General features: G+C 37.9%; 8 protein-coding genes across 9 annotated transcripts in view; 5 read left to right on the plus strand and 3 right to left on the minus strand.

Moving 5' to 3' along the window:
- Positions 1-3,216: 3,216 nt before the first annotated feature.
- Positions 3,217-9,489, minus strand: wnt10b (wingless-type MMTV integration site family, member 10b). The gene is made up of 4 exons (XM_073822635.1): positions 9,319-9,489; positions 7,986-8,248; positions 7,241-7,692; positions 3,217-5,564 (listed from the first exon to the last, which is right to left on the minus strand). The coding sequence occupies exons 1-4, from the start codon at positions 9,390-9,392 to the stop codon at positions 5,073-5,075; spliced, it is 1,281 nt and encodes a 426-aa protein (XP_073678736.1). The 5' UTR covers positions 9,393-9,489; the 3' UTR covers positions 3,217-5,072.
- A 3,781-nt stretch (positions 9,490-13,270) lies between these two features.
- Positions 13,271-21,757, plus strand: wnt1 (wingless-type MMTV integration site family, member 1). Its single transcript, XM_073822636.1, has 5 exons — positions 13,271-13,765; positions 14,265-14,370; positions 17,209-17,462; positions 17,597-17,862; positions 19,138-21,757. Exons 1-5 carry the CDS (start codon positions 13,756-13,758, stop codon positions 19,627-19,629), a joined length of 1,128 nt encoding a protein of 375 aa, XP_073678737.1. The 5' UTR covers positions 13,271-13,755; the 3' UTR covers positions 19,630-21,757.
- A 14,441-nt stretch (positions 21,758-36,198) lies between these two features.
- On the plus strand, positions 36,199-37,455 carry rps26 (ribosomal protein S26). The gene is made up of 4 exons (XM_073823518.1): positions 36,199-36,249; positions 36,782-36,959; positions 37,068-37,198; positions 37,363-37,455. The coding sequence occupies exons 1-4, from the start codon at positions 36,247-36,249 to the stop codon at positions 37,396-37,398; spliced, it is 348 nt and encodes a 115-aa protein (XP_073679619.1). The 5' UTR covers positions 36,199-36,246; the 3' UTR covers positions 37,399-37,455.
- A 933-nt stretch (positions 37,456-38,388) lies between these two features.
- On the minus strand, positions 38,389-49,564 carry ikzf4 (IKAROS family zinc finger 4). 2 transcript variants are annotated; one of them, XM_073823291.1, is made up of 8 exons: positions 49,463-49,564; positions 46,814-46,868; positions 46,475-46,579; positions 46,089-46,394; positions 45,798-45,965; positions 44,439-44,591; positions 43,207-43,338; positions 38,389-42,095 (listed from the first exon to the last, which is right to left on the minus strand). In XM_073823291.1, exons 2-8 carry the CDS (start codon positions 46,854-46,856, stop codon positions 41,299-41,301), a joined length of 1,704 nt encoding a protein of 567 aa, XP_073679392.1. In that variant the 5' UTR covers positions 46,857-46,868; positions 49,463-49,564; the 3' UTR covers positions 38,389-41,298. The 2 variants fall into 2 exon arrangements, with proteins under 2 accessions (XP_073679392.1, XP_073679391.1); XM_073823290.1 differs by having other exon boundaries at positions 45,798-45,980.
- Positions 49,565-56,937: 7,373 nt separating this feature from the next.
- Positions 56,938-63,848, minus strand: dnajc22 (DnaJ (Hsp40) homolog, subfamily C, member 22). Its single transcript, XM_073823470.1, has 4 exons — positions 63,669-63,848; positions 62,697-63,250; positions 57,333-57,625; positions 56,938-57,235 (listed from the first exon to the last, which is right to left on the minus strand). Exons 2-4 carry the CDS (start codon positions 63,235-63,237, stop codon positions 57,053-57,055), a joined length of 1,017 nt encoding a protein of 338 aa, XP_073679571.1. The 5' UTR covers positions 63,238-63,250; positions 63,669-63,848; the 3' UTR covers positions 56,938-57,052.
- A 1,734-nt stretch (positions 63,849-65,582) lies between these two features.
- Positions 65,583-89,971, plus strand: lmbr1l (limb development membrane protein 1-like). The gene is made up of 16 exons (XM_073823317.1): positions 65,583-65,916; positions 73,711-73,795; positions 75,419-75,452; positions 78,935-79,074; positions 80,595-80,698; positions 80,798-80,921; positions 81,091-81,159; positions 81,833-81,897; positions 83,126-83,198; positions 83,370-83,453; positions 83,535-83,611; positions 83,703-83,780; positions 83,941-84,105; positions 84,211-84,277; positions 84,643-84,804; positions 86,440-89,971. Exons 1-16 carry the CDS (start codon positions 65,854-65,856, stop codon positions 86,523-86,525), a joined length of 1,476 nt encoding a protein of 491 aa, XP_073679418.1. The 5' UTR covers positions 65,583-65,853; the 3' UTR covers positions 86,526-89,971.
- Positions 89,972-97,977: 8,006 nt separating this feature from the next.
- Positions 97,978-105,670, plus strand: dhh (desert hedgehog signaling molecule). The gene is made up of 3 exons (XM_073823233.1): positions 97,978-98,852; positions 101,780-102,041; positions 103,848-105,670. Exons 1-3 carry the CDS (start codon positions 98,541-98,543, stop codon positions 104,639-104,641), a joined length of 1,368 nt encoding a protein of 455 aa, XP_073679334.1. The 5' UTR covers positions 97,978-98,540; the 3' UTR covers positions 104,642-105,670.
- A 6,424-nt stretch (positions 105,671-112,094) lies between these two features.
- Positions 112,095-143,521, plus strand: part of kmt2d (lysine (K)-specific methyltransferase 2D) — a 33,684-nt gene continuing 2,257 nt past the window's right edge. Inside the window, exons 1-54 of the mRNA XM_073822923.1 lie at positions 112,095-112,143; positions 112,499-112,610; positions 112,889-113,091; positions 115,142-115,251; positions 115,360-115,522; positions 115,604-115,775; positions 116,418-116,532; positions 116,931-117,112; positions 117,331-117,488; positions 118,432-118,581; positions 118,720-119,540; positions 119,666-119,735; positions 119,781-119,833; positions 121,027-121,140; positions 121,242-121,346; positions 121,429-121,610; positions 121,697-121,861; positions 122,743-122,852; positions 122,948-122,989; positions 123,079-123,249; positions 123,428-123,616; positions 123,719-123,835; positions 124,287-124,550; positions 124,629-124,712; positions 124,793-124,879; positions 124,965-125,126; positions 125,217-125,301; positions 125,398-125,636; positions 125,760-125,833; positions 125,935-125,985; positions 127,173-128,771; positions 128,870-129,037; positions 129,656-129,783; positions 129,878-131,682; positions 131,789-131,912; positions 132,930-133,017; positions 133,096-133,156; positions 133,514-133,746; positions 133,842-136,757; positions 136,838-136,981; positions 137,096-137,260; positions 137,502-137,649; positions 137,742-137,823; positions 137,914-138,089; positions 138,170-138,294; positions 138,387-138,522; positions 138,625-138,740; positions 138,816-140,133; positions 140,225-140,361; positions 141,322-141,452; positions 141,532-141,817; positions 141,893-141,966; positions 142,740-142,848; positions 142,940-143,521. The exon at positions 142,940-143,521 is cut by the window's right edge and continues 2,257 nt beyond it. Of these exons, the coding sequence (XP_073679024.1) occupies positions 112,095-112,143; positions 112,499-112,610; positions 112,889-113,091; positions 115,142-115,251; positions 115,360-115,522; positions 115,604-115,775; positions 116,418-116,532; positions 116,931-117,112; positions 117,331-117,488; positions 118,432-118,581; positions 118,720-119,540; positions 119,666-119,735; positions 119,781-119,833; positions 121,027-121,140; positions 121,242-121,346; positions 121,429-121,610; positions 121,697-121,861; positions 122,743-122,852; positions 122,948-122,989; positions 123,079-123,249; positions 123,428-123,616; positions 123,719-123,835; positions 124,287-124,550; positions 124,629-124,712; positions 124,793-124,879; positions 124,965-125,126; positions 125,217-125,301; positions 125,398-125,636; positions 125,760-125,833; positions 125,935-125,985; positions 127,173-128,771; positions 128,870-129,037; positions 129,656-129,783; positions 129,878-131,682; positions 131,789-131,912; positions 132,930-133,017; positions 133,096-133,156; positions 133,514-133,746; positions 133,842-136,757; positions 136,838-136,981; positions 137,096-137,260; positions 137,502-137,649; positions 137,742-137,823; positions 137,914-138,089; positions 138,170-138,294; positions 138,387-138,522; positions 138,625-138,740; positions 138,816-140,133; positions 140,225-140,361; positions 141,322-141,452; positions 141,532-141,817; positions 141,893-141,966; positions 142,740-142,848; positions 142,940-143,032 (14,961 nt within the window). The 3' untranslated portion in view covers positions 143,033-143,521. The remainder of the gene's footprint in view (positions 112,144-112,498; positions 112,611-112,888; positions 113,092-115,141; positions 115,252-115,359; positions 115,523-115,603; positions 115,776-116,417; positions 116,533-116,930; positions 117,113-117,330; positions 117,489-118,431; positions 118,582-118,719; positions 119,541-119,665; positions 119,736-119,780; positions 119,834-121,026; positions 121,141-121,241; positions 121,347-121,428; positions 121,611-121,696; positions 121,862-122,742; positions 122,853-122,947; positions 122,990-123,078; positions 123,250-123,427; positions 123,617-123,718; positions 123,836-124,286; positions 124,551-124,628; positions 124,713-124,792; positions 124,880-124,964; positions 125,127-125,216; positions 125,302-125,397; positions 125,637-125,759; positions 125,834-125,934; positions 125,986-127,172; positions 128,772-128,869; positions 129,038-129,655; positions 129,784-129,877; positions 131,683-131,788; positions 131,913-132,929; positions 133,018-133,095; positions 133,157-133,513; positions 133,747-133,841; positions 136,758-136,837; positions 136,982-137,095; positions 137,261-137,501; positions 137,650-137,741; positions 137,824-137,913; positions 138,090-138,169; positions 138,295-138,386; positions 138,523-138,624; positions 138,741-138,815; positions 140,134-140,224; positions 140,362-141,321; positions 141,453-141,531; positions 141,818-141,892; positions 141,967-142,739; positions 142,849-142,939) is intronic.

Below are 143,521 nucleotides of genomic sequence, written 5' to 3' on the forward strand. Positions count from 1 at the left end.
GCAAGCGGTGGGCTGCATGAACGAGGATGTAAGATCTCTAGAAAAGAATAGAAGAAGATTATTAAGTATTTATCTACAAGCACTGCTTCTTTCAATTATCTAAAAATCTATATTTGTTGATAATGATAGACACAGAAAATATAAACAAGGACACAGCTATGAGGGAAAAGTGGTAAAAAATGGAAAAAGTGGTAACGTTTTTGTGATATATACATATTTATATTAAGTTTAATATATATTTTAATCTCAAGCTTTGAGTTCTGAGTACAGGGGATTTAAGTGGTAGCATATTAATAGATAATGAAAATGTTTGATCAAAATTCTTACAAATCTCTAAATCATGTGACCATGGACCACAAAACCAGTCATAAGGGTCCGTTTTTAAATTAAGATTTATTAATAAATAAGTTTTCCATTGATGTATGGTTTGTTTGTTATGATAGATCAATATTAGGCCGAGATACACTTATCTGAAAATCTGGAATCTAGGGATTAAAAAAAAAATCAAAATACTGAGAAAATCGCCTCTAAAGTCTTAGCAATGCATATTAATAATCAAAAATAAAGCTTTGACATATTTACGGTAGGACATTTTACAAAATATCTTCATGGAACATGATCTTACTTAATATCCTAATGATTTTTGGTATAAAAGAAAAATTGATCATTTCGACCCATACATCATTTTTGGCTATTGCTACAAATATACCCGTGCTTAACTGAAGACTGGAAATGTTACTCTGGTAAAGTTAGCAGACAAAATTGTGGTACATGTTTAGTCTCATGTCTCAATAATCAGTCAACATTTTGAAGACGTTTCCTCCAGAAATGTGAATTATGTGATAATTTACGACTGAAGGATTGCTGCAAGTGTTTGGAAGCACATTTCCATACTGTGATTAATTATTCAGCTATGACTGAACCTAATGAATAAGTAACCTACTAGATGCTGCCAAATTACAGAACTTGGCAGCAACTAGCTGATTTCCTCAGGCTGCCAAATTACTCGGTAGTTGCATGCCAGATTATCAGCAGTGAAGCAAAAGATCACTCTGTATAGAGTCAAAATCGAATTGGGGTTACTCATAACATGATGCTTATTCTCATGCATCATATTAATTAAAAATGCCTTTTCATATTGTATAAACCCCACAGTGCCAGGCCAGACCTAGTCCAGATGAACAGGAAAGTCTGTCCCCGTGTCGCTTCACACGGTCCACCGTGTGTCAGTGGCTTTATGATCGATGTGTTTATCAATTCAGTGGTTAGGAAAAGAGAGAGGGAGTGGAGCAGATGCTTGCAGCTGCAGACCAGATTATAGGGTGGAGTGCTGTATGGGGGGGGAGTGCTGTGTTTGTGTGCACTGGGAGTTTTGGGGGTTATGGGGTGGGCAGAAGAGGCTACAGTGGGTAGGGGTTGGAGCAGAGAGCTGGGGGGGGGGGGGGGAGTTATAATTTAAAGGAGCCTCTCCTCTGAAGTGTTTGCCAAAGTGCACCCCAGCAAACACAATCATAAGTCGGGTTGGTTAGGCTTGCAGAACTAATGAGGGCTTGCACATTTAGGCAATGGCTTTGATGTTCTGGGTAGCTGGCTCCTTGTTTTTTCTTTCCCTTTCTCTTTTTCGCTCTATCCCACATCAAAAATGGAAGGGGAAGCTGGACAAGGAGCCCAGAAGCAGATGTTTCCAGCTGTTTTTCTTCCCCTTTTCCTTCTCTTTTGATGTACCCAAGCATGTGCACTACATTTTCACAGATTTCCATATCCGCTAACATAAGTATCTCATGTTGTATATTAATTACACTTATCTGTCTGTCTGTAATATATATCTACAGTATCTACCCATCTATCTAAACACCCACCCATACATTTATATATCTTTCTATTCATCCATACATCTGTCTCTATCCATCTACCTGTGTCCATCTGTCCGTCCTTCCAATAGATAAATTATATTTATATATAAGATATAAATATATGTATAAATAAGAGATATATCCATCCATCTATCCGTCTCTATCTATCTATTCAGCTATATATCTACCCACCTGTGTCCGTCTGTCCGTCCTTCCAATATATATATTACATTCGTCTGTCTATACATCCATAAATCCACCAATCCACCCCATCTGTCTGTCTGTCTGTCTGTCTGTCTGTCTGTCTGTCTATCCATCCATCCATCCATCCAACTATCTATCTATCCATCTATCTATCTATCTATCTATCTATCTATCTATCTATCTATCTATCTATCTATCTATCTATCTATCTTCCATGCGTCTATCCATTCATCTATTTGCCCATCTATCTATCCAGCTATCTATCCATCCATCCATCTATCCGTACATTTGTCTGTCTGTCTGTCTATCTATCTATACATTTATGTCTATCTATCTATCTATTCATCCATCCAGTTGTCTGTCTATCTATGTATCTATCTATCTATCTGTGTCCATAGATTCCATCCGTCTATCTGTCTACCTATTTATCTTCCATGCATACATTCATCTATTCATCCTCCAACTATCTATCTAGCATCCATCTATACATTCATCTATTCGCCCATCCATCCATTCATCCTCCATCCATCTATACATTAATCTATCTATCCTCCATGCATCTATCTATCTATCTATCTATACATTCATCTGTTCGCCCATCCATCCATTCATCCTCCATCCATCTATACATTAATCTATCTATCCTCCATGCATCTATCTATCTATCTATCTATCTATCTATCTATCTATCTATCTATCTGTCTGTCTGTCTGTCCGTCCGTCCGTCCGTCCGTCCATCCATTCATATATTTGTCTGTCCATGAGTAGTTCTGTGCCTGGTGTCTGGTTGTCATTATTCTTGATGCTGTCAGTATGTTGCTTTGTATGTGTGATTGGCTGCACTGCATTTTGTTGGGGGAGGTGGGTCTATGGCCGTCCAATTTCTCTGTCTCACACATGGGAGAAACAGCGACAGGAAATTCCCTCTTGCAGCAGCTCCAGGGTGAAATGATAAAGGAATAAAGAAATGCAAACCAGATATCCAGCGCTTTATCATTCCACACCACTCTTTCTCTAGTTCTCTTTTGCTCCCATCTTTATTGCCAGAGGAAATACCACGAGAAGCGCGTTCGATAAAGCCAGCAGACCGTGGGTGGTCACTTCACTCAATCCACAGCCGCCACAGCGCATCCTCATTACAGAGTCTTGTGAGGAATCATACAGAAAAACTCATTTATTCCTAAGATGTTTGTGATTGTTGTGCACTCAGAGAACTCAGACACAGCGTAGACATCAGAAGTGTGCCTGGGTTGAGTTAAGAAATCACACAGTGGTCCAGTCTCTGACAGTTGCAGATGCAGATTCACAGACAAGGACAAACAGTACTCAGCAGCACATGGCGCAACCTTGGACAGCTGATCCATATAAGACTGGTTCATGCCTCAATCTGCCTATAAAACTCTATGAAAGCCTATCCCTGGTGCCCATTATTAGAGGTCGGATTCAGTAAAAAAATCTTCAGAAGAAAAGAATTATATAATACTCCAATCTATGACCCCTCCTCTGTTCCAGAGGGTCTTTCCTGGTTCTAAAACCTATACACATTTGATAAACCAAGAAAGGATTCTTTCAAGAAATAGTTCACCCAAAAATGAAAATTCTGTCATTAATTACTCACCCTCATGTCATTCCAAACCTGTAAGACCTTCGTTCATCTTCGTTACTCTCTTGAATGTGCAGTAAACACTGACACGGAAGAGAAGAAATGGTTGAACAAAGTGTTTTGGGTTTTTTTGCACACAAAAAGTATTCTTGTAGCTCGTAGGCCTTGAATGTGGTAGTTGCACTGGTGTCTATGGAGAATCAGAAAGCTCTCGGATATTATCAAAAATACCTTAATTTGTGTTCTTACAGGTTTGAAGAGATTACATGAGATTGTACAGTTTTGAGTGAATTATCCCTTTAACAAAAAATTGAGGCATTCTTAAACATTGTATAACATATTACAACAATAAATTCTCTACAGTCTCCTTAAGAATGCAAAAGGCGTCAATATGAAAGTTAATTTATCAATATAATTACTTTGATTCCCTAAGCACTGATTGCTCAAAATAAAAGTTTAAAAATGGTATACATCAAATTCATTGTAACATGATTGTAATGGCAACTGTTTAAATACAGTTTAACTCAGAGGATGAATGTCTTCCATCTTGCATCAAAGGCATCTGGCATTCAATATTGTTCAGCAGTATGAGATGAGATGTGACTGTTTTTAATCAGCTGCAAAAAATCCACAGGAGGCACAAGTGTTCTCCAGTCGTTCCTTCACTCTATCCATCTCCGTTCTCTGATTGGTCTGTCTCTATGAAGGTCAGGATGGGGTTACACAGCATATCAACTTCACAATTGTCCTGGTTTTCATAAAACCCAACGAAACTCAGATCCCTACGCAAGGCACTTTCTCAGTCGATGGCCAAGACTCGCTCCAGAACATCTTATGAAACCTCATAAAAGGCACTGAGATGTTGCCTTCAATTATCACAGCCATTGATTCTTCGTGATCAATGTGGGCAAAGATCAGAATACTGCAAGATACAGTGTTTCAGAAACCTCAACCCTACTAGGATGGTATTTCAGCATCAAGAATGATTACAACATAAACTTCTCAAACATTTCGCCAAAGTAAGGAATATACATTAAGTGCACTTTTTAAGTGAAAAAAAAAGGTAGACCGTTAGCAGTGCCGATATTTCGCAGGAATAATTTGTTCCTGCTGTTGTGCCTTGTTATTTGGAGGAGTGCAGATGGCGTTCGGGCCATTTGCTTGGTTCTGGAGGCTGAAGATTCCAAGCAAGGAAAAAAGTCAAATGACATGAGTCACCTCCTCCTCAATCTCTGACTTGGCATTTTGAGAATAACAACAGCAACACAACGCAAATTGATCCCAGATGATGAAGGTTAAAAGAAGGAGAGAAATGAATAAACAGACACACTGTAGGAGAGCAAAACACACAGGCAGTCACAGGTTGTTGTCTCTCGGTCCAAAAAGGAAATGGGGATTTGGATCAAGGTGGATTACTTGCACACATTAACCCACTCTGTAACCCTGCACTCCTCACAGAGCACGTAGCAGCACCAGTGGAAGCGGCAGTGGCACCGTTCGCTGCGGGCCTGTTTGAGGATGTTGTGTCCACGGCCGCAGCACAGTGACCCGCAACCGTCCATGCTGGGGCTGCTCTTGTTGCAGATGCGTCCTTGTGTGCCCAGCGAATCCACTGCAGGCTCACGGTCGCAGAAGTCAGGCGATTTTTCGAAGTACACTAACTCGCGGGAAATGTTCCGCCGCCGGCCTCTGAGCTGATCTGAGCCGGTGCTCTCACCAGTTCGGGAGTTGAATGCTCCGCTGTTCTTGTTTTGAGAGTTTATGAAGATAGCAGTCAGAAATTTCTCCCGTAGCAGTGAGCCCACGAGCCGGAATTCAGGAGAAACATACCAGCAGGTCTTGAACTGGCAGCTGCCTGATGTGCCGTGACACTTGCACTTTCTTCTCATGTTGTCAGTAACTACCTGTTAAGGTCGAAGACATAATGAAAACAATGTGGTATATGTGGTATATTTTTAAGTTAATTAAAAGCTTTAAATCTATCTATCCATTTATCCATCAACCATATATCTATGTATCTATGTATCTATCTATCTATCCTCCATTTGTATATTCGTCCTTCATATATCTATCCATACATCAATCTATCTATCCTTCATCCATTTCTCTATTCCTCCTTCATCTATCTATCTATCTATCTATCTGAAATCATACCCATCTGTCTATCATAATTCATATCCATCTACCCTAATCTATCATCTATCCATTTGTCTATCCGTTCTTCATCTATCTCTATCTATTCATCTATCCATACATCAATCTATCTATCCCCCATCCATTTGTCTATTCATCCTTCATTTATCTATCCATATCTATCTATCTATGAGGTAGCTATCTGAAAAATGGGTCAAAAACTCCATGTTAAAAGAATTTTTTTTTTTACTAATCTAGTTTAAAACACATGCTCCATATTCTTGTACCCATGTTGTTTCATATTGTTTTGAAAATTTTTTTAATCATTTTCAGGAGGTTTCAATTTAATGACTCTAAATATAATTTTTTTTTTTTTTACATCTTGAATACATGAGAGTGTGCAGCTTAAAGGAGCTATATGTAACTTTCTGAAATTTAAACTCGCGACTGACACCTGTGGCCAAAAAACGGAACTGCTCTTCCTTTCTGCTCGCTCTCGCAGCGCGTGCTCGTACGTACACACTTCACAAGTCATCCGCTGCAAAGAAGTCAACATTATGTTTACAGAGGTAAGAACATTCAAATACATATATTGTTTGAGAAACTAAGTTTGTTTGCAATATATATAACTAGCGGTGGTGGCAAAGTGATCTGAAGCGTTTAACATGAACGCGCTTGACGTCACATCCGCAGACAGCGCGCGAAAAATCCGACCCGACAGAAAATAGGAAAAATAGGATACAGGCTTATAGGTGCACCCACTGTGAGCTGACAAGGTGTCAGTATGCTCATCAGGAGATGTTTGAGTCATAAATGGTCAAATAAAAAGGCTATTGTTACGTTTATTTTGGGGGAAAAGTTACATAAAGCCCCTTTAATCATGTAATTATGAATAATTATGAATTAATAATTCATAAATATAATTACATTTGGGGAGTCGCACCCCATGTAACATGAGTAGCATCACCGTAACATTTTTGACTTTCTGTCCCTCTAAAAAAATAAAAATAAATAAACAACAAATAAATAAATAAATAAAAATGCAAATAACATGAATTTAATTCAGAAATTAAAATAATTAAAAAAAATGCATATACAAAGTGTGTTTAATTTACTTAGTGTATAAAATGCACTTGCACATGTTTTTATGACGTATAATAAATTATTAGATAAATACGAGCGTTATGTCATTGATCCACACTCACACCTAATCAGAAGATATTTTATCTTTAACAAACAGTGACACTATGTGGAGGGGAATTATGGACCAATGAGATTGCTCTGTGGGCGGGGCTAAGATGTGCATGTCTGCATAAATGGAAAACACACAGGTGATTAGCACCTCCAATGCACAGGGCAAAATAGTGTTTTATCAGGTCACACCTGTTGTCAGGTTGTCAGGCAAGACATGATTGTCATTTTTGAAAGACCAACACAATTGCAATACCTGTCTGCCCACTCTATTATTATGAATCCGCATGCGGGCATGTATATCACGAGGAGATCCTCTGGAATCCAACCAATCCCTAGAGAACCGTACGCCGAGACGGACATCGTGACTGCAGCCTCCCCACTCCCAGGTGTCCTGCAGCGTCGTGACCTCATCCGGCAAGGGTTTGAGGAGACTGATGGGATGGGACGAGCGCAGATTGGCCGGCAGGCTGCTGTGGAGCGAACCAAACTCAGGCGTGTTCTCTCCTGCACCAGCTATAGACACCCCACTCCTCTGAAAAGTCTGAAGCTGGAGCTGGGTCAATTTAAGCCGGATTTTGTCATCATCCAGGTGACGTTTAGCCTCGCAGCCACACCCGCGCAACTTACCGAGGCTGCAGGCCGAAGCCACCGAGTGCACGACACCTGCAGCCAGCAGCGACAGCGAGAAGGCACTCTCTCGGAAACCTGGGATGAAAGAAAGCACTTTTACATCGCAACTCAAGCTGCCAGCAGAGTAAACAGAGCCTTCAGAAAGCGAAGTGCGCACGAGCCAGCTGGTGAGATAATTATCTATAATGATCTTTATCTAAAATCTCATAAAAGATGTTTTCCATGGCGCAAATGCGTTAAACAATGACTCAACACTGATATTTTCCCTCTTTGGGCTGTGTAGCATTTCAATGCCCGGATTATGACTGTATTGGCTCTCTGCGACTTCAACTTCAGCACTTCCCATGCCCCTTTTGCCATCAACTCACCCCTGTTGAGAATGGCACTCTGATGGGGCAACTTGCCATGGTTCTCCAGGGAGGAGCAGTTCCAGCGCTGGTCTCTGAGCTGGTGCTGGCATTCGTGAATAGCAACCTGAATGCCCTGCAGAGCAGAGGCTGTGACATCAGGGCTGCGCACACACAAACGCATCTGTTTTTTGCTCAGGCCCGCCAGTCGTAAACACACCGCGTTGGGGGTAAGCACTGGCTCTCCTGCCACCTTCAGGCTGAGGATGTCATTGCCCAGTACCCTGAGAAAGGAGAAAATTAATTTTATAGCAGTGATATCATTATGAAGTAACACCGCACGCAGTAAATATCGCAGAAGGCTGGTGTTACTTAGCATCACATGTGGTCTTTTTTAAATGACTCACATATGTGAAGAAATTATGACAATGAGTTCAGTCATTAACGAGAAGCAGGAAAATATTGTATCAGGAATAGATGCTTTCACCGTGCCATATTCCTTTCAAATAATGTGATCAATACATGTTTACTGGAACAGCTAAGAAAAAAAGTGACAAATTCTATTGCTTTTTATATCGGCGGTCGTGCGATCAAGCGCCTTGACACTCAAACAAGGCTTTGACCTTGCAAGAGGCATACATAAAACATCCATGAATATTCAAATGCCCTGGTTTCTATCAGTGTCTTGGCGTGCCTGGGGATAATCTGATGAGAAAATGACTATATGGAAAAGATTTGTGGGCAATATTATATCCAAATCATAACACGCTGATGTTAATAAATACATTATGCCCATCAACAGTTTTGAGACGTGAGAGAACATCCATAACCACACACTTACAGTGCTTCTGGTAACAATTACCAGAATAGACACTAGTATCTATTCAATTAGTACTAGAGGTAGGCTAATTGTTTACTAATAACTGTTTAACTAGTGAAACCAGCACCAGCAACAGTTGGAATACATGCTAGTCAGTATCTAAACAACAGATTCCCATATATTCAATGCCAAACATGTGCAGCTTGTTACCAATAACAATGAAGGAGTCACTTGTCTAGTAGCAAAGGAATGAGCACTAGTATGTGATGAATAAATAGAGTTCTATTGACTGGAGAAATAGTAACTAGCTTGCTAGTTTCAGATACTAGCAACCGTGGCGCGAACCTCGAGATCTTTTTAAAATGTAAAGTTAGTCTATAATTAAATAATAAAAATAATAAATTAATCACGCAAATGACAATTTTAGACCACTACACATAAACGTACATTTGAATCACTACTTTTCCGAAACAAACAAACAAAGTTGATTTACTCAGGCAGATCTCATGAACCCGCTTCTACCTTTCTACTTACGTGAACGCAGGTGACAGAAGCGCTGCAGTCACAATCAGGACTCGTCCCAAATACTGTCTGTGGGGTAACTCCATTGCGCCGAAAGCTTTTCTCGACGGGACATTAAAACACCTGTGGGATCGCTTTAGAGAGCAACTGGAAATGACTTCAATTGTTTGTGTGAGGAGCGGGGAGTTGAGCAAGCAGCATTTGATGAAGCTAGGGACGGGAGCGTGTATGTCACTGAGGAGAAGAAGGAGGAGGAGGAGGGGGCGCCGTCAGGGTGGGCAAACATCGCCTGAGGCGCTTGTTTTTAAACACGATGAAAAAGTAGCAAGGCCTGTCAAACTTTCGATATTCCTAAAAAAAACTACATGGGATAATCGTGACTGTTACGCTGAATGGGCAAAAATCTGACTGAATAAATCAGTTTCACCAGTAGCCTAAAGCCATACCGTCTCAACTAAAGGACGCAATATTGACAACAAGGGCATGGACTATATTTAGATCTTTTTCATATCAAGTGCACTGAGCAACACGTGACTAACATTATTACACACCTGTTTTCAATGTAACTAGCTATTTTTATTATCCACACACATTATATACATTATTTTTGCACACTTTATGACACAAAAACAAAACATTACAAAACATTATTTTATTACTAGGTAGTATTTGCGGCGTAATATTGATGCTAATTGTTTATTGCTAATATTTATACTAAACTGAGAGATATATAACGATCTAAATAGCTTATTTATTTTCATCTTTGTTTTGGGATATACGTTTTTTTTTCTTTTGAGGTGTTAAAACCGATAACTGATAAGTATAAATAATGATAGATAGATAGATAGATAGATAGATAGATAGATAGATAGATAGATAGATAGATAGATAGAGTTTCAGTTAATTCAACTAACAGAAATTAACTTATTTTTTTAAGTGGTGCCAAAGTGACAGTCTGCCATGATTAACTACTTTAAATGTAATTAAAAAAATTATGATTTATTAATTCATTAATAATTATGAAACTCATAAAACGAAGTAAAAATGTTATAAATTGATGGATGAAAAGCTTCTGCAAGTCATTTTCACTACCCAATATCCTACATATTATGTTATTTTATATCCTAGAACCTGTGACTTCTTAAGTGTTACTTATCATTTGCAGCGTGTGCAGGCTTTGCGTTTATTTAGACTATTGATCTGTTTTTCTTGCTGCTTCTGTTTATATAGTAGGCCTATTATATGACCTGTCTGCGCTGCAGAGCTCGTGACAAGACATTTGCTCCCCGTAAACGTGTATGTGAACTATAAGTTAAACTAAAGCAAAAGTCATTCATATAGGCTACAATAAGCAGGGCAGCAGCAGGCAGGCGTGCGGTTCTTCTTGAACAATGCGAGGTGCGTGTGCGCGTTCATGTGCTCGCCCATCCTCCCACTCCGAATCAGTTCAACAGTTCACCGTGCAGCCCTATAGTGACGTTTCACTTTAATTAAGCCCACATTCATCATTTTCCCCGACACTCTTAATGAGAAGGCTTTGCTGACTGTTGCTGCGGATAGCCTAGAGCACTACTGGAAAATAGACTTATTTCGTTTGTTTGTCTATACACGTCTGAGTTTGTGCGTATAATTAGTCGCATAACTGACCATGATGGAGAGGTTGTTGTCAGGGCTCATTGAAAGTGATATGCAATTACATAGTGGGCCAACAAATTATGCATAATGCACATAATAAGTTTGTTCAATAGACAAGCTGTCAGTGTTTTTTCTGTTTCTTCTTTTTCATCTAGCTGGGACGTATGACATGATATAAGAAGACTTGAACATAGTCCTGATGAATAAACGAGAATATCTGAGGCATTAGCAGTTTACAAGATTAAGGGATTATCGTGCTGGTGGTCAGCTATGCACTATGCACAGCAGGTGAAAAAACTCTTTAAGTGTGAGCCTAGAACCATTTGCTTCTTATCTTTATTAATATTACTATTAACAGTAGTAGAACTAGGATTAATGTCATGAAATTGAGTTAAATCCACCCTTAACCGGTCCTAACACCGAATCCTGACAACACTTCTTGGTTTTTGAGCTAATCACCTCCTATTCTCGAAGATCAATTCTTGTATCGGAGCTAATCACCTCTATTCCTCTTCTTAAGCTCTGGCAACGAAAAGTGCATTAGCATTTTGCCATGGCGTGTATATCTAAGTGGCTTAAAAAGTGATTTGAAGTTGATTTGTATATAAAAGGCGTCCCTTTAACCGGATTGCCGCTAATCTGCGCCGCATCGCATGAGTGTTTCAGGAAAACCTGTTTAAGATCCTTCAAGAGTATAAGAGCAGGCTAAGCCCAGAAAAGCAGCCCTCATTAAATACCACTAACAAAAGCGCACTTCCTTCAGTTAGCCATTTACTTCAATCCCTCAGAGAAAAAAAAAAAGTGCTCTCTCTCTTCTCTTTCTCTCTGATTCTTTCATGGTGACATCAAACACCTTATATGTGCTTAAATACGATGATTTAATATTTGCCAATTGCTCATAATTCTCTGCGCAGACGATGCCATAAATGTATGGAGTCAAAACTGACAGCAAAATACTATTTGATTCGTGCCTTTACTGACCATATGCGATCAAGGGAGGTCTGCAGTCCAGATGGTGAACAGTTTTATCTAGACTCTCTCTACTTTGGTGTCACACTTTAAAGTCAAACGTGTTATTTATCTGTAACGATTTATTTTATTCGTTTTTTAAAATGTCAAAAATGGTAAGAATAGCCTAGAGATGTTAGAACGACTTCAAAACGGTGTTTTGCCACTGAAGAACCATTTTTGGTTCCCAAAGAACCTTTAAGTGAACAGTTCTTAAAAGAACCATTTTGAAAAAAATCTACAAAACCTTTTTCCAGTATAAAGAACCTTTTCTGCATTTGAAAGGTTCCATGGATGTACAAGGTTCTTCATGGAACCATTGATGCCAATAAAGAATCGTTATTTTTAAGAGTGTAATGAGATACAGTGGTTAAATCATCATTAGAAGTTCTAAGACTATATATGCGTTTAAAATGATATGTAGCGCTCTCTTATGTTGTTACCCAACGTTTTACAAAACGTTTGCTATTTATCTTTGTAATTAAATGTTTAAAATGAAATAAGAATACACTCTAAAAAAAATAAAGGTTCCAAAAGGGTGTTTTTGTAGTGATGCCAGAGAAGAACCAATTTTGGTTCCTCAAGGAACCTTTCAGTGAACAGTTCCTAAAAGAATCATTTTGAAAAACATTTTTTTTAAAAAGAACCTTTTCTGCATTTGAAAGGTTCCATGGATGTTCAAGGTTCTTCACAGAACTATTGATGCCAATAAACAACCTTCATTTTTCAGAGTGAGGGTGGTGATGGAATAATTATTATGAACAAATATTTGATTAGTATAATAACGTCCAAAAGTGAAGCTAGCTCTAACTGAAGTTGACACATTTAAACAGTTTAGGGATAAATTGTCGATTTTAATTTGTGGGAGATAATTATAGAAATATATTGAGAAACACAACACCAAAAAGAGGTTTGAAAGCAAAATGTGTTACTACACTGGTCAAGCTCCATTTAAAACTAAAAACTGAAGCTAAGCGCTGTCCCGTGTCTTTAATATTCTCCTTTTCATTTAACCCAGATTTTTCACCATAATTATAGCATGACGTTTCCACTTGATGTGCTTTATTTAGGCTAAACAGTACAAACGGGTGAGCGCAGAGCGCAAGCATGGACATCTATAAAAACATTTTTTTTTACGCGCAAGAGGGAGGAGACGCAGTTAAGGGAGTAATGCATGCAAGCACTCCGGGTAAAAAGGCCAGTTTAGATGTTTTATATTCCCCTCTTACTGTAACCGTGTCGCGACACCATCCAAGCAGAGGGAACTGAAGACGCAAGTGGCGGGCGCGCACACACACCCACTGCAATGAGAAGGACTAAATCTGCTCTGCGTATACGGAATTCGCTTGAATGTATCTGAGGAATCTCTGGACGAGGATTACAAAATGATATGTAATTTAAAGCGCCTATAACGGATCCTTTCTTCATCTCCTCTCCTTTATGTCGGGTTTTGCCTCCTGTATTCATTGTGCCCAATGAGAAGAATTAAGCTATCCGTCCATTCAGTTCCACTCAAAAGGAGGGAGGAAAAAAACAGAGGGAGATGAGAGCAGCAAATCCCTTTTTTATTCATCTTGTAGCGTTCAATAAGTGAACAATGTGTCGCCTATCAGTCACCGAGGGGATCAGGTCTACGGGACTGTCCCACGCGTTCAGTGCTGTGAGCAGAGCATCACTAACACACAGACTGTAAGAGCAGCAGCAGCAGCAGCAGCGACGGCACTGGCATCCCATCCAGGACCCTTTCCGTGACTTCTACATTGATTTTATGAATAAACATTGACCCACGCTGTCAGTCGCACTGGAATGTGGAGTGGTAAGTAGATGCTTATTGCAGCAGATTCGCTGTTTATTAAATTTTATAATGTTAAAATAAAGCTGCAGCCTTCAGAAACATCTTATTAAAGCATTTGAGACTCTGTGGGCTTATTTGGAGAAAGCGTATTCGTGTTCTCTTAAGCATAAGATGGTTTTCGAAAGAGCTAGAAAGTAAAATTTATTTAAAAGGTTATTTTATTTTTATAAAGGCAATTTTGGTTCTCATTTTCAATGGGCTAATATTTGATATTTTTGTTGCGTCATATCTAAACAGTATTTTGATATTCATTCAAAATTACATTCACATATGTAACCCAAATCATATTTTATAAATATCGCTAAAACATATTTCTGTGCTCTACTCTAATTCTTTTCCTATTGTTGTAATTTCTAATTGTTAGTATGCTCACTAGCTCTTCTAATATAGAAAGATCCTGACATCGTTTGTTATTTCAGGAATCTTATTTGAGGTTAATTGGTTAACTTTGCCCTTTCAGATATCATGCGGGTACTCGCGTTGCTTCTCGCAGTCAAAGCGGCATGTGTCCTCCTGGTCTCCTCTCTCACTGGCACAGTGGCGGTGAACAACAGCGGCCGGTGGTGGTAAGATACAGCAAGCCCATAATATATAGACTACTATGGAATCAGTGTTGCCAGATTGGAAATGTCCAAGTATCGTACCAGAAGCTCAAAATTATCGTATTTGGGAGAAAATTATCGTATTTGAGTCAAACGTTCAAAATAAAGATATTTATCTAGATGTTACAGCTATTTCTCCTTTTCAGCACTTATTTACTATACCTTACTGCAATGATAAACTAATTATCTTACCCGAGTCAAACGTTCAAAATACAGCTATTAATCTTGATGTTACAGCTATTTCTCCTTTTCAGCACCCATTTTCTATTGTCAAACTAACAACCTCAGTTTTGAAACAACTGACCTAAGTGCGACAGGAACGTTAACTTGTGCTCATGAGAGAGAGCCATTCTCCATGATGATTGGTTGAGAAGACGTAAGATTGGATGAAAGACATGCGTAACGCCACTTTCACGTCTCCTCACAATCATGAAGGTAGACGTAGGATCCACACAGCTAGATCTTTGAGAATAGAAGCTCTATAATTACAATGACCATGGTGTCACAAAATTCTGAAATTATCGTACATTGTGGTATTATTGATCGTACATCGTACAGAGGTCAAAATTATGGTACAAATACGATAATTATCGTACGTCTGGCAACACTGTATGGAATTTAGTACATTTTAGAATGTCAACAACCAGCGCTTTTTCTTTTGTAGGTTAGTGCACGATATCTATGATCAATACCTAGTACGTAGTCTCATAGATCTTTAGTGCATACAGCAGTAAATTAAACGATGTTAGACAAGCTGCTGATTTACAATGTCATTTAGTGGTTGGAGTGAATTTGTCATTTAATGTGTTGGTAAGCAGTTGTACTGCATACGCGAAGCTTTATCTCTTTATTTTGGGAAAAAAAAATGTTTCACTGATATAATAAAGTAGCGCGGAGTTCTGTTGAAATTAGAGAAGTCGAACTAAGTTCCCAAATAAATCAATGTAGTCTCAGCTAGTCTGTTTACGCGGAGCTAATGCTTGCTAGTTTGCGCTCTCTCTCTCTCTCTCTCTCGGTTTCTCTCTGTCATTTTGACAGTGTGGCTTGAACACGGGACAAGATTTTTCAATCCAATGTGGGATAAATTAAATGCGGATTTATTTTATGGCTGGGAGCAGTTCCTTTCCAGGTCGTTTTCAGGGTCAAATTCGTGTAATGTGCTGAGCATTCCGGATTAGGTTAAAATATAGACGCGATTTATTAGCCAAAGCTGTACATACGTGAAAATTAAAAATGATACACGCTGATACAGTACGCATTATTTATTTTTTAATCTATATAAATGCAGTATTTTATATTATATACAGTTGAGGTCAAACGTTTACATACACCTTGCAGAATCTGCTAAATGTTATTCAACCAAAATTAGAGGGATTATACAAAATGTTAAATAATTTTTTTGTTTAGTACTGACCTGAATAAGATATTTCACATAAAAAACGTTTACGTGTCCACAAGAGAAAATAATAAATGACCCTGTTCAAATGTTTACGCACGCTTGATTTTTAATACTGTGTTGTTACCTGAATGATCCACAGCTGTTTTGTTTGTTTGTTTGTTTGTTTGTGTAGTGCCTTGTTTGTCCTGAACAGTTAAACTGCTTGCTGTTCTTCAGAAAAATCCTTCAGGTCCCACAAATTCTTTGGTTTTTCTGTTTTTTTTTTGTGTGTGTGTGTGTGTGTGTGTGTGTGTGTGTGTGTGTATTTGAACCCTTTCCAACAATGACTGTATGATTTTGAGATCCTTCTTTTCAGACTGAGCACAACTGAGGGACTCATATGCAACTATTACAGAAGGTTCAAATGCTCACTGATGCTCCAGAAGGAAAACGATGCATTAAGAACCAGGGGTGTAAACTTTTGAACAGAATGAAGATGTGTACATTATTCTTATTTTGCCTAAATATGTTTTTTTTTCATTTAGTACTGCCCTTCAGAAGTTACAGAAGATACATAGGTAAAATAAATAAGTAAAATTTACTCTGATCTTTTTCACCCCCGGCTCCTGGAGCATCGATGAGCATTTGAACCTTCTGTAATAGTTGCGTATGAGTCTCTCAAGTGCCCTCAGTGTGAAAAGATGAATCTCAAAATTATACAATCATTGTTGGAAAGGGTTCAAATACACAAAAATGCTGAAAAAACAAAGAATTTGTGAGACCTGAAGGATTTTTTTAGAAGAACAGCAGGCAGAACAACTGTTCAGAACAAACAAGGGACTCATAAACAACTATCACTAACAAACATAGAATCACAACACGATTTTAAGAATCGAGTGTATGTAAACTTTTGAACAGGTTAGTTTTTATTAATTCAACTATTATTTTCAGGTCAATACTAAATAAACAAAACATGCATTTTGTATGATTCCTCTTATTTTTGTCAAATAATTTACATTTTGCAGATTCTGCGAGGTGTGTGTAAATTTTGGCTTCAACCATATGTATTATTCGGAGGAATTAGGGTATATACAATTCCATATCAGATTTGTTCTTTGAAAAAATTTGTATTAAGCAATTTTCCGATTAGTTTTCAGGACATGACTGATAGTTGCTACCTGTTGCTGCCAGTTGCATTCAGAAAACAGAAATAGGCATACATTGGCTTATTTTCAATATTACATCATTGATGTTTTATATACATTTGCTGTGAGATCTCATTCCAAGCATTCTAATGAAACAATTTTTAATTTTTCACACGTCTGTGATTCTCATCTCACAAACTAAAAAGGCAAATCAATGAGAAAATTGCATCTCATGCTTTTTCCAACTTACCAAAGTCAAGCTTTTTGTTTCTACACCAGGGGTATTGTGAATGTGGCATCCTCAGGCAATCTCCTCACCAACTCCAAGAATGTGCAGTTGGTGTTGGACCCCAGCCTGGCGTTGCTAAGTCGTCGTCAGAGAAAACTGATCCGGCAAAACCCTGGCATCTTGCACGCCATTGCAGCAGGCCTACATACAGCCATCAAGGAATGCAAATGGCAGTTTCGTAACCGCCGCTGGAACTGTCCGACCACCCACAGCCCCAACGTCTTTGGCAAAATTGTCAACCGAGGTGAGCATGGCTTATCTGAGTGACATAACAGTGCAAACTATTTTTATCTCATACAGTGAGAACATGGAATTACACGTGAATATTCTCTGACACAGCATGATAGAGATTCTAAGTTGTGCTTATTGTTTTGATAGGTTGCCGTGAGACTGCATTTGTGTTTGCCATCACAAGTGCTGGTGTTACTCACGCCGTCGCTCGGTCCTGTTCTGAGGGAGCCATTGAGTCCTGCACCTGCGACTACCGGCGCCGGGGTCCTGGAGGGCCAGACTGGCACTGGGGAGGCTGCAGCGACAATGTGGAATTTGGCAGGATGTTCGGACGAGAGTTTGTGGATTCCAGTGAGAGGGGCAGAGATCTGCGGTATCTGACCAACCTGCACAACAATGAGGCAGGGAGAATGGTACGAGACACCCAAAGGCCATTTCCAAATGCAGATGTCAGTAATGGATCTGTCAATACATGGAGGTTCCCAAAGTACAGATGGAAAGCTAAAATAATACAATTTTATCAGCCTAAAATGGTTATTTGTATTATTTAAATTAATTTTATAATGAATTATACTAATGAACTTTATTAATGAAATACTGAATGAATTAAATTAGTTTAAAATTAATTCAACATGGCACATTTACAGACTTTTTATATTCAAATCTTAAATAGATAAGGAAAAACAGACATTATTATATTATATTATATTTGACAATGTTATGTTTAGATATAAAAATAAACAAACTAATACATTACTTAAATTAGTTTAAAATTGATGGCACATTTACAGATCCTAAATGGATAAGGAAAAAGAGACTTATATTATATTATATTATGCAATGTTATGTTTAAATATACAAAGAATTAAACTAATAAATTGATTAAATTGGCATTTTAAGAAATTAAATGAGCAATTCATTTAACATGGCACAGTTACAGATTGTTTTTATCCAAATCCTAAATGGATAAAGAAAAAGAGGCATTTATTATATTATATTATATTTCACAATGTTATGTTTAAATATACAAATAATACAACTAATAAATTGATTAAATTAGTTTATCCAAATCTTAAATAGATAAGGAAAAATATACATTAGCATATTATACTATATATTATTATAATATGCTTAAATATACAAAAAACTAATAAATTAATTAAATTAGTTTAAAATGAATTAACATGGTACATTTACAATTTTTTTTATAATAAAATAAATAAGAAAAAATACTTATGTTATATTCTATGTGATGGTTATTCCCATAAATATATAATTATAAATATATTAATTCAGGTCACAATACGGATAGAACTTGCAGAATTTCTATATAAATGTCTAATTTATTAATTATACTTATTATTAAGTATTATAATTAAAATCTCCTATAACATTTATTGGTTATATATAGGTTTTAATATTAATATCAATACACATACTTGGATCGAAGGATGATGATTGACCAACTAGCCCATATATACACAAATTTATTTTTTTAATATGGACTGCCCCTTTACAACCTAAAAAGCAAAATAAATTAGATTTAGTGAGGATATGCAAATATTTCCTAAAAATAAATACCTAAATAACCATTTAGATTCCAATGCAGACAAAATGTTAAGAATTTCAATATATCTTTAAAAATTATATTCCACAATACATATTTATTTTCTCTCCTCTCCCTACAGACAGTCGCATCAGAGATGCAGCAAGAGTGCAAGTGTCATGGGATGTCTGGGTCCTGCACCGTCCGAACCTGCTGGATGAGGCTGCCCAGCTTCCGTGTAGTAGGAGACTTCCTAAAGGACCGTTTCGACGGCGCCTCCCGAGTCATATACGCCAACAAAGGCAGCAACCGTGCATCCCATCGAGCTGACCCCCGCCACCTAGAACCAGAAAACCCAGCACATAAACTCCCATCCACTCGGGACCTTGTGTATTTTGAAAAGTCACCCAACTTCTGTTCCTACAATGGCAAAACAGGCACTCATGGCACATCGGGACGTACCTGCAATAGTTCGTCGCCAGCTCTGGACGGGTGCGAGCTGCTGTGCTGCGGCCGGGGATACAAGACTCGAATGGAGCAGGTCACAGAAAGATGCCACTGTACTTTCCATTGGTGTTGTCATGTGAGCTGCCTCAACTGCACCAGTACACAGACTGTCCATCAGTGTCTATGATCAACAAACACAACAAACTGAGAAACTGGAGGGAAAGGCCCCAAACTGGGTATTCAAAGGGGCCGTTGGGGTATTTGAAGGTTATATAGAAATAAATAAATATGGTAAGTTTAAATACTGGAGAAAAGTTAAGATAGCAAGGTTAAGGGTGTGTTCACACTTGTAGTTTGGTTCGTTTGGTTAATTTGGTCTGGACCAAAAAGGAAAATGATACATTTGGTCCTGGTCCACTTAGCGTTCACATTGGCATTTTTGAACAGCGAGCCTAAAGATACCGAGCCTAAAGATACCGAACCTAAAGACATAGAGATACGTTCACAACCTGATTGGTCGGGTTGAATAACGTATATTTCGTGACTGAACTCACCGAGCACTCCAAACTACAGAAAATGTGCATTCGATTTAAAGCGGCGCTGCGGGTGTATGATATCAAAGTACTCATTCACTAGACTGCTGGACTAAGCGCGCTCATTGTTGCATGCATATGATTTTATTTTCACCACCTGCAACTCACAGAGAGCTCATAAGAAGGCACTTTACCTCCTCTTTGCTTCACGTTAGCCCTCTGCTCGTTTTGTTTTGGAAAAAACGTTCCCTTCGTGAAATCATGTCGCTTAGCGACGCATCTTGTCATTGCTTTGTGTTTTTGGTTCGTTTAGAAGTATTTGGTCCGTGTTGCGTTCATATTTCATTCGAACCACACCAGAGTTCATTTGGAAGAGGAACGAGACCCATCTTTTTCCGCTTGTTTGGGGCACACTAGGGTTCGGATGGCAGCGTTCACACTTACTCAAATGAACCGCACTAACAGAGCAATCGCACTTCGTTTTAATCGAATCAAACACGACAAGTGTGAACACACCCTTAAAGGGACTAAATGATCTGATTATTCAATGTATTAACTACTGAAAAAAGTACACATGCAGAACTCTGAAAAACACAATATTTTAGTGATGCACATTGCTTCAAATCTACAGAAATTAGTTGGGAACCACTATGCACTGCATGAAAAGCCATTCATGTAGATAAAGTTTGCAATTCAGCAAGCTGAAGTACTAGTCCTGAGGTTCTAGTTTGTCTTCTCGTCTCCCGATCTCCGTCTCTGGTACTCTGGAGAACATGGAAGCTAGAAAGTAGTAACTGGACACAATTTGACAGATGTTCCTGTGGTTAGCGAACCACAAGCATGCTCTCTCATAAACCAGTGCAAAACTCTAACAAGAGGGTGGTTCTTTAAAATATTTTAGCGTTTTGTTTTCTTTAGCTGCAGTCCTACTCGTCTCACATAAAACTGTGTGAAGTGCTTCTCAAGGGATGGGGCTTCCTTTTCCGATTACTATGTAGCGGAATCCCGAACTCGGCCCAACCTCTCGTGATTTCCCATTCGGACCTGCCACGCTTCCCGTCATTGCTTTGAGTCTCCTGCCATTTTTTAATACCATTTATTATTATGTGGTATACCATGTTATTGTACTGATGGAAAAGTATTGGGAAGAGAAAATTAAGATTGACCCGAGATTGACTCGTTGATTCGGCTCTGACAGAAGCACGTCCACTCTTTGGGGAGAGACAAGGACTTCTGTCGGAAGATGTCAAAAAAAGACTACATTGATTACGCACAAGTACATAGCAGATTTGAGTAAGATAATCTTGTAAATGCCCTGCTACCTAGTTTACAGTGGACAAACAGTTCACATTTATGTTTTTGAAAGAGCCACAATTATGGAAACTGTATTTTGTATATCAGCTAACGTAACCAAAATGTTGTAAATATTATAAATAGATATGATCTATATATTTATGCTGCAACTTGCAATGTGAGAAGATGATTTAATCTGAAAATGGGGTGAATACACTATCATTATTTACAGAGTATTTCCAGCCTTCTACAACGAGGCCACATACATCTCAGAGACATGATTATTTTGTCAAACGCCTGATTTGCTTGTCTCGACACTTGTGTTTTACATGCACTGAACAGCATCTTTTAATATTGTGAATGAAAAGTATTTATTATTGTATGATGGCTTTTTTAGAGGAAATGGTGATAAAAGGAAACATTTTAGCTCAGTTTAGAAGAGTTGTTTTCATATAGAGTAATAGCACAATAAAGTTTATATTTTCATTACTTGTGTTTTTCAGAGAGCCACTCATTTCCTAACGGTTTGTGTTCAATAACAGGTTTGTCTTTCCATATGTTCCATGGCGTATTCTCCTCAGTTTCACTTGTGATCCATCAATCATTTCTCAGAACCGCAATCTGGTATGACAGGGTATGTCTAAAGCACTTAACCTAAAATCAACAGTGTGAGTGTGCAAGTATATCCGTTCCTCTAAACATCATTCCCACCACTAAAAGCACAGGAGCAGCCCTCTTCTTCGAACAGCCGTGCACCCTAAATCCACAGTAACCGCTGAGGGAATCTGGGCAGTGGCGTAACACAGTGTTAAATCTGTGTGTTTTCATGACACTAGAGGTTTTGCTTCACTTAATATCAGAAACAAAATAAAGAAATGGTATTAGAAATAATCACAGGCTGCGTTGCCCCCGCCCTGCTGGCGAGGCCAGTGCAACCACAAGAGTTTGGATGAAGCCAGGCGATTCTTTCTCTCACCCACCGCAACATATTGCAGGGCCACTGAAGGTCAGCAAGACGGAGTGCTTTCAGTGCTGTCGTCACATCCGCATCCCCAGACGCACAGAAATTGGATCTGGAATGCTGACAGGATAAAAGAGAGAACATGTAAATATATTTTTAAAAATGACTAAAATAAAGCTTAAATGCAAATGTTGTACCTCTATATACAATATGTTCAGTTATATAAACTGCATTTATTATATGAAAAATACAGTAAAAACAATAATATTGTGATAGATTATTACAGTTTAAAATAACTGTTTTCTATTTGAATTTATTTTCAAATGTAATTTTTATCTGTGATTCAAAGCTGAATTTTCAGCAGCCATTACTCCAGCTTTCAGTGTCACACTATACTTCAGAAATTATTCTAATATGTTGATTTGGGGCTCAAGAAACATTTGTCATTATTATCAATGTTGAAAACAGTTGTGCTGGCTGTAATTTTTGCAAAAACCTTGATACACTACAATTCAAAAGTTTGGGAGAAAAAAGATGTTTATTCAACAAGGATGCATTGAATTGATCAAAAGTGACAGCGAAGACACTTATAATGTTACAAAAGATGTCTATTTCAAATAAATGCTCTTTTTTTACTTTCTATTCCTCAGTCCTAAAAAATGTATCATGGTTTACACAAAATATCAAGCAGCAAAAACTGTCTTCAAAATTAATGATATTAAGAACCATTAATAATTGAGAACCAATAATAACTGAACACCAAATAAGGATATTATAAAGATAACTAAAAGATCACGTGACCAGTGTTGGGTTAATGAATTACGTAAGTAATGTGAGTTACGTAATCAGATTACTTTTTCAAGTAACTAGTAAAGTAATGCATTACTTTTTAATTTGCAAGGAAGTCTGAGCTACTTTTTTAAATGTGATTTTGGACCACAAAACCAGTAATAAGTAGCATGGGTATATTTGTAGCAATAGCTACCATTATGGGTCCTTTATGCCAAAAAAAAGGATATTAGGTAAAGATCATGTTCCATTAAGATATTCTGTAAATTTCCTACAGTAAATATATCAACACTTATTTTTTGATTAGTAATATTCATTGCTAAGAACTTCATTTGGACAACCTTAAAGGTGATTCAATATTTAGATTTTTTCGACCCTCAGATTCCAGCCAAATATTATCCTATTCTAACAATCAATTTTATACATCAATGGAAAGCTTATTCAGCTTTCAGATGAATTAAAAAAAAAGACCCTTATGACTGATTTTGTGGTCGAGGGTCACAAATTTTTAAAACAAAAGTTTCTCTTGTTTTTATTGACTGGCAGCTTTCCTGTCTCCATGTTGAGAGAAATCAGGAGTAAGTACAGAGGTGTTGTGTGCTGTGTGATGGTCACTGGAATTCTAATGTGAACATACATTTACTCATCTCACTTGCATAAAAACAGATTCAGTATTCCTTAAAACTAATAAAAAGTGAAACGCAAACTTAGAATGATGCAAACTTGTGATAATTAAATATGTTAATACAAATATACACCATGTATTTAATCCGATTCATAATCCCATTTACTCATTTCACTTTTGGTGTGAAGGGGATTTTACATTTGCCAAAAATAGAACTTTTTTATGTTGAAAAACAAGCAAGTCTAGCCCTGATAAGAAAAAGTACTGCAAAAGTAACGCAATGCATTACTTTCCATAAAATTAACTAAGTAATGCAATTAGCTACTTTTTTAGGGAGTAACACAATATTGTAATGCATTACTTTTAAAAGTAACTCCAGGTGACACTAAAGACTAGATTAATGGCTCCTGCAAAATCTGCTTCAATACTTTCCAAATTTATACATTTTAAAGAGCAATAGTATTTCACAATTTTACAGTTTTACTGCATTTTTTATCAAATAAATGCAGCCTTGTTGAGCATAAAAGACTTCTTTCAAAAACATCTTCAGAATTTTGACTGGTGGTGTTAAATGGGACAAAAACATCTTATTTTACACTAAAACACCCTCTTGAAAACCTTACCCTTATGGGCTGCGCTCCGACATATTGTGTAGCAGCGCCTCTGACCTAAATGTGAATCCAAGCTCAAGGTCCAATCACTATCCTATCACTTCCTGTCTCTTTTCAACTGTCCTAATCAAAAAAATTAAACACATCAATGAATAATGAACAAACTAAAAATAATTAATAGAGCTCAGTATCGTAAACTGATCTTTGACCTTACAGGAAGTTTCTGTATACATACATGTGCATTACAAAAAGCAAAACAGTGCAAGAATACAGAGCATTAATAAAAACAGGAAAGATATAGATAGAATAAGAAGAGAAGGATGAAAAAGAGGGATAAAGAAGCAAAGTCAGGCTGCATTCCCAGGCACTGGTGGGATGAGGGAGGCGGAGGGTGGAGGGCTACTGTCATTGTGGGAGTGCTGAAGAGTCACTGATAATTAGCTCAATTAGTGACAAAGGCAGTGTAATAAATACCGACTTAGTGTCTGGGTCCCTGCTGTCCACTCTCTACATGGCCTGTGATGCAGCCAGGGACTGACGGACAATTCATTAAACCGACAAAATACCCCACCGTCCAGGCGTGACGCTGCGAGTTAGCCCCCTACAGGCCCGGCCCATTGTTCTAATTGTCTGGGTTGGAGTCGCTTTCTGGCCATCTCCTCCTCGCCCCCTCCTTCGTCCTCTTCTTTCAAAAAACCCAAGGAGTTAATGCCCCTACCTAACTCTGTAAGTAGGTGATCAGCAGGTTGGGGGAAAGGAAAAAAATGGAAAGAGTTACTCGGGAGGGAGGGGTACGGTGGGATTAGGGTCCGAGGGTTGCCCGGGAGTGTGAAGACCGGCCCCGATCGGAATGTCGTAGAGATGAGTCCAGAAGCTCGGATGCGGGACAAAGCGAGAGTTAATTAGGAAAGATTGAAGGAGTTGGCGACAATGGGCCGCCACCCGAGTCGAGATGAAATTGCTTCCGCGGATTATTGGGGAGCGAGTGTGTGGGTTGCGGAGATGTGTGCGCCGGGAGGGGTTCGAGCAGCCTTGGATTGATGGCTGCCCCTCTGGTTAGGGAATAGGGGACAGGGGAGGCTGACCGGCTGTTCCCACAGTCTGTTCTGCAGCAGCCACCTTTGACACACGGGCCTGCCAGGCGGCAAGCAGGGAGGGAGGCTGGGAAAGGGAGAAATCTCCAAACACAAGAGCTCTTAAAAGCATAAATTCATTTGGCTTTCAATGCCAATAAGGGTCATGATGGACGTATGCAAACGACAAGAGTCGAAAAAGCACTGATTCAGAGTCGCAGATTACGATGGATGCAAAACCACAAGCTGAAAACTCATTAACGCCGTACATCTCTATTTAGTAACATGGTCGAGAGAGTTTATGAATTGCCGTTACCCTTAATTGGAGCGCTCTGCTCTTTTTCCAAAACGGAGCAATAAACTTTTAATTCAATAAGTGCCCTTGAGGGTCTCCGAAGAGCTTCGAGAAACTTAACCTCCCACTCGCGGTTTGAAGCTAATAGAATAAATGGCAAAAAATTTAATCACTTGATAAAAATCCAAAACAAAACCTCACTGGGTTGGACAGAGTAAGAGTTTGGCCAGGCGATGTTGTTGTAGAGCGACTACTTTCCATCCGAGGAAAGAAAAGAGTCTCTTTAAACTCAAAGGAACAGTATAGCAAACAGGTACATGATATATGGACAAAAGAACTGTGACAAGCAGCTTTCCCAAAAATTGAGAAAGACAGAATAATGGCAAAAAATTAAATAACTTGATAAAAATTCTCAACAAAACCACACTCGGCTGGACTGAGTGAGAGTTTGACCAAGCCATGTTGTTGTAGAGTGACTACTTTCAATCTGAGGACAGAAAAGAGTCACTTTAAACTCAAAGGAACAGTAGAGAAAACAGGTACATGTTATATAGACCACAAAAATCGTGACAAGCAGCTTTCCCAAAAATTGTGGAAGACAGAATAATGGCAAAAATAGTAAATCACTTCATGAAAATCCAAAACAAAACCTCACTTGAATGGAGAGAGTAAGAGTTTGGCCAAGCAATGTTGTTGTAGAGCAACTACTTTCAATCCGATGAAAGAAAAGAGTCTCTTTAAACTCAAAGGAACAGTAGAGAGAACAGGTACATGATATATAGACCATATAAATCGTCACAAGCAGCTTTCCCCAAAATTGTGGAAGACAGAATAATGGCAAAAATAGTAAATCACTTGATCAAAATCCATAACAAAACCTCACTTGAATGGAGAGAGTAAGAGTCTGGCCATGCAATGTTGTTTTAGAGTTCTTTCAATCCGAGAAACAAAAAGAGTCACTTTAAACTTGAAGGAACATTATAGCAAACATGATATCTGGACTATCAAAAACTAGTGACAAGCAGCCTTACCAAAATGGCGGATGATAAAATAATGGCAAAAAACAAAATCTCACTTGGTTGGACCGACTAAGAGTTTGGCGAAGCAATAATGTTGTAGATCGACTACTTTCAATTCAAAGAAAGAAAAGAGTCACTTTAAACTCCAAGGAACAGTACAGCAAACCGGATATCTGGACCACAAAAATTTGTGACAAGCAGCTTTCCCCTCCAAAATTGTGGAAGACAGAATAATGGCAAAAAAAAAAAATCTAAATAAAATAAGTTGATAAAAATTCAAAACAAAACTTCATTTGGTTGGACCAAGTAAGAGTTTGGCCAAGCAATGTTGTCCTAGAGCAACTACTTTCAATCAGAGGTAAGAAAAGCATCACTTTAAACTCAAAGAAGAAAAAAAAAAAACTACAGAAAAAAGGAACATGATAAATAGACCACAAAAATAGTGACAAGCAGGTTTCTCAAAAATTGTGGAAGATAGAATAATGTCAAAAAAAATGAAATCACTTGAAAAAAACAAAACAAAACAAAACCTCACTGGTTTGGGCTGAGTAAGAGTTTGGCCAGGCAATGTTGTTGTACAGCGACTACTTTGCATCCGAGGCAAAGAAAAGAGTCACTTTAACCTCAAAGGAACAGTACAGAAAACAAGTACAGAATAAATGGATGACAAAAAAAATCAATGTCAAGCAGTTTTGTCCAAAAAGTGTGGAAGACAGAGCAAAAAACTAAACAAAAAAACAATCATTTGGTAAAGGCAAAACAAAACCTCACTTGGTTGGACTAAATAAGAGTTTGGCCTATTAATGTTGTTGTAGAGTGACTACTTTCAATCCGAGGAAAGAAAAGAGTCGCTTTAAACCCAAGGGAACAGTACAGCAAACAGGTACAGTTTATCTAGACCACAAAAAAAAAAAAAACTTTGGCAAGCAGCTTTTCCAAAAATTGAGAAAGACAGAATAAGGGCAAAAAATTAAATCACTTAATAAAAATTCAATACAAAACCACGCTCAGCTGGACAGACTAAGAGTTTAGCCAAGCAATGTTGTTGTAGAGTGACTACTTTCAATCCGAGGAAAGAAAAGAGTCAGTTTAAACTCAAGGAACACTACAGCAAACAGGATTTCTGGAGGACTACTAAAAAATTGTGACAGGCACCTTTACCAAAATAATGGATGATAGAATAATAGCAAAACATTCAATCACTTGATAAAAACCCCAAATAAAAACCTCACTTGGTTGGACTGACTAAGAGTTTGGCCAAGCAATGTTGTTGTAAAATGACTACTTTCAATCCGAGGAAAGAAAAGAGTCACTTTAAACTCAAAGGAACACTACAGCAAACAGGATGTCTAGACCACAAAAAAAAAAAAACTGTAACAAGCAGCTTTTCACTCCAAAATTGTGGAAGACAGAATAATGGCAAATAATACAACAAAATTAATCATTTGAAAAAATTTCAAAACAAAACTTCAAGTCTGACCAAGCAATGTTGTCCTAGAGCAACTACTTTCAATCCAAGGTTAGAAAAGAGTCACTTTAAACTCAAAGGAACACTACAGCAAACAGGAGATCTGGAAAACAAAAAATTGTGACAAGCAGCTTTCTCAAAAATGTGTGGAAGATAGAATAATGTCAAACTAATTTAAATCACATTAAAAAAATCTAAAACAAAACCTCACTGGTTTGGGCCGAGTAAGAGTTTGGCCAAGCAAAGTTGTTGTAGAGTGACTACTTTCCATCTGAGGAAAGAAAAGAGTCTCTTTAAACAAAAAAAAAACAAAAAAAAACAGTATGGATAAATGCATGACAAAAAAAATCTATCAACAACCAAAAATTGTGGAAGACAGAACCATGGCCAAAAATTAAATCATTTGGTAAAAATACAAAACCTAACCTTACTGGTTTGGGCCGAGTAAGAGTTTGGCCAAGCAAAGTTGTTGTAGAGCAACTACTTTCAATCCGAGGAAAGAAAAAAAAAAATTTTTTTAACTGAGGTTAAAACAGGTACATGATCGCTAAAAGGACCACTAAAATTGTGACAAGCGGTTTTCCCAAAAATTGTGGAAGATAGAATAATGGCAAAAATAGTAAATTACTTGATAAAAATCCAAAACAAAATCTCACTTGGATGGACAGAGTAAGAGTTTGGCCAAGCAATGTTGATGTAGAGCAACTACTTTCAATTCGAGGAAAGAAAAGAGTCACTTTAAACTCAAAGGAACACTACAGCAAACAGGATATCTTGCCACAAAAAATGTGACAAACAGCTTTCCCAAAAAATTGTGGAAGATAGAATAATGGCAAAAATAGTAAATCACTTGATTAAAATCCAAAACAAAACCTCACTTAGTTGGACAGAGTAAGAGTTTGGCCAAGCAATGTTGATGTAGAGCAATTACTTTCAATCCGAGAAAAGAAAAGAGTCACTTTAAACTCAAAGGAACAGTACAGCAAACAGGATATCTGGACCACAAAAACAGTGATAAGTAGCTTTCTCAAAAATTGTGGAAGATAGAATAATGTCAAAAAAATGTAATCATTTAAAAAAAAAAAATCAAAACAAAACCTCACTGGTTTGGGCCAAGTAAGATATTGGCCAAGCAATGTTGTTGTAAAGCGACTACTTTCTATCCGAGGAGAGAACTTTGTTTAAACTCAAAGTAATAGTACATTCAGGTACATGATAACATCCACAAAAAAAATTGAGACAAGCAGCTTTCCTAAAAACGGTGGAAGACAGAATAATTAAATCACTTGATGAAAATCCAAAACAAAACCTTTTGAGAGTTTGGCTAAGCAATGTTGTTGTAGAGCAACTACTTACAATCCGAGGAAAGAAAAAAAAGTCACTTTAAACTCAGGTTAAAACAGGTACATGATATATGGACCACAAAAATCATGACAAGCAGCTTTCCCGAAAAATTAGGAAGATAGAATAATGGCAACAAAAAAAATCCAAAACAAATCACACTCGGCTTGACCAAGTAAGTGTTTCGCCAACCAATGTTGTAGAATGACTACTTTCAATCCGAGGAAAGAATAGAGTCACTTTAAACTTAAAGGAACAGTACAACAAACAGGATATCTGGACCACAAAAAATAGCAACAAACAGCTTTTCCAAAAACCGTGGAAGAAAGAATAATGGCAAAAAATGTAATCATTTGCTAAAATCCAAAACTTAAACTTTACTTGATTGGACTGAATAAGGCGACTACTTTCAATGAAAGAAAGAAAGAAATCACTTTAAACTCAGGTTACAACAGGTACATGATATATGGACTACAAAAAACAGTAGTCCATATAAAGTAGTTTCTAAAAATTAAATATGTGATAAAAATGCAAAACCGAGTAAGAGTTTGGCCAAGCAGTGTTGTTGTAGAGTGACTACTTTATAAAAGATTCACTTTTTAGACTCTAAAGAACATCACAGAAAACTGGTTCATGGACCACAATGTGGAAAACAGGTATATGGACCACAAAAAATTGAGCAGCTCTTTTACCACAAATTACGGAAGGCTGTTTTCTCTCTTTTCTCTTGGGGCCTATGGAAAGGGTTGAGATACAGGCTGCCGGGCAAAACGGACCAAAGAAAGTATATGGAATGTGAGCAAAGTTCGGGTCACCGTGCTGAATAGAGCACAGTGGAGCAGTGGTCACATGCAGGGCTGATGTAGTGTGGGCGCATGGGTTCAACAGAATGTGTGGATTCTGCACAAACCCAAAAAGGGAGGAAAAAACTGTGGTACCTCAAGACGAGAATCCCAACATTCTTTAGTGTCAGCCCTGATGAGAAAGGTTTCGGCAGCGCAGCATGCCTGGGATTATGCGTGTCTGCGAGTGTGTGTGATAATTGCGAGGTGTGCGAGTGCGGTTGTGTGTGGATTTCGGAGTGCCTGGGCATGGCAGCTGGGAAGCAGGCAGAATCCAGGAGATTTGAACCCTACATGCTGCCTGACCCTCTCAGCAGATGGTGGCTCCAGAGAAACTGCCATCTCACATCACAAAGGCTCTAGTCTTGTAACATCTCCATCACTCGCTCCTACTCTGCCTTGCAACTGCTCCCTGACAAGAAGCAATGTTAAAGATGACAGGGCATTAGTTGGCATCATTGTTTAGAAATCATAATGCAATTGGATGTATGATCACTGATCTACTAAATGATTTGATTCACATGAACACTACTTGAATTTAAAGGATTGTTTACTCACCGTCATGTCATTCCAAACCTGTATGGCTTACTTTGATTTGTGAACAAAACAGAAGATATTTTGAAAAATTAAACAGTTTTTTTTTTTCATGTATGTCCATAGGGTCCAAAACAAAACTGGAACCTGTTAAATGTCACAGTATGGACAAAAAAAAAAAAAAAAAAAAACACCTGCCATTTTCCAAAATATCTAAAAGGAGTTTTATGGCTTTCAGCCTATATCTAGGGTCTAAAGGGAATCAATAAAAAATTCATGAGATCGAATTATTAATTTGTGGCCATGATAAGCTGCATATCATGCACATGGCTCCATTACTTGTGGATTATTGTGATGTTTTTATCAGCTGTTTGGACTCTTATTCTGACGGCACCCATTCACTCCAGTGGATCCATTGGTGACCAAGCGATGTAATGCAAATTTTTCCAAATCTTTTCTGATGAACCAACTTATTTACATCTATTATGGCTTGTGTATTAATAAATTTTCATTTTTTCGATGAACTACTTCCATAATATTACCTTCTTTTGAATGAAGTGACAACAGCAAATCATGTTTATGTCTGTGACGCAACTAAGATCTTTCAATATGTTTTTTTTTTAATCAAATGTAAATTCATGTCCTAGTCACATCTTCTTGGTTATATAAACATTACTGACACTATCAGAATTTTTTTTTTTAATATTTTTTTTAATATTTTTACATTAACAATGTAATCAATATTCGATTCATTAAAGCCAAGTATGAATCTCATCAAGGTAACATTAGTGTTTTTAAGCATTTTACATTTATTTCAATAATATATTTTGTTTGTGAACTTATGTTCAGGTATTTTTTTTTAAGTTAACTATTTTTTTTAGCTATCAGTTATCAAAGCTCAGTAAATATTGGTCACAGACACGGAGATTTACCTTAAGTTTCACCAAGCTGAACACTCACTAAAATCTCCCACAGATCATGTTTTCTTGCCATTTTATGTTATATTTTGACGCAACAAAGAGGTTTTATCTAAATGTGTGAGTTGTTTACTTACTTTTTAAAACAGTCTTCTCATTAACGGCATTAGATTGTTCATTCAGACTGCTATCGAGAACACTAGAGGCGGGATTTATCGCATGAACCAATCACAGCCGATCATAGCCAGTCATATCCAATCATAATGCAGATGCTTCAAGGGGGTCTGTCAAAACCAAAACTCAATGGGCTCAGGGAAGGCGAGAGAGATGAGGACTCCTTTTGTAACTTCACCTGCTGTTGTCGATATTAGACAATGTTTGTTTAGAAAAGCGAGTGATTTATATACTTTTTGTAACATTGGCATTGTTTTATTTTTGTATTATGAATTTCTTTAAGGAGACACTGCCTCCCTTGTCTCATCAAAGGAAATACCCCTTCTCCTATTTTAAAATTTTGACACTCATAATATTACTTTTAACAAAACACAGACTATGATTGACACAAATAATTGTGCAGAGGGAGATTTGTACATTATTAAGTGGATAAGTATGCACAGAAATAGGAGCTGTGCACTTTTAAACCCACTTCTTTCCTGAGGATGTTTCTGTGGAATGAGGGTGGGTATTATAAACCATTAGACTGATGTCTGAGGCTTATACTTAGCAATGTGTGCAGTGCAGTTCAGACTGGAGTCTGCGGGAGAAAGTCTGTGTGAAATAATATCTTTATTCCAGTACAAGCGTGTATGCCGGCATGTGTGTGGGCGAACGGGCCTGATGCAGTAATGATTTAGGTGGCAATATCGACCCCCCTCACTAATGGACCATGACCTCTTGATTTAGTCTATTGAGGCGACAGGCGGTTCTCAGTAGGCCTGTTTTTCAGCCAGGCTAAATCACTTTCTGCAACCACATGATGACAGAGATCAAGTTTAAATAATGCTGCCATATTATTTAGATTGTTGTTGGCTCGGAAGCAAATGTTTTAAAGAATGCAAAAGAAAATATCAGTGTTTTTGTCCATAAAAATAAAAGTCGGTGGAGTCCAGTGTTGTTTGCTGTGTTTCTACTTACCACAAACACATAGACATAAAATATGTTATCATTTTACTTCTCGAAACATCTGCTAATTAAAAAAAATAGTACACAAAAAAAATTGTCCTAACAACTAAACGCACCAAATAGTAGAAAATATCTGACCGCTGGATCAGAATCAAGTATCTCAAACAGCTGCATAATGCCTAAATATTTTAACTGGATCATACCTAACAATTTTCCAGCATGACAATCACAAATGTCACCTGTGGAGCTGAAAATTCTATATGTGACCCTTGGACAAAACCAGTTATAAGGGTTTTTGGTAGAGATACGATATGTTTTTGATTATAATATTTGGTTGAGATACAACTATTTGAAAATCTGGAATGTGAGGGTGCAAAAAAAAAAAATCTAAATATTGAGAAAATTGCTTGCAAATTTGTCCAAATGAAATTCTCAGCAATGCATATTACAAATCAAAAATTAAGTTTTGATATATTTGCAGAAGGAAATTTACTAAATATCTTCATGGAACATGATCTTTAATTAATATGCAAATGATTTTTGGCATAAAATAAAAATTTATCATTTTGACCATACAATGTTTTTTTGCTAGTTATGACTGGTTTTGTGGTCCAGGATCACTTATTGTAGTATATCTGCAGTACTTCATGCACTTTCATTCTATCCAGTATTGAGGGGAAAAAATATATCAATGGTACAATTGTCTAAATGCAATCCACTGGAAAAAAAAAAAAGTTGTTAAAGACAAAGGGAAAAGCATTGGGTTTTTTGGTTTTAATTATTGGCTATGTTTTTACAGCAACAGTGGGCAAGTGTTCAGCTCTGACACATGAACGGAGGAATGTTTATTTGCTGCAGTTTAGGGGCATAGTGGTTACAGGAACACTGACACATTCCTCTGTCACCATCTCTGCCTTTTTCTCTCTGTCTCATAATGTCTTAAAACACTGTTTAGCTTTTGCACATTCACTGACTAAAGCTTTCTGTCTCAAATTCAATTTACAAATGCTAATATTACAGTCACAGCAGTCTTAAGTGCTGTACTATCACAAGGTCAAAGAAAAACACAATATGAGTGGGAGTGATTTTGACTGCATGCTCCTTTGCGTCAGCGCGCCCAGGTTCCATCCTTTCAATTCCCATTAGCAATCATATAAAGAAGACATTTTTCTTGGCAACAGCTCCCTGACTGCAGTGACACAGGGGACAGTCAACCGCAGGAGCTACACATCCACTCTTCCAGACTGAACACATGCATGCTGAGAGCTGCTTGCATAAGAACACCTCCCTCTTTTGCCCCCACCCTTTACCAACACAACCCAAGTCTATAATCACTTCCAGAAGCAAAACAGAGGACATTTCAGAATGTCATCAGCCAAACCGTCAATCACTGTCCATAATCTGAGAAATCCAGCTCAGTGAAATGACAACACTGCCACATACAGAGGTGTGGTTTGATGTTGAATGACAGTGGTATTCTGAGAGCAAAAAGTTCATGAAGAAATCCACTGTGGACTACGAGAACCCGTCCCCACCTATATTCAGATTAGTGGTCGAACAATACAGGTGTTTTATTGATTCTTGCATTTCTACTTTTGATGTCCAAATCTTGGCAACTACTGTTGGCAGTGCTTGGTTTGGCAAGTGGTTGATCCTTATTTAATTTAGTCTACACTTTGACAAAAGCAACTGGGTGAGATGCTTGGTTCTCTGTGCTATGACAAAGCTTTTACTGACATCTAGTGGAAATCTTAATAAGCCACACATTTATGCACACGAATTTACCTTGCATTGCTTGGACTTACCTGAGATGAGGATAAATCAACTGCAAGGTCCAGTATGAAAATTAACTATGGTTTTACAACAAATAAAACTATAGTTAAACCATGGTCACCACAAACAGTTGAGGCCAAACGTTTACATACACCTTGTAGAATCTGCAAAATGTTAAATATTTTATCAAAATAAGATGGATCATACAAAATGCATGTTATTTTTTATTTAGTACTGACCTGAATACGATATTTCACATATAGTCCACAAGAGAAAACCTTGAACCCTGTTCAATAGTTTACATACACCTGATTCTTAATACTGTGTTGTTACCGGAATGATCCCACAGCTGTGTTTTTTTGTTTAGTGGTAGTTGTTCATGAGTCCCTTGTTTGTCCCAAAAAGTTAAACTGCCTGCTGTTCTTCAGAGAAATCCTTCAGGTCCCACAAATTCTTTGTTTTTGTGTTTTTGAACCCTTTCCAACAATGACTGTATGATTCTGAAATCCATCTTTTCACACTGAGGACAACTGAGGGACTCATATGCAACTATTACAGAAGGTTCAAACGCTCAGTGATGCTCAAGAAGAAAAACGATGCATTAAGAGCCGGGGGTGAAAACTTTTGAACAGAATGAAGATGTGTACATTTTTTCTTATTTTGCCTAAATATCATATATATTATTTTTATTCAGTGCTGCCCTTCCGAAGCTACAGAAAATGCTTACGTGTTTCCCAGAAGAAAAAAATAGGCTAAGCTAAATTTACCCTGAACGTCAAATTCAAAAAGTTTTCATCCCCGGCTCTCAGTGCATGGACCTGAAAGATTGAAGTTTAACTGTTAACTAAATAGGGGACTCACAAACAGCTATCACTAAACAAACAAACAAACAAACAAACAAACAAACAAAAACACAGCTGTGGATCATTCAGGTAACAACACAGTATTAAGAATTCATTTTTATAAATTATAAATATAAAAATATATATTATAAATTATTTTCTGCACTATATTGTGCAGAAAATATTTTAATTATTTATAATTATATAATTATTTTTTACACTATATTGTTTACATTGTTTACGTGGTTTGCACTCTCTACCATGTGCCCTTACTTGTATATTGTGTTTTTCATTTTATATATTATGTTTATTTGTATTTATTCATATTTTTAAATTCTACCTTTGTATTTAATGTTACTTGTATGCACCATGGGTCTGAGAGTAACGCAATTTCAATTCTCTGTATGTCCTGTACATGTGGCAAAATTGACAATAAAGTTGACTTTGACTTTGACTTCTCTTGTGGACTATTTGTTAACGTCTTTTACGTGAAATATCTTATTCAGGTCAGTACTACATAAAAAATAACATGCATTTTGTATAATAAATAGCATTTTGCAGATTCTGCAAGGTGTATGTAAACTTTGACCTCAGCTGTATTTACCTATCTTAACGTTAAACTATTTAAACAAATAAAATATCGTTCTATTATTACCTTAAAATCTCTGGGTCTTTTATTATCTTACCCGGAGACTTCCGGCTGCTGCTCCCTATATAAGTGACGTAAACGCTTTTCCGGTCCTCTCTCATGCCTCTCTGAATCAAGATGGTGAGTTTACCAATCGTTCAGACAGAGGCCAGTCTTTTATTGTGTGATTATGACGACGAGTTAGTCCGTTTTTGTCACCGGTTCTACATTTCGGACTAATTTATTTCCTTGTACAGCTAAACACTGCTCTGTTTTGTTAATATTAAGTCATTAAATCGCTCCTGTGAAGTGTAACGCATGTCCACCGAAGCACGTAACATATACCTCATATTTGAACATTCAACTGGTTATGTTAAGCCTTAACATGCGGTAACATACAGTAACGTTCTTTCACACAGTAATTCATTATGTTTTAAAAACTCGGATAAGTGATGGGAGATTTTCAGCCTATAGACTATTTGTATGCCTTTTACTGTATACACTAGATGTAGGTTACAACAATGAAGTGCATATACACCTACAGTGGAGTCCCGCTGACACTGACAGACGCAGAAACTTTTAATTAAAAAATCATAAATCTGACATTTTGTAAGGTCTGTCTGTAAAGTTATCATTTGTAAAACAGTGCTAACTGCATTTCTTCATCTCACAGACTAAGAAAAGGAGGAATAACGGTCGTGCCAAGAAGGGACGTGGACATGTCCAGCCCATCCGTTGCACAAACTGTGCCCGGTGTGTCCCTAAGGACAAAGCCATCAAGAAGTTTGTCATCAGAAATATTGTGGAGGCTGCGGCTGTTAGAGACATCTCTGAAGCCAGTGTGTTTGACTGTAAGTTAACACTCTTTCTTTAGGATATCTCAATACTAGGCTTCTAGTAAGCCTAGTACGATCGGGGTGTTGAAGCATTACTATAATTGTTTCTTTGTTCTTCTACAGCCTACGTTTTGCCCAAGCTCTATGTGAAGCTGCACTACTGTGTCAGCTGTGCCATCCACAGCAAAGTGGTGAGGAACCGCTCTCGTGAGGCCAGGAAGGACCGTACTCCTCCTCCACGCTTCAGGCCCACTGTAAGTCATATATATATATATATATATATATATATATATATATATATATATTCACATCCACTTTAAATACGAATGTAAGCATACATGCTGTACTTGATAGTTATGAAACATGATGATTTCATAACCATTTAATACAAATTTTACTCATGTTGCTTCCTTTTCAGGGTGGTGCCCCAAAAGTCCCTCCAAAACCAATGTGATCTGAAGATATTTGCATACGTTTCTATGTAAGGAAATAAAGTGGACTAAAATTATAAGATTGTTCTTCTGTGTTTTTGTCTGTGTACTTGAAGTTTTGTTGTTTGTGAAAGAGTACATGGGGAAATAACCGCTTAATGTTCCAGTCATATGAACTACTAGACCTTAAATGTTTTTTTCTTCTTTTCTACATATCGGGCAAAATGGTTTAAAACAAATTAATTTACTGAAGTGCATTTTGCAAAAATATTGTGAAATATTTAAGTAACAATTTACAATGTTCATTACCCATTAACAATGCCACAGCATTTATTAATCTCAATGGTTATTTCAACATTTCCTAAGGCAGTTTTAAAATCAAAAGTTGTATCTGTTACATTAGTAAATGCAGTTTGAACAATGAACAATTCTGTTTTTATTAAAGGCTTTAAAATACATTGCTCATAGTTACTTCAGAGAAGTATTCTCTATTTTCTTTCAAATAAAACCTGAAGTCTTTCATATTTTAATTAAATTAGTTATCTAGTTATAGAGTTCTCATGAACAAACTTAAACTTAGAAATGATCTGAAATTAAATATAAAGGATAAGAACACTTACATTAAAATGAGAATTAAGCAGTAAAATTCCACAAAAACTAATAAACAAAAAACAAACTTTGTTAAAATATAAATAAAAACCATTCATAAATACTACTGATACTAAAATATCTGCACTTAAACAAGTTGGCTTAACTGAGAAAAGCTATTTATAATACATGCTATAACTCTAAAATTAAAATTATTTTAATAGAGACTACATGGAATATTTGCATTTTTCTAAACTAATCTGTCACGCAGTGCAACTATTTAAGTGCACTACAAAAATAAAAAAAGGTAGTTGGATGGTAAGTAATCACCATAAATGTCCACCTTCCCTTAAACATACTGAACATCAACATAAATGCAATTTGATCTAGACTAGACATAAATTAGTCAAACTAGAGAACAAGTGTTTAGAGTTGTAAGCGGACAGAAGTTACAACAAATATTACTTTATTGGACATGAAAAATTACTTCAACTTAAAGTTGGGTTACACTCCTTAAAAACAAGATCAAATAAACAATACCTCTTGAAACCAACACACCTTTTTATAGAACATGAGGCAGTTTTTTATATTTTAACAAATTTGAGGTAAAGAGTTTTTCTTTGTCATATACATTTTTTTTTCTCACAAAATATTTAAAAACATTGAACCCAGGGATAAAGCCCAAGAACGACAGAGAGTTTGATCCCTGCCTCCCCAAAAATGCTAGGTCTCTCTTTCTCAGTTGCTGCTCATTATGGTTGCTTCACAGTTCGTTTAAAAATATTGAGCTCATCACACCTTGGGGATAAGAAATATGAAATGGTGCAGAAAAGAGCTGGGTTTGGTTTAGAGGAAATAGGGAAAATTGCAGCTAGTATTTCACAAGCAGAACAGTTGCAGAACCCCAGCAAACAAACGAGTACACATGCAACCTCTCCCACTCACACACTCACTAGAATTCATTACATAATTTCTTTTTGACCATTAAGTGCATTAAGTGTCATATGGTTTTTGCCATAATTTCAAGTAAATAAATTGATGTCTGCAGAAAGAAACAAATGAAAGTTTATGAAGGGTGCAAAGTCATTAACTAACCTTTGTGAATACTGGATTTGGTCTCACGTCTTCCATCCATTCACACTGTACTCCGTAGGCTTGCACTGGAGTGAATTCAAGCATACGCATTAAGAGGTCGTAAAAGTAACCGAAAGATGTACGGTCAGTGGATTACACGTAAGCAAGTTTTGGAAACAGCTGACCACCTCCGAGGTCAAGTGATACACACATGCCACAACATCCAAGTACCCTTAACCACAGCCCACGTCACATAAAGGTGAGAAATGTACAAGCAATCAAATGAAACAAATCTTGGAGAATCTTCCAAATTCACTCATTGGTGCTTTCGCTTCGTCTCAGTTTGTGCAAGTGAGATCCACTGATAAAACAGGCCACGATATATCTTGGCAGGACGGTACGGAACTCTACGACAAGATTTCAGTCCTTTCCTTCAAAATCGAGCAGCAGTTCGTACTCCGTGGGGACCGAGAGTACCGTATGCATGAACTCATATAGGACATGACCACACAGGACAAGCGTACAGGATACAAGTCCAATATCAAGGGCAGAAGTCACACAAACATCCAAGCACCAAATTTTACAACACAAGGAGAAAAGGTTCAGTTCTGAATCCTTAAATGACCGCGACCCCTTTTGTTATTAGGAAAATAGCCTTTATAGAATTGTTTTTAAAAACACCACACTGTTCATCTGGTCTTTATAACCAACGTGTTCTCGTATCAAATTGTTTCTTGTTTTCTCTAAATAGCATTTTATCAGAAATCAGTGCAATAGAGCAATTTCAGAAAACAAAAGAATATGTTTCAAAGCTCAGTTACCAGTCATTACTGTGCCTGCTCCCCTAAAGCCTTTGAATAAAATCCCCCTCCCACCCCGTGCCGCCGCACCTGTCCGAAACCCTCCCGACAGCCCCAGCAAAACACTCACATTTAAGCAGAATTAGAAAAAGTGCAATCCTCCTTTTGAGGTAACAACCCTTCCCCTTCACACGTCGTCAAAGTCACGGAATGCAACATGGGTCTGCGTTTGGTCTGCACCAGAACATTAAGGCTCCTCTCCCCCCTCCGCATGTTTTACCGCATCTAAAATAAAAACATAAAGTGGCCCACTGTGTTCGCAGCATGGCAGAGGATGGATAGCGGGGACTTTGTACTACAAAAACGATTAAAAAAACCTCAATAGATTTGATAGGCAAAATCTTTATCGTCACTTAAGTGAGGTCAAGATAAAGTTTGAAACGACAATCAAGATCTGAGGCACGAGGAAACCAACTTTTTTTTTTTTTTCATATTTAGGACAGAGGTTGTAGACTCAAAAACTAAGGCAAATGTTTCAAGTTGTTCATTTCCTTTCTCAAATAAAACATCAACACACATTTTAGAAAGAAATAAAATCACCCGAGCCTTAGCCTAACCCCAATCCTATTTGAGTGCCGTACCATCTCACTTCTGAAGTTACCCGAATTCAAGCTGCACTGTACCTACTGAATCGTCCAGCATTAAAAACCATGTGCAATTCGACAACTAGCTTGTACAGGGTTCATATAAAGCAACGATTAAGGCAATATGTGTCTGTGCTCCTTATATGGCTAACATACCAATACTCCAGCCTCAGTTTTGCAATTCACGCTGCTTGCTCTCCATTCCCTCTCTGTCAGCAGTGTCCTCCCTGAGTCGCCTAATTTCAACAGTCCCACCGAGGTATCCTAAAAGAGCACAAAGTTTGTGTGAATACTCCTAGGCATAGATTTCTCTTGTTTAACAGGCTCAGAAACTTTGGAAAACCACTCTGGAAAGAGTCCAGACTTTGGACGTCTAAGCAGTTCATCGTCTTTCTCTCTTCAAGAGGCAGACTCTATGTAAATGCCACCGAACAAATGAGTATAGAGCTAATCTCACACCTCGAATTTCTCTTCTGAACTGATAAAAAATAAACCCCACGGAAGGAAGGCACTTCTAAAGCAAAACAGCTGCGTCTTGCGATGAATGACTTGGTGTGGGAGTGCAATCGGAGGATATGTCCCCCGTTTGAATCCACTTGACATCCTCTAAGACGGGATGCAATTGCACGGTTTATGTTCGTACCTAAGCGATTAGCCTTCAACGGTAAAATACGATGTCCGCTAACTATAAAAGCAAGTGCTAATGTGCCCCAATCTGGTGCAGACCCAACTAGACGCCATGACGCCATCTCAAAGCAGCATACAACTCTCTGTACATCTCCCCCCAGTCTCGACCTCCGCCGTCTGCAAGCCCACCTCAGCCAATCTGGTGCTCTCCGCGGACAATGTGCGAGGAGAACTCGTAACGGTCCTGGCTGCGGTGGCCGCAGATGTTGCACTCGAAGGGCTGGCGGAAGCCGTGGCAGCCCATGTGGATGGTGAACATGACATGGTCCAGGAAGAAAATGCGACAGTGCTCGCAGCGGAAAGAGCGCACAGGCCGCCCTTCCCCGTCCACCACCTGCATGGCTTCCCTCGCTAGTGGCGAGCGTGGGCTCGCCTTGTTCGGTAAACCCCCAGGGACCCCTTTCTCCCTGTCCCCTTCCATGTCCGTTTCTTTGGCGTGACTAGGACTGTGCCGCTCGCGCCCGCGGTGGTTCAAGCTTCCCGGTGGCACAGAGGTGATGACGCACTGTTCCTCCGCCATGCTCTCAGTGTCTGTTGAATCTTGGTAACCGTTGCTCGGCGAGGCGGCACGGCTGCGGGTGGAGGGCGCATCTTCATGACCTTCACCGGCCTCCCTCCCGGCCAGGCCCATGGAGATGCCCCCTGCACAGTTTAGACGCTGCCCTAGAGGGGTTATGTGAGGGTAGACGGAGCTGATGACTGGGGTGAACTCTGAGAGGCAGGCGGAGTGGGGAGGCATCCGCAGGGAGTGGGGAGGATCCACATCGTTGCTGCCTCCTCTCGGCCCCCGCAGGAAACGCCCTCCCATGCCTGCTAAAGCAGCGGGGTCACCCTCAGGGTGTGAAAGCAACATGTCCCCTTCTTTATCAGGATTGGGGTCGAGTTCATAAGGTGCTTCGGATATATTCAGTCGCATGTGCTTTTCACCTAGAAAGTCAAGGATCATCAGTATCACTGGTCTTAAGTAATCACTAGATTGCACAGCTAAGCAATAACCAATATACCAATAAACCAATAAATTACATAAAATCTAAAAAAAAAAAAAAAAAAAAGCAATTATATATACAGTTGAGGTCAAAAGTTTACAGAATCTGCAAAATGTTAATTATTTTACCAAAATAAGAGAAATCATTCAAAATCCATATTATTTTTTATTTAGTACTTACCTGAATAAGATATTTCACATAAAATACATTTATAAATAGTCCAAAACAGAAAATAACTGTTGAATTGATAAAAATGACCCTTTTCAATAGTTTACATATGCTTGGTTCTTAATACTGTGTTCTTACCTGAATGATCCACAGCTGTGTTAATGAGTCCCTTATTTGTCAGTTAAAATGCCCGTTGTTCGTCATAAAAATCCTTTAGGTCCTACAAATTTTTTGTTTTTTCTGCATTTTGTGAAAAAAATGGATCTCGAAATCATGCGGCCATTATTGGAAAGGGTTCAAATACACCCGGGAAATATTTTTCTGAAGAACAGTGGGCAGTTTAACTGTTCAGGACAAACAACTATCATTAAACAAAAAAAAACACAGCTGTGGATCATTCAGTTAACAACACAGTGTTTAGAATCAAGTGTATGTAAACTTTTGAACAGGGTTCAGTTCAGTTTTGAACAAGTTTTATCAGTTCAACTATTATTTTCTCTTGTGGACTATATGTAAACGTCTTTTTTATGAAATATCTTATTCAGGTCAGCACTAAATAAAAAAAAATAACATGCATTGTATATTCCCTCTTAATTTGGTAAAATAATTAACATTTTGCAGATTCAGTAGAAGGTGCAAAATTTTGACCTCAAATGTATATATACACAAGCCTTCAAAATTTTGGAGGATAGAGGATTCAGTCCATGATTCAGACTGATTTTCTTTGACTGATACAACCTGAATGATTTGTTTACAAATTTGCACGTTTTGTTGCATGTTTGCTTTTGTGTGTAGCCTGTACATTGTACACTAACAACTTTTTTCAACCTCAATAACAGAGCAGAAACAATGTTCTACTTAGGTATTCAAAGAAATGGGCTTACCCAGAAACTTCTGGGGTGTGGATCGCTTCCTCTTGGTGATGCTATTTGCCAGCCGATCAATGAAGGTCATCTTCTCTGAGGAGGACTGGATCAGGGGTTCAGACATCATTTCCATGTTATGGGACTCTTCACCTGAAGATAATGCCAATTTAGAAACATATTAATAATTGAAATATTATTATTAGTATTAGCCAATACCAGTAAAATTTCACAACATTTTTGATAACACAGCAATAATTTATATTGTATTAAATATACACTAATGTTTAAATTTTGGGGGGTAGATTTTTGTAAGAAATCTCTCACCAGGGATGCACTTATTTGATCAAAATACACTAAAAATCAGTTTCTATTTTAATACATGTTCAAATGTAATTTATTCCTGTGATGGCAAAGCTGAAATTTTCAGCATCCATTACTTCAGTATTTAGTGCCACATTAGAAATCATTCTAATATGCTGATCTGATGCTCAGAAATAATTTCTAATCATCATTAATGTTGAAAACAGTCCTGGAAAAGTGCTGCTTAGTATTATGTGGAAATCATAATACATTTTTCCATGGCTCCTTTATGAAAAGATTGTTCAAAAGAACAGCATTTATAAAAAAAAAAAAAAAAAAAAAAAAAAAAATCTTTTACAACATTATAAATGTTTCTACTGTCACGTCTAATCAATATTAAGTAGTGTACTCCTTTATTTAAAAAGCCAAATCAAACCTAGACCAATGTAAAAATAAATAAATTAAATTATTATTTTTGCAAATCCTAACTGTACAATTATTAGTTATAATACATTAATATTAAGAGAGTTTGAATGAAAATAATAGGAATAAAAATGAGCATATTAACAACATAAAAGGGTGCAGCAGATATATTAAGCTACATTTTAACTCGTACTGCAAGGCATAAAGCACAGTAATATTTTACACAAAACCACCTGTTTATATTTTCTGCATTTACAATAATAACCCTCCAAAGCACGTATTTTAATCAGGAAGTGCTTTGGACCGTTTACGCGCGCAGCTACATCACCAGCTGTGATCTTCACAGAGTATGAACGTAATAACACTGGAGAGCTTTCAAAAGCAGCCGCCTGTCAGACAGCACTTGAGAACTGAATACAACCGATACTGCAGAAAGACTGATATCATGCATTTGAACATCAACTTGGAGCTAAAATACCGCTAGTTTTGTCCTCCCTAGCACTTGTGAGAGCAAATATGGTTATTACCGTGTGCAGGCTGGGTGTTGTGAGCAGGCTGGTGATCCAGACTCTGTAGGTAGCTGTGACAGCGCTCACGATGCTCCTCTAGGGTGCTCTGCTGCTTGTAGCTGCGGCCACAGTAACTGCACTTGTAGGGCTTCCCTACTGTAGGGGAGGACACTGAAATATCGAGGAGGCAGAATATAATTGCTTTTCACACAGCTTTGCAGGTGTTATGTAAACATATTAGTGAAATATTGATGCTGTGGCTAATGTAAGGTGTTACCTACTTAAATGAGTATTTTTATAAATGTGACCCTGGATCACAAAACCAGTCATAAGTAGAACAGGTATATTTGTATCAATAGCCAACAAAATTACTGATTTTTCTTTTATGCCAAAAATCATTAAGATATTAAAAATCATGTTCCATGAAGATATTTTTTAAATTTCCAACCATAAATATATCAGAACTTAATTTGTGGTAAGTAATATGCATTGCTAAGAACTTGGACAACTTTAAAGGCAATTTTCACAATATTTAGATTCCAACTTTTTAAATCAAAAGTTGTATCTCAGCCAAATATTAACCTATCCTAACAAACCATACATCAATAGAAAGCTTATTTATTAAGTATGATTCTCAATTTATGACTGGTTTTCTGGTCCGGGGTCACAAATTTTGGTATAAAAAAAGTTAACATAATACAATAATATTTCCAATATAAGTATTAAATACGAATAATGTAATGACTGGTACAGGATTCATCAGACCACAGAATTTCCCTTGTCACAATTTCCCCAAAAACGAAATGACACGCTGCTCATCTATGACGTTTGTGGAATAGGCAAACCTACAGACCGCATCTTGTCCGTTCAGCTTTAGAGATGTGCGTCATTTCGGAGAAATTCATTACTATGTCAATTCTCTGAATATCTGCATTCTCATTCAAAGGACCTTATTTAAGCTCTACAGGTGAATGCTCCTCATCATTCAAAAACACAAGCAGGATATCCTGTTTTCATAATACTCTAAATGTCATACTAGACCGCTGAATTTTGTTGTCTTTGACTAAAGCTTGATTACATAACCGATCGATGAGGTCTTATTTACACCTATTAGTCTGCTGGCACAACCTTTAGTAGAGCAACAGGTTTAAAAGGAAGTTTAGCAAAGTCTAGGCAGAAATGTAATCACCACTTGCATTAAAAGAGAACTAGGTTAAAATGACCTTGACTACATTAATTTCTTCACGGTGGCAAATCAAAAGGCTTTTTCCATCCCACACACTTTTCCATCCATTTATTTTCCAGCCACAAAGTTCTCTCTCTCCTTCCTTCTCTTTATTTCTCGCAAATGGCCTCTCTCAAACCACAAAGGCTCACCGGAGTGGGTGCGGAGGTGTCCTGTCAGGGCGTCACGGCGGCGACAGGCGTAGTTACAAAAGGGACATTTGAAGGGCTTCTCGCCAGAGTGGAGCTTGATGTGACGCAGCAAGTTGCCCTTCTGAGTGAAGGAGGCCCCGCACTGGTTACATTGGAATGGCCGCTCACCTACCGAGACCAAGACTACCAGTTTTCCCACCGGCCCAAAAAAACAGCAGCACATATTTTCAAGCTAACACTTTTAAACAACTTTTTTTCTTTTTTGTCAAGAGTTAGTCAAGAAACACTTACCTGTATGGCTGCGCTTGTGCACCATTAGAACATTGGGTCCAATGCAGATCATCCCACATATATCACATTTGAGTTTCCCATTGGGCAGCCGAATGGGACCTGGGGATGCGGGCTCTGAGCTGGCCATCTCCCCACAACCGCCTCCGGCTTGCCCTCGTGTACCTCCGACCATCTCCACTCCACCATCTTCTGCCAACTCGCCCTTTTCATCTTTCCATCCTTCATCCTTCTCCCCGACTCTCCTGTCCGCCAGCGGAGCACCAGCTGCCTCCTCGTCACTATACAGCTCCACCTTGATGGAGTTCGCTGGGAATGGAGAGAAAGTTTAAGAAATTAATCAAGAAAAGTAAGATGTAAAAGTATGTTTAATAGAAAGAAACACTGACCACTGAGTGAACGGCTGGGTGAGGATTGTTGACTGTTTGGTGTGCTCACGGTGGGTCCTCTCAGCCCTGCGAAAAACTCTCGCTCTGTTGAAGAATCTCCACTACCTGAAAACATTAACAAGTACAATGGGGTTTAAAACACTTCTTTGCATTTTTATATTTAATACAAATTTTCAATTACAAATTATGTCGGCATGACAGTTTAAGTAAATAGTTTAAATAAATGAATAAATTAAAAATATTTTTTTATATGGATATAAACATTTGAATCCCACTATATTTAGCTACATTCATATCTATGTGAAAAACAGAACAATAAGACTCGAAAAAGCACCTTACCTGACATGTACGAACGGCCATTGCAATCGTCAGCATTCATCATCACACCAGCTCCCTGTACCGAGAAATCATACAAAAAAAATCTTTGTAAGGCATAAACTTACACACCTTACAAAAAACAACTCTCACAAATAAGCAAGTTTCAAGTTTTTAAAAAACCTAAGTGTATGCATTTCTACATTTTACAATAGATCAAATGTAGCAATGCATACACAGAGATCGCTAAAATACATTCGGCTCTTCTGATTGCAAGTGAAAAAATAAACGGGTTCACTTGCAGTTTGCTATTTCTCCCTTTCCTGTGTGGTTGCACAGTTCGAGTAGCTAAATAATTGATATGCTCACACTGGTCAAGATCTCATTTCTAGCTCAACGGCTGAATTGAGTATCCATTCTATAGAATTTAAGTCTTAAATTGAGAACGTAGTGTGTGAGAAACTGCCCTCCCTTTAGCCTGTGACCTATCAGAACACAGGCTGACATCTAAAACAATGATGATACCAAGCAAAATGCAGGGGTTGTTATGATTTGCTATTACTCAGAAATTTCCACATATTATGCATAGCTTTGGTACTGGAAACAAATGCAACACTTTGCAAAACAAAATAAATGTTTATGTTTATAAAAACAGCTATTTGACACATCTGCTGTCAAATATGAGACATATTTACAGAAAGCCTTTAAGCATTTAAAGGCTTTGGCATATTGTGTGCTGTTTTTTTGTTTGGATGTCTATAAATGAAATATGAGCCCAAAATATTTAATATTGTCTAATATTTAGACCATCACTCTGCTCTTTAAGATTGAAAATAGTAGGTCACCACTTGGATATAATATTTTACACTAAATAACAACAAAATTACTATTGCACTTTTTATAAATATTTCTAGTGCATGGCATAAGTGGGAATGAATAGATTTGTTGCAATAGATTCATATTGTCTACTCCAGTCATAACACAGAATTTGAATTATGAAATATACATAAACTAAAGTTAGACATAAACATTACCAACAGCAGAGTAATGCACAAGGTGTTTTAAAACAGGCAATGAAATGCTACAAGTGATTGCAAAAACGTGAAAAGTGACAGTCACTTTGGTACTGGAAACAATTGCAAAACAAAATAAAGTTTATGTTTATAAAAACAACAATTTCAACATCTGCTGTCAAATATGAGACATATTTAAAGAAAGCCTTCAACCTTTGGCATGTACGTCTGTGCCAGTTTGTCGGGATGTCTATAAATCAAATATAGAGCCCAAAATATTTCATATTGTCTAAAAGTTAGACCTTCACTCTGCTCTTTAAGATTGGAAATAGTAGGCCACCTTTTGGATATATTTTACACTAAATAACAACAAAAATACTATTGCACTTTCATAAACATTTCTAGAGCATGGCATAAGTAGGAATGAATAGATTTGTTGCAATGGACATGTGAAATAAATAAATATTGTCTGATTCAGTCATAACACAGAATTTAAATGATAAAATATACACAAACTAAAGTTAGACAAAAACATTACTAACAGCTAAATACTGCACAAGGTGTTTTAAAACAGGCAATGAAATACTACAAGTGATGAAAAGTGACAGTTGTCTTGTCAACATTTCTTTTTACACAAACTATATATGAATAAATATTTTATATCTAAATATTTTGTTTTTCCCAGTGTAATACACTTTGTGACCAAATGAAAAGTCCTTCTGAAGGACTTCAGATCTCTGGTATCACAATTAAATTATTTATGAATTTTTCAGGGTTAATACGAATTATTATGGACCTATGGATGACAGGTGGGTGAAGTTTAAACAATTCAGATTTCATATAGAGCAGCTGTAGGCTCTAGACAGTTGTTATTAGACAGCTATGTGTCAAACGACATATTGCTTTCTTTTTCATTCTTTAAAATTTAGAATAAACATGGACTCTTGAAGAGTATTATTTTATATTCGCTTTATGTTGTAATACTTATAAATGTATAATAATATATGATCTAAACACATATGATATGAACAAACAGGCCTTCAGAAACGTAAGACCTCTTTGTGTCGTATAAGACAGAAAACACACACACAGCTGCAACAGGCAGATCTCATGAAGTCACAGTGCTGTCAATGAGTCTAATTACCGCAATAATCAAAACAGCCCCTGTCTGTCAGCAATCACACCATAAAACAACGCCTGACGACTAGAACATGATTATCGTGCGCGAGCACTCGTATGTTTAGTAACTTTTCGTGCACCGTCGTACTGCAGAGAAGGACTGTCAGCACGCAGAATCATGTCAATCCTGTCTGTCTGAAGCAACACTAGCTAGCAACCGCTGCTAACCAGCTAACGAGACGTGACAGCTCACAATAAGGCAAAGACATGGCTACACTAACTCACAAAAGAAAGAACTAGCGTTGCTGACAACGCAATCCAATCGGCAGCCTCCGGTCGTGAAATACAGTCGATCTTTAGACGTGACAAACTAAAGCGGAATTATGTTTCCTGAGAGCCCGCTGGCGTTGCTATGGCACCCAGCACTCGACAGATGCGTCTGGCCGTGTAAACCCTCCCAATCCGAGCATAGTTACCTGACCTAATGTCACTTTCCTTGAATAGCCGCTATCGATTTTGCACGGTGAGTATTTTTTCTTACCTGACGATCGACTGTGATTGCAATATTTATACAGCAGAAGCGCCGTTTGTTTTCTCTGGCGAAGGCAGCATCTCCGGGATCTTTTACCTGAAACCCCAAACAACTTCCGGGCCCATGCCGGGATTCTTCTTCTTCTTCTTCTTTTTGTTTTATGGCGGGTGGCATCCAACGTTAAGGTGCATTACCGCCACCTACTATACCGGAGTGTGAACCAGAGTAACTAACAGACACTTTAACCCCAAATATCCAAAGAAGAGAACTTCTTTATAATAATAATAAAAAAAAAAAAAAAAAATAAAAAAAAAAAAAAAACCTTTTTCTTTTCTTCATTATATATATATATATATATATATATATATATATACACACATACTTAAATAAATAATTAAATAGTAATAATAATAACTAATCTTTATACCCTATTAATTAACCCAGTTTCCCTCAAAAATAAAATTAAAGAACTATAACTTCTTGTTTGATTGAGTATTTGTTTTACATCTAGTGTCTCCTGCATTGACCTTCTGAGTATTTCTCTTTCTGTAACATATTTTTGACAGTAACATAGTACATGATCTACTGATTCCTCCGCCTGTCTACATTCACACAGACCTGTTGGATGTTTCCCAATGAGATGCAATGACTTATTTAGTCTTGTGTGACCCAGCCTTAATCTTGATATTATATTTTCCTCCTTGGTACTTCGCCGTGTTTTCCTCATCCTTCCCACTTCCTTCTGAATGATATAGAGATGTCTGCCTGTATTTCCCTTATTCCATTTTTCTTGCCATTGACTGATAATTTTATTTTTAATCATTGTCTTTATTTCCATCTTGCTTAATAATATGTTCATTGTAATTTCTTGCCTGATTGCTTCCTTTGCTAATGAATCTGCCATTTCATTGCCTTTAATTCCCCTGTGGGCCGGCACCCACATAAATGTAACAATTATATTCACATTGTGAAGTCTGAAAAGAGTCTCATATATTTCATTAATTACGTCTTGTCTACTCCGGGATGAAAATGATTGTAAGGATAACATTGCTGAACTTGAGTCTGAACACAAAATAACTTTGTTTAATTTAGCTTGTTCTACCCAGAGCAACGCTGCTGCAATTGCTATTAGCTCAACTGTATAAACTCCCAGGTGATCTGTCGTTCTCCTATTAATAGACACTTGTAAAGATGGAATGGTAAATGCATATGCAGTTCTTCCTGTTGGATCTTTGGATCCATCTGTATATATTGCTACATAATTCTGGTACACTGTTTGAATCCTATCCTCTACCAATACTGGCAAATTTCCCATTTCTTTAAATAGATTACTATTTTCCAGCAAGTATAAATCAACGTGTACTGGGAGAAATAACCATGGAGCAGTTACTGTAACTGGCACTGTAGGAATGTATGCTTCCTGATTTAATCCCATTTTCTTTGCTATAATCACAGAGAGCCATGCAAAACACTGACTCTTCGCTCTCTCACTCTCCCAACATGGGAGAAGTACCTTAGTGGTTGGATTTCTAACCTCTGTATGTCCTTTTAAATTTGCCCAGTAATTCATCATTAACTGTTCCCTTCTCAGGCACATAGGCATTTCTCCCATCTCCACTTGCAGAGCATTAACAGGCGTTGACTTAACTGCACCACAGCACAATCTCAATGCTTGAGCTTGTACTGCTTCTAACTTTTGTAGTGACGTTTTAGCTGCAGCTCCATATACAAAACTACCATAATCCAATACTGATCTAATCAATGCTATATATATGTTTTTCATTGCACCTCTACTTGCTCCCCACTCAGATCCTGATAAACATCTCATAACATTTAATACCTTCTTACATTTGTTAAGTATCTTATTAATATGTTCAGTCCAGATTAGCTTGGAATCAAACCACATTCCCAGGAACTTAAAAACTTTTACTTGCTCAATTATTTGTCCATACAGTCTTACCTCCATTCCATTGATTTCCTTTTTCTTCCTAGTAAATATTAGTGATTTAGTCTTTTCTACTGAAAACTTAAAACCCCATGAATATGACCATTTTTCAACCAACCTGATCGACTCTTGTATCTTTATTTTAATGTGGTCAACATTCCTTCCCCTTTTCCATAACGCTCCATCATCTGCAAATAAAGAACAACTAATATCATGTGGTACTTGGGAAAAAACATCATTTATCATGATAGAGAAAAGCAGTGGACTAATGACACTCCCCTGAGGAGTGCCATTATCTACCAAATACTTCCTGGACAACATTGTACCAATTCTAACTCGAATAGTTCTGCCAAATAAGAAGTCTTTAATCCAATTAAAAACTCTTCCTGAAATTCCTATTTTATGTAACTTAATCATCACTCCCTCTTTCCAAACCATATCGTAAGCTTTCTCGACATCAAAGAAAACTGCCATAACTGACTCTTTGTTAACCTGTGCCTTCTTGATTTCTGTTTCCAGACATATAATTGGGTCCATTGTTCCTCTCCCTCTCCTGAATCCACTTTGGTAAGGTGTAAAAAGCTCTTTTGATTCCAAATAAAATGTCAGCCTTTCAGCAATCATTCTTTCCATTATTTTGCCTAGGTGCGATGTTAAAGCTATTGGCCTATAGTTCCCTGGTTTCGAAGGATCTTTTCCTGGCTTCCTAATAGGGATAATTACTGCTTCTTTCCAAGCATTAGGTAGTTTCCCCATATCCCATACTTTATTATATAGACCTAAGAGCTTCAAAGCTGCTAGAGTGCCTAAATGTTTTAACATTATATAGCATATTCCATCTTCTCCAGGAGACGTTAACCCAGATCTTGCTATTACTCGTTTCATCTCACCCATCGTAAATGGAACATCCAAAACACTGTTACTGTCATGTCTTCTCTCCAGTACTCCAGGATAAGCTGCTCTAGTCATCATTCTGCCTCTCTTAGCCACCTCAGACAAATTATGAGAACTATGAGTTTTAACCAGTTCTTTCGCGATCATTTCTGCCTTCTCCTCATCAAAAATCGCTACTTCCTCATCCCTCTTTAATACTGGATACTGATACTCTTTCCTAATTCCTCTCATACTTTTAATCATTCCCCATACGTCCCCAACTGGTGTTACTCTTCCTATTTTATTACAAAAATTTCGCCAACTATGCCTTTTTGCACTACGTATTATTTTCCTAACCTTAGCTTGCGCTTTCCTATATACAATTAAATTCAGAAAACTATGTGTTCTTCTTAACATCCTGAACGCTTTATTCCTCTCTTTCACTGCTCTATCACACTCATCTGTCCACCAAGGGACAGCCTTTCTCTTCATTTTTCCTTTACTTTTAGATATTGACTGATTTGCCGCCTCTATTAAAGTTATTCTAATACTCTCCTCGACCCCCTCAATATCCTCACTTAGGTCTATTTTACACATTTCCTTTTCACAAATATATGTAAATACTTCCCACTTAGCAGAACTAAATATCCACCTTCCCATCATTTCACCTTTTCTTTTACTCTTTCCCAATGATATTTGACAGAACACTGGGAAATGGTCGCTGCCTATTGTGGTATCTTCTAACACATCCCATTCACATCTTCCACTTAGATTCTTAGTTACTAATGTTAAATCTAATACTGAAGTGTTCCCAGTGCGTACATCTAACCTGGTCCCTCTCCCATCATTTAAACAAACCATTTGTTTTTCTTCTAATAACTCCTCTATGACCTCCCCCTTTGTATCTGTTCTAACTCCTCCCCATAAAGTGCTATGAGCATTAAAATCCCCACAGACCAACACCCTTTCACTATCCATCCCATCAATTTGAATGAAATTATCTAAAAATAATCTCTTACACGGATTATAAAAATTAACAACTACAAACTTTCCCTCACCTGTCCATATCTCCACCACCACATAATCTAATTCTTTTCCTATACCACCCTCTCTAAATGCAATATCTTTCTGAATAAATGTAGCACACCCCCCTCCAATTCCCCCTTCCCTATCACTTCTAACAGACAAGTAACCAACTATTGTAAAATCCAAATTTGGTTTTAGCCATGTTTCCTGTACACAAATCACATCCGGTTTGATGGGTAACTCATCTATAAACCTTTTAAATTCCTGCCCATTAGCCAATAAGCTTCTTGCATTCCATTGCAAACAGAGAACCATTACTACCCAGTTCCTAACTGTTCCTGACTTGTTTGGATACTGAGCTCATTTCTAACCTCCTCCCAAGTCAGTCCCCTAATATCTAGATGATGGACTGCTGCTTTTACAATGACTTGTATTCTCTCTGTTTTAGACTTGATCCCCATTGTAGCATTGAGTACTCCTGCTATGAATATAACTAGTTTCTTCATGTCAACCATCACCCTTTCCTCATTTGTCTGCTCTGAATCCTTATTGAGTTGTTTCCCTGTACTACTCCTCCTTCCATTTTCCCCTCTCTGGTTTACTATCCTCACAGCCTCTGCATACGTCATCTTACCCTGAATCCTCACCTGTTGTACTTCTTTTTCCCTTCTCAGTACCTCACAGCCACCATACGCCACACTGTGATTTCCACCACAATTACAACATCTGGGTTGTTCCTTGCGGTTACACTGCTCATAACTATGGTCTTCACCACATCTAGCACATCTTCTTTTTCCTTTGCAAGTTTTGGTTGTATGACCAAATCTTTGACAGTTATAACATCTCATTGGCGTTGGTACATATTCTCTAACATTATAACTCATAAAGCCTAAGGTAACTTTTTTGGGAAGCACTTCATCTTCAAATTCAATCAGAATAGACTCACTATCTAGTCGTACTCCCTCACGATTTACCTGCAGCCTCTTAACATTCTTCACAGTTCCTCCCTTTAAGTTTGCCTTAATTTCATCCACAGCTATACTAACTGGAACTCCCCAGATCACTCCTTTATACCACTTGGTTCCTTTCTCAATATAATTTGTACTCACCACTTTGTTTCTCCCTATTTCTTTCATTCTACCCGCCCGCTGTCTTTGTTCCTCATTCCTACAAACGATCAACAAATTACCATCTCTCAACACCTTTGCCATATGAATATCACCAACCTGATTTTTTAAAACGGTTGTTAGTTTTACCGGACTCATTGGCAAAATTCCCTTCTCCTCCGCGAATCTCAATATGATTTTGAAACCATCACCTGCCTGTTCCCTTTCCTCATTTCCTTCTCCAACACCTCCACCACCTCTTATTTTTTTCGATTTATTTCCTGCTACATCATCTCCCCTCTTCTCCTTTATTCTCATATTTCCTTGGGTTATATCCATACTGTCCTCACTATCATCATTATCAGTCTCTCCCCACTCTGGTCCATTCACAGTATAGTTGTGCCGACCCGCCACCACTTTCTTCCATTCATTACTCTTTTTCATTTTAGTAAAGCCTTTTATTCGACTGCCACCAGACAATCGTATCTTTATTTCAGTATCATCTGATAGATCACTTTGCTTGGATTGATGTCCCGGAAAAGTTTTAACCATATAAGAACGCTAAACCGACCGTCGAATTGGCGTCCTCCACCGTAGTTCCAGAGCCACGTCTCCCGGCGCCGTCACCGCTTCCAACGCCCCCATGCCGGGATACAGGCCCGAATAACCTATAACCGAAAACCGCCTCTCAAATACTTGATTGGGAGAGATTATCGAATGCATCGATCCTCATACTACAGTTTAGGAAATAAATAGCTACGCAACAGCTACAAACGCCACATAAGATTATATTATTATATTTATATTTCGATGATATTATCAGTAAGAGTGATGATTTGTTTAATCTATAATTAGAACAAAAGACACAGAAATAATATTTATTATACAAATAATATAATATAATCATATTTATAAGACCAATAATTCTATTAATGTGCATATAATTGTTTTCAATATTTCAATGACACAGTCAAAAAAGTAACATTCAAAAACAGATGTTTACTAAGATTTATCATAAATCATAAATTTACCATTTAAGGGGAATTTGTGGGATTTTTTTCTGCTCACCAAGTCTGCATTTATTTGATCCAAAGTACAGTAAAACAGTACAATTTTGAAATATTATTACTATTTAAAACAACTATTTTCTATTTGAATATATGTTAAAATGTAATATATTCCTGTGATTTCAATGCTGATTTTTTAGCATTATTACTTCAGTCACATGATCCTTCAAAAATCATTATAATATTCTGATTTGCTGCTCAAAAACATTTATTATTATTATTATGTTAAAAACAGCTTAGTAGATTTTTTCAGGTTTCTTGGATGAATAGAATGTTCAGAATAACAGCATTTATCTAAACTAGAAATATTTTGTAATATTGTAATTTATTTATCATCACTTTTGATCAGATAAAAGTATTGATTTCTATAATTTCTCTTCCCAAAAGAATAAAATATATGCTAACTCCAAGCTTTTGAATGGTATATTGTATAATATTATACAATATACCATTCAAAAGCTTGGAGTTTATTATTTCAGATAAATGCTGGATCAGGATACTTCTGCCCATTAAAGTATCCTGAAAAAAAAATTAGTCAACTGTTTTAAATATTGATAATAATAATAAAAATGTTTCTTGAACAGCAAATCGGCATATTAGAATGATTTCTGAAGGATCATGTAACACTGATGACTGGAGTAATGATGCTGAAAATTTAGTTTGATCACAGGAATAAATCACATTTTAAAATATATTCAAATAGAATACAGTTATTTTAAAGATATTTCACAATATTACTGCTTTTGCTGTATTTTGAATCAAATAAATGCAGGCTTGGTGAGCAGAAAAGAATTCTTTAAAAATACATTCAAAATCTTACTGTTCAAAAACTTTTGACTGTAGTGTATAATTAGACAAAATATAATTATAAATATAATTTCAAAATATAATTAGACAAAAATTAATGATATTCAAAATTCTAAAACCATAATAATTTAATTAGTGTGCATATTATTTTTATTATCATTGTTGTTGTTATGTAGGCCTGCCCTATAGTAACATGCATATAGTACCATGTACATTTATTTACATACTTGGCTATGATGCTTACATTGAAGAGTCATATAACACTCTGTTTTGATGTACAGAGTCCTACTAATTTAGACTAGAAGATGTATATAGTAAATATCTTTTTATATTTAGTCATATACAATTCATTTTCCCATATACATGAATTTTATTTAATATGTGAATGCCAATAACATTTCATATTTTAATTATTATATAATTTTTGTTTATTTGTATATTTATTTGTCCTTTTTTCTGCAAAAACAAATTGCTTACAATAATTGTCCGACCCCCTGCAGTACCACTGCAGACCTCCTTGGGGTCGCCAACTCCCTATGGATGACCGCTGTGTTAGAGTATAAAAACAACGCGTTTTATACTTAACGTTACCACAAGATGGCAGAGGATCCTTAGTTGTCCTTCTCGCGGAGAACGATTCTGAACAAAACTGAAAAACTATTTTGTTTAGAAAGATTCACGTTTATTACATCAGATTTAACAATACTGTTGTTCTCAAGTGTGTGGAAATTAAATCTGTGTCTTTTAAACACTATGTGACTTCTTCCTCAGAAGATCATTGTCTCCTTTTTGTCTTATGTCTAGCTAGAAGTATTTCATATGCCTCCTGGACTTTAATAAACATTTGTTGTGCTTCATCTTGTCGCTTGGGGTTGTGGTCTGGATGCCACGCTTTAGCCAGCTCCCTATAGCTGCGAGTGACCTCCTCCAGAGAAGCTTCTTCTGACAATGATAGTATCTGTAGGAAAAATATATTATGACAAAAAAAGTCATTATTTATCTTCTTATATGTAAAAACGCCGCAAAGTGAAAATAAGTAATAGTACTAAACTCACCTTCAGAGCCTCCATTTCTTTTTTACTATACTCATTAAGAATTATTTCTAGTATCTTTCTCCAGCTTTCCTCGTAGAAACCCTCTCCTGTCAGGACACATAGCAGACGATACGGCAACAGCAAAAAGTACTCTAGGAGTCCTCTGAGCCACGGAATGAACCAGAAGAAATCAAGCAGGGCCGCTATACAGTCCGATATGTAGTACAATGTGGCAGTGGTGTTGTGGAAAACACAGTATCCCAGCGGAGCAGAGAAAGCCAGCACACCAAAACTCAGACGATACAGACGAGGCCCTTGGGAAGATTAACACTGGGTTAAGTAAACAGTCTTGCATATGATGTAACCCAAAGGTAAGACTTTACCTAGCTAACAAAAACATGTTCAGTTGTAAGAATTATGACAACCTTATTTCTGAACGTTTAAACCGGACATTTTCTGGACGTTTTGCACTTATGACAAAGTTTGGTCAGTTACCCCAAAGCGTGGCTATATTGGCGATACTCGGAGGTAAACAACAGCATAGTTTGCATGGTTAATGTACTACTGAATATTTTGCTAATTTATGCTGTCTAAACTAGGGAAGAAACGTGTGGAAACTGCTAAATCATGTAGTGAACGACTTAGTAAGCGTGCTATATTTTGACAAACTAGTCAATAGGCGGTAAAGATACGTGCAAGCAGTATTCATTAAGATATTAGCCTAATATTTAACCTACCTGACCGGAAATTATAAGAACAAACATGAATGTTGTCAAGAATCTTGCCCTGGAAATCCTGGTTCAGTTTGGCCAACCACCAACGCCTTTTGTTCCCCTGACAGCTTTTTGCCCTCTTCTCCTTTATTTGAACTTTTGGCAGTCTACAGTACTCCAAATTTTTCCAATTAGTACAGCCCAAAACAATAATTGACCATTTTCAGTAGCAATAATCAGCAAAATATGTGAGTTTGGTTCCATTCAGTGCCACCAATATGGCCGATTGATGACGCGTCGTGAAAACACTGTATACATATTTTTATGTATATATTACATATATTACATATATATATATATTGAAGTTCTTTGATGTTTTTTTATATTCAATTTATAAATGTGCACTAACAATTTTAGAACATTATTAACGACCGGATAACTTTAAATAAATGGTCTATTAACATTACTAAAAGAATTTTTGTTCATTACTTTGAGAGAACCGTGATACAAGTTTTGAGAACATGTTCTTAGACATGTTTGTTTTTCTAACATTCTCATTACGTCCAGTTTTTCAAATGTTTTCAAAACATTTTTACTTAGTTATGTGAATGTTAAAGAGATAGTTCACTCAAAAATGAAAATTTTCAGCCGTGACCTAATGGTTAGAGAGTCTGACTTGTAACCCAAAGGTTGCAGGTTCGAGTCTCAGGTCCGGCAGGGATTGTCGGTGGGGAAGGTGAATTACCAGCACTCTCTCCACCCTCAATACCACGACTGAGGTGAGTCCCTTGAGCAAGGCACCGTACCCCCAACTGCTCCCCGGGCGCCGCAGCAATGGCTGCCCACTGCTCCGGGTGTGTGTTCACGGTGTGTGTTCACTACTGTGTGTGTGCACTTGGATGGGTTAAATGCAGAGCACAAATTCCTAGTATGGGTCACCATACTTGGCCTCACTTCACCTCCTTTCCTTTCCTTTCCTTTCCTTTCCTTTCCTTTCCTTTCATGTCATTCCAAACCCATAAGTCCTTCAAAGTTCATCTTCAGAACACAAATTAAGATATTTTTGATTAAATCTGAGTGCTTTCTGACCCTGCATAAACAGCAACTCAACTGACACGTCCAAGGCCCAGAAAGGTAGTAAGGACATTGTTAAAATAGTCCATCTGACATCAGTGGTTCAACCTAAATTTTATGACGCTTTGAGTTTCCAGAAAACACAGGATAAGATGGTGACTCCCTGTGCAAGCACATGCGAGTGACTGGTGTACTTGTTGGTGAATGGTAGATTCGCGGGAAGAATTGAATTTACGGGACGCATCATCAGTAGTGTTCCTCTGGGTCATGGGGTGTTTCGGCCTTTGACACTATACACCCTCCCCAGAGGCGGCCAGCTGTAGGTTGATCAGACCTCAGCTTGCGTCCCAAGACCAATTATCTATGAGAGTCACGTGCCGGACATCTCAGGGGACTGTGCATCGCAGAGGCGTCCTGTTCCCTGAGTCAAGTCAAAGCCGACTGCATACATCCTGGCACACTACTTGGGGGCCCACCTAGGTTCATTTCTCTTCAGCCAAAGCCACTGGCTGCTTCTTTCTGCTGCCTCTGATGCAGTAGCTGTGCGCTGGTTTTTGCCCTTAATTCCCAAGTCCCTCAGCAGTTTTGTGGTGGATGTTCCCACAAACCCTCTGCACCCAACTTCCACCGGGCGGACTTCCGCATTCCAGCCACGATGTTTTGCTTCGGCAGCTAGGTCGGCATACCGCAGATGCTTCCGCTCATATGCCTCTTCCATGGAATCCTCCCAGGGTACGGTGAGTTCGATTATATATACCTTCTTTACGGAGGCGGACCAGAGCACCAAGTCAGGCCTTAAAGTGGTGGTGGCAATTTCTGAGGGGAACACCAGCTGTTTACCAATATCTGCCAGCATCTTCCAGTCACGTGCTAGGCACAACTGGCTTCTCTCTGATGGTGTGGAGTTGCTCCTGGTGGCTGAAGCCCCTTCATGGACGAAGGCTGTTGCCCATGGTGTTGTTGAGGGGTTAGGCATTGACGGTGATAGTGCGTTGATGCTGGATCGCTTTTGCTCCAGTGTGGCAGCAAGGCTCTTCAAGACTTGGTTGTGGCGCCAAGTGTAACGTCCTTGGGTAAGGCTGGTTTTACACCCAAGGAGTATGTGCCGGAGGGAGGCTGGCCTGGAGCACAGGACACACCCAGGATCTTCACCAAACCACTGATGGAGATTAACTAGTGTTGGGAGGACGTCATATGTGGCTCTGATGGTGAAGCTCAAGTTCCTCGCTTCTATGGCCCATACATCCCTCCAGCTCAACCTCCTCCTTTCGACACTTTCCCACCGTGTCCACAGTCCCTGTTTGCTGAGGACAACTGCCTTGGCCCATCTTGCCATCTCTTCCTGACGCTGCACTTCCTCCACCACCATCTTCCTCCGTACTGGAGCAGTAGCGTTTCTCCAGGCTGGGCGGCTAGTTGTTAATCCAAGGCCTCCCCTTCCTAGCTGAACATTTCCCACAATATCAGCATGTCTAAGAGCTGCTATTGCCTCCTCTACTGCTTTTGCTGGTCTCCACTTGCGCCCAGTAACCAGGGTCGGGACATTTTCCCGAATCACCGGATCTTTGGATTCGTTCAAGGTCATCTGCAGCTGTGTTTTGGCACACTTGAACTCCTCTGTAAGACTGGTGAGTGGCAGCTTGAGGACGCTGTCTCCATAAAGGCTTATGGTGGTGATGCAGCGTGGAACTCCAAGCCATTTCTTAATATAGGCTGTGACTCTTCTCTCCAGTTCCTCTACTGTCGTGACGGGCACCTCATAGACTGCCAGGGGCCACAACACTCGGGGTAGTAGACCAAACTGGAAGCACCAGGTCTTTAATTTCCCAGGTAGTTGGGTGTTGTCAGTCGCCTGAAGGCCTGCTTTGATGTCATTGTGCAGTTGCTTCACTTGGTCTTTGTCTTTCAGGCTTGCATCGTAGAGCCTTCCGAGGCTTTTGACTGGCTGCTCAGATACAGTGGGGATTGGGTCATCGCCGATGAAGAAATGCAGGTCAGTAAGCACTCCCTTCACCACTGAGATGCTGCGTGACTTAGATGGTTTTATCTTCATACGGGCCCACCTGATGTTCTCCTCGAGTTTTCTGAGTAGCCTCCTGGTGCATGGAACGGTGGTAGTCAAGGTGGTAAGGTCATCCATGTAGGCTCTAATGGGAGGGAGGCGACAAGAGCCAAGTCTTTGCCCACCAACAACCCATTTTGAGGCTCGGATGATAATCTCCATCGCCATGGTGAACGCCAAGGGAGAGACGGTACATCCAGCCATGATGCCTACTTCCAGGCACTGCCATGAGGTGGTAAATTCAGCGGTAGTGAAGCAGAATTGCAGGTCTTGAAAGTAGTCTTTGACCAGGGTTGTGATGGAGTCCGGGATGTTAAAAAACTTGAAAGTAGTCCAGAGGAGCTCATGGGGCACAGAGCCGAAGGCATTTGCAAGGTCCAGGAAGATCACATGGAGGTCCCTTTTTCCTATCTTTGCCATTTGAATCTGGTGCCAGATCATGCTAGCATGTTCTAGGCAGCCAGAGAAGCCAGATATTCCTGCCTTTTGTACCGATGTATCCACGTACTCGTTTCTGTGCAGGAACTCGGCCATCCTTTTTGCAGCGACCCTGAAGAAGATCTTACCCTCCACGTTGAGCAAGGCGATGGGGCGAAACTGGTTGATGTTTGCTGCATCCTTCTCCTTTGGGATGAGGATCCCACCTGTCCTACGCCACGCTTTGGGTATGGTCTTTTTGTGCACAAAGAAAACAAAAATAACGACTTTATTTAATAATTTCTTCTCTCCCGTGTCAGTCTCCACCACGCATTCAGGAGAGTACCATGCATCAGTTTGGAATTACAGAATTTTAATTTTTGGGTGAACTATCCCTTTAAACGAACTTTTTCATCATTTTGTAACATTATTGGACTGTTATCCTTGAATGTTTTCTGGACATTCTGAAACAAGTAAAAAGCTATACGAATGTCCAACTGACTCTTTTAGTGCTAACATTTTGAGAACATTTTAAAGACCAAATAACTTTGAATGAACGTTCTAATAATGTTACTGCAAGAACATTTCAGAAAACCTTTGCCAGAGGGTTAACCAAGGTTCTTAGAACATTTCCTGTTAGCTAGTTTGACACACAAAAAGTTTACCCAAAAATGAACATTCTGTCTTTAATTACTGTTGACATGTCGTTCCAAACCCGTAAGACCTTCGTTCATCTTCAGAACACAAATTAAGATATTTCTGATGAAATCTGAGAGCTTTCTGACCCTTCATAGATTCTCTAAAATGGTGCTAGGGTAACACAGAGGAGAAGAGTTTGTTGGATAAAGTTGTTATTATAGTTCTTTTTGGCACACAAAAACTATTTTCATAGCCTCATCAAGTTACGGTTGAACCACTGATGGGCTATTTTGACAGTGTTCTTGGTACCTTGATCCTGATAGGACTCTTGCTGTCTATGGAGGCTCAGAGAGCTTTTGGATTTCATCCAAAACATCTTAATTTGTGTTCTTGTCTTACATGAGGGTGAGTAATTAATGACAGACTGTTCATATCTGGGTGAACTATTTCTTTAAATGTCACCAATATAGTGCGTCTTACCAAGTGGCTCTTGCCTCAGAGGTTTGAACGTGCTGTGCTGCGCAGCTGTAACACTGCCAGCTATGCTGATAGGCAGAGGAGAGAGATTGCTGCCGTAGAAGATGGATGATGTGATGATGCACGTAATGAGGGTCTTCGGAAGGTCAGAGGTCTGCTGGCCCACAGAGGACACCAGATGAATACCTGCAGTTACACTTAGTGGCAGCACTAGGAGGTAGAAGAAGCTGAGAGAACTGAGGCTTATTAAAGCCACAGAGCCGAAGTAAATACCAACACAAATCTGACCGGCGAATCGAATCAGGCCTACTGGTGGTGGTGGAGTGGCCTGTGGACGTCTAACGGGGGCTCTCTCTGCTGAGTGGTTGGCCTCGCTGACATATGATGGGAGACGGAAGAACTCTCTTGCCCAGCCAATGCCAAAACCACCGAAGGTCAGTATCCAGAGAAGAGCATGGCTGTCTCTGCCCAGGTAAATGTGATGAAGGCCAAGTGGGCCACCCATAGCCCACAAGGCAAATGTGATCATTAGCTTTTTAGCCATGAGGTCATTCTAGCTGCACACAGGAGTTTGAAAAAAAGTCAATAATTTTCAAGTTTAGCCAATAACATGATTATGCCAATAACACTGCTTAATAATAAAGTTTAGAACAATTTCATACAGTTTTTAAAGGAATAGTTTACTCAAAAAGAAAAAAAATATCATATAAGATTAGGAATATAGCATATAAGTCATATTGACTACTTTTTTAATGCTTTTAAGGTACTTTTTAACTTTTGAAGCTTTTTAGCATATATTTTTAGCATAAATAGAATAAAGTCATACAGGTTTGGATTTGACATGAGGGTGAGTAAACAATGACAGAATTGGCATTTCTGGGTTTTATACATTAGATAATCTCTCTTTTCACTCTCTCATATCACCCATATCACTGCTTACAAGTAATAAAATCATACAGCTCACTGTTCTCTTACCTGTGGAAACTGAGAGATCAAGCGTCATTCATATACCAGTTTGTTTTAGAAGACTCCTGTAACATGGTCAGCATTAAAAATATTAGAATGCATGCAACAGATACAGCATAACGGCTTGGAGGTTAACTTTAAAATTTAAATCATTCACTTTCTGAAAGTAATAACCTATGGACTTCCGTGTTTGCGTCAGTATGAACTTTGGTCTGATGATGACACATGTAAAGAGCTGTAAACTTTGATTTACCACTGTGAACACTTTTCAGAACATTAGACATTTATTGAAATGCTCTAGACTTATTAAATATGTTTTTACAGAGTAAACATGCAGACCTCAGACTGCACCCTTAAACATATTTCTGTTGCTCTACATTAATTAATTAAATTAATTAATTTTTTTTTTCAGCAAGGATGCATTCAATTTATCAGAGTTATTTATAATGATACAAAAGCTTTCCGTTTCCAAAAAAAAAAAATGCTGTTCTTTTAAAAATTTTGAACGTTTTTCACCTAGCTATTGAGCAGGACAACATTGATAACATTTTGAGCACCAAATCAGAATATTAGAATGATTTTTATACATGGGCCAGTTATATTTTTGCATTTGTTATAGCCTATGATTTTTTTGTAGCAATACAGTTGCAGTTATTCCTATCACAATTTATTGCTTGTTTTAATAAGTTACAAAGAAATGCATGCAGTTGCATATGAAAAGAGCAATAAAATATTGATTTACACTACCAGTCAAAAGTATTTGAACAGTAAGATTTTTTATGTTTTTCGAAGAAGTCTCTCCTGTTCACCAAGCCTGCATTTATTTGATCCAAAGTACAGCAAAAGCAGTAACATTTTGAAATATTTTGTACTATTTAAAAATAACTGTTTTCTATTTGAATATGTGATTTCAAAGCTAAATTTTTAGCATCATTACTCATTCTAATATTCTGATTTGCTGCTCGAATAAACAATCATTATTATTTTTATTATGTTGAAAACAGCTGAGTAGAATTTACATTATAAATGTTTTTGTATCATTCCTTTTGACCAATTTAAAGCATCCTTGTTAAATAAAAGTATTAATTTCTATAATTTCTTTCCAAAAAAATAAAAAATTATACTGCCTTCAAACCTTTAAATGGGATGTATAATGTTACAAAAGCTTTTTATTTCAGATAAATGCTGATCTTTGGATCTTTCTATTCTTTAAAGAATCCTGAAAAAATTTACTCAGCTGTTTTAAATGATGATAATAATAATAAATGTTTCTTGAACAGCCAATCAGTATATTAGAATGATTTCTGAAGGATCATGTGACACTGAAGACTGGAGTAAGGATGCTGAAAATTTTGCTTAGATCACAGGACAAAAAATACATTTTAAAATATATTCAATTAGAAAGCAGTTATATTAAGTAGTAAAACTATTACACAATATTACTGTTTTTTGTTGTATTTTGGATCAGATAAATGCAGGCTTGGTGAGCAGAAGATACTTCTTTAAAAAAACATTACAAATATTACTGTTCAAAAACTTTTGGTAGTGTAGATCAGCTCTAAGAACAATATGAAAGAATAAATAATAGTTCACTCAATTTTAATTAGTTAGAGTCTATAGTGCATAAATTTTGTATAAAATGCAAACAAGAAACATAAGTGTAATTAGATAATCTTTCTTTTCCCCCCAAAAAGCTAGATTTTATATATATGACATACAGTATATCTAATATATGAAGACAGTCTTTTAATTACTTTTATATATTTATCATTTATAATTTATTAGGGTCTGCAATTGTTTACTATTGTATATGTTTTATTACACAAGTCTTAACCCCGCCTTTTCCTCCTCCCACAGTCCAGGTCCAGCCCGTCCAGTAGATGGAGTTTGTGAGCGTCTGAATGATTCATTTGAGGAGCATCTGTGAGCACGTTGACTCGGGAGAGTTTAATGGTGTTTATAATTTCCTTGTTAGCAGGTGAATAATCATTTAAAAAGAATTCATCCACCCACCAAAGAAAATAGGACTAGTTGGTTGACCTAGTGACGCTAGAGCAACCGCGATGCGTTTGGAGGTGGAAAGCGTTCGTTCGCTTTAACTCGGAACAAGTTTCCACGTAGGCTATTATCTTCTCGGAGACTGAAATGTTTTACAACTTATAACCGGGAACACGCCAAGACATGGTTTCAAAGCATGGAAACAGAAGACGTGACGGTTAGAGAGCAACTCTTCCACAACCGAGTCCGAGAAAACATTGTGAGTTTTTCTGTGTTTGCTTCTTTTGTTTACATAGTATTATGAAGCACCGTTTGCAGTGTTACCTATTTAAATGCGTCCTTGAGTTTGTCCAAATGGAATTCAATAACATTTGATTGATTAGGTGATTGTTTGAAGTTATCTTGTGCACAAGGACTTTATGTTCTCATAAAATCCTGATTCCACTGTGAGTGTTTGAGTTGTCCTTGCTTAATATTTACAAAACATTGTATTATAAAGTATTGTGTACACAAAGAGACCCTGAGGCATCTATTTACTTGGCCTATTACATGGTGATGCACAGCTGCACGTTGTAAAATGTAGCACTTTGCAATGGCAAAGGATGAGACCGCTCAGCTTTTTGTGATCCAGAGCTTATTTTGGAAAACAGATGAGCCTTTGGCATCATCGTGGATGGAAATGTCTGTCAACACCTAGTGAATTACAACTATAACTGAACTTCAGACTTCAAGAACCTTACAGCGAGACACTTGGAGTTAACCTTTACTCCTTCACAATGCATCTCACTCAGCATTTTAGAGCATTAGATCCATTGCTTATTTTTACATCACTAATCTGGCAGATTATGTAATTCACCAACTATAATAAAAAAGATGACCTCCTAAAACTATAGATTAAATGACAATCTAATACGTCACTTCAATTCTAGTCCTAATCTGGTTGAAGCAGTCATATACGCTTAAAAATAAAGGTGCTTCAAGATGCCATAGAAGAACCTATTTGTCTAAATGGTTCCATACCATTAACATCTGAAGAACCTTTCTGTTTCGAAAGTAGGATTTTTATATTATAAAAAGGTAAGAAAGAAATGGTTCTTCAAAAAAACCTTTGACTGAATGGTTCTTTGTGGAATCAAAAATGGTTCTTCTATGGCATCGCTTGAGGAACCCTTTAAAGCACCTTTATTTTTAAGAGTGTAGGCACTGTAGATGCAAACAAAAGCTCTATTTTCAGATATTTTAAGTGCATATACTCTTACTGTTCTGTTTTTGTCTGGGATGCAGACCTGTAATCCTCCTAGAAAATGTGAATTGCACAGATGGGTCACACTAGATAATGTAAACCAGACCTATTGTACTGCCCCAGGCCGTGGGCACCACAGATCTCATGCTGTCATGGTTATTGATCCCCGTCACTGATGCTTATCTGGGATTTATAATTTAAATCAGTGGTTTTCAACTGGTGGGCTGACCTAAAAATGTGTCACCCGACTGTAAGTATAGGGAAAAACAAAGTGTAAAATTGTGAATAATAAAATGCACAACCATCTTAGGGTAACAAAATGTCAATTCAGCTTTTAAAAAGGGTGGAGAAGATGCTTAACATATCTTTTGTTGTTGACGTACAAAAGGTGCGTACAGTGCATACAATGTGCGTAAAGTTGGGCTGGCTCAGATTCAGCTGTCATTCAGTAAAATGACTAATACTAATTACAAAATATTAGGCTTGGTGATTCTTCACTGCGATATGCTAATTAATCACACGTGCTGCCATTTATATATTTAGTAGTCATTGTTCATATTCATTAATTTTCTATATTGTATGGTTTATTGTAAAAATAATATAATGCTTTTATAATGACTTTTGTATTTATATAAAAAACAGTTTTGTTTGTCTTGTGTAAGAGCTGGATATTGAAGAGAAACAGTTTAAGGAACCACTGATTTAAATATTTTTTAAAGTGGTAAGCCTTTTGAATAAAAAAAAAAAAGAAGTTTCTTATGCTCATCAAACCTCTATTTATTTGATTGAAAATGCAGCAAATTAAACGGTAATATTGGAAAATATACTTACAATTTAAAATGGCTGTTTAAATAACTGTAATGATTTGAAATGTAATTTATACCTGTGATGGCAAGTCTCCATAAACAGTTTTTACGAAGGCTGTCACTAATGATTATTTTGGTAATCAAATAATTGGTCGATTATTCTGACAATTCATTGATTAATCAGATAATTATAATTTTTTTCTTTAGTAATCAAAATAGACCTTATTAAACAATTGTTTTTCAAATTACTTAAAATGCATATATAATAACAATGAGGAAATAATAGTTCAGTTGTAGTAAGTATCAAAAGCAAGTAATGGCTTTATTGAACAAAACTGTGAAAATACATACACCCAGTAAAATGTAAGTCTGAGCTGTTTCAACTGAAAGAAACTTGGTCTGACTGATCTTAAAGTATATCAGTGCCTTTGTTTTGTCTCAAGATGGACACCAGTAATGTTTTTTACGACGGCAAGTTTATAAAAATTACTTCAATGTCTTAATTGAACTATGGCCTTAATCCTGGCTTAGTCGTGTCTGTGAAACTAGGTCATAATGTTTTATAAACGATAGCGCTAACGTATATTATCCATTATACCAAATGGAAGGCGCCAGTATTTGGCCATTTTGTTTGCGACAGAAATGCTACAGCAACTGTAATTTCTTGAATATGTGGCCATCATCATATAAATTTATTTAACTGAATCGGAGCGTTTGTGAATTCACAATAGCATTGGGCTTTATTATGATTTTTAAATGGGTTTAATATATCATGCAACCTTGGTCCAAACTTGGTCTAATAAATGGTCCATGCAATGCGCCACTTCCAAAAGGATTTTTTTTATAAAATCGAGTACTTGGATTACCTCCTAAATTAAATACATTTTGTTTGAATACACAGCTGAATTAAATCAAGAACGTACACTGATGTCAGATAAAACCCTTTTTGTAAATGCATACTTGGGTGGAACTCAAAACTATTGAATTTCCACTTGTAAACCAAACACAATTTATGACAATGTGACAGTTTTGTTCTTGGTTGATCTTCAGGAGGGGCAGTCTGTTAAAAGGAGTAGCAGATTTGGCACAGCTCCTACTCTGTAGATGTGCAAGGAATGAATTGTGTGTGTGTGTAATAGACTTTATTAAGGTGCATATCTGAACATGTTACTTGGCCTTCAACAATAGTGGGTTTTGTACTCATGCCTGCAGATGTGTAATAGTGTTTACTAAAAAGGATCTTCTTTATGATTGGATACATTATTTGTTTCTCATGAAAACCTACTTGAGGTTTTTTCTTTTTTTTGTATTTGATATTTCGCAATGTTCTTTCATAATCCTATCTAGTACCTCTGATCAAATCACGTTGTTAGTATTTTTGTCATACGTCTGTCCTTTTGCTAATCTGTCCTACACCTCAAGTGTTGTTTTCTCATTGTGTCAATTCACAGTTGCTCTATCTGACTGTTTTGCTAAATAGGCTGTTTCACTTGAGTAAATAACTTGGGCTTGGTTCCAGGTCCTATTGTGCAGTGAGAATTACCCAGAGCAGATGAATAAACCTTTAAGATTCAGAACATTTGAGCTCAGCTGTTTAACCAGTCCTGCCAAATTGGTCAGCAAATGCACTATAGATGACCTGGTTGCCTGTTCACACTAAAACTACACTCGCATTATACAGTCATTCATAACATTGATCCATATTGATGAAGAGGTTTGAAAACCTGCCAACCATTGCCCAAATAGAAATTTTTGTTTATTAACCTACAGGGACTGGTAAATATTGTCTTTGTCCACCCCTTTTGGCTGTTTGAAGAATTTAAAGGGATACTGCGCAAACAATGACATTTCTGTCGTCACATGTTCTGTCGAGTGTCATTCCACACCTTTATGACGTTTCTTTCTTATGTGGAATTTCAGTGGAACACAAAAGAAGATACTTTCAGTCTGAGTCAGTTGAGTCCCTGTTTTGGACCCCATTGACTTTCATTTTATAGAGGTATTTTTCACAATTTCTTTGACTGCAAATACAATAAGACCGGAGATGTATTCTCACGTTGTATTCAACTCTTTTGTTGCGCAATCTTTTGTTTCGTTTTAACATAATTGCCAGTTTTAACTTGGTGGTTGAGTATGTTATGTTTTACTCAAATGAAAACACTCTTCAAATGCTGAGCAAACAAATCTGTGTGAACACCTTTTAGAGGTTCACTCATGGTATCCCACAGATCTATTGTTTTCACTGCTGTTTGCACTTTGAAGACAAAATCCCAGTTTCCTGTCCCATCCCCTCCCTTATCCCTCTTCCTCCCACTTTCATTCTTCCTCTCTTTTATTGGACATATGGTGCTTCAGAATAGTTTTTCCCCTTCAGTTCACTCAATATAACTCATACAGTACACCTATAAGGTGTATTCACTACATAATCATGTCTTTTTTCACTTTTTAGAAGTGTTGTTTCTAGATGCAAATCTTGTATCTGAAATCAGGATAAAGGTTAATCGTGGAATTTGACGGTTATTGTCATGCTGACAGATCTCACTGTGGCTCTCTCAGGATGAGAAGAGTCAAACATTGCCCCTCCTCCAAAAAGAGATGGCAAAATAGAGAATAGCAGTCTAATGTCAGCATGTTACAGGAAATGTGTTGATTTTGGGGTTATTTTAAAGAGAAATGAGACATTGAAATAAATTAATGCTCATTGTGAAACAAAGTTCGTCATATGTCTTCAGCCATTTTGTCAACTCTTTTGCACATGCTTCATTAATTCATAAAATGTTACTTTTTATGTTTTACTCTTTCACTTCTGGTTAAATGCTGAGCTGTTGCAGAACTACAATTGTGTTTGGCTCTTCTGATTTAGGAATTTCATTATTTTTAATACATTAGTTTTTTCATTTTAGAGTGCTTTGACAAAAGGGTATACATTTGTGCGATGTCAATAATGATCATACTTTTTAGTCATAGTAATAATAATAATAATTAATTATTAGTACTTTATTACAAAAAATGCTTGTTTAAAGCATGGACAAACCCAGCGACTGGGTTGTTGAGTTAAATCTTTAACCCAACCTTCTGGGTAGTTTTATTGAACAACTATTGTTTAAAATTATTTTATGGCTGGCTTAATATAACCCCAAATTAAAAATTATAATTATAAATTAAAAATCTGACACATAATTACTTCAGGCATCAGCAATAATCAGAAGGTGAACTTTTATTAATAAGCAATTAAAAATCTTTTTTTATTATTTAAATATTATTTATTCAACTTATTAAATGTTCATTTATTGAACATATTAACAAATGTTTATTTTGGGTTCATTTTAAGCAAGAAATATACTGGTTTTTGAGCAATGGTTGAGTTAAATAAAACTACCCAGAGAGCAAGGTTAAGCATTTAACCCAACCGCTGGGTTTGTCCATATGTGACCCTGGACCACAAAACCAGTCATAAGTGTAAATTTGTCGAAATTGAGATTCTTACGTCATCTGAAAGCTGAGTAAATAAGCTTTCCATTGATATATTGTCCTTAAAATAGGACCATGTTTGTCTGAGATACAACTATTTGAAAACCTGGAATCTGAGGGTGCAAAAAAAATCTAAATATTGAGAAAATCGCCTTAATTGTCCAAATGAAGTTCGTAGCAATGCATATTACTAATCAAAAATCAAGTTTTTAGATATTTATGGTAGAAAATGTACAAAATATCTTCATGGAACATGGTCTTTACTTAATATGCTAATGATTTTTGGCATAAAAGAAAAATTGATCATTTTGACCCATGCAATGTATTTTTGGCTATTGCTACAAATATACCCGTGCTACTTAAGACTGGTTTTGTGGTCCAGGGTCACATATTTCACACAGCACTGTTTTTTTTAAGGGTTCAAGTGTGCAGTGCTAAAACCCTATTGTAATTGGTAGAGTAGCCAAGGATCAGCAATCTCCACGTAAATCTGATCGGGCAGACCAAACCGTAAGTTGTAGAGACTTGAAACTTGGAGGGATGGTAGTACTCCCACTGTCTACAACGTCACCAAGGCTCGCCCCAATCGGCCTGACGGGGGTGCTACAGTGATCAAAAGTACAAAATCGCCTATAAGGCTGTTTGTCGCAGGCCCAATTTTCAGATATTTTGCTTTTACCAAAAATATATATTTATTTTTGTGAACTAGTCCTAGGTTTTTCGTGTAGTTTGAACCAAACCAGTGCAAGAAGATTCTCTGGAGAGTGAATATCAGTAATTATCAAAAAAAAAAATAAAAATTAACTTTCGACTCTCCATTGCAAAGCGATGCAAAAACGTTCGGAAGGGCCAGGCGCCGCCTTTACTAAAATGCCTTTAACTTTCGAATGGAATTAGATCTCTTTGCCAAACTCACAACGCGTAAGACCTGAATTCGAGGTCACATGAAAAAGTCACAGAGCTTCAATCAAACCAGTAGTTAAATGCTTGGGAAGATGTGAAAAACCTACTTTTGCAAACTAGTCCTGGAAAAAAAACACTGCAGTACAATACTCTGGACTCTCTAGGTCAGTATTTATCAAAAAAAAGTTGAGATTTACCTTTTGGCAAGCTATAACAGCGTCATTTAGAAAAGGGCCTGTTCAAATATACCCGAAAGCCTATAAAGCCAAAAAAACCCTCTAAACTTCACAAAACCTGGTGAGCACCTGTGACAGGTGATTCTAAACAAGCATCCAAAGTTTTAGGGAGACCACGCAGTATAACAGTCAAAATTGTAAAAAAAAAAAACTATGACCAAACTATAACCAAAAATGCTGTTGATTTAGGTGGTTACAGGTTTGTTAAAAAAATATGTGATGTCTTTTTCATATGTGCTTAAATGCCTTAATCGCTGCTTGCAGCTATTTTAACCCAGTGTGTTATTTTTATTATGCAAATAATAGCAATAATGTATTCATGTTTAGCAGTATTAACATTTTGAATATGACCAACTGTTTAGTTATTGTGATAAATCCCTAGGCTAAATGTACTGTAAATGTCTTATTTGCCTGTAAATCTTTTCAGTATCTAATCTATTACCTAATCTCAGTTGTAACTGGTTTAACTCTTCATTTGCATTTGAGCTGTAAGCTTCATCCTCCATCTGGTGCTGATACCTTCATTCTCAAGTCTGCATTGTGGGTGTTCATTCATTTGGAATTTAGATGTAAGAGTCAGTCTAAGAAAAGGGACAGATGGCTTTAAAAAGGACACTGTACTTACTGATTCACACTTGCTGATTCACTTTCAGCTTTTTTTTTTAAATATATATTCTGAGACTAAATGCATTTTCTCCCATTATCTTTTATCAATAATATGAAATGTAATTTTACAATATCTTTGACCGCTCCCGTCCCATTCCATCACCAGTCTGTGTGTTATCAATGAGAACCAAATGTCCTTGATTAGAAGCTCTTATGTCACAGAGCTGTAAAGGCAATCTGGTTCGGCACAGCAGCGTGTATCAGTGATAATAGGGCTGTGTTGGAGTGTGTTTCATGACCTCTGCTCGGTTACAGGGTCTCTGTCTAACGTGTCCTTGTTAACTTAAATTGGCAACACATCTAAGCAGCGTGTTTGCACAGCACGTCTTGTCGCTGCCTGTTGATGGTTGTTGCTCATATTAACTGCGTGACTCATACTGCAGATGCCTGCAAAAATGTATGTCATCTCTGATGTTCTGCAAATTGGCATTTACACCCAATCTTCCAAGAAAGATTGTGATTTTTCGTTCGTGGAACATAAGATGAAAAGTTTTAAAATATGTTCACACTTCTCTCTTCCATGTAATAAAATTGGGTGGAGACCAAGTGTAGGAATGCAAAAACTTTCTAAAATAGATTCATGCACTGTATTTCAAGTCTTCTGAAGTCACACAATAGCTTTATGCAAGACAGAAACCCTTAAATATTTATATACAAGAAGAAAATACAAAATGCATATTAAAATGTTTTCAAATTACACTGATGTTCTTCTATTTTCTCTGTTTTAGATTTGCGTGCTGCTTTTCATTTGCCTGTACATCCTGTCGCACTTCATTCTCACTCACTTCAAGAAGAATGCGGAGTTTGTCGCTGGTAAGTTTAACGTGACCCCCCGGACCCTCCGCAGTTGTTTGACTTCATGCAGTCCAGTCCTTCAAAGCAGACCTGTGATTTGCTACAGCTGCTCTACATTTGTTGGTCAGCACAACCTGACACTGTCATGCACATGCACTTTCTAAAAATGTTTTGCTTGGTAACTAGTCATGCTCAGATAGTCAAGTATTCTGTGTTATTTGTTGAATATCTGAAATCGTCTTCAGAATAGAAGAGTCAATGTTTCTGATTGCTGTCGTAAGCACTTATGTAACATTGAGGGAGGGCAGCAGTGGGGATGAGGAATGTTCCCGTGAGATAAACATAGGCCCCCTGCCCAGTCACTGCCTGAGGTTTCATAAGAGAGCACTACCTCATGTTTTGGTATACACCCCATAATTGAACTCTCTGCTCTTTCCCGGTTCTGCTATACCTACTTTCAGTGGAAAATCTGAGGGAGGTTTTTTCTAGAGTCTGACTTGTGCAAAACACATCAAGCTTGTTTAGACTGTTGAAAGATTTTTAGGAACCGTTCACATAGGATGCATTCTTGTGATCCAAAAAAGCTAGGTAAAGCAGAACAGAATGTTTTTAATGATGATTTAGAATGATTTTAGTTTGTTAGTTGAATTGACTTAATTATTGGCTTTTTACTTTTGCTTCGTACTTTTGTTCAAAAACTGAGTTGAACAGAACACAGTGAAACAGTCTTGAATGGTTTTATTATTATAACAGTTTTCTTGTTCTTGTTTTTTATTTGTTTTTTTGCCTTTTTTTATTATTATATAGGTCAGTGGAGAGCTGATAGGAAAGCTCTGGGACATCACTTTAGACTTAAACCTGGGTCCCCATGAGCACAGCTGTTCCTGTGTCATCGCAACATTTAAATACGTCCATCTAGCGCATGCTTACATTATCACAAATTAAAAAATAGTGCAGAGGAATGTAAGAACATCTTGGTAGATGCATTTAAAGAACATTGTGTACTGAACTGCAAGCCAAGCCATTACCATTGTCATGCATATTCTAATTTAGAAACACAAACCAAATCACTTTTAACAAGAGATTTTTGACTATAATGATCTAAAACTCAGAGTGGATTTTATAGTCTGAATGTGCACCGATCTTGGAGGGCTAAAGCTGTTTTCTTCAGTTGCATATAAGAATATGTGCAGAAAACCTGTTTTGCATTAGGTTTGGAGCACTCCCAGGAAATGTCACACAGATCTACCCTGGAGCTCTGTCACACTGGGCATGTTTTGCTCTTCTCTCATGTGAATGTGTGAGGTTTATTTTTTTTCATTCGCTCTGCGTCATGTTCTCAATCCATCCGTGTTAATAAGACAAACTCCTCTTAAAACAGAATTCCTGCTTTCCTGCACATGCAAAACTGAAAGATCTAACAATGAAGGCTTCCCAAGATTTTTTAATATAATATATATTTTTCAAATAAGGGTTTAAAAGTGTTCTGTTTTCTTCATGATGAATCTGGGTCATTGTGGGGAGCTTGTTGTTTTGTTCAATTTAGTTTCAAGGCTGAACTGTGAGTCTAGACATCAATATGTCTGCAGTGGGGTAGTGTTTTGGTGACAAACTCATTTCCTTTTCCTTTTGTGCCCACAGATGACATTGAGGATGCCACTGTCAACAAAATTGCGTAGGTTCCTTTTTTTCCTTAATATCTTAATGTAGGCCGCATGAGTATTAGGTTTTGCTCATTAAAGGGTTAGTTCTCACAAAAATGCTCTGTCATTAATTACTCACCCTCATGTCCTTCCAAAACCGTAAGACCTTCGTTCATCTTCAGAACACACAAATTAAGATATTTTTGATGAAATCAAAAAGCTTTTTGACCCTGCATAGACAACAACGCAACTGACACGTTCAAGGCGAGTCTTCGACGCGCGTTTACAAGAGTACTTCACTTATAATCACAGAAACCACTGATGTCACATGGACTATTTTAATGATTTCCTTACTTCCTTTCTGGGCCTTGAATGTGTCAGTTGCATTGCTGTCTACAAAGGGTCAGAAAGCTATCAGATTTAATCAAAATATCTTAGAGTGAACTCACACTAGGCAGTTTGAACCGTGCCCGAGTGCGTTTGACCACCAAAGCGCGGTTCGTTTGACTAGTGTGAGTGCTCCGAACCGTGCCCGGGCCCACTTGGAAGAGGTTGATGACTTCAGCTGGTAATTGAAAACCTCCTCAGATGAGCAGCACGATTGCGTGAAAATTATCCACAAAGTAAACTATTTCGCGTTCAGCGCGAGCGTTGCTCTTCCTGTTTATCCTGAAACTATCGCAACATAATGACGTAAGCGTAATTGAGTAAGCTATCCCTTTAATAGTCAAATATCTATTTAGGCAAGCAAGCTCAAATTCAGTCTTACTTCATTCTAGCATTTAACATCCCACTTTAGCCATCCAATAAATTCCAAATGCATAAAATCAGCTTCCACCCTACTTAGTTAAATATCTTGTTTCACTCAGAAATATGTCACGTTATGGCAGAAAAATGGTACATTTCACAGCAATTTACACAGATTTTAAGGCTGCTAAGGACACCCGAATGGTTACTAGGGATGCAACGATACCTTTTTTTCAAAACCGATCCGATCCGATACCAAAAATTCTGAGTATCGGCCGATACCGATACCAGGCTGATATCAGTGGGGGTATTTTACCTTCAAAAATAAAGAATGCATACAATTCACTTTGTCATTAAGATTTATTTTTTTTTAGGTAAAGAAAGAAATACCAAATCTGCTTGCACATTGTTGGATAAAAGGGGGGGGGGGTACATGCATGAGTGCAATCAAATTCATATTAAGATTAATGTTTTAAAATAACATTTTGACAACAGAAATGTTACAGATATAAATAACTGAACAGATTTGCCAGCAGATGGCGGCAAGACACTGATTTAATTACTGAATCATTTCATTCATTTGATTCGTTTGAACGGATGGTTCATTCAGGAATAAAGCAAGTGACTCTCTGTTTGAATGGGAAATTGAATCATTTCACTAGATTCGTTTAAAAACGCATGTTCATTCATAAACGAAACACCGCTGTGTTTGAATGGAGATGCGCAGCGGCTCAGTTATGACTTGTTTCAGATTATTTTTGACGACGAAATAGAGCAAAATCAGGCAATATAGTGTTACAGTCAGACAATGCAAGTGATTTAATAATAACTTCTTATTTATTTAACTGCTGTATTACACAATCGCGAAGTCCTTGTGTTCTTTTGCGTGATGCTTTTGAAGATGCTTGATTAAATTTGTGGTGTTGTAATTCGAAACACTACTTCCACCTCTTGAAACTTTGACATTGCAAATATTACAATTTGCAGTGCTACTGTATCAAGAGTAAAATATTTCCAAATCAGGGACATGTTTACCGCACTGAGGTAGACTTTGCATGTAAAAGTTCCCTCTGAACTCACCTCTCACATTCACGTCACATGTGGTTGTGTAAGCAGCGCAACGTATTTTAAATGTATTTTATTTTTAAGGCAATGTTTTAAAATAATTGTGTTCTTGTATGAATTATTATAGTTTTTACACTAGTATTTCTTGCTATTTATTTAATCAAACTCTGGTAACGGTATCGAATTTGGATCGGTCACGCATCACCGATATCCGATCCATTCAAAAAGCTTGGATCGGCATCGATACCGATCCAGAGTATCGGATCGATGCAACCCTAATGGTTACTATTTTGCTTTTTATTAGTTTGCCCTGAATGGTTATATGTGGACTAGGGATGCTCATTTCGGTTAATTTTCCTGACCGACAACCGCTGCTCGTTATCCGATCATTAACCGTTAACTGATAAAATTAGAATAATGAATTCGTTTAAAATAAAAATAGAATGCATGAGTATCTGTGATGATACATAAAAATACAAGCAAATGTTTTATTTTAACGTGCAAACAGCAGCATACAGAGCAACAACAAAAACTGCATTCATATACTCAAATTATCACGCATCAGCAGCGCTTCTGAGAACAGAGAAAATCAGAATGAAAAAAAAAAAAAGAATAATATAAATAGGCCTACACTAAATATGTATAAGTTAAATAACTACCTAATTAAGATGACAGAACTAAAACACACTGAATCCTTCTATGCGCTTCGAAGAAAGGTACCGGTCTTGTTTTTCTCGTCGGACATAAAAACATATAGCGGACCAGCTTATACCTCAGTTTTTAACATGTGGACATGCTGTACGGATAGACTGGAACGCTGTCTGTTAACGCTTAGATCCGTGATTAAAAACACTTCACAAAAATCCTTTCAATTTGCGGTTCGGGTCTTTTCATCCACTGTGGAGACACGTGTTTTCACAGTGTTCAATAGCCAATCACAGACATTTCTGTTGATCACATTATCGCAATGGCCAATCAGAGGCGGCTATATTACGATCCTCTCACCACTCAAAGTGCCGGTTTCAATTCTGCTGAATTCTATACCTCCACGAACTCTCTCATTAAAACAAAGAAAGTGTAGACATGATGTAAATAAGAGATCCATTTACAGAGTAAAGGTTATTTTATTACTTTTTATTAACTTTGTGAGATTGCGATTAACTACAGTAATGTATGAGTGAGAGCTTTCCAGTGATTGTAAGGGGAGCGCGCTCTTTTTAGACTATAATTAATTCAGAATTTGAATACATTTATTCATGGATTCACTCTTTGATAACCCAATATCGCCATTGCCATCGTGTTGCATAGGCTACTTACATGAGTTACACAAACTAAGAGAAGGTAAAGCAGGTAATATGTCTGAACAGCCGCACTGCACGTGTCCACACGCCTGCGAGTAAACATTTTTTCTTTCACCATGCAGCAAACGTAAAAAATAATATATATATATGTATATATATATATATATATATATATATATTTTTTTTTTTAACCGTTTAACTGATAGTAATAATCGGTTAAAATTCTTACTGACGGTTAACGGTTAAACGGTCAATATGAGCATCCCTAATGTGGACAGTTTGCCCTTTGATCTCCAGCGTGGCGGTTAACAGCCGCCTCCCTTTACAGCTGGCACTCTGTCAAAGTAGAGGACTGCAAAACACGTCCTCACCTTACTAGAAATGTTTTTCTCACTCTGCAGGCTCTGGCTGTGTACATTCACACTCTCGGTGGCCGTATGTGCGGTGCTGCTCTTGCCCATCTCCATCCTGTCCAATGAAGTTCTGCTTACATTCCCACACAGTTACTACATGCAGTGGCTCAATGGCTCACTCATCCGTGGTAAGCGCGCACACACACACACACACACACACACACACACACACACACACACACACACACTGGTTTACATGTTTTATGGGGACATTCCATAGGCGTAATGGTTTTTATACTGTACAAACCGTATTTTCTATCGCCCTAACCCTACCCTACACCTAAACCTAGCCCTCACAGGAGATTGTGCAAACTTTTACTTCCTCAAAAAAACTCATTGTGCATGATTTATAAGCCTGTTTCCTCATGGGGACCTGAGAAATCTCCCCACAAGGTCAAAATTTACTGGTATTCCTATCCTTGTGGGGACATTTGGTCCCCACAACGTGATGAATACCAGGTACACACACACACACACACACACAGTGAATAACTAATAGATTTGCTTTAAGTTTCACATGTGGATGATATGACTATAACACTGTTTTTTTTTTATTGTTGAAGAAAATCAATACAGTTATCATTCTAATACAGTTCTTACAACTTTTTAAATAGTTTTTTTGTTGTTGTTGTCCAATATGAATTGAAATGTTATTGTTTTTATTTCCACAAGATCTTAGTGTTTGAACACACAAGTTTAACGGCTCTGTATTGTGTTATCACGTGTTGGGAATGGTGGCAAGTCTGCCAAGAGCCTAATATGTTCTGGCAGTAAATCTAAGGCAACTATTTAGTTTAAAATCCAGATTTTTATTTGCACTTTGATATTAAGTTTATAGACATCTTGTGAAATGCCTTTTCCAGTGTTTTGCAGTGCAAGTGTAACACCAGATCTCAAAAGCTGCAAGGATTGTACGTGATCACAATAGAATTAGCCAAGAAATCTCAGACCAACTGAGAAATAAACTGAACAAAAGCTTACTTTAGAAAAAGACCTAGTGAGTTGAAGTTAGTGTGCCACTTGGTTGCCCCCTAGTGGTGTGTAAGTTTAATGTGTTCTTTGTATTCCACCTGTTTGGGGATGGTATGGATATATTTTTTTAATGTTTTTATGTATTTATTTGATCAAGAATACAGTAAAAAAAAAACAATGTGAGATGATATTACAATTTAAAGTGACTGTTTTATATTTTAAAATGTATTTTATTCCTATGATGGTAGAGCTGAACTTCAGCAGTCATTATTTGTCTTCGGTGATGCATGATCATTTAGAAATGATTCTAATATGCTTATTTGGTGCTCAAGAAATTTTTCTTGTTATTATCAATATTGAAAACATTTTTGTGAAAGGTGTGATTACTTTTTTTTCAGTATTCCTAGAAAAAAAACCTTAAAAGAACAACATTTATTGGACATAGAATTCTTTGAAATCTGTCATTTTGCAAAGATTAATGTCACTTTTGGTCAATTAAATGCATCCTCACAGAATAAAAGTATTTAAAATCATACTAACCTCAACTTTGGAACAGTAGGGTAGCAACAAATGTACATTGGTGTATTATGTTGGTTGTGGGTTTTTGCTTTTTAATATGACATGATTGTGATATCATTTTTTATTTACTCACTCATTCTTTATCTGTCTGTTTCAGGCTTGTGGAACCTAGTCTTCTTATTCTCAAACCTTTCATTGGTCTTCCTCATGCCATTTGCTTATTTCTTCACTGAATCAGAAGGATTTGCTGGGTCCAAAAAGGTAAAAATGTCATTAGTGTAATGGTAAAAGCAAATCCAGAACACTTGAACTCAGTTCTGTGTCTGATGTCCTTTTAATGGTTGTGTTTTCCTCTGAAAGGGCGTTATGGCACGGGTCTATGAGACTGCTGTGGTGCTGCTGCTCCTCAGTCTGCTGGTTCTGGGCATTGTTTGGGTGGCATCAGCCATACTCCATCACAATAGCGCACGTGAGAGTCTTTATGGTGAGGCTGTGTAACATTAGAGACTATATTCAATCTCTTTGATTGTCTTCAATTGGATAAAACACAGTTTATAATGCCAGCTAGACTCCCAAGTTTCCTCTTAACTGTGTAAGTGCAAGATAAAGAAATAGTCTTATTAACAGCCTGCTGTTTTCCTTGTGCTTTTCAGACCTGTGGGAATATTACCTGCCACATCTCTATTCTGGAATCTCACTCTTTGGAGTTCTGCTGCTTTTGTGTAAGTGTGCCTGAGTGTACAGTACAGACCAAAAGTTTGGACACACCTTCTCATTCAGGTGTGTCCAAACTTTTGGTCTGTACTGTAGATATGAATTCAACTGAAAAAACATGTGGAAAAAATATCTTTCAGGTGGTCAAATAGCAAATAGCAAATAGTGGAGCTCTGCAGCCACCTACTGGTAAAAGTTATTTTTTTTTTTACTTTTAAAACTGGATTTTCCAAAAGATGGGCAAAAATCTTACACTAAACCATGTGAAATTAGCCATGTTATCCCCATGAATTAACGTTAGAAATGTGGGTCTTTTATAAAGTGAATTTTACATAAAAAGCAGTTTTTGTATAAAAACCCATTTAAAAATATTTATTTATTAATTTATATATATTTAAAAAATATCACTAACCCACTGAAAACTGCACAAATGTAGAATAAAAACAGAAAACAGAAACAGAAAAATATACAGTACAGACCAAAAGTTTGGACACACCTTCTCATTCATTTGAATGAGAAGGTGTGTCCAAACTTTTGGTCTGTACTGTTTATATGTTGTTTTGTTTGTTTATTTGATGTTAACTTTTAGTTTGATATGTTATTGCATTGACTTCCTTTAAATGTAGACTTGTTGAATCTTATTTTAATTCTTTTGTTCTTTCTTTTTTTGTCTTGTAACAGTGTGCACACCATTTGGGCTTTCACGTATGTTTAGCGTCATTGGGAGTTTATTGGTCAAACCTCGGGTAGGTGGACAAGATACGTGTTATAATTACTTTTTGATTGTGATATATTTCCATAGGTTTTAGCCGGGGATTGGTAAAATTTCGGTAATGGTCACTTACACTTCCGAAGGCTGAATTTATTTGCTACAAATTAATAGTAAAAATAATGGTTTTCTATTTTTAAATTCCTTTGTTTGTGACTAATACATCTTTTTTTTTAGGATTCTTTGATTAAATAGAAAGTTAAAAGGAACAGCATTTATTTAAAAACATGCCTATACTTTCTTTACTGTCACTTTTAATGTATCCTTGCTGAATAAAAGTGTTAATATCTTTCAAACAAAATCTTTCTTACACCAAATATGTATATACAGTTAAAGTAAAAAAAAAAGTTTACATACACCTTGCAGAATCTGCAAAATGTTATTTTACCATTATTATTATTTTACCAAAATAGAAGGGATCATACAAAATGCATGTTCCTTTTTTATTTAGTACTGACCTGTATAAGATATTTCACAAGACGTTTACTCTGATGCTTCAGAAGCAAACACAATGCTTGAATTTGAAGTTCAGGGTAAATTTAATTTTTGTATCTTCTGAAGGGCAGTACTAAATGAAAAATATGATATTTAGGCAAAATAAGAAAAATGTACACATTCATTTGGTTCAAAAGTTTTCACCCCTGGCTCTTAATGCATTGTGTTTCCTTCTGAAGCATCAGTGAGCGTTTGAACTGTCCCTCAGTTGTTCTCAGTGTGAAAAGATGGACCTTAAAATCATACAGTCATTGTTGGAAAGGGTTCAAATACACAATGCTAAAAAAAAAAAGAATTTGTGGGAGCTGAATGATTTTTCTGAAGAACAGCAGGTAGTGCAACTGTTCAGGACAAACAAGGGACACATGAACAGCTATCACTAAAAACACAGCTGTGGATCATTCAGGTAACAACAGTATTAAGAATCAAGTGTATGAAAACTTTTGAACGGGGTCATTTTAATAAATTCAACTAATAGTTTCTCTTGTGGACTATACGTAAACATCTTTTATGTGAAATATCCTATTTAGGTCAGCACTAAATAAAAAAAAAATAACATGCATTTTGTATGATCACTCTTACTTTGGTAAAATATAACATTTTGCAGATGCTGCAAGGTGTATGTAAACTTTTGACTTCAACTGTATATTGTAAATATTAAAGGAGGAATTGGAAGTATGATGTTCTTATTTAATTATGTTTTTTTTTAGTTGTTGGAGAATTTAGAAGAGACTATGAACTGCACGATGTTTGAAGAGGCCTCTCTGTCCAGGAAGTTGAAAAGTAAGTGTCAGGATGTGAGAAAGACATACTGGCTGCAAAGGAAGTGACCCCACCTTCTAACGATTTCTCTCTCTTTCTCTCATTTTCTTTAATGCCCATTAAAGCTTTACTGACATGTCAAACAAGGATTTTCATTTCCAAAACAACTCTTAAACACAATTTCTCTTTCAGGTAACACCTCCTGTTGGATCAGTGCAAACACAGAGGCCATCAACAACGAGTTTTTAAGTGTGCAGTCCAAACGCATCGCTTTAGGTACAAACATACCTCTCGAAGTGTTGAACACATCAGTTAACTGTCATGAATTGCTCTTCACCATTGTTTCTTCCATTATAGAGTTGCGGAAAAAAGCCTCTCCATGGCAGCGCAACCTGGGATACCCACTGGCCATGCTGCTGCTTTTAGCTTTAACAGTAAGAGTAAACCTTACGGAACACAGAATACTTGCTGTATACTAGCTACAGTTATAATGTTGTGCTGAAATTAAATTTACGTCTTCCTCAGGCTGTGTCTGTGCTGATGGTGTGTTTCCATGTGCTTGAACTACTCTTTGATGAGTCCGCTATGCCTAGAGGGATGGAGGTGAGATGCATTACAACCTATTTATATTTGCCATTTCAGGATTCATAGATGGACCTATTAATGTAATTCATGGAAAAAGATCCCTTTGACATTTTCATAACTTAATTTACTCACCCTCACATGGTACTAAAGCATCAATGGTTGGTTCTCTCTATTGCAGGATCCTCACTTAGGCCTTGCCTCGTTCTCCATGTTGGGTTCTCTGGGAGCTGCAGTGCAGGTGGTCATCATCTTGTATCTCATGGTCTCTTCAGTCGTTGGCTTCTACAGCTCTCCACTGTTCACCGGTCTACTGCCACGTGCACAGGACACAACCCTTACACAGGTACAGAGATCTGTCATAGTCATCATGAAACAGTTGTGAGAATTTATAGTCTGGGAGCTGTGCTCTTTATAGTCTAATTAAATTGTTGTTTGTGTCTCTCCACAGATTATAGGCAACTGCGTTTCTCTTTTAATACTCAGTTCAGCCTTGCCTGTTTTCTCCCGCACTTTGGGTAAGTATTTTAAAATAGCCTTTATTTAATAGGTTTTTAATGTAAAATGTTATTTAATAGCAGCATGGGTTTAAAGTCTGCTGTAGGCCACACTGATTGTTTTATTTAAACTGTGTTAAAAGTAGCTGTACACTGTTGTTGGTGGTTCAAAGTATAATCAAATTGGCAAAAATATTTAAAAATAGATAGTTCAGGGCCACTAGTTGGTCATAATGAATGACCAGTTCAGTGCTGCTTTGTCTGTCCACAAGAGGGCACTAAGTAGCAATATTTCAGCAGTATGTTTCCATTGTGTATTACAGTTGGGAAAATGTTTAACTTTATAAGCTCTTTATATTTCTCTTTTTCCGTGTATTTACATGTAGGAATCACAAGGTTTGATTTGCTTGGAGACTTTGGACGGTATAACTGGCTTGGCAGTTTCCACATCGTTTTTCTGTACAACATGCTTTTTGCTGGACTCACATCCGCCTGCCTCATCAACACAGTCACATGGGCCTTGCAAAGAGAACTCATCCGTGCCTTTGGTTAGTTGCTATTTTTTTTTTTTTTTTTTTTTTTTTGATTCTGAGTAAGAAGGTCAATTCACTTGCTTATTTATTAATTTATTTATTTTATTTGTGTAGCCAGAATAGATAGCATTTGCTTATTTGTTTACTTATTTATTTTAACCAATTGGCAATTCACATTTTATTTTTATTTTTATTTTATTTTATTTTGAAGATCCATGAATAACATTTCACATGCTGATTGATATTTTATTTTCTTTGAGTAGGAAGATCTATGAATAACATTTCCTGATTTGTAAAATTATCAATTTTACCAATTAGCAATTCACATGCTTGCTTTATTTTATTTTATTTTATTTGAGTAGCTAGATACATGAATAGCATTTGCTGATTTGTTTATTTTTCCCAATTTTATTTCACATGCTGAATGATTATTTTATTTTTTAATTTATTTTGAAAGATCTATGAATGAATATCATTTTACATTCTGATTGATTTTCCTTTTTTTGAGTAGAAAGATCCATTAAAAGCAATAAACATGCTTATTTATTTCATTTTATTTTATTATTTTATTTATGTATTATTTAAGTAGAACAGTCCATTTAATAGCAATTCAAATGCTTTATTTATTATTGTTATTTCATTTGATTTTATTTATGTGTAGAAAGATCCATTAATAGCAACTCACTTGCTTTTTGATTTGATTTGATTTGATTTGAGTGAGAAGATACATGAATAGCATTTCACATGCTGATTGATTTTTTTTTTTTTTTTTTTTTTAGTAGGTAGATCCATTAATAGCAATTTACATGCTTTTTTTTAAATTGGTTTATTCTATTTTATTTGAGTAGGAAGAGACATAAATAGCATTTGCTAATTTATTTATTTTGACCAGTTATAATATACTTTTAAATATATATATTTTTTTATATGTTCAATTTAATTTTTATATATGCATGTGTGAATTATGTATTTAAATATATTTATTAAAAAATAACTGTTTTAACACACACAATACACATAATATTTAAAAACCTGTGGATATACTTTTAAACCTCTTTATTTTTGCTATAACATCACAAATGCAGTCCATACACCTTCAACTTGTACTGAACTCAGAACATTCCTTCCGCAACAGTTAATTCGAACGTTTATCTCAAGGAAAACGTGTGAGGAGAAAGATTTGCTCATGTACGCATTGTATCTGGAAAGGACAAGGGGTGTGCTACGCTGCCATTTGCCAGTGTTTGTAGTTAGTCTTTGGGTGAGGTGTTCCTCGCACAGGCCATGTTTCTCTATGGGTAGGTCTCTTTCCTCAGATAGAAAAAGCACAATTCTCTCAGGAAAGTGAGAGGGGACAGAAGGGGAGAAGGGTTCCCTGGGGACCTCAGGGCGTCAAACTCCTTCTGGAGGACACACGCCCATCGCCCTCCGCCCAATACAAACAAAACTACCGAACTCGAACGCACACACTCGCTCACCCAGACCATCTTCAGATAGCATCTCTGCTTATTTACTCCCCCAACTGGCTTTTGTTCTTTGATTGATTGGTTTGCTTTCAACCCAAACATCGCCTGCCAACATTACCTTTTCTGGTTGTTAGATCAAAGTTGCCGCTCTAATATTGTTTACTCTCCTTTTTCCTTTCTCCAGGTCTGCACAGACTGCCTATGACTGTGTCTCGATCAACCATCCCCCTCAAACTACTCCTAGCCAATGGGCTCTCAAAGATTCACTGAAGAGCGATGAGATTTTTGATATATCATTGGCTGTTGAAGGCCCTTTGCCTTCTGGGGCAGGTTCTGGATGCCTGTCTACTGGACCAGAGCTATTTTGTGTCCATTTTAGGTGAACAGTCACCAAAGCTGTTTACAAAGGTTGCCTGAACGATGTATGTCGACGGATGGGACCTCCCAAGTGGGATTTTGCAACTGCAGTTTTATGCGTTGTTTACTTCAGTAATATTTTACTAGCATTTAACAAAGGGATGTCAAATCACTGGATGCCTTGGACAAACGCCGTATGAAAAATGAACAATGGCTACAGAGGGCTTTGACATGCGTCCAGACAGGAGAGCTATTTCAGAGGATGACATCACAGCCATGACCACGTTTCCTTTTCCTGGTGGTGGAATGAGAGTGTTGAGTTCTGTCCTGGTTGGCCCCCCACGCTTTCCACTTGTATATCACTATTTTTAGTGTCATCCAATGAATCCATTCCCTATACTGTGGGTCCTTATTGCACTGGCATAGGAAGTCCAGTCTGACTGGGTTTGTCTGCTTCTAACTGGAGTGAAGAACCTTAAAAAAAGGGATGAAAACGTAACTGGAAATGCCATTCCAGCTTGTAAAATACAGTTTTTGTAGAGTTTAGGTTTTAAATTTGTTTAAAAAAAGACAAGTGATTTCAAGCTTTAGGCCAAGACAACTGTGAATGTTCAGGGATTTTATTCCCATTTTTGTTGCATTTAATATGTGAATCTTTAACGTGCAATATTGTATTATGAAAGCTGACACAATTATGCAAATCTATCTTGACTTGCTTGTGCTGGAGACCAAAAGAAGGCATTTCGCCCATTTAAGAACAGCTACATTGGACAATAACGTCAAAGATTGGTTAGCTCATACGTTTTGGGTTGAACTGTGTAGAGGGACAATCGACGCACATGACCATTTCTTGTTGTTTTTAAGGACACTACGTTGCTGTGATTTCATAAATGTGGACTTTATAATTCAATAATCACTCGTTTTATATGGTGCAGTATTATGGTGTACACATTTGCTGATCAAACTGTTGTTTGTTCTTTTGTATGAGCTATTATTTATGAATTTTGTTCTGTATCAGCATCTTTTTAAAGAAATGTCCTTCAAGCGCTGGCCAGTAGAGGACAGTGTGCCACAAATCCATCCTTCAGGTTTTTCCTCAACTGTATTTTAATAATGTGATACTTGCAGAAAACAGATTTAGTAGCTATTCAAAGATGAATGTAAATCATTGCTTGAAGGGATAGTTCATCGAAAAAATGAAAAATGGTTATGTTGTTTCAAACATGTATGACTTTGTTTCTTTTGCGGAACACTAGTAAGATATTTTTGTATGATGTTTTAGAATGATTGGGGGCTTAAACAACATTGGACCCCGTTGACGACACTATTTATTTTTCGAAATATCATTTTTTGTGTTCATATAGGTTTGTAACAATGTGAGGTGAAGTAAAAGATGACATTTTCATTTTTGGGTAAACTATCCCTTTTTTTCTACTCTCACAAAATTCATTTTTACAGCTCTGAAAAACTGGATTTATGATGACAGACTGTCTGTCCTGCATTACTGGATTGTATATGGATGTCGTCTTTGATTTCATTGTTAGAGAATTCTTACAGGGAACAAAGTAAATACATTGAGCATTACTCATTTTTAAAAAATGTAACTGCATCCTTTAATGCAAGGTTAGCAACTGTGACAAACTATTTCTCAGAACAAAAATAATTTTTTGGGAAAAAGTCAGGATTGCACGTTTTTATCTTACAATTCTGACTTTATTTTTTGCATTTGTGAGTTTATATCTTGCAATTCTGAGGAAAAAAGTCAGAATTGTGAGTTTAAATCTCACAGTTCTGACTTTAAAACTCACAACTGTGAGTATATTTCACAATTCTAAGAAAAAAAAAACAGGATGAATCTCGCAATTCTGACTTTATTTCTTGCAATTGTGAGTTTAAATCATGTAATTCTGAGGAAAAAAGTCAGAATTGTGAGATTAAATCTCGCAATTCTGACGGTAAAACTTGCAATTGTCACAGTTCTGAGAAAAAGTCAGGATTGTGAGTTTTTATCTTACAATTCTGACTTTATTTTTCACATTTGTGAGTTTATATCACGCAATTCTGAGGAAAAAAGTCAGAATTGTGAGTTTAAATCTCGCAATTCTGCCTTTAAAACTCGCAGTTGTTGAGTATATATCACAATTCTAAGAAAAAATCTGAATGAATCTCACAATTCTGACTTTATTTCTTCCAATTATGAGTTTATATCACATAATTCTGAGAAAAAGTCAGGATCGCAAATTTTTATCTTGCAATTTTTAGTTTATTTCTCGCAAAATGTGAGTTTATATCACGCAATTCTGAGGAAAAAAAGTCAGAATTTTAAGTTTAAATCTTGCAGTTCTGACTTTATAACCTGCAATTGCGAGTTTATGTCTCTCAATTCTAAGAAATAAAGTCAGAATTGTGAGAAAAAAACTCAAAATTATGACTTTATTTTTTCGCAATTGTGAGTTTATATCGTGCAATTCTGAGGAAAAAAGTCAGAATGTGAGTTTAAATCTCCCAATTCTGACTTTAAAACCCACAATTGCGAGTATGTGTCACAATTCTGAGAAATAAAGTTATCTCGCAATTATTTATTAATCGCAATTGTGAGTTTATATCACACAGTTCTGAGGGAAAAAGTCAGAATTGTGTCCTGCATTACTGGATCATATATGGATGACTATTGTATTCCATTATTAGAGAATTCTTACAGTGAACAAAGTAAATACTTGGAGCATTACTCATTTTAAAAAAATAAATTGTTGACATTTTATTTGTTTAAAAAAATCCAGCTGCATTCTTCAATGTGAGGTTAGTAACTGTGACAAACCACTTCTCCTTATTCCCTTAGAAATGAGAAGAAGGGAACAATGAATGTGTTAACACCTGTTTTTCCAACCAGCGTGTCATTTGTGGGTCAATTTAAACCCATTTTTGGTTCTGGATCTGCTAAAGACCTTTCCATAGAGGTCAGCATACATTTCTTGCCATCTGAGCATCTGACCACTGCTTTAATGGTGCCGCGGTGGTTATGTTTAGCTCTGGTGTTAGTGTGCTTGTCTGTCCATACATCTTCCCCCCCCCAGCTGTCCCTCCGCCCATAGCTGGCCGGCTTTAATCAGGGTCTTTATTTTGCCCCGGGTCTGTCAGCAGGCCCGTAGAGACGCCGCTGCTGACCCATCCTGTGCTTTCCCCCCTCACGGATGCCCATGGCAGATAAAAGCCCTACATCATCAGGAGAGTGCAAGCCACTTGCTTTCTCGCTTTCACCCCCACCTCTATATCGTCCATCCGTTTTCCTCGTTGAGTGTTCATTTCCTTTTCCTTTTTTCTTTTCTCTTAAAGCAGAAAAATAAATCCCGGCCTCTGATTATGATTTGTCTGTCTTGATTTTTGTTTTCTCTCCATTTCTTCTGCTCTTTGTTGTATGTCTTGATCAGGCTAAAATATGGCATTTGTTTATCGTTGAATTTCCTCTGCTAAATACGCTTTATCCAAGTTGTTTTAAGTGAAACAGTTTGAGGCACTCATATGCAACTATTACAGAAGGTTCAAACACTCACTGATGCTTCAGAAGGAAAAACGATTTATTAAGAGCCAGGGGGTTAAAACTTTTGAACGGAATGAAGATGTGTTCATTTTTCTTATTTTGCCTAAATATATATTATATATATTTTTTTTTCATTTAGTAACGCCCTTCAAAAGCTACAGAAGATACTTACATGCTCCCCAGAAAACTAAGTAAGTTAAATTTACCCTGATCTTCAAATTCAAAAGTTTTAACCCCCAGCTCTTAATGCATGTTTTTTCCTTCTGGAGCATCAGTGAGCGTTTAAACCTTCTGTAATAGTTGCAAATGAGTCCCTCAGTTGTCCTCAGTGTGAAAAGATGAATCTCAAAATCATATAGTAATTGTTGGAAATTGGAAATTGTTGAATTTGTTGGACCTGAAAGATTTTTCTGAAGAACAGCGGACATTTTAAATGTTCAGGACAAATAAGGGACACATGAACAACTATCACTAAACAACAACAACAAAACAAAAAAACAGCTGTGGATCATTCAGGTAACAACACAGTATTAAGAATCAAGGGGATGTAAACTTTTGAACAGGGTCATTTTCATAAATTCAACTATTTATTTCACTTGTGGACTATATGTAAACATCTTTTATGTGAAATATCTTATTCAGGTCAGTACTAAATAAACAATAACATGCATTTTGTATGATCTGAGAACTCTAACTTGAGTTAAAATTGATGTGCTTGATGCCAATTTAGGACTTGTCCTCTCAGTTTCAGTTTACCTCAGAAACATTTTGTTTAACAATTTTGGGTGGACTCGTCACTTGTGTTGGTCAGCAGAGGGCATTTGACTGGTCCAAATCAATCATGTCAGACAAGAGGAAGAAAGGCAGTCTTTCACAGGTTGCGATAGGCTATCGTTATTGTCAAAACACAAGAATGAGGCGGAAAATAGGCAGATTAGCTTTCCTGGCGGCTGTTTGAAGTGTGTGCCAAAGTGCATTAGAAGATATTATTCCTTCTGGAAAATAAAAAACTCGCGGCCGGAAAAGACATGCAAATCAACTGATAATGAGCTGCGCTGCCCGCTTGCAACGGCACATCCACACCCATCTTGCACACTCATGACACACTCCCTTCACACACTTAACAGCCTTTCTCCAACAGAGGCGTTTTTGTCAGAAAAGAGCTACTACAAACGTTTCTTTAAAAATTAAAGTATATTAAAGGTTCGGTTGCAGAACCACACATTTATTCATGATATGCAATTCATATCGTTGACCTCTACAAACACAGTGTTGACAAGCGTAATCTTTTTTATGATACAGTTAAAAGAACGCTTCAGTGTTTCGCAAAGCTTCGTTTAGATGTCACTCTAATATTGAATAATCCACATTTTGACAGTTTCGATAGTTACTTTTTTCTATTTTTGCTTCTGCAACAAAGCCACAACACGTTAACTGAAACGTGTATCCATTTCATTGAATTTTGAATGAATCATTTGAGTGAATGATTCAATGATTCACTCATAAAGACATTTGCTGAATTTAGAACCGCTGCTACTAACATGTTATCTATGGAAGCCAATTTCTGCCACTGAATAAAAAATTTAAAAAGGTAATTGCGACTTTTTATTTCACAGTTCTCACTTGTCTTAAAATTGTGAGTTTAAATCTGGCAATTGTGACTTTCACTTGTTTTCTCAAAATTGTGAGTTTAAATCTAGCAATTGTGACTTTTTTCTCAGAATTGCGAGTTTATCTTGATTTATCGCACAATTGTGAGTTATTAAGTCTCCTCAAATTTGGACTTTATAACTTGCTATTGTGAGTTTATATCTCACAATTCTTACTTTATTTCTCTCAGTTGTGAGTTTATATCTCACAATTCTTACTTTATTTCTCTCGGTTGTGAGTTTATATCACACAATTCTGACTTTATAATTCGCAATTGCGAGTTTATATCACACAATTTTGAGAAAAAAAGTCAGAATTGTAAGCTTTGTCTGGTTTGACTTTATTTCTCTAAATTTTGAGTTTATATCATGCAAATCTGATAAAAAGGTCAGAATTGCGAGTTTATATCACACACTTCTGACTTTATAACTCACAATTGTTTATCACACAATTATGAAAAAAGTCAGAATTGCGAGTTTATCTCGAAATTGTGACCTTATATCATGCAATTTTGAGAAAAAGTCCGAACTGTGAGTTTATATCTCATAATTCTGACTTTACAGCTCACAACTGCAAGTTTACGTCTCTCAGTTCTGAGAAAAAAACGTTGCAATAAGCTCTTTTAATTTTTTTTTTATTTAGTGGCGGAAACAAGCTTCCATAGTTATCAGTGTTTAGTTATCAGTAATACAATAGAAGTAACGTGAGTTACGTAATCAGATTCTTTTCTTCAAGTAACTAACGTTAGTAATGTTTACAATAAAATATCGGAGTTACTTTTTCAAATATTAACGCTAGTTACTTTGTTTTCCCATTTATTTACTGGCAGCCCTCCTGTCCTCATATTGAGAGAAATTGTGATTATGTGCAAAGGTGTTGGCTTATTAATTTTAGTTTTGGTGTGAAAGGGCTTTGACTTTTGAGAAAAATATAACTTTATATATATACCAGAAGAGAAAAAGTAACATAAAACATTACTTTGAAGAAAAGTAACTAAGTAACACAATTAGTTACTTTTTTAGAGAGTAAAGCAATATTGTAATGCATTACAGTTGTCCTGTTATCTATTGTTTTCCTGGCCGAGTTAGTTATTCACTGCTGCAAAAACATGTTTCTAAATCTGGTCAGCATGATAGCAGGTACACTACATTATCTACAATATATTCTCTTCTCTTGACCTTTAACCTGTTTGTTTTGGGTCAGGAAGTTCCACCCTGATCTTCTATTGTTCTGTCACGGTTGTTGTATTGCGACAATTATTATATAGGCAAATTTCAATGTCTTAGAAAAGCACAGAGCATGCATATATAGACGGCGCATGACGTGACAACTAAACCAGGCCGAAATGCGGCACGGTGTATCTATGTACACCTATGACAAATCATCCTGTTTATCCATGATCCCCTGTCACATTGCTCTGGACTGCGATAAGCATGTTATTTAAGGTAAGGGGCAGCCTATGAAGCCGTATGTTGGCGCTGAAGCCAGAAATCATGTGCTTTTAGCATAGCACAGTCCGACACGCCACCCTGCCTCTTCCTGCACTGATAACAGGGTGAGGGACGATAGAATTGACCGATGGTGGTGGGTCAAAATGGGTGTCAGCTCCTTGACTGTTCTCGGCAACCCCAACAGCTTTTGCCTCAGGAAATGTATGCAGAATAGTGTCTAGTCAGCATTTTCCTACTAAATCTAAACGGCTCTGCCTTATTTACAGGTCTGTGTTACATAAACGTGCTCTGTAACGTCTGACATGATTGATTGAACACCATCGCCCCCGAAGATCAGCTGACTATTTTGGAATCGAGGGCTTTGGGAATGACGCAGCATCTAATTTTGCTGATGCCAAGAAAAGGCGCATGAGCTCAATGGCACTTTACTATTATAAGGCCAGGTGTAGTCACGATTCGTCTGTAGCGGGAAAACGAGGGCCAGACTAACTCTGGCAGGAAAGATCTCATTTTCTGTGCTGTGGCTGCTCAGGAAACTCAGCCATTCACTGTTCTATATACTCCCATCCTGAAGTGGGGGAGTGAGGTCGCTTAAGAGACTAGCGGGTGGAGGGATGCAGAAATACTAATAACAATTACACAGTTTCCATTTTGAAACAGTCGTGTTTATTTTTATTGTCATCTCCTCCCTTTAATGTTTAATGGCAGCTATTTTCTCAATTTCCCTTCGACGGAATGTCAGTAAAACTAATTGTGCTCTTGAAAGCGTTTGTACTTGTGATTAAGGTTTTCCCCACATTTGCTGTTATTTGTGGTGTCTGGGACGTGCGATTGAACTACAGTTCCGTCCGTCAGAGTTTCGGAAATACATAAAATATGACTTACTGCATGATCGGGATAGAATTTTGACTTATTTGAACATGTTGCATAAATAAACTACTTGAACAAAATAATATCTTACTTTATTGACGTTTTTGTCTATTAGTCTGAGACTACAATGTTAAATTGTAATTTAATTGCTCTGGACCAAGACAAGCTGTGATATAAATGAAACGCTATTGGCTATTTAAAAAAAGGGTTTTCTGTTTCAATTTAAATTACGTCACCATATAGAATAATGCGTGTTTCAGAGCACTTCAGTGGACCTTTAAACCTGAAAAATAAAGTTTTATTAAAGGGGTCATTGGATGTCCATTTTCCACAAGTTCATATAATTCTTTAGGGTCTTAATGAAAAGACTATAATACACTTTGGTTAAAAATTCTCAACAGTAGTGTAATAAAACACCCTTTTACCTTGTCAAAATCAGCTCTGCAAAAAATCAACTCATTTTATTGCATGGTCCCTTTAAATGCAAATGAGCTCTGCTCTCTGATGTGGGATTATGAGCCGTAATGTTTACTTTAGCCGCATTTAGCCGCATTAAGCCGTGTTTAGCAGCGTTTAGCCGAGTTTAGCGGCAAAACTGGCCAACAAGCACATTATTAAAAAAGGCTGTTTTCAAAGATGCATGAAAAACCTTATACTCACTTCTTCTGTGGGTGAAGCTGCATCAGGAACGATTAGCACGAACTAGATGCATATGTAGATCGGCGTTTTCCTTTAAAAACGAACGTAACATTATCCTCTGCATCTTCAGCGGCTCAGATGTAGGGAGTAAATGACTACTGCTATGTTCATTATTACATCCAATGACAGAACCCCTCAATTGCTCAGTCGGAGACATTCTTGTCTTCCCCTGCACCTGAGTCACACAATGGTGATCGGAGTCGGACTGTTTCAGCTTGGTGAGGGCGGGTCTAAGGTAAGGCGCTCATGTCAATATACTATCGTAGGAGCGTCCTCTTTTTGTCTGCCGTCACACCAACAAGAAGATGAGAATGACCTGATTTTAAAAAGGGAATATTACTTTTAAAGATTAAAAAAATACCACTGGGTGGATTTTTATCATTGTAGGGTGGCTGTGTACACAAACTGCCAACGAACATTAATGTTCAAACAACATGTAAAAGTGAGTTTTGCATCCGATGACCCCTTTAAAGTTTTTTGAAAAAAAAAGAAAATTAAACAAAGAAAGGAAAACTACTGGAAATATTGTTTAAAAGGTTGATAGATTTCCTAAGAGCCTTAAACTTTGCATGCTTTATCTGTGTGTGTGAATTAATAGTCTGAGATGCCAAAGGTCTGGATGCAGAACGTAGGTCAGCGGAACTCATTTTGATATTTTGCTGCTCTTTATTTTTCTTCCTCTTGCTCGCGCTGCCATATTGACTTGAGATATTTGTATTGTCTTCTAAAATTGAGCCATTGTTCTGAGGTGGTTTATAATTACGAGGCTGATAAAACATGGGTGTTAACAGCCCAGAGGTCTTCTCGGCACAAGGCACATGTGTCAGCCAGTGTCTTCTGCTTCGGGAGAAAAACAAAGAGAGAGAAATTAATGAGTCACAGAAATGACGCCGTTATCTCTCAGCAGGAAGCTGTCAGTGAAGCCTAGATTCATGTCAATGACCTTCACCTGCATCTAAATACACTACAAGCTGATTGAGTGAATAAGCCGTTTCCTAATAGTGGAGGCTGTTTTTTTTTTCTTCTTCTAGCATTGCTGTTGAAAACTCTCTTAGAATATTAGAATACTTTAAATTCTTTCAAATAATTAGAATAATTGATGCAAGGGCTAACTATAATTGAACCTTGGCATTAAGACTTGTATGGTTTAATATATAACATAAATGATGTCTCTGACTGAAATATGTAGTAGAAAACCCCTGAAAGATTTATGTTATATAAAAACAACTCCATTTTATATGTATTTTGGACTGTGGGGGTGCCATTGTTTGGATGACATCAAATGGTTGCACTCTGTGAGCTACTGCCGCTAACTCCTATTTTTACCACAACACAACTCGGAAAATAAAATACTGACATGATGACCACAGCTACTGAAAGAGCTTACAGGTGGCGATGAATATAACAGTAGGCTTAAACCAAATGCTGTACCATCGGTTTATCCACACAAGGAGTCTAAACTCCCCCGAATATTGAGTGAAATCCATGCTTAGAAACTCCTTCAGTGGCTGCGGCGTCATAACAAGCGTTGTCATGTTTACATCCTGCCAGGATGGCATCTAGCGTTTCTTGTCTCTGCCATTTGTAAGCTCTTTCAGTAGCTGTGGTCTACTAAAAGCCTCAAAGGCATCAGGGCTAAAGTGGAGAGAACAAAGACTCAGGTCTTGAAGTTTTATTTGTCCACAGGCATCTTCACATTCTTTTCTCTTTAACGCTAAAAGCAGTAAAACTTACATCCCTTCTGTTGCCCTTCGACTGAAAATTACAACCATAAGCAGCACAATGTGGCATGGATCAATGTTTTATTTTCTGATTTGTGTAAAGAGGGTTTGCACTTACATCCTGATTTATGTCGGCCATTTTGGTGATACTCAGATGTAAACAACAGCATGGATTGCACGGTTTATGATGTTCTGCTAGTTTATGCTGTCTAAACCACGGAAAAAACGTGTGGAAGCTGCTAAATCATATAGAGAAGGACTTAGTAAGCAGGAAAATGGCGCAATATTTAGATGAACTAAAGTTAACAAGTAGTAAAGATACGTGTGAGCAGTATTAATTAAGATATTAGCCGATTTTTTCACCTACCTGACTGGAAATGACAAGAACAAACATGAATGTTGTCAAATTCTTGGAAATCCTGGTTCAGTTTGGCCAACCACAAACGCCGTTTTTTGCACTCTTCTCCTTGATTTGTCATAACTTTTGGCAGTCTATAGCACTCCAAATGTTTTTCCTGTTTCGACCGATTAGTACAGCCCAAAAAATGACAATAATTGACCATTTTCAGCAGCAATAATTAGCAAAATATACGTGTTTAGTTCGGTTCAGTGGCATTGTTTACGTTCAGTGCTGCCAATATGGCTGACTGATGATGCATTGTGATAACATTCTATTCCAAGTTGTGTTGCGGTAAAAATATCAACAGGTAACGTCATTTAAATAACACAATATGTACATAATATGTATAAATCATTGTTGTTGTTTTTTAAATGTAAATCTTTAAAGGGTTTTGTACAAAATATTTCGGTAAGAGACATTATTTACGTTATATTAAGCCATACAAGTCTTTGTTCTCACAACAACAGTATTTTTCATAGGCTAGGCCTAAATGTGAGGTCCACGTTTGTTTTTCCTTAAAAAAATATTTTTCAAAAATAATTGCAGTGCGTTTTACAGGCGTTTTACTTTAAAATGTCATTAACATTACTAATGAAATTTATTAGGAATTTCTGGGTGAAAATTGTTTCTACACCAAATCTGTGCGATAGCAAACGCAATTGGGGCATGTTGTCACAAAAGATAATCGTGCGTTCCATAAACAATATCTTTTTAAATGGGCATTTACGGTGGAAATTCTCAATAGAGTTTTTGTAGCCAAGACTGTAACACTTATAATAATAAACCGACATTGAGAAAGGTTGAAATGTTACGTTTCCACTCGAAAAAATATGCTGTTAAATACACAGCACAGGAAAGAACAACTTATTGAAAGTACCCCCACTTGTTGCAGTACATTATAATGACTTCACAACTGCCTGACTGGAAACGCGAGGAGGCGTGTGCGCTACTGTCCCGGAGCGCGCGCAGGAAGGGAGGGCGATCTTTGTCCGGTCGCAAATACTTAATGGTCCGAGCGCAACGGTTAAAAGCGGGAGCAAACACATGTTGAAGCAGAGTCAGGGCACTCAGACAGTAAAGGAATGAAATTATGTTCGAGCGCGACTACCAGGCCGGACAAACAGAGACGCGTGCTGTGAACCTTCCTGCAGAAAACGCTGTTTCGCGCGGAGCTGTCCAAGGTGGAGTAGGATGATGGGATGAAGCACCTGTTGCTATGCCAATATCTACAAACGAGAACGAGGATGCGATGCTGAAACTTGGCTATATAAATGGATTGACCCGTGTAAGCCATTTAAGAGCTAGATATTATATGCTATGATATTGTATGCGAAACTTGTCAGGTTTAATCACTCACCATGGCTGGATATCGGATACATTGATGTCAAGCTCTAAATAATCAGCTTCATCTGGAAACCATTGCACTTTGGTCAATGATTCACGAGCCTAATCCCCACGAGTGCTCATTTTAATTCAGCACCGTGATATGGACATGGAAAAAGTCAGTTGTGTTAACGAAATGCCACGAGGTGCTGGGAGAGACGCTCGCGTAGCAGGGTTCGCGGCTCGCTGATTCCCTGACACACTTAACGCGCGTCAATGACGTTGGCTCCTCGGTTAAGGCTGGCGAGGCTCGGCCTGCTGACTGCGTGTCTTTATTCATGGCTGGTGGTGGAGGGATGCGGACCGGGTCCAGGGTACGGCACTCGCCATAGGCAACGAAAGCTGACTCCAATGTCTTACAAACAGTACGTGCCCGGTGTTTCTGAGAACAACCTGGGAGCGAGCGGAAGAGCGGAGGGCAGGATAACGCGCAGTTCGGAACGCTTCAATGAACTCGTGTGCAACTATAACACTGACATTGACTTCAAAGACGAGGAGCATACCAAAGCTGACCGGTTCATGACCAAGGTAAAGGAAACCAGTGTCTAACAGAATCAGCTGCGTCCAATTTTGCACATGGGTCACTCCACAGTGCTTTTTGTGTCTTGAATGCGTGTAAACAATGTGCTGCTTAATATTTTTTGGAACCTGTAATTCTTTTTTCTGGATTCTTTGATGAATAAAAAGATTAAAAGAACAGCATTTGTTTAAAATAGAAATCTTTTCCAACAATATAAGTCTTTGCTATCACTTTCTATTAATTTACCACATCCTTGGTGAATAAAAGTATTAATTTCTTAAAAAAAAAAAAAAAGAATAACAATTTACTGACCACAAACTTTTAAATGGTAGTTTATATTGTTACAAAAAGATTAAAGAACCCTGAAAAATAATCACAGGTTCCAACAAAATATTAAGCAGCACAACTGTTTTCAACATTGATAATAAATCAGCATATTAGAATGATTTCTGAAGGATCATGTGACACTGAAGACTGGAGTAATGATGCTAAAAAATCAGCTCTGCATCACAGGAATAAATTTAATTTTAAAACATATTCACATAGAAAACAGTTATTTTACATTAAAATAATATTTCACAATATTACATTTTTTCTGCATTTTTGAGCAAATAAATGCAGCCTTGATGAGCATAAGAAACTTCTTTAAAAAATCATACAGATCCCTAACTTTTGAACAGCAGAGTATGTTTATATCATTAATTTTATATTAACAATATTATTATATAGAAATGTATGAATACATATTAGATTTTTAAAAGGTTATATGTCAACTTTGTTACCATTTATACAATAATCCTTTATTAAAATGATGCATATGTCATTAGGACATCATTCTTTTTTAATTTTCAGAATTTTTATTGACAAGTAAATGCCTAATCTTTTTTATTATTATTTTATTAACTCTATCAGTAGGGTCATGACCATGGTTATGTACGTTATACAGTTACTTGTACAGCTATCAGCTAAATTATCTTTCTCATAAACACTTTGTAGTGTCATAATCTTGAGCACAAAGCTAGTAACGGCTGGTAAAACTGTCAACCTTATTACTGTCAACCCTGTTTAAAGGCTTGTCCTTATCCTTATAAAGGCCAGGAATTTTAGAATTTATATAACTAGCACAAAGCAGTTTATTAACACCCAACGACATTCTTTGTCTCGTGTAGTGTTTAAAATCTAATTTAAAATTAAAATGGAAAAGGCACATTTCGTGGAATGACCCAGATGCATTGGGTGGCCCTTTCAACTCTCTCAGTCATCCATGACATACTTCATGCACAGTTAAACAGTACTTGAAAATAAAGGGGTTTTGTTATTCCTGTAATTCAACTGTTTCATTGTCTTTTTTTTTTTTTGGTTTGTTTAATTGATGCAAACAACTATAAAGTGGTGATACAATGTGAATCTGTCTGGCCAGGCCCTTAACTAGTCCAAGAGGAGATATTTTGACTGTCACGATCTCGTGATGTTGATAGAATGTTTACCCATGTTGCCATGTTCCCTAGGCAATGTAAAAAACGTGACAATAAGACTGTCTGGACTGCCACAGCACCATTTAATCTTTAACCAAGTTCTTCGTTAGTGAGCTATAAAATGATCACTACACCTCTACTTCCTTAGCTCAGGAGTGTGTGCATGTTACTTTGTATAAACATGAACGTAGGTAAGGCAGATAACATTGTGAAGAACACAGAGTACACCGAATATAATTTTTTTAACCTTAGATACACAGAAGCCAAAATATGAGACATTTAGAATATGATTTTGAACATTTTCAGCTGAGTATGTTAATAGACATTGTGTTCTTTGGCATGGCCTAATCCGTTATGGTATCATAGGTCGTTTTGAGATATTACTGATAAGTTTGATATGACTGATGATAGATTGGCATCGAGTTAACTGCGAGGACCCTTATGAAAGTGCTTCAAGTTGGTGTATGTGTACGTATGCATGTGCCCTCTGGTTGCCCAACTCTGAAAGCTATCCTTTGTGCATCTTTTCAAGCCTCTGCGGGGTCGCCTGTGCAGAATTCTCGCCTGTTGAAGTAATGGCACCATCGGAAAAGCCTCTATTGTAGTTTTCACAATGAATCGCCTCTGTCCAACAGCACTGCGAGAAAAATCTCCCTGGTTTGTTTTCTTCCCCTCTTGATTTCTCACTCTTGCTGTCACATTCCCAAGTACACGTCTAAACATTCCATCCATCTGCCCTCTCGCTCAGACTGGTCTTTGCTTTCTTCTCGCTCTAATTGCCTTTTCGACCCTGTCTTGCTCTCTCGCCTTTTCCCATACCCTCTCAATCACGACCCTAGGTCACATAATATTATTTTCACTGACAAATAACACTACTTTTTTCACAGATTCCCCATTACGTGAGGTGTAGAGAGATGTGAGATTTTGAGAATGCAAGGAGGAAGTCTAAATTCTGTGTTACAAAGTCTCAAGGTTGACACTGGGGTCATTCAGAAGACTGTGTGAAAATGTTCCAATCGTGTGAAGAAAAAAAAGGAATTGACCTTGGCTTTACTCTGTGGCCATGCTGAAGTGTCCAAAGAATGCTGGAAATGAGTTAAAGTAGCTTTGTTCTTATTGTTAGATGTTGGGGGGTGGAAATGGCCTTTTGCGGAGCTGAAAACGCTGGAGAAAATTTGCTGATGTCTACCGGCGCCAAATTCTGACAAAGAATTCAAAAAAAGTCATGGTATTTGCTGTCCTTTCAGCTTTAGCACACCTCTGGTTTGAATCATTGGTAAATCTGGGACAGTTGAAGTGAAAATATACTTCCTTAAGAAGTTCTTAACCTGCACTACCTTCTTTATTCTGTGAAACTGTGAAAAGTCAATGGGGTCCAAAGTTGTTTATGGTTTATGTTATAGTCCTTGTCATGTAGTGTCATCTGTTTGATGATTTCATTTGTTCTTTATGCTTCGCAGCGCTGTAAGGACTGCCTCAATAAATTGGCGATTGCAGTAATGAACCAGTGGCCTGGTGTCCGACTGCGAGTGACAGAAGCCTGGGATGAGGATGGCCATCACCCTTCTGGTTCTCTGCATTATGAGGGCCGTGCGGTTGACATCACCACCTCAGACAGGGACACAAAAAAATATGGACTACTTGCACAGTTGGCAGTTGAGGCTGGATTTGACTGGGTGCACTATGAATCTAAGTACCATGTGCACTGCTCTGTCAAAGCCGGTAAGCTTGTAAATCTTTGGTTTTCATTGTTATTCCTCATTTAGATCTTTTCATATAGCTTTTAAAGTGATAGTTCACCCTAAAATGAAACTTCTGTCGTTCATCATTTACCCACCATCATTAAGTTCCAAAATTGTATGAGGGACAAAATAGAAGACATTTAAAAAATTATCCATCCAATTAAAGTCAGTGGGGTCCAAAACAGCATTGGGCACCACTGACTTTCATTGTATGGACAAAAAGTAATGAGGGTGAGTAAATGATGACATAATTTTTATTTTTAGGTGAACTATCTCTTTAAATCTAAAGTTCATGAAACTCTAGATGGCGCAGGCACTTCAGAACCCTTCAGAATTCTTCACCTTCCCCAGCTCCACCTGTATAGATCTGCTACGGGGTGGTTTCATGTATGTTATACAGTTGAGGTCAAAAGTTTACATATGACTTGCAGAATCTGCAAAATGTTAATTATTTGACCAAAATAAAAGGGATCTTACAAATTGCATGTTATTTTTAATGTAATACTGACCAAAATAAGATATTTCACATAAAAGACGTTTACATATAGTCCACAAGAGAAAATAATAGTTGAATTTATAAAAATGACCCTGTTCAAAAGTTTACATACACTTAATTCTTAAAACTGTGTTGTTACCTGATTGATCCACAGCTGTGCTTTTTTTTTTTTTGTTTAGTGATAGTTGTTCATGAGTCCCTTGTTTGTCCTGAACATTTACATTTGATCAGGTCCCACAAATTCTTTGGTTTTTCAGCATTTTTGCATATTTGAACCTTATCCAACAATGACTGTATGCTTAAAAGATCATCTTTTTCCACTGAGGACAACTGAGGGACTATTACAGGACATTACTATGACATGCAACTATTACAGGTTCAAGCGCTCACTGATGCTTCAGAAGGAAACAGAGCATTAAGAGCCAGGGGATGAAAACTTTTGAACAGAATGAAGGCATATATTTTTTTCATTTAGTACTGCCCTTTAGAATCTACAGAAGATACTTACATGTTTCCCAGAAGACAAAATAATTTAAATTTACCCTGATCTTCAAATTCAAAAAGTTTTCACCCCCAGCTCTTAATGCATTGTGTTTCCTTTTGAAGCATCAGTGAGTGTTTGAACTTTCTATAATAGTTGCATTCTGAACAGTGTGAACATATGGATCTCAAAATCATACATTCATGGTTGTAAAGGGTTCAAAATACACAGAAATCCTGAAAAACCAAAGAATTTGTGGGACCTGAAGGGTTTTTCTAAAGAACAGCGGGCAGTTTAACTGTTGAGGACAAACAAGGGACTCATGAACAACTTTCACTAAACAAAAAAACAAACAAAAAAAACAACTGTGGATAATTCAGGTAACAACACAGTATTAAAAATCAAGCATATGTAAACATCTGAACGGGGTCATTTTAATAAATTCAGCTATTATTTTCTCATGTAGACTATATGTAAACATCTTTTATGTAAAATATCTTATTCAAGTCAGTACTAAATAAAAAATAACATGCATTTTGTATGATCGCTCTTATTTTGGTAAAATAATTAACATTTTGCAACTTTTGACTTCAACTGTATATGGAAGTTATTTCATATATATTATATGTGCAGCAGCAATATTTCTTACATGCTCACAGCAGCATGTCAGCAGCAGCAGCAGCGTGGCAGATCTACTCCGCCAAGACCAAACACATTAACATTGGCATGTATATTACCATGCTAAACCCTCCAAGAGCTTGATTTCAAGTTAAAGTTGATAAATCATTCCATCTCTACATTTTTTCCAGATCACTCTGTAGCTGTAGAAAAAGGTGGCTGCTTTTCAGGATCAGGACTTCTGACAATGGCTGATGGCGTGCAAAAACCTATGTCATGTTTGCGGCCTGGCGAACAGGTGCTTTCCTTGTCTGAGTCAGGTGAAATTGTTCTCAGTCGGGTACTTCTCTTTTTACATCTGGATAAAGAGAGCAGAACCACTTTCTTTATTTTTACCACTGAAAATGGAAAACAAATGGCACTTACTCCCAATCACCTCATCTTTGCGGCTCACAATCTCAGACTGCACCACCATGAGTATGAAGCTATGTTTGCCAAAAAAGTCAGGACTGGGGACTATATACTTACTACTGGGGACTACAAAGTACTTCAGCCATCTAAAGTGGTCTCAGTTTCACTGGAAGAGAGGATGGGGGTTTATGCCCCTTTGACAGAACATGGGAACTTGTTTGTGGATGGTGTGCTGGTATCCAACTACGCTTCTGTTGAGGATCACAGACTCGCACACTGGGCATTTTGGCCTTTCCGCATTCTTTTTTTCTTTTTCCAGACAGCAGTGGAAGAGAACTCACAAAGAGTGGCGGTTAAACGTAGTGCCATGATCCCTAATATCTGTTCCACAGATCAGACCTTCCTTACAAATGTGATGCACAATAGTTCTTCCAGCATATGCAAGAAATTCCCAGATGTCATAATGGAAATGGAAAAAGAACACAGTTTTTTGCAGCAAAAGGAGGTTTACTGGTATGCAAGGCTTTTGCACACATTAGGACGGATATTTCTTGACCCTCACAAGTTTTACTGATGGTCAAGACCCTGCAAACGGCAAAATAAATTATAGCTTTTTAAAAACTACTGACCAAAAAGGAAACGCAATACTGTATAATTACTCACCACATATAATGTCCAGTTACAATTACTTCTTACATTTAGAATTTGTAAATGTGTTGCAGTTATGCATATACTGTGTGTAAAATATTAAGTGTAACTTAAAAAATCATACTTTTCAAATATTGAATAATCACCATATGGACAATTATGGGGTTCAAAATGGAAACATGTATTTTTATGTTTGTTTTACAAGAAAATATTTCAAAGAGTAATAAATATTTATTTTTATACTTTTGGATTCATAATATATATATTTCATGTTAAACTGTATGTTCATGTAGTTCTGATTATTTGTTATACCAGACACTGATACAGTTGTTGTAATCTTATTTTTAACTAAAGTATGTTGCAAAATAAACCTGATCTGCTTAGAATTTATTTACAACGAAACACATAGAGATTCATTCTCACTAGACTTGTACCAAGTACAAAATATCAGTCAGTTTCCAGTTTAAAAAAACAATTTCTTTTGACAAATGAACATATTCCATTACACCTTATAGCTGGTAGTTAAAAAGAAATTAGTTATAAGCCAAATATTGTTTTACCACATGCAGTCTAATGACTAACTGTGGTCAATTTCCAATGTCTGAAATTAAACAGCCATGCACTCTAAGAAAAAAAAAGTACAAAAGCTGTCACTAGGGTGGTATCTCGTTAGAAGATCTACATTTGTACCTAAAAGGTCCATATTAGTATCTAAAAGGTACAAAAATGCACCTTTTGAAAAGATAATGCCACAGTGACAGCTTTTGTACCTTTTTGTTCTGAGAGTGTGTGCTAAACAGGGATAAACAGGCTGGCTTTTACTAAGTGCATCACACCCCCTTGTGGACACCAAAGAATACACCACTGTCTAATCTGATGTGTATATGCTTTACAACCATTCTGTTCTGAAACACAGCTTCCTGGAATTAATAATAAATTAACAAGGTAATAAATTATTATTTGTAATGTTTTACATTTGTTTTCTATTATTTATCCTGTTTGAAATATGTGTCAGCATTGATGCAATGTTAACAAAATGTTAAATGGAATTTATGTGCATAATTCTGATTATTGCCTGACAATGTAAAAGATTTAGCATTGTAAAGTAGTAAAAACAATAATGCTTTTGAGACTGTTGGTTTTTGGAAGTGCATGCTTTTCCTCTATTTATTTTTTCCACAGCTGTGAAGGTATAGAAGAGGATTATCTTGGTCATGGAGGGGGCAGATGGACACACACTCCCACTGGAGAGGAGATGTTCTAGCTGGATCAGGCCAATGGCAAAGACTGTAATGTAGGCCCACCCAACAATTACCTTCGGTGCACCAATCAGATTTTCAAAGATAAGCTTAGTCAGGCTCCCTCTGAACCTTTCCTGTTCAAACTAATCCCGGTGAAAGCTGGAAAGAAGTTATTAATCTTGTCAATGGGGTATGATCAGAAAGCACGGAGAAAAAACTGTGCCATCAATTTAGAGATCAATGTCAGTACAATATGAGACTGATAAGGCCTGTAGTGTGCAACTGAATTTTGCAATATCAGAATTTCAGTTTGAATGGACTGTAAAATAAACATGACCTAATGCTTGAGTAATATATTGAAGCGAACATGACTTCATTGTGGCAGATGTTGGTAGTGCTCCAGTGTGTCCATAAATGGCCATTCTTGGTATATGAATTAAACAGTCAGTTTGAATTTGTTGAGTACTGCATGTGACCCAAACTACTACCAGTCAAAAGTTTTTGAACTGTAAGATTTTTAATGTTTTTTTTTTTTTAATTCAGAATTCTCTTCTGCTCACCAAGCCTGCATTTATTTGATCTAAAATACAGCAAAAGAGGTAATACTGTGAAATATTTTTTACTATTTAAAATAACCGCTTTCTATTTGAATACATTTTAAAAAGTAATTTATTCCTGTGATCAAAGCTAAATTTATGCCAGTCTTCAGTGTCACATGATCCTTTAGAAATCATTCTAATATGCTGATTTGCTGCTTAAGAAACATTTTTTATTATTATTGTCAGTTTTTTCAGGATTCTTTAATGAATAGAAAGGTCCAAAGATCAGCATTTATATTAAATAAAAAGCTTTTGTAACATTATATACTTTTTTGGGAAAGAAATCGTAAAAATGATTACTTTATTTAGCAACAATGTTTTAAATTGATCAAAAGTGATGATAAAGACATTTATAATGTTTCAAGAGATTTCTAGTTCAAATAAATAATGTTCTTCTGAACTTTCGATTCATCAAAGAAACCTGAAAAAAATCTAATCAGCTGTTTTTAACATACTACTAATAATGTTTTTTGAGCAGCAAATCAGAATATTAAAATGATTTCTGAAGGATCATGTGACTGGAGTAATGATGCTAAAAATTCAGCTCTGAAATCACAAGAATAAATTACATTTTAAAATATATTAAGACAGAAAACAGTTACTTTAAAAAGTACACATTTTAAATGTTTTTGCTGTACTTTGAATGAAATAAATGCAGGCTTGGTGAGCAGTAGAGGCTTCTTTAAAAAAAAAAAAAAGCTTAAAGGACGTCAAATTTACACTTGCTTGGTTTCCTCCATTAGATAAAGAACAAGTTCGCTTATTCACACATGCACTATAGCACAGAGATTGAAAAAAGATGATAATATTTGAGAAATAGCATGTCACAATACAGTCAACTTCAGAAGGCTCTCTATTTAAAAACTGGCAGCTCATGCATTTGCACTCCGAGATCAATAAAGTCTGTCTCTTTTTAAATCTATACTTATGTAGTCTAAGAATAGACTAATAGTTAACCTTTGATCAGGCAATATTTTGTGGTCTCATTTGAAATGTTTTGTTTAGAATCGATTTTCACTGAGCTAATAGTGTGCTAATTTTGAAACCAAGGATGAACTGGCATCTATTATGGCTAAATGTCTCTGTACTTAGATTTCTGCTGTTAGCTTTGTGGCCGGATAATAAACCGGCCACTTAAAATGGTTACCTTTTAAGGCAATAAATAAACAAGAAGGATACATAAATAGATTATGGAATTGTTTAGTTGTATAGATAGATAATTTAGTATTCAGTGACTGACAGACAGACAGACAGACAGACAGACAGACAGGCAGATAGATAAATAGATAACAACAGCTAGTTTTAGTTCATTACATTATCGCATATCTGTAGCACTGTGAAGGACAGGTGGTTCAACGGTAAATCGGGAGAAACTAACAGAATTAACACCTGTCTAACAAACTTAACCATGACCCAGAGTTTGTAGTGCACCCCTAATTTGTTTGTCCTTTCAAAAAGTAGGGGTCGCAGTTGGACTCAGCATCGGTGTTAAAAACATGTTTTAATCTGCAGCCTGCACTCACACAGTCAGAAAGCTGGTGCAGATTCTTCAAAGTGTTACATGAAGCAAGTTTATCAAACAAGCTTGCTAGATTTCTCCAGATTGGAGATCTGGGTGTGGGTTAGCCAAAGCTACTCAGTCTGGATGAAAGCAGCAAACATGAGAGTCCAGCATGAACTCATTTGATTCATTGGTATCGGCCAGGCAAAATCTTAATATCAGGTAGTTTTGCAAACGTTTGCTCGTCCGACAGCACTTCCCCCATCAACAACAAACTAGTAAACCCTGCCTAGCCAAAGCTAGCTTAATGAAATGAAACGGACCCCAGCGATTATTATCCGGAGGATTGTTCCGATCATGTACGAGGACGTTAGCAGCGCACTATAGGTGAGTGTTAAAAGTAGTCTTTAATTTTTTTAGAAATAAATATACTTGCTGATTAATCACCCTAGCGATACTCGGGCTCCCCTTCTACGTCCATTTAGCGAAGTGAGTGCGAATCTGTCGGCCAAAATGAATGTGCTGCTAGCTTCATAACGTTACGTACCATTGCGCTTCCTAAACTCAAGGTTACAAACACTGGTGTTAGGATTGTGCTGTTGTTGTGTTAGCCGTTTAGGTTCTTTTCCGAAACCTCGTTGTGTTTTTAGTTTAGCGTGATGCGTGAGTGTTTATGTCCTTGGTAAATGGGTAAGCCATATTTTTAGCCAGCACCAGTCCATGAACCATCCGTCATTAAGACCTTATGAACACCAAAACGACTAAAGCTAATGACTTAACGTATTGCTTACTGTCGAATAAATGTTGTTGTGAAATTCCAAGTTTTTTATTTGCTATCCAAGTGATTAAAACTGTATTTGTTGTTGTTGTTGAAAAGAGCAACAGCATTTTGGAGTGTGAAAGTATCCGGCTAGCAAGCTGAGTTAGCAGATGTGAAACTGTGTGATTTGTTTAATTCATTTATTTTCGCAAAAGTTGGCCTTGGAATAAAAATTATATACAGTGTGTTATTATTCTAATAACATGTTTTAAATTTTTTTGCGGTGTTTGCAGTTTTTTTTACCACATAGGGACGCTAGTTACTTCTTGCAGTCTGTTAGCATGCACTGCTTTACAAGCAATGCGTTTGGTACTTTTTCAATGTTTGTCCTTTGTATAAAACATGCTATAACACGAGTTTATATGTGGATTTTGTTTAGTGACTGTGCTGTCTGTAACGTGTGAATGTAGTTGTCTGTTAGCGTGTTGGGACTTAAACCGCTTGGGAAACATGTCAACAAATTAGTGTGAAAGGATTTAGCTTGACAGTTTATTCCAAGTTAAAGGGTCAGGGATTTTCAAGGTGGTGTGGTGAATATAGCATCGGATAGTTCAAACTTCAGAAAGTCAGAAAAGTCAGAAATTCATTTTCCTCAACCAAACAAAAAATCAAGCGCACTAGGGCAAATGGCAGCAATGTCCCATATTTTGTAATTAGCCATGTTACGCAGTTGAAAGTTGAAATGGGGAAGCAGCAATGCGTACAGGATTTGTTATCTCTACACAGTTCCTTATGCGAACACCTTAACTAGACAAATTGATCAAACTGACAAACCAAATGATAGTAGAAACGTTTAAGAGTTAGCTTTCATGGTAAAAACATTAGATTGAGTTTCCTGGATAACACGCTAGCATGATGTAAAGGATAAACCAGAACATCAACACAACGCGAATTTGATGCTTTTGCTTAATTACAATCACAATACATTTTACCTGTCTATAATAAGTTAATTTTGACCCTGGACCACAAAACCAGTCATAAGTAGCACGGGTATATATTTGTAGCAAGAGCCAAAAATACATTGTATGGGTCAAATTGATCGATTTTTCTTTTATGCCAAAAATAATTAGGATGTTAAGTAAAGATAATGTTCCATAAAGCTATTTTGTAAATTTCGTACCGTGAATATATCAAAACTTAGTATTATGCATTGCTAAGAACTTCATTTGAACTTTAAAGGCGATTTTCTCAATATTTAGATTTTGTTTTGCACCCTCAGATTGTAGATTTTCAAATAGTTGTATCTCAGCCAAATATTGTCCTGTCCTAGCAAACCATACATCAATAGAAAGCTTATTTATTCAGTGATTAATAGATTACCTTATGACTGGTTTGTGGTCCATATAGCACATATAATGCTGATTGCTTGATTGTATTTATGTGCCAAAATCCACATTCATACTTAAAGGTCACGCTTAGCCTAAGAAGTATTTTGGATTATAAGTTTAGGCTTTGAATGAGGATGCCCAGCCATAAACAGTCTTTAAAACAGACTGATCTGGAAATCTGAATTTTTTTTATTAACCCACAGTAAAATCCCTTGAAAAATAATAAAAGGCAATTAAACATGTAACTGTAATCAAAATAAGCAAACAAACCAGTACTGGGCAATGATTAATCGCGATGAATTGCATCCAAAATAAAAGTTTTTGTGTACGTAATATGTGTGTGTGTACTATGTATTTATTATGTATATAAAAATACACACAAATGCATATACTTTTAAGAAAAATATGTTATGTTTATACTAAATATATTCATATATATATAAGATAAATTATATGAATATACATGTAAATATTTTTTGTAATATATATAATGTATGTGTGTGTGTTTTATGTACACATAATAAATATAAACAGTACACACGCGTATATATTATGTACACAAAAACATTTATTTTTGAATGCGATTTATCACGATTAATCGTTGCCCAGCACTAAAATAAACACATACCATTTAATTATTTTTAGCTAAAAATGTACAATCTGCTCATTTCATTTGTTGCGATACTGTTTTCATTGTTTTTTTTTCCTTAACATTGGAGGAAACAGGCATATAAATCAGGAAATGTGTGTGCAGGGGTTCTGACAAGAACCGGACATTGTATTTCAGTCTGTTTCATATTTTTTTCTTTTATGCCTAAAATCTTGAGTACATTATGCAATCTTGTAACTGAATTGCATTTCCTGGTGAAGTAAACAACATGAGGTGACATTCATATCTTGCTGATTCAATTCAGATAGACAGATAAATAGATAGATAGTCCGTAATTGAATAAACGTCAGTTTGATTACACAACAAATTTAGTTTCACTGGGATTATCACATACCTCATGGTGTCATTTTGTCAGCATGACCATATTTGAGTTTAAAAACGTGAGCCCGTGCATTCTATCACAGGCGGAACAAAATGACGATGCCCGTGTTGTAGCCCGACCTCCTTGTGTGTGTCACAGGAAGCGCGATACACGGAAGTTGTATTTTCTTTGTGTTTCTCCCTTTAGCGTCGTTTTACATAAAGAAAGTAACACGTTATCTTAGTTATGCACGAAGTTATAGAGTTTTATTGACCGCGGGGTATCACTAAGCAACGGAGCTGTGGATACGTGTCTGTATTTGCCCGGTTTGATGATGGGCGAGCGGGTTATTTTGCAGAGAGTTTGTTAACCCCGGTCAGAAAGCTAGCGTGTTAGCCGCGTCTAGGCACTACTGTAAGCTGAGCAGAACGACGCAGCTGCAGGATCAGACAAATTTTAAAAATCTGCAAACTGTTGTTAATCCACCAGCGTTAACCAAAACGGAGAAAAATGCACCGAACACGCGAATCCACCTCATGGTTAGTATTTAATCAGCTGCTTTGTGTTGTTTTCCTATGTACAGTAATGTTTGCGTAGTTAGGTGTGGAGTAATTTCAACTTTGGTGGATTATGCACATTAATTACGGAGTTGCGGTATGGCTAGACGTTCCTAAACGAAGCTGATCGGATGTTGTGGGTTATCCAGAGAATGGTTAACTAGTGTAACTTTTACATTACCGCCTTTAGGAAGCTTATATAACATGACAGTGGTTCTGTGGCTGTGGATAATTGCAAAACTTGGATTTGTACATGCATACATGCTGCTCTGCATGGTTGGTACAAGCATTTTGACTTTAAATTCTGTAACTGTTCTCTCTGTTTCAGATCTCTGCAATAGAGATCTTCTTCAGGAGTAGGGATGGACGAGCAGAAATCAAACTGCGAAGAAAATGATTCAGAAACTGCAGGTTGGTAAACATGAGGGGGGAAAAGATGATTTCTTTGGCCATAAGTTTGTTGTAAATTCATACTGTTTATAAAGGATAATGTAAACACATCTATAACTTATCCATAACTATACTCGTGGATGTACTATAGTTGGTATAGTTATAAAACGCATGCATGTTGACACCTTTCAATAAAAGTGTATAAAAAAGCAATCTTAAGTCTTGCACAGCAATGATAACTTTGCATGGGAATCCTCTCTAGCTTGTGACCTTTGCTTGAAATCCCTGTGAGGCAACAGTGCTACGTATCTGAGATTTTTAAAGGGCACATTTATATTTGCTCCATCTTAACTTACGTCTGCCATGTTTCTCTTAGCTGATGATGGGACCCCTGCAAAGGAGAGCGTCCAAGTTGAGGGGGAACTGAGTGCCCCTGTTGCTGCAGAGGACATCTCAGGCACTACTGTGGACACTTCCAGCTCAACATTGTAAGGCCTTCTATAAATATTGCGGTTTGTGCTGCTTTGCATAAAATGTAGGTCATGCTTTAATGGCTCGGTTTATAGGAAAAGGCTATCTTTATTAAATAGAACGTGGCGTTGGGTAGATAAACTAGTCACTTGTTTAGAGGCATCAACTTATCAGCCAAGGTTAAGCTTAAAGCAACATTTGAATATTAATGCATCCCATTTGTTTATGTAGAGCTGTTTTGGTGAAGCAATGTGTACAGAGTGGCTGATTGTCTTGCCTGTTTGTGCTTTTTCAGGGAGACTGTCAGGGCCTGTGCTCTGTGTAACTGTGTAGAGCGTAGTCTGCATGGACAGCGGGAGCTCCGGTGTTTTGGACCCTCTTCCGATCGGCCCAGCTTGGAGCCCTCTGTCTCCTCTTTGCCAGCAGCTGGAAATGATGACCTGTCTTCCATTGGATTCTCTGAATCCACCTGTTTGGCATCTCTCTTTGATGACACAGGTATGATAATGAAATCAAATGTTTTTTCAATCATAGAGTCACCGTGACGTCTTGTTTGGAGTGAAACATTAAGAGACACAGTCGTTTCTTCACAATTTGTCAAATTTCTTCATGAATGAGTGAAATAACATAGTTTCTGTTTAGATTAAGCATTTTTTTTTATGTCAAGGGAGTCAAAAGATACATTACAAAATTCAGAGAGACATTACATTCAATTCCTATATGTTTCAGGATACATGATATTCAATAAAGAGGAAATAAAAAGGGAAAACAAAACAATAAAAAAAGGAAAGGGGAAATAAAATAAATATTAAACAAACCAGCAGGGTAAGGTACAGTGTAATGGTGACCTTGCATAGTTACATTAAATTTACATTACTGAGGTATAATTCTATCTATTTTAACATTGCTAATTTTTAGAGTTCAAAAATTCTTACCACATACTCCATAAAATAGCCCCTTTTTGCTTTTTTTGATTTGAAAGAAAAAGGGTTTCCATGTTTCAAATACAATTGTTTTCCATTCTTCTAGAGTGGGAGGATTACATTAAGCATTTCTATTTATAACATTGTGAAAACCAGGTTGTTTAGATTTATGCATGTCTTACAGATTTTTTCCTCACTTGTCCAACCACAAAAAATATTATTACTCCATTTTATTTTTAGCGGTGGAATTTACACTAGGTTTATGTAAGTTTGGGGTCGGTATGATTTTTGAAAAAAAAAAATTGAAAGTCTCTTATGTTCACCAAGGCTGATTGATAAAAAAAAATACAATAAAAAAACATAATATTGTAAAATAGTACTACAAACTTACCTGAAAACTATTCAGAATTCCACCTAGGGCAAAAGCTACTTAAAACGCAAAGAATGGTCACATTTGAATGTTGATTTAATTTAGTTACCTGAAGTTATTTGATAAAGAAAATCTATTTATGACATTATTTTTGACAGCATTCTCATTTTGCGGCAATCGTAAGTGCCTAAAACTTTTTAACAGTACTGTAGCTTTGCAGGTAGGTTTCTTGAAGCATCTTGGTGACGTTGCCACAGTTCTTCTGGATTTAGTCTGTCTCAGTTTGCTGTTTCATTCCATACAGACCGGATGAAGATGAGATCAGATCTCTGTGTGGAGCACTGGCTGTTGTCAGACTCCTTATGCAGACAAAAATCTCACTTTGCAGACAAAAATCTCACTTTACAATTATTTATTTATATCTCACTTATTACAATTAATGGCAAAATGAAAGTTTGGAAATGTAAATGATATGTCGTACTGAAACACTACAGCAAAAGGTAGAAATAACTGTCTTAAAACCATTTGCAGTGTTGAAAACAGTTGTGCTGCTTTATATTTGTAGAAATTTTGAGTAGGAAGTTCAAAATTGAAATCTTTTGTAACATAAATGTCTGTGATTTTTTTTTACAAATGCTTTTTATTGTCACTTTTTACAAATGCTTTTAAATCTTCCTTGCTATAGTTACAGTAAATGACAATAAATTATTTGTAATGATAAAATTAAATAACATTATTTATTAAAAAAAAAACACGTTTTGGTTGTCATACAGTGATTTATTTATTGTCTTCAAACCATTCTAATCTAAACCTCATCTGTATTATCCAACGTTAGTTTTGTAGCATATTAAAGTTGTCCAAATGAAGTTCTTAGCAAGGCATATTACTAATCAAAAATTAGGTTTTGATATATTTACTGTAGAAGATGTAAAAAAATATCTTCATGGAACATGATCTTTACTTAATATCCTAATGATTTTTGGCATAAAGGAAAAATCGATCATTTTAATCCATGAAATCTATTTTTGGCTGTTGCTACAAATACACCCGTGACTGGTTTTGTGGTCCTGGGTCACAAATGTGATAAAAAATGTAGCCTGATGGAGGAGGTGACAGTTGCATCAATCGCTTTTAAGTTTTCTCACTGGCCCCAGGATTTATATTGAGCCCTGCAAAAGGTTAAAATGTGGTTTGTGCCTTGAATGTATTATCTTTTCAGTAGTGTTATAACTGCAAATCCTTTTTTATGAAACAGGGAGCTGCTGGGTTCACCACTGGTGTGCCGTGTGGTCTGAGGGAGTGGAGCAGACTGAGGGTGAGGTGCTGATAAACGTGGATAAGGCAGTCATCTCAGGGATACAGCGGGTAGGCTAAGAGCTTCCTTTATCAGAGCATTAAACCTCGTGTATCTTGCTTTATGGCCGGCAAATGAACTTTTCTGTCTTTTCCTTGGCTTTTCTATCTCTGCTTCAGCCATGTGATTATTGTAAACGGATGGGTGCTACCATCCGGTGCCGGGCCGAAGGCTGCTCACGGTTCTACCACTTCCCCTGCTCAGCTGCGAGTGGATCATTCCAGTCCATGAAGCAGCTGGCGCTCCTCTGTCCAGAGCACATAGACAAGGCCGAGGAGATTGGTACAGAATTACAGCGATATCATCAGTAAATAACGTTCACGTTTCAACGATTGCTGAGGTGATACTGTGTTTGTTTTGCAGCCGGAGAGGAAGCACGGTGTGCAGTTTGCGACTCCATTGGGGAACTCTCGGGTTTGCTATACTGTACGGGCTGTGGGCAGCACTATCATGATGCCTGTCTAGAGATCAGTGCGACACCACTTCAACGGTCAGGTTGGCAGTGTCCCGAGTGCAAGGTGTGCCAGACCTGCAGGTATGTTTGAATGCTTCTTGCATTCTTTTACATCAAGTTTGTGATGAAACTTAGTAGTGATCCAAAACAGCAATTTTAGGTTTTATTGACAGAAACAGTGATGTTTAAAGAAATAGTTCACCCAAAAATGAAAATTCTGTCATTCATTACTCACTCTCACGTTGTTCCGAACCCATAAGACCTTTGTTCATCTTCGGAACACAAATTAAGATATTTTTGATGAAAACTGAGAGCTTTCTGACCCTGCATTGACAGCAATGGTACTACCACGTTCAAGGCCCAGAAAGGTCGTAAGCAATTTGTTAAAATAGTCCATGTAACATCGGTGGTTCAACCTTAATTTTATGAAGCTACAAGAATACTTTTTGTGTGAAAAAACTACTTTTGAACTACACAAAATCACTCTAGAGAAGAGTGTTTTGAAAAATATATACAGTATATTATAAATTGGAGCAGAATCATAATTCTGTTATTAAAATTGGACATAAAACCAAAGTTTTTTGTGTTATTACTTTTTTTTTTTTTCCTCATTTTTTGTTTTCGGCCAGGTGCATCCTGAATTTTCTGGTGCAACATTGTGTATATATATTGGAATTTGCAAAGACTTTGTGGTAAATGTATGTATTTTTGAATAACATCTAGGCAACCAGGGGACGATTCGAAGATGCTGGTTTGCGATGCTTGTGACAAGGGCTACCACACCTTCTGTCTACTGCCAGCCATGGACTCTGTGCCCCCTGATTCATGGAAGTGCAAAGTAAGCTTAAACCCATGACTCATTCTTACATGCCCTTCATCTGTGTAATATCACCATTTAAGGCAGAAATCGGACCTGTGCAGTTTATTTACATAGTTGCTCTGCTCTTTTCTCGTGCCTAAAACTGCTCTTTAAGGTTTCCCTAAAAATGAAAATTGTTGTCATTTAACTCACCGCCATGTCGTGGAAACACAAAGAAGTTTATCCAGTTCAAATAAAGCGTCATCCAAACACTTTCAAAATGTGTGGCGATCCTTTTATGGTAGCCCTTAGAGCAACTGTGGCATGTAATGGCGATATCAGTTTGTACAGATGTTTGGCGAGTAGGAAAATGTGATTTTTGTGAGTGAAATATCACTCTATTGTTTTGTCTAACCTGATTTGCATGTCTGTTTCAGCGATGCCGTGTGTGTATTGACTGTGGCATGCGAGGGCTAAAGCTTCCTGGCTCTGAACAGTGGTTTGAGAGCTACACAGTATGCGAGGGCTGCCAGCGCAAGCGCACCTCTGTCTGCGGCGTGTGCAGTAAGGCCACAGAGCCCTCGGCCTCCCTGCAACATCGCTGTGCCATCTGCCACAGGTCAGTTTATGTGCCTTCTGGCATAAAGAACAGACAAGTGAGCTGCTTCATTGTCTAAAGCAGAGCGTTTAGTGCTCTGCAAAGAAGCAGTTTACTAAAATGGAGGCGACCTTTAAAGATTCTCTAGTGTGAAGCCGTATTTGCCATGAAGTAACAAACGAACTGACTTTCATTCGTCTCTTTGCATAAATTTAACTTGTGTTTGATGTCCTCTGCAGATGGGTACACAGTGATTGTGCCTCACTGTCAGGGCCTCCTGAGGAGAAATGCATCTGTGTGCTCTGCAAAGAAATCCCAGATGAGGTTCCAATCGAGTCTGAGGTGTCATCCACACAAGTAGATGAGAAAACGAATTTGGAGGTGCCAATGGAATTGGGTATGTTCTTAATTTTCTTTTTTTTTATGAGCGTGCTCTGTTGTTTTCTCATAGGGTTGTACAATCTTATATCTATTTTGAGAGTCTCAAGTGTTAAGGACTAATTACAGATGCAAACATTGTCCAAGACATTCTTTTGTTTCTTTTCCCTCAAACTACATTTAGGGGTTGTTAGAATTGCATGTGACATCATGTTTGTAGTGTAAACACTAATGATTCCTGTCACCTGTGTACCTGCGAATCCTCCACTGGATTTAAAATTTTAATGGTTACGTGTAGCTTTCAGTGATCCTGAAAACGCAGACGTAATTGTGGAATCCAGTAAAAAAAAAAACGAAATTTACTGTATAGTACTGAATGTCATGGAATTTGCCAAATTTTGGATGAACAAATTAAAAGTAGGTCAGTACACTTAAATTAAAATGTGCTGTGGACTAGTGTCTGTTTCATAGGGAGATTGCTGTTAAATTGTTTAAGTTTTATGATTTCAATTAATTAGACATGCTTTTCGATTGAATATTTTTTAATTTAACTATTAAAACAGAGTCTAGAAAAATATCTTTTGGCACCCTCAAATTCCAGATTTTCAAATAGTTGTATCTAAGCCAAATATTGCCCTATGCTAACAAACCATACATCAATGGAAAACTTATTTATTCAGGAAAAAAAAGTTTTGTTGTCCAGGATCACAAATTATAATGGAAAAAAATGAAATGCAGAAAAAACTTAATTTGGGAAAAAATACAATGAATTTCATAGCAAATTTAAATTACAATTGAGGAATTAAAATAGTTCAGTTCTGAATGATATATTGCAGTGTGTTATCTGTATACTGTGTGGTATGGTGGGCTAGTTGGTGATACCCAGCCCTACTTTCTTTTCTCTGTGGAATGTTATTGACTGATATTAGATGTTGATATTGAGCTGATGTGTTTTATTTTAGGGACAGAGCTTGAGGTGGCTGGAACAGCAGAAGTAAAAGAAAGCATTATGGAGGAGGAACTACGGCAAGAAGGTGCTGAGGGCTCCACAGAGACAAATGTGCACAGTCAGGTCTCTACAGAGCAGCCGGCCCCTTTAGCTACGGTTTCAGGTACATTTCAAAACCCACCCCTTTTTTGTACAATTGTGTTTAATTAATTTTATATTTCCAAATAATATTTTCTAATAATAGTTGCAAATTGTATATATTTATGAAACACTCTAAACTTTTGCCTGTTGTCTTTTTTAGAAGCTGATGAAAAACAAAATGAGGAGACGACTACCATTGAAACAGTGGCTACAGAAGCCACTAAGGAAGAATCAGTGGACACTCAGGACCCTCCTGTGAAGGATAGCCCAGACAGCCCTGTTCCGGACACTATAGAGGAAGCCCAACTTGATGTAGCTGGAAGTCACACAGAAAGGCAGGAGGAGTTGCAAAAGCAAGTCAGTACTCCTCAGACAGAGACGGGGTTAGTGAGCACAGAGGAGGCTACAGAAACAAACCCTCCAACAAGCTTGTGTTCTCAGTCATCTCAAATCTCACTCCCTGTTTCGGAAGAAGCAGAGCCAGCTGTTATGGACTTGGAGGAGGTGGGATCTGAGACACGGCTAGAGGAGGCAATAGACCGGACTCCTCCCCCTGCTTCTCAGACAGAAGTGCCCCCTGCATCTGACACGGATGATAGAATGGGCCAGTCTGAGGATGAAGAAGAGGAAGATGAGCAGGGGGTGGAGGAATCCTTAGAGGAGTCGCTTCTCAAAGATGAGAGTCAGGGAGAAGACGACCAGTCCAGGAAGGAGTTGCAAGAGGATATGAAGCCAGAGCTGGTCCTCGATGAGACATCAAACATTAGCCACGGTGACGAGAGCAGCAGCGGATTCCTCGGCTCGCCGGCTGAGGCGGACTCTCAGATGCTGTCTATGGAGCTCAGCCTGGTGCCAGCTGGTAGGACTCGCTCTGATTCGCTGCTTACTGAAACGGAGGACTCGTTGCCTTTTGATCCACTGAAGCCCGATGGAGATAAAGTGAAGCGCAGAGGATCTCCAGGACGCTCACGGGTAAAACAGGTGGATGTCAGACACCGAACTTTTTTTTTTCTCAGCAGCGTTGAAATTCTGATGGGTTTAGGTACTATTCTAGTCCAAAAGTAGTAATTTTAATGGTAATACATGCATTTTTTTTGACCTTTCAGGGCAGAGGCAGTGGTTTCCCAGGAAAGCGGCGACCACGTGGTGGTGGTGCCGGAGGTGGTGGTGGTGGTGGTGGTGGCGGCAGCGGCAGCGGTGGGGGCAGTAGTGGTGGAAGAGGGCGCGGACGGTCACGTCTCAAAGCAATGGCCTCTTGTATTGATGCCTTTCTAGTAAGTTTTTCACTAATTCTGCCAGCTTTTCCTTTACTAGTTTTTTAAAGCATATTTCTTTTCAGTATAAACTGCTATTAACTATTGCTGTGAATTTGAATTGTGTAACAATATTTGATTTCCCTTTTAAAAGTGAATTATTCTAAAAACGTGACCACCACTGATGTTGTTAACCAAATGTATTAAAAATCGATCAATACACTACCAGTCAAAAGTTTTTGAACAGTATGATTTTAAATGTCTCTTTTGTTCACAAAGCCTGCATTTATTTGATCCAAAATACAGAAATAGACAGTAAAGTTTTGAAATATTTTTACTATTTAAAATAACTGTTTTCTATTTGAATATATTTTAATATGTAATTTATTCCTGTGATTACAAAGCTGAATTTTAGCATCATTACTCCAGTCTTCAGTGTCACATGATCCTTCAGAAATCATTATAATATACTGATTTGCTAGTCAAAAAACATTTATTGTGATGATGTTGAAAACGGCTGAGTAGAATTTTAGAATTTTCTTTGATGAATAGAAAGTTCAGAAGAACAGCATTTATTGTAATTATTGTAACAATATAAATGTCTTTATCATCACTTTTGATCAATTTAAAGCACCCTTGCTATATAAAAGCATTAATTTAAATTAATAAAAAATGTTTCTTGAACAGCTGATCAGCATATTAGAATGATTTCTGAAGGATCATGTGACACTGAAGACTGGAGTAATGATGCTGAAAATTTAGCTTTGATCACAGGAATAAATTACATTAAAAAATACTTGAATAGAAAACAATTATTTTAATTAGTAAAAATATTTCACAATATTACTGTTTTTGCTGTATTTTGGATTAAATAAATGCAGACTTGGTGAGCAGAAAAGAATTATTTAAAAAACACATTAAAGATCTTACTGTTCAAAAACTTTTTACTGGCAGTGTAAATATAATAAATAAAGTAAATAGCTTTAATATTTATTTTGTTAATATAATTAAATTTGCATTTATAATATATAAATAATATTAATTCCTGTAATTACAAGATGCTGAATTTTAAGACATGTTCACATCCTTGCTACGACATCTTGTAATTGCGGTTATCCCAACATGGTGCACCATAAATCCTGGAAACAGCCACTACCTTTGAAATAAACCAAGGTTTTGCAAGTTTAAATGAAATGTGTATATTATATTTACAGCAAACCATGACTGCAGACACTGGACTTAACAAGGAAGAAGATGAGGAGGAAGATGACACCATGCAAAATACTGTGGTACTTTTCTCCAACACTGATAAGTTTGTCCTGCAGCAGGTACGAATTTAACTTTCCTTATTCCACTCTGACTTCCTATAACATTCAGCATCATGAGTGACTGTTACTTGATCTATCTCTTCTTTTTATATCTGTAACAGGACATGTGTGTAGTGTGTGGTAGTTTTGGACAGGGTGTGGAGGGCCAGCTTCTTGCCTGTGCTCAGTGTGCACAATGTTATCATCCATACTGTGTGAACAGCAAGGTAAGCTTTTTCTATTGTGTATGTTTACCAGCATTATAAACAGACACTTATTAATTTCTTTATTTGTATGTCGTCTCTTTAGATCACCAAGATGATGTTGAGAAAAGGTTGGCGTTGTCTTGAGTGCATTGTGTGCGAGGTGTGTGGGAAGGCTTCAGATCCTGCCCGTTTGCTGCTTTGTGACGACTGTGATGTCAGCTATCACACTTACTGCTTGGACCCACCCTTACAGACTGTGCCCAAGGGAGGCTGGAAGTGCAAATGGTGTGTCTTTGTCTCCGTACATTTATATGTGCCATGAGCCCAAAGAAAAAAGTGTGCTAACCAAAGCATTTTATTACCCTCTTCAGGTGTGTGTGCTGTATGCAGTGTGGTGCTAGCTCCCCTGGGTTCCACTGTGAGTGGCAAAATAACTACAATCACTGCGGCCCTTGTGCCAGCCTGGTAACCTGTCCTGTGTGTCGTGAGAACTTCATGGAAGAGGAGCTGCTTCTGCAGTGCCAGCACTGTGACAGGTCAGTAATGCATAATGTAAAAGGCCCATAGAAAATGTATATACAGTCCTATTAAAAAAAACGTTTAGGCTCAGTAAGTTTTTTTTAAAGCACTTTTATTCAGCAAGGAAGCATTGAATTGTAATAATACTTCACAATTAGGCGTTCAAGCACGTAGCTTGGGGGTGATATCGCATTTTTCAAGTGCGTAAATGATTGTGCATTGCACGGTTTTTCGCACATATGTGCTGTCATATGATAGAACTCCTCATTTCGGACAACTTTGCCTCTAGAACCACTGCTGTCAATCAAATTGTTTGTTAAATGATTGAGGTGATGTAAAACAAACCTACTTTTGCAATCTAGTCCTAGGTTTTTCACTCAATCTAGAAAAAACACTGCAGTACAATTATTTGGACTCTCTAGGTCAATTATCAGAAAAAGGTTGAAATTTACCCTTTGGAAGGCTATAACTGGGTCGTTTAGAAAAGAGGCCTGTCCAATGTACCTATAAAGCCTAAAGGAAAACTCAAAACTTCACGAAACCTGCTGAGCACATGCGACAGGTGTTTCTAAACAAGCATGCAAAGTTTTAAGGGGATTGGACCACAGCTGGCGCTATAAAAGTCATAAACATTAAAACCATAATATCTCTATAGAAAATTACCTGAATTTGCCAAAAAAGCTTTTTTAAAATGATTAATTTAGGTGCTTACAGGCTTCCTAAACAGTGTCTTTTTTCATATGTGCTTAAATGCCTTAAGTACTTGAACACCAGTAATTGCTGCTTGCAGCTATATTATTACTCTTATTACTTGTTACTTATTACTATTACTTGTTATTTTTGAATAAAATGCTGCCTTGGTAAGTGTAAAAGATTGTTTTGTTTCTTTGCTTTATAGATGGGTTCATGCTGTATGTGAGAGTCTTTACACTGAGGATGAGGTTGAACAAGCATCTGATGAAGGCTTTGCCTGTACAGCCTGCACTCCATATGTCCCCAGGCCTGTTGGTGAGTTTTATGATGCTTTTGATTGCCAGTACATTTGAAAGTGCTCATTTTTACATATGTTTCCCATAATAATACCATTTATCTTTCTCTCTTAGTGGAGTCTCCTATGATGTCAGCCTTCAAAATGAAAGAACCAGGTATGTGAATATTTGATAACTAGTTGTCAGACTCTCATCTATCAGCTATTTTTATACTTAATCTCTGTTTTCTCCATCCACTTGCTCAGAGCCACAATTTTATCGTCTGGAGGGAGTCTGGCTAACAGAGACTGGCATGTCTTTATTGCGAAGCATGTCCATGTCACCCCTGCACAAGCGCAGACAGCGCCGGTCCCGACTTGGCACCATGTGTATCGATGAGCTGAAAGAAGGCGATGCAGATGGTGATGAGGGGAAAGGTCAGTTTATTACCAAGTTTAATTATTTTGTATACTGTATGATAACCAGTTGTTTATATCTTTGTTGCAAGTGAAGTGTGGTACAATGTCTTACTGGAACTTGTGTTAAATTTGTATATTGACTCGCTGCCATCGATTGGTTGTGAATGCAAATAATAAGAAACTAAAACTGTAATAGGAGGTGCAGAAGCGATGGAATGTGAGCCCAAGCTGGAAGCCCCTGGGAGCCCAGATAGGGACGGAGGAGTGGACAGAGAAACTGGGGCAGATGGAGGTATAGAGGGCATGGCTGACTGTGAAACTCTCAAAGGAGGAGTGGAGGAGACTGAAGACGGGAAGAAGAGAAAGCGTAAACCATACAGACCAGGTCACTGAGCTGCTTCATTTCCTAATGGCTCTATCAGTGTTTCGTGCTTTGAAAGAAACAGTTAATAATGTGATGATTTTTTTTTTTTTTTTCCACTTGTAGGGATTGGAGGGTTCATGGTCCGGCAAAGAAAGTGTCACACACGAATGAGGAGGAGTCTGTCTGCCTCTGGCGATGGCGTTCCTGAAGGTCAAGCAGCTGAAATGAAATTTGAGGAAGGCAAGTGTGGCCAAATGGGAGTTCACACTGTCCCAGCAAACACCAGCAAGCAGTGCTTGTTAGATTTTATTGGATCAGTGTGTGTTAACCTTGTTACCACAAACTGAATATGCTCTTGTTGAGTCTTGGAATGTTTTGAGTTTGGTATAGTTTTCCAACAAACTATGATGTAATCTAATGTGAACTTGAAACCCTAATGTCTTTGCCAACTGTATTAAAATAAATGTTTGTGGGTGCAACTGCCTGGGGTTTTCAGTCTTGATTGACTGTTTCTTTATGAAATATATTGCATCTGCAAATATAGTTGTTTTTGTACAGTATACATGTAGATTTTTTTCCCCAACAACTTATGTCCAGCATCCACTAGTGCAGTGTGATCTAACATATTAGCCTCAACATCTTTTGTATTATCAAAGAGATCATTTTCATAGTCATTTTTTTTGTCATTTAGGACCTCATCCTGACATACCTCTCGATGTCCCAGAGGCAAAAACAGCAGAGGGAGAGGGCGAGCAAGCCAAGAAGCGCAGGGGGAGAAAGAAGAGCAAGTTGGAGGACATGTTTCCTGCATACCTACAGGAGGCTTTCTTTGGCAAGACGTTACTCGATCAGAGTAAGAGAGCTTTTCTTGCTCCTCCGACCCAAAGACATACGCAGGGTGTTCTGAGACCTCCACTCCCTGGGCATGGGGCCAGAAATACAGCCTCTGAACCAGGTAAGAGACTACATGAATGTTAGTATTTGAGAATAATAAAATTAGCCCAGGCCAAGATTTAAACATTTGTTCTTACAGTTGAGGCCACAGCCAGGCCAGCTGGTTTGCCCATGGAACTAAAGCAAGAGGGTGAGGGAACCAAGCCTCCAGGAGATCAAACAGGTGGGATTTCCAAGACTGAGGTAGTTCAATATTTTGGGAATAAATGTTTTCAGAATGTAATATTTAACTTGCACAACATTTTGTTGCAGAAGGAGCAAGTGGGCAACTTTCCAACAAAGATCAGTGCTCAGGAGATGCACATGGGTCTGATGCACAGAAGAATGAAGGTAATTTCTTTAGTTAACAAACAAGTGAGATACCTGCTGTAATGAACAGATGTGTTACTCAAAAGATCGCTCTTTCTCCCACCAGATCTCCCTCAGGGACTAGAAGGTCAGGACTCTCAGCAGTTTTTCCAGAAAGTACTTGGACCTACTGAGGGATCTGCTGCAAGTGGGCCTCTGCCGGCTAGCATTAAGCCTGTTCAGGAGGGCGATTCAAATCAAAGTAGTTGCCCTCAAAGAAACCTTTTAGGTATGGGCAGAATTTCATATTACTATTGAAATAGCTCAGATTTTTTTAAACATGTCTACGTGTTAAAAAATCACCATAATTTAACTACAGGTGCTTCCTTATCTGGCGCACTCCCCTCAACTGGTATGATGGACTCTTTTTCAGGTCTCTCCCAGTCCCCCTTTTTCGACATGCGGTAAGCCGTAGATTTGCTTTGTCTTCTCGCTTTTGTACCCTAATGAATGTTTTATCCTTTTAAATGTGTCTTTTTGTTTATTTGTCTAATCTTCAGTGATCGAGGTGGTCTTTTCAGTCCAGACCAGGATGAGGAAAGCCCATGGGCAACACCATCCACTCCAGCCACCCCTTCCACTCCTCCAACTCCTACTGAACAGGAAGGTGATGGCCTCTCCTACAATCAGCGCAGTCTGCAGCGTTGGGAAAAGGATGAGGAGTTGGGAAATCTATCTACCATATCTCCTGTGCTATATGCTAACATGAACTTCCCTAGTCTCAAACAGGACTACCCTGGTTAGTATTAAATTGACTTTTAAAAATGTTGTAGGAGGTGTATCTTTAACACTTTACTGGTCAAAATATAGGAGCTTAAACAGATTTGTTAGGTCCGCTTCATTGTTTCCTTTCTATCTATAGACTGGGCCAGTCGCTGTAAACAAATAATGAAGATTTGGAGGAAGGTATCAGCTGCAGACAAGGTTCCTTATCTGGTAAGTGCAAGTTTGAACCTATAGTGTAACTTAATTTTACAGTACTGTCTTTGTTCTCTAACAGTTTTCTTTGAAATACTACTTTTCCATTATCCATTCAGCAAAAGGCCAAAGATAATAGGGCTGCTCAGAGAATAAACAAGGCACAGAAGGTAAGTGGCCTTCCTCTTAAATCAGGGTTCGTACAAGATGCTTAAAGTGCTTGAAGTACTTGAATTTGAATTTGACTCAAGGGAAAACCCTTGAAAATAGCAATATTCCTGAAGAGGTACTTGAAAAGTGCTTAAATTATTAAAAGACAATGTATCTATGAATAAAGTTTAATTTTGTCAATAAGCATATGTCTTTTCATGCAAAATACATGCAATTGAAAGCACATCATACCTTTATCGCTTATTTCAGTTGACATCAGAAAACAATCAAGCTAAGCAAGTAGTAGTACTGACAGTGTCGTGTAAACATGGTTGAAGATGCAAAAAGAGGAACAGATGAAATCAATTCAGTCATTTATGCTGGAACTACTCTGGTTGATCCAGACTAGTGACTTTGATCATTTATTTCAAACGATACACTAGCAAAAACAAGATCAAATTAAAAGAGCCATTTATTTTCGTATTTCGGCATCGCTTGTAACAATTAAAAAAAACTAAGTGCAAATAGCCCGCCTTGTTTGCAGAGGCTACCAATGTGTGATTTGAATAGTCAACACTACAACAGATGGCTGTTAAATGTCAGCTTTAGTGGCGCAGAGGATACATCACGTGATTCACTTATTTTAATGCGACCGATCCGGGTTCGAATCCCCCTTCTGGCGAACTTTCATATCGGAAAGGCATTTATTTTAAATAAAAATGAGGGACATAATTGAAAAGTTGAAAATAAAGTATCGATTGGGGTAAGAGTAGGTGTAGGGAGGGCTTATTGTCCCAATAAGGCACTACCATTCAATAAATTGAATTAAAACTATAATTTACACTCAGTATGTAATAACTGCATACTGTTTTAATGTACTGCAATACTTGGGCACATATAATTGCGTCTATTTGCAATAAGTATTATAAATATCAGAAAATCCTCCTATTTTAACATAGTGTAAATAGAACACATTGTTATTTGCACTTCATGTAAATAGCATCTGTCGTTAAGAAAATATGCTATTTACACTAAGTGAAAATCTATCTAGCATCCTTGAAATTTAAAAAAACGTAGTGCTAAAAGTCTTTGAAAGTCCTAAAATTTCATTTTAAAGTATCTGTACAAACCCTGTCAAATGCACTGTATAATCATTCGATGTGTTTGCATTGTAATTGTAAACATTTTTCTTTATTCTAATCAACAGCAGGCAGAAAGTCAAGTATGTCGGCCTATCAGAACTGAACCTGGCCGTATTAAAAGCGAGCGCCCTAATCTGCACCTCCAAATTCCCCCTCCCTCAGGCTCCGTATCCACTCCCTCTCAGCCAAGCTCTGCCGAGAGTCCTTACCATCTTGCACCAGACTCTGCATCCTCAGCCTTTTTTCCTGATGGACCCCTCAAGACTCCTTGCTCAGCCGATGTGCACACAGACCCATTTTCTAAACTTCCCTCTCAGTCTCCGCACCATCAGTCTCAGCCATCCACCCCATACTCGCAGCCTTCTTCCAGCCCCTTGCCGGCCTCTTCCTCAGGATATCCTATGCCTGGCCCACAGGGTGCTACTCAGGGACGGCCAGCCAACTTTGGCTCCCTTGACATGCAACCAGGGACTCCTCGCAGGGCCCAACAGGTTGACCCATTCTTTAAACCACAACAGCAGATCCCCAAACCTCAGCAGCCACCTCAGGAGGCCTTAGGTCTACCGGAGAGTCCTCGACCTAGGCCTGGTGGGCCTGGAGACTCACAGATGTTCTCACCGCCTCATGCAACACATTGTGGGGACCAATATCGTGGCCAGCATGGAGCTAGCCGACAAGATCATGCTTCATCTCCTTCACCATCATTAGCTTCTTCACCTGCTGGGGTGGGCCCAAATAGGGGAGAAATTAATGCTCCATCTCCACGCTCTTTTGGCAGGCAAGACCTTAGCTCTGGTTCTCCTGCTAGTATGGACTCTGGAGATGGGTTATTTAAAGCCCCCATGACGCCTCGTATGCATCAGGGGGATGGAGGTGGATTGTCTGCACACCCTCCAGGTGCCTCCCCTAATCATCCTCCTGAGAGCTACCGCCAATCTCCCTCTACGTTCTCTGACCCTTACGCCCAGCCTCCTCTCACACCGCGACCTCAATCGGGTGACTGCTCCTCTCCTCTACCCCAGAGGCTTCCCACACCTCAGCAAGAAACATACTCAAGATTGCCTTCTAGCCCTCAGTCGCAAGGCAGTTCTCAATCGCCTCTCACACCAGGAGCCATTTCCAATGATGTGCTTTCTGTGCAGTCACCAGCCACTCCACGCTTCCAGTCCCCTGACCCATACTCCCGCCCACCTTCACGACCTCAGTCCAGAGATTCCTTCTCTTCATTGCATAAACCCCCACGTCCGTCTTCTGTAGCACCAGAAGGAAACTCCCCCTTTAGAGGCTCACCTCATCATAGCCAGCAACCCCCCTGCTCACCCTCAGTAGCAGATCCGCTCTCTGGAAAACCCCCTGCTTTCAGCTGCAGTCCTGGTGTAGGGCTTCAGATGGGCCAACAACAAGTAGTTGGCCAGCAGCAGATGATGACTCCTCAGCAAGCTCAGGTTCACCTCCAGCAGCCACAGTCCCAGACACAACCAGTGGGTGCTGAATTTAACTCAAGAATAGCACTTCCACCTGGAAACCAAGATACAGCTGTGCGGGCAACAGATGCTCCACATTTACCCAACTTGCCAGGGGTGCAGGATATGTCAGACCTGTCTGCTGGACAGGATCCAGCTCTCATGAGCCTTAGTCCATCTGAGTTAGAAAAGCACAGACAGGTAAAGTAGACACTGTATATGTGTAGACTTAAAAAATGATTTGGGTAGAATGAGGAACTTTTGTTAATGTTTTGTTACTTTTGTTTTATGTACCACAGAGGCAACGATTGAGAGAGTTTCTTATAAGACAAAAAATGCAAAGAAACTCACTTCGCCAAGAGAAGGAAGCACCTGTGGTGGGTAATCCAGCTCAGAGTTGGCCAGGCGGGGAAATGCCGGCCTTTCAGCAAGACAAAAGCCAGCGAGCACCACCTCCTTATCCTCAGGTATTGATAAGTTTGGGAAAGTGGTTGCCGCACATTGCATTCTCATGCCCGCTGTAAACAACACAAACTCACAGCCCATGCAGAGATGAGTTCATGTGAAACAACATTTAACATTTACCAAATTCATGGTCATGGACCACAAAACTAGTCATAAGTAGCACGGATATATTTGAAGCAATAGCTAAAAATACATTGTATGGGTCAAAATTATTATTCTTTTATGCCAAAAAGCATTAGGATATTAAATAAAGATCATTCCATTAAGATATTTTGTAAGTTTAACGTAAATGTATAAAATTGTAATTTTTAATTAGTAATATGCATTGCTAAGAACTTCATTTGGACAACTTTAAAACCTTTTTTTTTTTTTTTTTTTTTTTCAAATAGTTGTATATCAGCCAAATATTGTCCTATCCTAACAATCCATACATCAATTGAAGGCTTATTCATTCAGATGATATATAAATAATATGACTGGTTTTGTGGTCCAGGGTCACATTTGTTTATCACACTAAGCTAGATCAGATTTTCGGTTTTGTTTCTATTGATCATGCAGCCCTACAGTAAACAGCCAAAAGTGTTTTGTTAGTTGGCATAACATCATCTTTTATCCATCAGGACAGAGCTGTGGTTGCTCAGGCAGCCCTTGCCACCAGGATGCCTCTGCCAGTGGGAGCAATGGATGAAAAGCTCTGCCGCCCACCTCCTCCTGGGACACCAGCAACTATGGACCCCAGTGCATTAAGGTAGATGCTTCTGAACTGAATAAATGCTTCTGAGTTTTTTGTGTGTTTTGTATCATAGCTCTTGTATATTTTATAATCAACACTTTTGTTGTAGGCAACCTGGGCCCAATATTTCTCAGGGGATGTATCCTCGTCCACCATTTCCTGCACAGTGGCAAAACCAAGGAGCTCCACGGAGGTTCCCACAACCATCTATGATGGAAGCCGTTCCGAGGCAGCACCTTAATACTCCCATAAACAATCCTCTCAACATTCAGTCCATGCAGAATATGCCCAATCCTTTGACAGGGGTTCCAGGCACAGGCGCAGAAGCTGTACAAAGCCATGTGTCGGGAGCTCCACCTCAGTTTATAGAGCTGAGGCATAACTCCCAGAGGATGCCACTGGGTCCTCAGTTTATGCAAAGGGCGCCTATACCTAGACCTCGCATGTTTCTTCCACAGCAGGAAATGAATGCTCCTTTTGTTCAGCAGAATTTACCCCCATCTCTTGATGCTTCAGCGGAGGGAATGCGTGATCCTAGAATTGGGTTACAGCAGGGTGGCATGGACCTTTTGATGCAGCAACAACAAAGCAATGTACCCCCTTCTCAGTCTCAACTACAGCCGCAGCCGGTGCCAACTACTACACCCAAAACTCCCATTTCTCACACTACAACTCAACAGCTTCCTCAGACAAGTACAATAGCAGGTCGGCAGACTGTTGTGAATCCAGTTGACCTACCTGAGTCTGACCTAGGGCTCGGTGATACAGTGGCAGAAACTGGAGTGGAGGATGATGATCTTGCTACTCTCGACCTGGACCCTGATAAAGGTGATGACGATTTGGGAAACCTTGACAATCTTGAGACCAATGATCCTCATTTGGATGATCTGCTCAACAGTGATGAATTTGATTTGCTGGCTTATACTGACCCTGAGCTTGATCAGGGTGATCCCAAAGATGTTTTTTCTGACCAGTTACGACTTGTAGAAGCAGAGGGAGAAGGTCCAGGGTCTTCTACTAATGTAGAAATCAAGGTTGAAGAGAAACCAAAAGTGGATATGGCTTCCCAGGACACGCGCACAACTGCCACTCAACCACCTTTAAAGACTGAGAGTTCAGCAACCAATACTCCGAAGGCAGAGTCTTCTGATGCCGTTAGGCTATCATCTGTAAAACTTGAAGACAAGGGATTGATTGAACAACCTCAGTCAGGAGAAGCTCCTGTTAAAGATGACATTAGTGAAACAGTGTCTGTTTTGTTTAGTGGAACAAAAGCCACAAATCCACCGGAGACTGCAACTGCTTCTTTGAACACCGTCCGTTTGGGTGGTTTGCCTTTCCCTCTTCCCGGCCAAGCAGATGCACTGTCTTTTCCATCAACTGCACCACATCCAGACCTGGGTAACGATCCTCTTGGATTGCCAGATGCTGGCCACCACTCTACAGCAGATGATCTTGACAAAGTAGAAAGCTCACTGGAAGCGAGTGAACTACCTTTGTTAATACAAGACCTTTTGGAGCATGAAAAGAAGGAGCTTCAGAAACAACAGCAGCAGTTAAGTGCTCTGCAAGGAGGGATTGGTAGTCAACTTCATGGCATTCAGAATCAGCAACAGCCTCCTCAAGGGCCAAATCAAATAATGATGCCACCGCACCACCATCCACCCCAAGGCATAGTGCCTCAAGCAGGTATGGTGCCCAGGCCACCTCACATGTTACCACAACAGCAGCAGAGGTTAATTGGTGCTGCAGTGCCTTCACCTCCCCATGCAGCAATGGGACAACAGCAAGGCATTTTACGGGGTGTACAGCCTGGCAGAATTCATCCTGGTCTTACTCCTCAGCAGCAGACAGCACCACCTCCACATATTGTCAAACAGCAGAACTTGGCCAGCAACTTTTTTCCAGATAAAGGTATGCTGATTTCTATCAACTTGTGATTATTATTATTTTTTGGTTATCCCAATAATGAACATGTTCTTGTAAATATAAATACCTTCTTTTTTTTTTTTTTTTTTAGATCTGGATAAATTCATGACAGATGACATAATGGATCCTATTGCGAAAGCTAAAATGGTTGCGCTGAAAGGAATTAAAAGGGTGTTGGCTCAAGATCCAATGGGTGTACCACCAGGAATGAATAGGTACACTTTCATTAAAAAAAAAGGAAAACCAAAAAAAGTTCCAGTGTTATGTATTAAAATTATACGACAGTGTTTTAGTTCCATGTTAAAAAAAATAAAAATAATATATATATATAGATATAGATTAAAGTGGTAATATTTCAAGAATAAAGTCAAAATACTATGAGAATAATGTCAAAATATTTCAAGAATAAAGTTGAAATACTATGAGAATAAAGCTGAAATGTTTAGAGAATTTTAAATGGTAGAAATAAAGTTATAATATTATAAGAGTATAGCCTATATTGCGCATGCAAATGCCCGGATTGAAAGCACCCGGAGAAGTTGCCAGGCCACCGAAATTTATTTGAATGTTGTTGCATCCGAGCGGCCACATCATCTTACTGGAATGAGGAAGAGTCCATTTTAAGAGCTCACAGAAACAGATTAATATCAAGAATATGATATTTTTAACAGACTGAACAGGAATAACTTTATTCAGCTCACACACCCAATAGACATTCCTTTGGGGGTGTCAGCTCTCTTATTTAACCCTTTTTAATTAAACAAAAAACAGTATAGCTTAAATTAATGAAACCAATGTCTGAATGAATCAGAAAGATGATTGACTTACATGCCACTTAAGCTTAAAAAAGGTTTTAGTACCTATTATAGATAGTTCAGACATAAGAAAAACAACAGTCTAGACATGTTTTTTTCATTTTAAACCAGGAAATCATATTTCAGACATGACAGAAATGAACATGACATTTTGAGAGATGCCTTACACTTTGAAATGTGCAATTTTTTTCTTTTATAATTTAAATTGGAATCATTTGGTGCACACCTCCTATGTGGTAGATGCATTATGCAATTACCTTACATCTATTATAGCTCTTTAATGCAGTAATTAACATTTAAATGTATGATTTAGAAGTGGTTTTGTTCCTTTGCTAAATAATTTGCTGGTTGACATTTCAATGGAATTGCCTACTTTGGGTCTGTTTCAGATTTAAATTAAATTTTATTTAATTTTAGGCAACAAGTATCTCTTTTGGCTCAAAGGTTAACTTCAGCCCCTGGAAATGAGGATTCCCAGGCTCAGCTTGCACCTGGGTCTTCTAAGGTAGGTTTAGTATTCTTCTGTAGTTCACATTTCATTTAAATGTATTATGTTATCTTAACCTAAATCCTCCTATTTCAGGAAGGAGAAGGCAGCAACCAGGTTCAAGCAAGACCAAATCCTCCGCAATTTGGCATCATCAGTATGTTTTGCATTTCTATCTTTTTTTTAGTAAACCACCCCTTCAATGCTATTATTATCATTTCTGTTATATATTGTATTATGTTCCCTATGTAAACACTCATTTGAAGCAGTGCAGAAAACAATCCAGACAATAAAATGGAATGTTATAGTCTGAACTTTGAAATTGTGTCAAATTTCTGCAACCAGAAATTTGACACAATTTCAAAGTTCAGACTATAACATGGAAATCTGACTATGTGTTGCATAGTGGAAAACATAGGTTGCTTAAAATTGTTATATAGGCACACATTTAGGTTATAGACAGTTCAGTTTATTTCTTGCTGTTAATGTTCTTGGGCCATCACACTTATAACAGATGATGCTGAGCAGCACCAATATGAAGAATGGCTTGTGCACACCCAGCAGTTGCTGCAAATGCAGTTGAAGTTTTTAGAAGAGCAAATTGGAGCACACCGTAAATCTCGCAAAGCTCTGTGTGCCAAACAGCGCACTGCAAAGAAAGCTGGACGTGAATTTGCAGAAGCAGATGCTGAAAAGCTCAAACTAGTCACTGAAGAACAAAGTAAGATCCAGAAACAGTTGGACCAGGTATGCAACATATCTTTTTACAAACAAATGAGAGAGATTTTGTTGTTTTGAAAGTCATTCAGCTAATAACAACTAAAAAAAAAATGCTTTTCCAGGTGCGTAAACAGCAAAAGGAGCACACCAATCTTATTGCAGAGTACCGAAGCAAGCAACAGCAGCATCAGCAAGGGTCTTCCATGCTAGCTCCTGGGCCGTCTACACAGGCGCCCCACATGCTTTCCAAGATACCTGGACAAATGATTATGGGCCAACAAGGAGGACCAATTATTGGTCAACCACCTGGTGGAATGCCTCAAGTAGGGATACCTCAGGCAGGCATGCCAGTTAGAATGCCACAAATGCAACCTTTTGGTGGAGCCCAGCCTTCTCTCCCACTTGGAGCTGGCACTGTGCAACCAGTCCCACCTCCTGGTTTTTTCCAACAAGCCCCTGGAGCACAAGGTCCACCTGATCCAAGAGTCATACAAGAGCGACAGTTACAGCATAGAATGCAAATAGTCCAAAAAATGCAGCAGCAACAACAACAACAACAGTTGATGATGGGGCAGCAGGCTATGCCACATCAACCTCAGCAGCCTGGCATAATGAATCAGCAACCTGGAGCCATGGGCAACCAGCCAACCCAGGTTTTGATGGGCAATATGGGGCAACAGCAGCCAAACTTACAACAAGGATTAATGAATAACCAGCAAAATCAGCAGGGGTTAATTCAGACAACTCCCAGTATGATGGGAAACCAGGCTATTGGGCAGACGCAACATAATGTCATGGGCCAGCCAATGGCTCAAACTGTAAATATGATGGCAGGCCAGCCACAGGTTATGGTTGGTAATCAACAAATTGTTCAGCAGCTTCAGAGACCTCAGGGTTTGATGGATCAGCATGGGCCGGGTGGACAGCATGTTGTAAGAGGGCCACCAGCCCAACTCACGCCTCAACAGCAGAGTGTAATGGCTCAGCGCATGCTCATGTCACAACAGCAGCAGAATGCTGCAAAAAACCTTGCTCAACTTCAGCAGCAACAAATTTCACAACTGAAACAACCAACGCAGGTTGGTCCCTCTGAGCCACAAAGAGCTTTAGAAGCTCCACCATCAGGGAGTACCCAAGGGGTTGGTGACAACTTACAGCAAGGTGTCCAAGATCCTGACCATAAAGATGGAGGACTGCTTAGTCCAAAAACACCCCCTCAGCAGGGTGGACCTCCTACACCACTTCAGATGCAACAACAGGGATCTAGCGGAGAGCAGAAATGTGGTGTTGGACAGCCACAGCAAGCACATGCTTTTATAGGTCAGCAACAGACAGCACAACCTCAATCAAACCAGAATATTGGAGTAGCAGAACAACATGGTTTTGTGGGCAACCAACAGGCTGGATCTCATCTTAAAGTACAACCACAACAACAGATGCAACTTGGTCTTCAGACCCAGAGCACCATACAAATAAAACAGGAAGATCAGCAAATGTGTTTTATGGCACAACAGCAAGCTGGTCAGATTGCTGTACAACAACCACAGGATGTGCTCGGCCAAAATAGTGGTCAGACCCAAACTACAATGACCGGCATTACAAATCAACAGCAGCAAGCTCTCTTGACTCAACAGATGGGCATTCCTAGAGGCCAGCAGATGATGATGACTCCCAGGCCTGGTGCTCCGGCAGGGCAAATACGTGCCCCTATTAACATTCAGGCCTTCATTGCACAGAACCCCCAACTGCGTCACCTGACTCCCAACCAACAGTTGCAGCAAATTCAGGCAATGATTGCACAGCGACAGCTACAGCAAGGCCAGATGCTGAGAATGCAGGGTCAGCCTCAGGGACAAATGCGTCCCCAGGTCCCACAGGGGCCACCAGTTGGTCCACGGATGCCTGGTCTTGAAGCCCAACAACAGCAGCACCGCTTTGGATTAGCAGGCAAACATGGTCCAGCTGGCACTCAACAGCAATCGGGAGCAATGGGACAATCATCTGGTTTGGCTCCGCAGTTTCATCAAGGTGTTTCGGGGCCTATGCAACAGCCTTCTCAAGGACCTTTGCCTCAGTACATCAATAGTGCTCAGCAGCAGCAGATTTTACAGCAGCAACAATTACATCAGCATCAGATGATGAGGGGTCAAGTGCCCAGGCCAGTAATGGGTCAAGTTCGTGCCACAGTGCCTGGACAGCATATGGCTAGACCAATGTCTCCTCGTCAGTTAGTGGGTCAGGGTTCCCCTGGAAGCCCACTTTCTAATCAGCAAAGACTCATGAGGATGTCTCAGACTCCACCAGGCCCCCAGCACCTTCAGCAACAGCAGTCCCATGTGGCGACAGCACTGAGCCCCTTTCAAGCCTCTCCCTCTCATGCAGGTTCTCCTGCAGGGTCTTCTGTTCCAGAACCTGGTTCAAGCCCAGCATCTGTACATAAACATGAGCCAGGCACCTTGTCCCTTTCCAGTCACTTGTCATCGCCTTCTAGGCCAGATAGTGTTGTAGGAAAGGGTAGCCCCTTTAGCCAGACAGGGGGATCAATAGCTTCACCTTTGAGATCTCCAGCTGCCAAGACACAGAGCCCAAATACTGAAACTCTTTCAGCTCATTTTCCACCCAATGGTCCGTCTCCTCAGTCAGCACAGAACCAACACCAAGCAACAACTCAACCAACTCAACTTCCCAATCAAATAACACTGCAAAACATCAAACAGGAACCACGTGAGGTCCAGTGTGACACAGGAGGTAGTGTAGAGGCCCATTCTGATGGCATAAAGAGAGAAATTTCTGGAGAGGCGGTCAGTGCTATTGCCAACTCTGCTCCGGGCTCTAGAAGTCAAGCAGGAGATCTTGGATCCCAAATTCAAAGGACAGAGACTGGCCAACAGCTTCTACAGAAACTCCTCCGAACCAAAAACTTACAAATGGCTTCTCAGAGACCCTCAGATGGAATTCATAATGAGATAAATGGGCACATCAATAGCAAACTAGCAATGCTGGAGCAGAAGCTTCAAGGAACTCCACGCAACATGGAGGTACGACCAAACAAGTCACTTTGTGTGTGCCTGTGTATTTTTTTTTGAGCTTCTAAATTTTTATCTGCTACTGTTTTTAGGATCTGCAGTCACTGACAAAGAGAACTCCAATAGTCAAGGCCAAACGTACCACAAAAGCTGGAGAGCGTGGGCCAAACTCTAGAAAGAAAACCAAGAAAGAAGAGGTTGGAAAAACTGAGGCAATAATGAAGCAGCTGAAACAAGTATGTGGCATTGGCTTATTGAATAATTCTGTTGTGTTTTAAGTGATGCATAGCTATGAAAACTTTGAATTAATATTATATTAAACCACTGCTCTCTTACGTTTTAACCCACAGGGACTTTCTCTTCTTCCTTTGATGGAGCCCTCCATTACTGCTAGTCTGGATTTGTTTGCTCCATTCGGCAGTAGCCCAGCTAATGCTAAGGCTCAGTTAAAAGGCTCATTTGGAAATGCTATACTGGACAATATTCCAGACTACTACTCCCAACTACTTACAAAGGTACACTATAGTTTGGCATTTTGTAAACCTTTCAGTACACAACTGAAGATTGTGTACGTTAGACATTGTGTTTTCCTTATTCTGGGGATTCCAAAAACTGATTATAAACAGTGAAAAACTGTTATAAACAAGTTTTTAAGATGCAACCAGGTTGTAATGACTGCAACACTTTTCATTCTTTTTCCAACATGTAAAAAATATCCATATTTTGAGATGTTCTTTGGTGTTTTTTTTGTATTAGAACAACCTCAGCAATCCTCCAACACCACCATCATCACTTCCTCCAACTCCGCCACCTTCTGTGCAGCATAAGCTTTTAAATGGAGTGACACCTGTAGAAGAACTAGCAGAAGCTCAGAAAGAGACCGAGACGTCGGAAGATACCATGGGTGAGACATACTATTGATTCTAATTCATTAGTGAGCCTGTTTGATGGTGTGACAATTTTTGCACAGTACTTGATTTTTCCTTGTTCTTAAAGGTTCTGTTCCAGAGGAAGTAAAGAGTGTAGACATACTAGCAGCTCTTCCCACTCCACCTCACAACCAAAACGAAGATATACGGTAAATCACCAACTCTATAATGCAGTTATGTTCCACAGAACAGCTAATCTTATGTCTATATCAGCTCACTAATGGATTCTCTGAACTCAGGATGGAGAGCGATGATGACAGTGATGCTCCAGACAGCATTGTTCCTGCATCCTCACCTGAAAGCCAACTAGGTGATGAGACAACACGTTTCCCTCATCTGTTGGATCCCAAAGAGGAGGAAGAAGAGAGGGCCATCTCTCCTGTCATCCCTATTATTCCTCGTTCTGCCATCCCGAGTATGTGGTACCATTTGGGAACTATTTTAATTGGTTTGCTTTAATCTTTACACTGACTTGCTGATTCTAACCATGTACAGGTTTTTCTGAGACGAAACCATTTGAGTCAGTGGATGGAAAAGTTGTGGCCTCATCCAGCCAGTGGGACAAAACCAAAAGCAATGAAGTGTCTGTAACCTTCATGCTTTCATCAGCTGCAGCCAAGGTATTTAAATCTCTTAACTGTCTATCACTACAAAAGCCCTAGGTAATTTTGAATGACAAGATTTATGTAATTGTTTGATTTCTTCTCAACAGAATATTAACACAGTGATGTTGGCCGTTGCCCAACTGCTGCACATACGTATGCCAAGTTCTTACGAGGCGGCTTTTCCCCAGAGTCCTGGTAGAGCAGGTGTTGGACCTGGAAAAGTACCTGACGCTTCCAACCCAGGTAATGCAGTCAAGCTGTCATTTAATATTCTCAAAGTGTTGGTTAATTGTTTAGCTGCTGCTTTTTTTTTCACCTAATGCTGAGTGTTTATTTTTAAAAAAGGTTTGAAGGCAGACTCTTCTGCAAGCAATGATACAGAATGGCTTAGGCAGTTTGATGTTTCCCTCCCTGGGTGTACCCTGAGGAAACAAGTTGATATTCTTGCTCTCATCAAACAGGTGAGTTTCCTGAGATTTTCTTTTTGTGTCTTTTTGCTATTTTACATTTCTTCTGACATTTTCACACTTTTGCAGGAATGCCAAGAGCAAGAAGATAGACCTGCTCAGCACTGTTACATGACAAATGTTTCAGATCTGGATGTGCGCCACCTGCCTGTTATTCCTGTCGAGGTTTCTCCACCTCCATCACCATCACCTCCTCCACCCCCATCATCTGCTGTAGCTGAGCCAGAAAATATCACTCAACCTGAGCCTAAACCTGAACCAGACGCATCAGTTCAGACTACATCATCCCCGTCGGCAAGCCCAAGTGCTCCTGCCAAAACTGAATCTATAGTTAAACTGGAGTCTCACAGCTCCCCTGTTACAGTGGAGTCTGAATCTCAGGAGCCTGTGGTCCTTCCCCAAGCTGCTCCATCAGAAGAACAACCTTCTGCTCCAGCCAGTTCTCCTCCTCTAGACTCCCCCACATTGGAGATATCTCTCAAACCCATCAAACATCGTAGCAGGCCTCTTTCTGACGAAGAAGAAGAACGACCCAAGGTTAAAAAATGGAAGGGTCTGCGCTGGAAGCGTCTCCAGATAGTCATCACTATTCGCAAGGGAGGGTCTAAGAAAGAAAACAGCCGTGAAGTTTCTGAACTCATGGAGCGGCTTCGTATTACGCTAAAACCAAACAAGCTTCCCCGAGACAAGCGCAAGTGCTGTTTCTGCCACGAAGAGGGAGATGGTGCCACAGATGGTCCTGCACGCTTGCTTAACATCGATGTAGATCTGTGGGTGCATCTTAACTGTGCTCTGTGGTCCACTGAGGTGTATGAGACCCAGGGCGGTGCACTTATTAACGTGGAGGTTGCCCTTCGGCGTGGACTACGCACCCGCTGTGCCTACTGTCAGAAGACGGGTGCTACTAACAGCTGCAATCGTTTGCGCTGCCCGAATGTTTATCATTTTGCCTGTGCCATCCGGGCACGCTGCATGTTTTTCAAAGACAAAACTATGCTCTGCACCCAGCACAAGCTTAAAGGCCCCAGTGAGGAAGAGCTTAGCAGTTTTGCTGTTTTCCGACGTGTCTACATCGAGCGAGATGAGGTAAAGCAGATCGCAAGCATCCTGCAACGTGGCGACCGCATTCACCTGTTCCGTGTTGGCGGGCTCATCTTCCATGCCGTGGGTCAGCTCTTGCCCTCTCAGATGGTTGTGTTTCACTCACCCACTGCCATCTTTCCAGTGGGCTACGAGGCCACACGCATTTACTGGAGCACTCGCGTGCCAAACCGCAGATGTCGCTACCGTTGTCGCATCAGTGAGCAGGATGGCAGGCCCCTGTTTGAAGTGCGTGTGCTGGAGCACGGGTATGAAGACCTGCACTTTCATGACAGCACTCCAGATGGTATGTAGTTTATTTTCTGAAATGGCTGTAAATGTAATCTTAATGGTTTGTTCTTGCTGTGTCATGCTAATGTCATGTCACTGCTCTTCAGGAATTTGGTCCAAGATTGTGCAGCAGGTTGCCAAGCTGCGTGATGAAGCGGCCATGTTAAAACTCTTCACCGAGCACGTCAAAGGAGAAGAGATGTATGGACTCACTGTCCATGCAGTGATGCGAATCACTGAATCGGTGAGACTTTAATAATTATGGTTGGGAACAGAGAACCGTTAACAAAAATGAACATCACAATTAAATAACATTTATTTTTGCATATAACATATACATTGTTCTGCTAATGCGGACAGAATAGTAGGACCATTTGATTTCCATGGTGCGGAAAACGTGGACTTAATTGTGAAATCCAGTAATAAAAATGGAATTCACTGTACAACACGGAATGTAACAGAATGTGCAGAATTTTAAATGAATAAATATAAAGTAGGTCAGTACACACTTAAATCAAAGTGCAATATGGACTAGTGTCTGTGAATATTAAGTTTCATGATTTCAATTAACTAGACTTTTTTAAAATTAATATTGTTTAATTTAACCATCAAAACAGAGTCTAGAAAAAAATGGAATCCAGAAAAATAAAATAGGGGAAAAAAATGAATTTTGAAAAAAGAAAAAAAAGAAAAATTAATTTAGGGAGAAAATAAAACCCATTTCATAGGGCCCTAGAATAATTTATAAATTATTTATATTATGTATATGTATATGTAAGTAAATAAATAAAAATATATATACTGAAATGAGAATAGTTTCCCATGCCTAGTAATAATAATTTCTGTAGCACAAGTATATTTGTAGCAATAGGCAACAATACATTTTTATGTGTCAAAATAATTTTTAGTGATTATTTTTCTTTTATGCCAAAAATCATGTTCCATGTAGATGTTTTGTCAAGTTTACCGTAAATATATAAAAACGGTATTTTTGATTAGTCATATGTATTTCTAAGAATTAATTGGGACAACTTTAAAGGTGATTTTCTCAAAATTTAGATTTTTTTTGCACCCAGTTTGCAAAAACTGATTCCAGTTAAAAAAAAAAAAAAATTTACCCTTATGACTGGTTTTGTGGTCCATGGTCACTAATGGCTTTATTATAATGATGTACAATATTGTTAATTTTATCTATGTCCTTCAGCTTCCTGGTGTGGAAAACTGTCAGAATTATACGTTCCGATATGGCCGCCATCCTCTCATGGAGCTTCCACTCATGATCAACCCTACAGGCTGTGCACGATCAGAACCCAAAATTCTCACCCACTGCAAAAGGTAATAAACAAAAGCAACCATTCCAGATAAATATGGTTTGGAGAATGCAAGGTTCTAACACAATTTTATTCTGCTTCAGGCCTCATACTCTGAACAGCACGAGTATGTCCAAAGCCTATCAGAGCACATTTACAGGGGAGATCAACACCCCGTACAGCAAGCAGTTTGTTCATTCCAAATCTTCTCAGTATCGTCGGTTGAAAACCGAGTGGAAGAACAATGTGTACCTGGCCCGTTCTCGCATTCAAGGACTGGGTCTGTACGCTGCGAAAGACCTTGAAAAACACACCATGGTCATCGAGTACATCGGCACCATCATTCGCAACGAGGTTGCAAATCGCAGAGAAAAGATTTACGAGGAGCAGGTTTGTAAATGTCTAGCTTGCACCATATTTCCTCTAGTTTTTTTTCTTCTAAACTTGTTGTTTTCTTCAATTCAGAACCGTGGGATCTACATGTTCCGTATTAATAACGAGCATGTGATTGATGCCACCTTAACTGGCGGTCCTGCCCGGTAAGATCACACTTTGCTGTTTTTGCAATCCAAGTGTTTGGTTTGAGTCCAGTGTTAATTGCGTTGACAATTCGGTCTGGTTATCTAAGCGCAGACACCAAAGCAACGCCTCTCACACAGCTCGAGAGTACTCCTTTGCTTCGGCTACAGTTGGGAGAATATCGGACTTGCATCACGCATGTTGCATCCACGTATCTGGTTTTAAAGGGACAGCAGCCTAATTTAGTTGCTTTTATTTGTGGCATTGATGTTAATCACCCACTGTTCTTGACTGAATCACTTTAGTAGCCCTAATAAAATTAATTAATTAATTTATATAAATAAATGTCTGTTTGAATGAATAAAAAATGTGTAAACAAGTTGTCATAAAGAATGAATAATTAGTCTGTATAACCATTGGTATTTAATTGAAAAAAGACCATGTTCTCGTTTCTTTGAGAAGTGGTTTCAGTTTATTTTTATATACAGGCATGTTGCATGTCACAACAGTCAAATCTGTGTCTATCATGATTAAACATTGATATCAAACCTAAACAATGAGTTTGGTCATTTTAGTGAAATGCTTAATAAATGAATTAGACTTTAACAAAACCCATTCGATTTTAGCTCACTAAAATAAGATATTTAGTTGACTATAACTAGACTAAAACTAAAACAATTCAGATGACTAAAATATGACTAAAACTAAATGGCATTTTAATCAAAAGACTATGACTAAGACTAAATCAAAATTTGTGTTTGAGTCTTAGTTTCTGATTTCTTTTTCTCCCTAGTTATGTCAATCATTCATGTGCACCCAACTGTGTCGCGGAAGTTGTGACATTTGACAAAGAGGACAAGATCATTATCATTTCTAGTCGCAGGATCCCGAAGGGTGAAGAGGTTAGTTACAGTAATCTTCTTTTTTGGTTTTGGCAGTCCTCCCAGTGCTGTTATAACACTTTGTATCACCCTCTCTCTCAATCTATTTTAGCTGACGTACGACTATCAGTTTGACTTCGAGGACGATCAGCACAAGATCCCCTGCCATTGTGGAGCCTGGAATTGCAGAAAGTGGATGAACTAAACAGGGACAGAGAAAGAGTCTGACCTGTCTTTGCTCCCTGGTGCCAGAACACTCCTGCGCCAAAGCCTGTTATATTCTTACTATCCAGTTAATAAGCTGCTCTAAAATTGAGGAAGAAAAGTTCACTCTCAGTCACCTGAAAGACAAGACTTTGTTATTCACAACAAGAGCCAAAGCTTTGAAGAGTTAACTTTTGATGCCACAACCTTTTACAGATGAGCTCAAAGGTATTGGACCTGCTTGAATCTTTCGTGTCGATTAAAAAAAAAAAATACACCTCTGCCAAAAGCACCTCTACTTCCTCCACTGTTTCCTCCTACAATAAGCTGACTCGGGCTGCAATCGATCCCTTCGACATCTACCAAAATAACTGAAGCTATAGCATATCAATACACTTAGACTAGAACTCAGTGAAGATGTTTGATTAAAGCCATGTAAGTACTCAAAAATGAACTAGTACACTTTAGCTTGGACCTATCCTTTCCGCTA

The sequence above is a fragment of the Garra rufa genome, chromosome 18, assembly GCF_049309525.1.
Source record: "Garra rufa chromosome 18, GarRuf1.0, whole genome shotgun sequence".
In the NCBI taxonomy this organism is placed as follows: Eukaryota; Metazoa; Chordata; class Actinopteri; order Cypriniformes; family Cyprinidae; genus Garra; species Garra rufa.

Excerpts from the sequence above, each read along its gene's own strand:
- wnt10b (XM_073822635.1), bottom strand. The coding sequence starts at position 9,392 with ATGGAGTTACCCCACAGACAGTATTTGGGACGAGTCCTGATTGTGACT. Across the intron at positions 8,249-9,318 it reads CTTCTGTCACCTGCGTTCAC|GGTACTGGGCAATGACATCC; the intron begins GTAAGTAGAAAG and ends CTCCTTTCTCAG. Across the intron at positions 7,693-7,985 it reads GAGTGCCATTCTCAACAGGG|GTTTCCGAGAGAGTGCCTTC; the intron begins GTGAGTTGATGG and ends CTTTCATCCCAG.
- wnt1 (XM_073822636.1), top strand. Across the intron at positions 17,463-17,596 it reads TGGCAAAATTGTCAACCGAG|GTTGCCGTGAGACTGCATTT; the intron begins GTGAGCATGGCT and ends TTGTTTTGATAG. Across the intron at positions 17,863-19,137 it reads ACAATGAGGCAGGGAGAATG|ACAGTCGCATCAGAGATGCA; the intron begins GTACGAGACACC and ends CTCTCCCTACAG.
- rps26 (XM_073823518.1), top strand. Across the intron at positions 36,960-37,067 it reads TGAAGCCAGTGTGTTTGACT|CCTACGTTTTGCCCAAGCTC; the intron begins GTAAGTTAACAC and ends GTTCTTCTACAG. Across the intron at positions 37,199-37,362 it reads CTCCACGCTTCAGGCCCACT|GGTGGTGCCCCAAAAGTCCC; the intron begins GTAAGTCATATA and ends CTTCCTTTTCAG.
- ikzf4 (XM_073823290.1), bottom strand. The coding sequence starts at position 46,856 with ATGATGAATGCTGACGATTGCAATGGCCGTTCGTACATGTCAG. Across the intron at positions 46,395-46,474 it reads ACCCAGCCGTTCACTCAGTG|CGAACTCCATCAAGGTGGAG; the intron begins GTCAGTGTTTCT and ends CTCCATTCCCAG. Across the intron at positions 42,096-43,206 it reads CACACCCCAGAAGTTTCTGG|GTGAAAAGCACATGCGACTG; the intron begins GTAAGCCCATTT and ends TTGACTTTCTAG.
- dnajc22 (XM_073823470.1), bottom strand. The coding sequence starts at position 63,237 with ATGGCTAAAAAGCTAATGATCACATTTGCCTTGTGGGCTATGGGTGGC. Across the intron at positions 57,626-62,696 it reads TCTGAGGCAAGAGCCACTTG|GGCCTCGTCTGTATCGTCTG; the intron begins GTAAGACGCACT and ends AATCTTCCCAAG. Across the intron at positions 57,236-57,332 it reads AAGAAATGGAGGCTCTGAAG|ATACTATCATTGTCAGAAGA; the intron begins GTGAGTTTAGTA and ends TTTTTCCTACAG.
- lmbr1l (XM_073823317.1), top strand. The coding sequence starts at position 65,854 with ATGGAAACAGAAGACGTGACGGTTAGAGAGCAACTCTTCCACAACCGA. Across the intron at positions 73,796-75,418 it reads GAATGCGGAGTTTGTCGCTG|ATGACATTGAGGATGCCACT; the intron begins GTAAGTTTAACG and ends TTGTGCCCACAG. Across the intron at positions 81,160-81,832 it reads TGGAGTTCTGCTGCTTTTGT|TGTGCACACCATTTGGGCTT; the intron begins GTAAGTGTGCCT and ends GTCTTGTAACAG.
- dhh (XM_073823233.1), top strand. The coding sequence starts at position 98,541 with ATGACGTTGGCTCCTCGGTTAAGGCTGGCGAGGCTCGGCCTGCTGACT. Across the intron at positions 98,853-101,779 it reads CTGACCGGTTCATGACCAAG|CGCTGTAAGGACTGCCTCAA; the intron begins GTAAAGGAAACC and ends TATGCTTCGCAG. Across the intron at positions 102,042-103,847 it reads GCACTGCTCTGTCAAAGCCG|ATCACTCTGTAGCTGTAGAA; the intron begins GTAAGCTTGTAA and ends CATTTTTTCCAG.